The sequence below is a fragment of the Pan troglodytes genome, chromosome 18 (assembly GCF_028858775.2).
Source record: "Pan troglodytes isolate AG18354 chromosome 18, NHGRI_mPanTro3-v2.0_pri, whole genome shotgun sequence".
NCBI classification, from domain to species: Eukaryota; Metazoa; Chordata; class Mammalia; order Primates; family Hominidae; genus Pan; species Pan troglodytes.
In genome coordinates, this window is record NC_072416.2 from 82,511,334 (window position 1) to 82,638,915 (window position 127,582).

At 48.6% G+C, this 127,582-nt stretch overlaps 1 protein-coding gene and 1 long non-coding RNA gene across 6 annotated transcripts; one reads left to right on the plus strand and one right to left on the minus strand.

The window, feature by feature from the left end:
• The first annotated feature begins 20,256 nt into the window (after nt 1–20,256).
• On the plus strand, nt 20,257–114,181 carry ATP2C2 (ATPase secretory pathway Ca2+ transporting 2). Of its 4 annotated transcripts, XM_003315215.6 has the most exons (28): nt 20,257–20,440; nt 50,914–51,024; nt 57,717–57,833; nt 60,994–61,083; nt 63,163–63,198; nt 63,299–63,360; nt 67,947–68,055; nt 74,835–74,984; nt 75,074–75,142; nt 75,638–75,713; nt 78,480–78,546; nt 91,921–92,045; nt 92,184–92,281; nt 93,614–93,715; nt 95,261–95,350; nt 99,083–99,184; nt 101,270–101,426; nt 104,656–104,826; nt 105,933–106,030; nt 106,116–106,166; nt 107,590–107,756; nt 109,135–109,203; nt 109,285–109,401; nt 109,521–109,607; nt 110,679–110,826; nt 111,738–111,836; nt 112,012–112,153; nt 113,608–113,856. In XM_003315215.6, exons 1-28 carry the CDS (start codon nt 20,342–20,344, stop codon nt 113,724–113,726), a joined length of 2,928 nt encoding a protein of 975 aa, XP_003315263.4. In that variant the 5' UTR covers nt 20,257–20,341; the 3' UTR covers nt 113,727–113,856. The 4 variants fall into 4 exon arrangements, with proteins under 4 accessions (XP_003315263.4, XP_511142.6, XP_054524500.1 ...); XM_511142.8 differs by lacking the exon at nt 109,521–109,607 and having other exon boundaries at nt 113,608–114,181; XM_054668525.2 differs by lacking the exons at nt 109,521–109,607; nt 113,608–113,856 and having other exon boundaries at nt 112,012–112,335.
• Nucleotides 108,554–112,021, minus strand: LOC134808829 (uncharacterized). 2 transcript variants are annotated; one of them, XR_010152656.1, is made up of 3 exons: nt 111,719–112,021; nt 109,897–110,918; nt 108,554–109,764 (listed from the first exon to the last, which is right to left on the minus strand). It is a non-coding gene; the product is annotated as an uncharacterized LOC134808829 (long non-coding RNA). The 2 variants fall into 2 exon arrangements; XR_010152657.1 differs by having other exon boundaries at nt 111,731–112,007.
• Nucleotides 114,182–127,582: the final 13,401 nt, after the last annotated feature.

The following is a 127,582-nucleotide window of genomic DNA, read 5'->3' on the forward strand; positions in this document are numbered from 1 at the left end:
GCCTCAGTAGCCTAACACACAAATTATGGTCTTGAAATGCCGTTTCTCATTTGAAACACTAAAATTAAAAAGCACGGTGTCTTGGAGAAATAGCTGACTCCAGGACTGGAAAGGTGCCAGCCAGTGTACAAGACAAGGCTGGATTATCTTATTACACCGGATAGCAAAGAATTATGCCAAAGAACTCAGGGCCAATCCGAAGACATTCCCACCAGCCAAAGCTGTGTGACCATGTGAGCTTCAATATGAATAATATTTGCAATGGATAGAAATGCACCTATGTTTAAACTCATGAGTTCACAAATGTATTTTTAAAACTTGCATATGTATATGTGATTTAAAAAAAGAAAAATAAAATATATAAAGACTATCTGATCACTTTCAGAGGATGATGAGAAACCAACATGTTATCTTGAAAAGTGGCTAATAAAGGGAAGGAATCCAGCAATTCTTCTGCCTTTCCTGTACCAATCGGTAACAAAATTGCAGATGAAGAAATGCCTCTTTTTATAGAAGTATTCCAATCAATAAATTTACAAGCAATGGTGGAGTAGTACAGTTTTGCAATCCCCAATGAGTTAGTCAATCTAGGCTTTGAGCAACAACAAGTACATTACAAAAAGAGACGCTCCCCAGGCATCCTGAGCCTCCTGATGCAGGAGCACAGAACCAAAGCCATCCATCCAGAGGCTGGGCAACCCTCTGGATCCCAATTTGCAGGGAATAGTGAGGACAGAGGGATAGGCAGAACGGCACTGGGAACATGCAACCAGCAAAATCCAGACTGTGGCCAGGCATGGTGGCTCACACCTGTAATCCCAGCACTTTGGGAGGCCAAGGCGGGCGGATCACCTGAAGTTGGAAGTTCGAAACCAGCCTGACCAACATGGAGAAACTCCATCTCTACTAAAAATACAAAATCAGCCGGGCTTGGTGGTGCACGCCTGGAATCCCAGCTACTTGGGAGGCTGAGGCAAGAGAATCACTTGAACCCAGGAGGCAGAGGTTGTGGTGAGCAGTGATCGCACCACTGCATTCCAGCTGGGCAACAGAGCGAAACTCCATCTAGAAAAAATAAAAAAAAATCCAGACTGTAGGAGTGCACAGGTCAAACGGCCAGGATTCTTCAACAGATAAACTGTAAGCAAGAAAGATGGATGGTGTGTTAGACAGAATAATGGCTCCCAAAAGATGTCCATGTCCTAATCCCCTGAACCTGGGAATGTGTCCTCTGCAGGGTAGAAGGGGCTTCACAGGTGCGATTGTGTTGAGGATCCTGAGATGGAGAGAGGAGCCTGGATTAGCCAGGTGGGTCCAATGTCATCACAAGGATCCTTATAAGGGTTGTGGGTGGGGAGGGCGGGCGGTTAGAGTCAGAGAGGAGAGGAGATGACAGAAACTGAGTTCAGAAAGATTGGGGGAGGGAGAGAGGAAGGAAGAGAGATTTGAAGATGGAGGAAGGGGCCATGAGCCAAGTATCACAGGCAGCTTCTAGAAGCAGAAAAAGACAAGAAAACAGATCCCACCCCCTTCAAGTTTCCAGAAGGAACACAGCCCTGCTGACACACCTTGCACGTCGACTTTGGCCCAGTAAGACTGTTTTGGATATCTGACCTCTGAAACTGTAAGACAACCAACTTGTGTTGTTTTAAGCCAGTAAATTTGTAATAATCTGTTACAGCAGCAACGGAAACTAAGACAGATGGGAAACCTATAGGCTAAAGACAAGTAACAGACATGGCAAATTCACAAAACGGGCACAACCAAACTAGAGTGTGTAGGCAGGCGAGGAAGGGATGAGCATGTGAATGTCACAGTCAGGAGAATGGCCACATTCGGAGGAGGGTGCAGGCTGCGGGGCAGGGAGAGGGCCTGCGGGGAGCTCGCAGGGATGGGGGCAAAGTTCCTCTTTGTCCTGGCTGCTGGCTTCCGGGGTTCATTAAGCTGCACCTTTGTTTGGGGTGTTCCCAATGACTGTTTGATTTTACATTTAACAAGGTAAAGATAGTAACCGTGGCAAGGACAGTTTTAGGGTGTAGAATAGGACCTGTCTCTCTCTCTCTGCAGCTGTACAAGCAGCAGCACCATTTTCTTCTGATCTGAGATTTCTTTCAGCAGCAGCAGCAGCAGTAGCACACGAATCAGTGCAGAGAGAAAAGAAAGGCCGGTCTTCAGAGCTCATGACTTACATTCTGCAAAGAAGGGGGCAGAGCAGGCTCACCCCCAAATGGAATATGGGGTGTGCAATGTTTTGTAAAAGCCCAGCATAAAAATGTAAAGCCCAGTGCGGCAGATGAGCCAGGCACCCCCTCCATCCCGCACCCATTCATCTCTCCTTGCAGAAGGCTGCCTCCGGGCCGGTGATGCAGGGGCTCATGCCTGTAATCCCTGCACTTTGCGAGGCTGAGGAGGGTGGATCACTTGAGATCGGGAGTTTGAGACCAGCCTGGCCAGCATGGTAAAACCCCATCTTTACTAAAAATACAGAAAATTAGCCAAGAATGGTGGCAGGCGCCTGTAATCCCAGCTACTCGGGAGGCTGAGGCAGGAGAACCACTTGAACCCAGGAGGTGGAGGTTGCAGGGAGCCAAGATCACGCCACTGCGCTCCAGCCTGGGTGACAGAGTGAGACTCCATCTCAAAAAAAAAAAAAAAGAAGGCTGCCTCCTGAGGTCATATGAGACCGGGACACCCTGCCTGAGGGCTGCCTTTCTGGCTGCAGAAGCAGGCCCAGCCCATGTACCTCATGGCAGACCAGAGGCGGTGCCTGAGGAGCAGCCCTCAACCTGGGAGGGATGGAAGTTGGGGATCAATACCCCAGGCTCCCCACCCCTTGGTAGGGATAACTGTGTTCTATACCGTCTCACAGACATCCCCTGCAAGACTGAGCTCCTGTTGCCCGTAGTGGTGATGGGCTCAGTGATGCTCCCTCTGTGGGGAGCATAATTCATGCCAGGGTTACCTCCCAAATATACCCGCTTGCATTCAAATCTTCCTCTCAGGATTTGCCTCTGGGGAACCCAAAACAAGGCACTAAAAGTATAATAAGATGGGAGGAGATGGTTAATATATATATGTATATAAATGTATGTGTGTGTATACACATATACATACATATATACACACATACATACATATATACACATATACGTACATATATATACATACACATACATATGCATATATATATGTAGAGACAGGTCTCACTAATCCTCTAAGGTAATCCTCTCACCTTGACCTTTCAAAGTGCTCGGATGACAGGCATGAGCCACCGCACTCAGCCAGATGATTAATATAGAACACCTAGTCACAGAGAACCTCTGTGACCTTTACCTGGCTGCTTCTACCGCCACCACCGCCCCACCCCTAGCTCCTCCCACAATATCTGGCACCTGATGGGCACTTAGCAACTATGTTGCTGGATGGGCAGGTGGATGGATGAAAGACAGTGACTCCCCTCCCATTAGAGAAGTTGAGAAAGGCCGGGTGCGGTGGCTCATGTCTGCAATCCCACCACTTTGGGAGGCCAAGTCGGGCGGACCACTGTAGGTTAGGAGTTCAAGACCAGCCTGACCAATATGGTGAAATCCCATTTCTACTAAAAATGCAAAAATTAGCCGGGTATGGTGGCATGCACCTGTAGTCCCAGATACTCAGGAGGCTGAGACAGGAGAATCACTTGAACCTGGGAGGCAGAGGTTGCAGTGGGCTGAGATTGAGCCACGGCACTCCAGCCTGGGTGACAGTGTGAGACTCCGTCTCAAAAAAAAAAAAAAAAAAGAGAAGTTGAGAAAGATCTTTCCTCTCCCTGCCCCTATGTCCTGACAAGGCTGCTGGCCAGGTGAGGGTGGTGGAGCTTCTGGCTTTCTGGCCATCCTCACCTCAAGTTCCCTTGTTTCCTTCCCAATTTCCAATCCTGAACCTCTGCCCTTCTCCTCCTCATTATGTGAGGTGCTGATCCTTCCACTAAATTCCCTTTTTTGCTTTGCTTAATAGAGCCAGAGTCAGTTCGGTTGCTTGTAACCAGGCGATTTCCAACTGATACTGCCAGGTGAAGCTCAGCAGGTACGGAATGTTAAATAGAGCATTGAGTGTCCTGACAGCTAAGACACAAGTCCAATGTGGAGAAACTCTATCTATCCAGGGCTTCTTCAGGGCCAGGTAATACTCACATAGCCTTCATCACCATCTGTAAGGTGTGTGTAACCCTTTTAGAAATAAGAGAGCCCAAGGCTCCAGTACATGGCCCAAAGTCCCAAAGCCTGGAGGAAGATCAGCTGGGGTACAGTTCATCATGAGAGAAGAGAGAAACACTTTTTATGTTTTTTCGTTGTTTTTTTTTGTTGTTGTTGTTGTTGTTCTATTCAGCCAGATGCGGTGGCTCACGCCTGTAATCCCAGCACTTTGGGAGGCCAAGGCAGGCAGATCACCTGAGGTCAGGAATTCGAGACCAGTCTGACCATCATGGTGAAACTCTGTCTCTAGTAAAAATACAAAAATTAGCTGGGCGTGGTGGTACACGCCTGTAGTCCCAGCTACTCAGGAGGCTGAGGCAGGAAAATTGCTTGAACCCAGGAGGTGTAGGTTGCAGTGAGTCAAGATCATGCCACTGCACTCCAGCCTGGGCGACACAGCAAGACTACATCTCAAAAAAAAAAAAAAAAAAAAAAAAAAGTTATACCGTATGATGCTGGCCAGGTCCTGAGAAATAAATGGAATTGTATTTTTAAATGAAAACACATTTATGAAACACTTAAAACATTAACAAAATAAAGAAACTAATGCAATAACTTCAGGAGGGTAGAATTTTCGCAGGGGAAGTGGTTGTTTTTGGGCATCCCAGTTCAGCATTCGGGTTCAAGGTTGTAAGCAGCCTTAGGCTGGGAGTTTTCGCCTGACCTCATGTATTCTGGGCCCATTCAGTCCTTAGCAGCCCTGAGTGGGGGGCAGTATTCTCCTTCCATTCCAACTTGTGAGAAATGAGGCCGGGCGCGGTGGCTCATGCCTGTATTCTCAGCACTTTGGGAGGCCGAGGCGGGTAGATCACCTGAGGTCAGGAGTTCGAGACCTGCCTGGCCAACATAGTGAAACCCCGTTTCTACTAAAAATACAAAAAGTAGCTGGGCATGGTGGTGGGCACCTGTAATCCCAGCTACTCAGGAAGCTGAGGCAGGAGAATTGCTTGAGCCCAGGAGGCGGAGGTTGCAATGAGCCAAGATTGCGCCACTGCACTCCAGCCTCGGCGACAAGAGCGAAACTGTCTCAAAAGAAAGAAAAGAAATGAGGCTCAGGGAGTGGGGCAATTTGTCAAGAACTCCCAGAAGTCACAGGTAAAGTAAGCATTGACCCAGAGTGAATTTAGTTTTCTAAATGTCCGTGTCTACCCTCTGTTGAAAGGGTTCCCACCCTGTGTTCTCCCTGGCCCGACTTGGCCCCAAGGACCCATGGAGGGGCCTGAAGCTCCTGGGCTCTGGTGAGCAGCTCTCAGTGGCGGGACTCCCACGTGGGCACCAAGGACCCCTTCCCCAGGCAGGACCCAGCAGTGCACCCATGGGCACTCACAACCCCCTTCAGTGTCTTTGTAGGGGTTGGAGAAGGGGGCCCCATCTTCTGCCATCAGCATATGCAAATCACAGCCGTGTCAGTGGCGCTCCCTGGAGATCCACCAATCTGCCCAAGCACACCTGGGCCCTGCTGGATCTATCCAGCACTTCCTTGGAGCCAGGCAATACTTGTGTAGCCTTCATGACCGCCTGTAAGGTACATGTAACTGACCCGTTTTAGAGATGAAAGAGGCCGAGGCTCTGAGGGTAAGATATATTGCTCAAGGTCCCAAAGCATAGAAGGTACCAAACTAGGGCCCTGGAGCTCAGCCCCACACTAAAGCTTTCCCATGGGAGGGTGTGACTCAAGGCCCTTGTCTGAGGACAGGCAGAGGGCCACCTCCAAAGGCGTTGCCTGCAGAGCTGGGCCAGGAGCACGCTTGCTGCAATTCCCAGCCCTCATTTCAGCATCAATCAGGAACCCCGTATGTTGTGCAACCGCTGCTGCTCTCCTAGGCAGCACGTCGCCACTCCCTTCTCCTGCCAGGACTCTGCTCAATCTTTAGCGCTGGCTCTGAATCACCTCTTTGGAAGCCTTCCTTGAGCCTCACCTACAGGTTCCCTTCGTGTCCCCACTGTGCCTGCACATGGTGTCATCATAACATGTGCCATGTGGTTTTGCTCCTCCTCTGGATTGAGAGCTCTTAGATGGTAGAGACCCTAAGTCATCTCTCTGCTTGACACCTAGCGTGGTGCAGGCAAACAGTAGGTACTCAGTCCATGACTTTTGAGTCAGTGAGTGATCAGAGGGATGAGGCTGAGTCTCCTTCCTAAGTAGGCTGAGAGTTTCCAGGGAGGGACCTGAGAGTCATAATCGCCCTCATCTGTCCTGATCCCCAGCCTTCCTCCATGCCTAGCAGTAGGGGCTAGTCAAAATAAGTTTGTGGTTGGGTGGGTGGATGGATGGGTGGGTGGAGGAGTGGAGGGGAGGGTGGATGGGTGAGTGGGTGGGTGGATGAATGGATGGATGGATGGATGGGTGGATGGGTGGGTAGGTGGATGGATGAATGGATGGGTGGGTGGGTGGATGGATGGGTGGATGGGTGGGTAGGTGAATGGATGAATGGATGGGTGGGTGGGTGAATGGATGGGTGGATGGGTGGGTAGGTGGATGGATGAATGGATGGGTGGGTGGGTGGATGGATGGGTGGATGGGTGGGTGGGTGGATGGATGGGTGGATGGGTGGGTAGGTGGATGGATGAATGGATGGGTGAGTGGGTGGATGGATGGATGGGTGGATGGATGGGTGGAAGGGTGGGTGTACGGGTGTGTGGATGGGTGGGTGGGCAGGTAGATAAATGAATGGATGGGTGGGTGGATGGGTGTTTGGATGGGTGGGTGGGTAGGTGGATGGATGAATGTATGGGTGGGTGAGTGGATGGATGAATGGGTGGATGGATGGGTGGTTGGAAGGGTGGATGGATGGGTAGATGAATGGGTGGATGGATGGGTGGATGAATGGGTGGATGGATGGGTGGATGGATGAGTGGATGGGTGAGTGGGTGGATGCATAGATGGGTAGATGGATGGGTGGATGGGTGGGTGGATGGGTGGGTGGATGCGTGGGTGGATGGATGGGTGGATGGGTGGGTAGGTAGTTGGATGAATGGATGGGTGGGTGGGTGGATAGATGGATGGGTAGATGGATGGGGTGGGTAGGTGGATGGATGAATGGATGGATGGGTGGGTGCACAGGTGGGTGGGTGGGTGGTCTAGCTGGAGGCAGTGCAGCTTGATAGGAGTGCAGGTTCTGGCATCTGACTCCTGGGCGTCTGACTCTAGGAACACAGAACCTGGCTTTTCCTCTTCTCTTAGCTGTGTGGCTGTGATCCACAGACTCAACCACCATGTGTCTCGGATCGTGTCTCAGGTCAGGTTCCGCAGAAGCAGGTCCTGAGACAAAGACTCACATGCTGGTGATTTCCCCCCAACCCACCAAGAGAGTTTTACTCTGTCACCCAGGCTGGAGTACAGTGGCACAGTCACAGCTCACTGTAGCCTGGAATTCCCAGGTTCAGGCAATCCTCCTGCCTTAGCCCCCTGAGTAGCTGGGACTGCAGGAGCACACCACCACACCTGGCTTATTTTAAAATTATTTGTAGAGATGGGCTTTCCCTAGGCTGGTCTCGAACTCCTGGGCTCAAGCGATTCTCCCACCTCGGCTTCCCAAAGTGCTGGGATTACAGGTGTGAGCCACCATCCCAGGCCACATGCCAGTGATTTATGAAGGAAGTGCCGCAACAGAAACTGGCAAGGGAGTGTAGGAACACAGTGCGGATGGGTGCAGTTTTAGGCCAAGTCCCAGGCCTGGCCTCACCCCACTGGGAGCTGTGAAGGGCGAGTTATGCCTCTGCCTTGTCCCACCAAAGGCTAGAACCTCCTGCCTCGCACTTGCCGGTTGCCTGGGGGTGAGAACATTTCCAGGCACTTCTGGTCTTGCGTGTCCAGGCAAAGCAGCCCAGGAGCCCAGACCTGGCCTTCAAAAACCTGTAGGTGCTGGGGGTTATTGAGGAATCCCCAACACTGAGGGAAGGGGGCACCACACGGGGAAAACGGGTCTGAGGGGATCTGGGTGGTCACCACATTGTTGGCTACAATTTCCCCTTCTGCAAAATGGTGAGCGCAAAATGCTGAACGCAAGCAAATTGTTACAAGGATGAAGTGAGGGCAAAATCTGAGCACAGGGCCCCGGGGCAGGTCAGCGGTATCGCTGGCTCACACTGGGCTATTCTTATCCTCCCACGAGGTCCTCTGGCTCTCATTAAATATTTGTTGAATGAATTAACCAGCTTTCCTACTGGTTTAACTGGGTTCATGGGACCCGCCCCTGTACCGCCCAAACTGTTGATCAAAAGTCCCTTTGTGTCCAGGCTGGCTGGTAAAAATGACAGCCAGACCCAATGCAAAGAACCAGCTGCGGCATCCAGTCCCATCACCATGGGGGCTCCCCAGGCTTCCTGGGGTGGGCGCCTGAATGTAGTCATTGTCCCTGGGTTTTGGCTCCCTTCAGGTTCACTGGGGCCAAGGCACTCTGCCGCCTCGGGCCAGGGCTCTCTTGTTCATTCAACGCGGTAAACATTCCATTCAAGCCCCTACTATGTACCAGACGCACTTCCAGGTGCTGGGAATAAAGCAGGAAAGATAACAGACCTCAGGGAGCTGGCAGTCCAGGGGGCACGGGCAAAAAGCAAACAGACCAAGTCAGTGGTAGAAGGGCTTTGGGGGAAAATAAAGCTGAGTAAGGAATGGAGAGAGACAGAGGTGTGTTTACCTTTGTATTTTCAAATAATTACAGATTTCCAGGATGTGGTCCAGGGTACTCTTCACTTGGCTTCTTCCCATGGTTACATCTTACATAACCACAGTGCCAAATCTAAGCCAGGAAACGGGCGCAGCTTCAATGTGAGCACAGCAGTCCCTTGGTATCCACGGCGATTGGTTCCAGGACCCTGTCTCCCAGGACAGCAAAATCCCAGGGTGCTCAAGTCCCCCAGTCAGCCCTCCCAGTATCCGCAGGCTCCTCAGAAACCTCAGACGCAGGGAGGGCCACTGTGTGTGGTTTCTGAGTCATTTTTTCACTGTATAGATTCATGCGGCCACCAGTACCGCTAGGGAAGAGAACGATTCCATCACGCCTAGGTCTGCCTTGCACAACCTTTGTGGTGACAGCCACACCACCCCTAACCCCAGCATCCACTCATGTGTTCTCCTTGTCTATAATCTTGTCATTTCAAGCATGGTATGAAGGAGAATCACACGGTATGTGACCTTTTGAGATCTGAATATATTCTTCACCGGATTCCCCAGGTCTGTGTGTTCTCTCTCCCCCTCCCTTTTCCTCTCCTCTTCCCTCTCCTTTACCCTGAAAATCTTCAGGGTGCATTTAAAAAAAAAAACAGGGACATTCTCTTACATAACTAGAGTCCAGTGATCAAAATCAGGAAGTTCACACCAGACAATACAATTCTCTACAGACCTTATCCAAATTCACCAAATGTCCCACTGATGTCCTTTACAGCAAAAGAGAAAGACCTTTTTTCCCCCAATCCAGGATCTGACCCAAAACTGCAAGTTGCATTTGATTATCATCAGGGAGCTCTTTAGTCTCCTTTTTTATTTATTTATTTTTTGAAATGGAGTCTTGCTCTTGTTGCCCAGGCTGGAGAGCAATGGCACAATCTTGGCTCACCACAACCTCCACCTCCCAAGTTCAAGCGATTCTCCTGCCTCAGCCTCCCGAGTAGCTGGTATTACAGGCAGGCGCCACCACACCTGGCTAATTTTGTATTTTTAGTAGAGACAGGGTTTCTCCATGTTGGTCAGGCTGGTCTTGAACTCCCAACCTCAGGTGATCCACCCGCCTCAAAGGACTCCCAAAGTGCTGGGATTACAGGCATGAGCCACCGCGCCTGGCCTTATTTTATTTTATTTTATTTTATTTTATTTTATTTTATTTTATTTTATTTTTCGAGACAGAGTCTCACTCTGTCACCCAGGCTGGAGTGCAGTGGCATGATCTTGGCTCACTACAACCTCTGCCTCCCAGGTTTAAGCTATTCTCCTGCCTCAGCCTCCTGAGTAGCTGGGATTACAGGCACCTGCCACCACGCTTGGCTATATTTTTGTATTTTTAGTAGAGATGGGGTTTCATCATGTTGTCCAGGCTGGTCTCGAACTCCTGACCTCAAGTGATTCACCCGCCTCGGCCTCCCAAAGTGCTGGGATTACAGGTGTGAGCCACCACCCCTGGCCTTTAGTCTCCTTTAATCTGGAACATTCCACAGCCTTCCCTTGACTTTCCTAGCATGGTTATTTTTGAAGAATCCAAGCCAGTCAAACTCCAGGACGTCCTGCACCTGGGTGTGATGCACGTCTTGGTGAGATTCAGGTTCAGCCTCTGCAGGAATGCCCCAGACGCGGCACCGTGTCCTCCTTTGCGAAATCATATTGGGGGCACATGATGTGTCTCATCCCATTCCTGGTGATGATCATGTTGATCCCCTGGCAAGGTTGGTGTGTGCCAGGTTTCTCCACTGTAAAGTGACTGTTTTCCCTTTACAATGAATAAGTCTCTGGTAGGGACATACTTTGAGAGCTTCAAATATCCTGTTTCTCGTTACACTTCGACCTGCTTTGTTTTCAGAGCTTTTAATTGAAGCGAAACTTTAGACCTAGAGAAAAGTACACACACTGCAAGTTCCGCTCAATGGGTGATTACAAAGGGAACACAGTGGCACGGCAGTAGGAGGGTGCGCTTTATGTGGGGTGCTCAGGGAAGGCCTCCCTGAACGGAGGGTAGCCCGGAAGAGCTGGGGGCAGAGAGTGTGTGGCAAAGCGGCGTGGGAAGCACCAAGGCCTGGAGGCGGCATTGAGCTCAGCTCGTTTGACAACCAGGAGACCAGGGTTGGGGCAGGAGGAGGGGAGTTGACAGATGGGGCCTCTTGGGGCCAGAATAAGAAATCTAATTGTATTACAAGGGTGATGGCAAGGTCTTCACTCGGGTTCTCCACGTTCCCGGGGTTCTCCAAGGTAACCCCAGGAAACAGTTGTGGAGGAGTGGTGAAGGGAGGCATCTCACTTCACAGGGGGTGCAGAAGCTGGGGTGTCTACCCATCCCCTAGGGTCAGTCATGGGGGAATGCCCGGAAGTGAAGGGGGGAGTTAACACGGCCTTATTTCTGGCCCAGGTGCCAAAATAAAATCCCTCAAGCAGAGAGCCTCAGGTGTTTGCAGTAAGCAGACCTTGTTGAGGGTGAGTGGAGAGGGGCTATGAGCAGCAGCTTCTGCTACAGCAAGTTATGGGGGGCTCGACATGGGGAGGTATGTGCTCTGAGGTTCACTTTTACCACCTCTCTGTGTTACTGAGAATCGACTGTGGGAGGGGAGGCTACCACCACCCTGTGCCCTTGCTTGGAGGGGATCTGAAGCCCCTCTGAATTCCTCAACAGGCAACTGAGTCTGGGGAACAGGCTACACCAGACGAGGAGAAAGGAAGATCCGGCCCCAGACCCCCTGTCCACTCCGCCCCTCCTGCATTTCTAAGAGCTGCTTTCCTGAGAACTGATCTCACCCCTTCAGGCACAACCTAACTTGGGAAGCCCAGGGTTCTAGGAACTTGCAAAGAGAGAAACTGGGAACTTTGAACTCTATTGTATCCAAAAGCCAACGAAAATCATAGATTTAACTTCCGATCAGGCTTCCCAGTTAAAAATATTCATTCATTTTCCATTCAACAAGTATGTCTTCAGAGCCTATTTTAAAATAGATTTGTATGGAGACACAATCCAAACAAAATTCACCATTTAAAAGCGTGATTCCGTGGTTTTAGTATATTCACATGGTCATGCAAACCCTCCGTCTAATTCCAGAACATTGCCATCACCCAAAGAAGAAACACCAGCAGCTCCCAATGCCCCCTCCCCGCAACCGCTGACGACCACTCATCGGCTTCCTGTCTGTGTGCAGTTGCCTGTTCTGGGCAGGTCACCTGAGTGGCGTCACACAGGATGTGGTTTTTGTGACTGGTTTCTTTGACGTGGATCATGTTTTCCAAGCCCATCCAACCTGTCGTGTGGATGAGTGTCTCATTCCTTTCTATGGCTGAACAATGTCCCATCCTCTGGGCATGCCACGTGCTGTTCACCTGTTGGTGGACGTTAGCGCTGTTTGCATTCAGCGCCCTCTTTTAAACTCGGAACTGTGATAAAGTTGCCATCACTTTGGGGAAACCGTGGGTGCAGTGGGGCTCCCTGCTGCAGGAGATCTCATTTGGTCCAGGGATCAGAAGGGGCCTCTCTGGAGAAGCGACAGCTCAGTTACAACCTCAAGGATGCGCAGGAGCCGGCAGGGTGAGATTTAGGGGTGCTGGGGCCTCTGGGGCATGTTGCAGACAGAGGGAAGAGGTCAGGAAGAGGCTGGCGGGGAGAGAGCACATACCTGGGGCCTAGAGAAGGAAGGAAGTTTCGAATGGCAGAAGTGGAGAGATGGAGAGAGAGTCAGGCGTCAGGGCTACAGGGCCCTGGTGTGGCCTATGAGGGAGTCTGGATTTTAAACCAAGGGGATGGCCTCATCTCTTGTGAGTTTCAAGATGCCAGGACAGCCACAGTAAAACTGGGACCATCTTGGCCAAATCAGGGTGGTTACCTCCGTGAGTGACCATGGCAGACACAAACTGGTGAGTTTAAACATGGAAGGCCCTGGGCCTCTTTGCTTTGAATCGCAATTCTCTTGACTCTGAGTAACAGGCCTGGATGCTTTTGAATTTTTGAAAGGAGAGTAAGTTTGAAAAGGGAGTCACATTTCCAACTGTGTGACATTCTGGAAAAGGCAAAACTTACAGAGACAGTAAAAAGATCAGCGGTTGTCAGGGGTCCAGGGAAGTGGGGGATGAATTAATGGCGCTCAGAGGGTTTTTAGGCCAGTGAAACTAATCTCCATGACACTGCCATGGTGGACCCGTGTCATTATGTCATTTATACATTTGTCATAACCCACAGAATGTACGACTCCAGGAGTGAGCTCTATTGTAAACAATGGACCGGCCGCGCGCGGTAGCTCATGCCTGTAATCTCAGCACCTTGGGAGGCCGAGGTGGCTGGATCACGTGAGGCCAGGAGTTCAAGACCAGCCTGGCCAACATGGCGAAACCCTGTCTCTATTAAAAATACAAAAAAATTAGCTAGATGTGGTGATGCACATCTGTAATCCCAGCTACTCAGGAGGCTGAGGCAGGAGGATCACTTGAACCCAGGAGGCAAGGTTACAGTGAGCCGAGATCACGTCACTGCACTGCGGCCTGGGCAACAGAGCAAGACTCTGTCTCAACAAAAAAAAAGAAAAGGGACTTAGTTAATCATAAATCAATGTTTGCTCATCAGTGGCATCAATGTGCCGCACCAACGCACAGTGTTATTCATAAGAGACAAGGGGTGGGGGTGGGGCTGGGAGAAGGGACACATGGAAACTCTTTATTTTCTGTGCAATTTTTTCTGCTCTCAAAACTAAAGTTTTTTTAAAAAGGAGTCAGTTTTATACTTAACAACTGCCATGGTGTTTGGTAGACAAAATCGTACTGGACAACCATCCATTGGCCTGGGAAAGAGTTGTGAAAAGAGATCGTGGAGAAGTTAAAAGAAAAGAGCCGGGTGCAGGGGTGCTCTCAGAGGGCTGAGGCTGGGGATCCCTTGAGCCCAGGAGTCGGAATTCAGCCTGGGCAACACAGTCAGAAGTTGTCTCTTAAAAAACTTTTTCTTCTTTTTTAAAGCAGGCAGGCTTAAAAAGAGAGAGAGAAAAGATCTTGGAGTTTGGGAATTCTGAGGTCAGTCTTTCTCTGTCTGGGTCTTCTTTCTGCCTCCCCACCTGACTTTTCTCTCCACATGGACAGAGCCTCTCCTTCAGCCATCCCACTATCTTCTAGAAGGTTCCATAACTCCTCCCTGTCCCCATCATTCCTTATTCTGAAAATCCTTTGGTAAATGGGTGTATTCATTTGCCAGGTGCAAACAATTGTCAGTGGCTACTTGAAGTTTGATAAGGAGGATTCGGAGGCCTGTCCCAGCCAAGGGGGAAATGCTGCCTGGTGATCAAATACTGATGCCTGCTACAGGTGTCAGAAGAGGGAGGAGGAGCAGAGGCATCTGTGCTGTGTGTTTACCCCCTGGAATTTAGCAAGTCCCGAGCCGCGTTCATTTGGCACCTGGTGTCATGTTCCAAGGGGCAGTGCCTTGTTGCTTCTGCTGGAATTAAGCCCTTTAGAAGCCCAGAAGTGCCCACAGCTGCAGGAAGTGCTCAGCCAACGTTTGCCTGTCATTCAGCAAATAATGGCTATGAGACAGTGAGAGTAAGACGTGAATAGCGCCTGGAAACAGGCTGTGTGTGGGAAGCGTGTGAGCGTGACCCTCATGTTGGTGCAAATGCATAGACCGGTTCACATAAGGGGGTCTGACTATTGTGGTAGCAGCAGAGCTGTTTCCCCCTCCGGGCCTTAGCTCCTGCCCTTCTCTTTGCTTGGAATACTCCCTCCTCCCGCCGTACCCACAGAGGTCCCTTCTTGCCTCTCCTGACTCCTCTAGCTACAAGAGGCCCCACTCTCCAGGCCCCACCCTGCTCACTTTTCTTTCTTTTCTTTTCTTTTTTTTTTTTTTTTTTGAGGCTGAGTCTCGCCCTGTCACCCAGGCTGGAGTGCAGTGGCACAACCCCTGCTCAGTGCAACCTCCTCCCAGATTCAAGCGATTTTCCTGCCTCAGCCTCCAGAGTAGCTGGGATTACAGGCCACCACACCCGCCACCACCCCTGGCTAACTGGTTGTATTTTCAGTCGAGATGGGGTTTTACCATGTTGGCCAGGCTGGTCTCGAACTCCTGACCTCAGGTGATCCACTCGCCTCAGCCTCCCAAAGTGTTGGGATTACAGGCGTGAGCCACCACGCCCGGCCTCACTTTTCTTCTTAGTGTCACCCACTGTCCTAGTCTCCTTGGGCTGCTGCAATAAAGCTCCACAAACTGGGTGGCTACAGTGGAAATTTATTCTCTCTCCATTCTGGAGGCAGAAGTCTGAAATCAAGGTGTGAGGGGGGCTGTGCTCCCTCCATGATGGGTGTGGGGAGATTCCTCCTGCCTCTTCCAGCGTCTCATGGACCCAGGTGGTTTGCAGCCTGTGATCAAATCCCTGCCTTCATCTTCAGGTGGCCTTCTCTTCTGTCTCTTATCAGGCCACCGGTCACTGGATTTAGGGCCCACTCAGTTAATTCAGGATGATTTCATCTTGAGATCCTTAGTTATATCTATAAAGATGTTTTTCCAAATAAGGTCACATTCACAGCTTCCAGGAGTAAGGACATGGACATATCTTTTGCAGGGGACATTATTCAACCCACGACATGCACTGCCTGACTTTGCATTACACACGGCTTTGTCCGCAGCCTGTCTCCACCATTAGATGAGATATAGGAAAGCAGGGAAAGAGTCTGTTGTGTTCCCAGCTCGATCGCCAGTGCCACATGGCAGGTGCTGAAAAATATTTCTTAAGTGAACGAAATGGTTTTATCTTTCCAAGTCCCAGTGTTCCCGTCTATAAAATGATTATTGCCTGTGGGTACAGCTATTGCAAAACAAACAGAATCGAGGGTTTATGCAAGGAACCGTAACTTCCACCTAATTCTTAACATTAGAAACAAATTGTACAAAATATACTTTTGTACAGTGTACCCTTTCCAAAAAGGATGTCTTCAGTGCCACGCTTAGAGAACTTTTGAGTGAAGTTTGTTACCAAACAAAATACAGGTGTCTTGAGGTTGCATCATGGCTCCCAGCAGGGTGCATTGCTGGGGATAATTTGTGGGCAGTGAAAAGACACCACTTTGACATAGAGAGTGAATGGGAGTTGCAGAGCATGACCTCATTGTTCAAGGTGCCCAGAGCAGACATTTCGAGAAAGGCTGGATGCCTCTGGTTGGGTCCCACCCTTGGCGTTCATCGTTGGCCAATGGGGCAGAATCACTCTGAGGCGTTGAGCTGCAAACCCCAGAAAGTTCTCCAGCCAACTGCCTTGTTAGATTCTTTGCAAGTGGGCTCTAGCATTTTACAGGCTGAAGGCAGAAAAAATAAACAAAAAACTTGAAAAAACAGAATCTTGAAGTCTGTGGGGATGACCACGGAATCCAAACAAAGTGACAGACAGAGCTCAGAAAGGTCGTTTAAGGCAAACATAAATAGCAGGTGTAACTGACAGGGAAACAACAACACACAACAACAACAACAACAACCAACTCAGAAGGTAAGAGCTTGGTCTGGGCACAGTGGCTCAAACCTGTAATCCCAGCACTTTGGGAGGCTGAGGCAGGCCGATAGATCACTTGAGGTCAGAAGTTGAAGACCAGCCTGGTCAACATGGCAAAACCCTGTCTCTACTAAAAAAAAAAAAAAAAAAAAAAAAAATTAGCTAGGCATGGTGGCGCATGCCTGTAGTCCCAGCTAATCTGGAGGCTGAGGCATGAGAATCGCCTGAACTCGGGAGGTGGACGTTGCAGCAAGCTGAGATGGTGCCACAGTACTCCAGCCTGGGCAACAGAGCAAGACTCTGTCTCAAAAAAAAAAAAAAAAAGAGAGTTTGGATAATTAACTTACTTAGAATATAAAAGGATGCAGAGGTTAGAAAAACAAAAATTAAAGTTGGAAAATTTCTTTAAATCTGGAAAAGGAAACCAAAAGAGACTGTAAATACTCATCTGTATTTCTGAAGTGTTTTCAGGTAGCTCCCAATAGAACTTTCAATGAGATGTTTATTCCAAAACCAAAGTAAAAATTGATAGCAAATTGAGTGCTTGCCTCAAAAGGCACAGAAATGAAACATGAAAGAGGATGACAGAAGTCAATCTAACAATGACAACTATAACAATGTAGACACAATACATTTCCCTATTTTTTTTTTTTTTTTTTTTTTTGAGACGGAGTCTTGCTGTGTTCCCCGGGCTGGAGTGCAGTGGCGCCATCTCGGCCCACTGCAAGCTCCGCCTCCCGGGTTCACGCCATTCTCCTGCCTCAGCCTCCCGAGTAGCTGGGACTACAGGCGCCCGCCACCACGCCCGGCTAATTTTTTGTTTTTTTAATAGAGACGAGGTTTCACCGTGTTAGCCAGGATGGTGTCAATCTCCTGACCTCATGATCCGCCTGCCTCAGCCTCCCAAAGTGCTGGGATTACAGGCATGAGCCACTGCGCCCAGCCTACATTTCCCTATTATAAAGCAAATCGTTCATATGAAAGTTCTGTTAAATATAAATTTGAATGATCTGCTGTTTATGAGAGACATATTCAAAAAATTTTTGGAGTATTTGCCATGTTTCAGGCACGTCATTTACCATAACCAACACTGGTGGAGCCTAATTTACCTAATTTTACACACCACAAATCTAATTTTAGGCCCGGGCAACATAGCAAAGACCCCATCTCTACATAAAAATAAAAATTAAAAAATTAGCTGGGTGTGGTTCTGTGCACCTGTAGTCCCAGCTACTCAGGAGGGAGGATTGCTTGAACCCAGGAGTTCAAGCCTACAGTGAACTATAATTGCGCCACTGCCCTCCAGCCTGGATTACAGAGTCAGACCTTGTCTCTAAAATGTACATGCATATATCCACCACCTAGAGTTTCCTTCTGGAATGCCCTGGGCATTTGCGAACCTAGCCCAGGAATTCCAGCCTTGACATCTCTGGGCTGGAGCGGAAGCCATGGTGATAGGATCCGAAAGGCTGGGCTTTCAAATCCTCTGCTCCGGGGATGCTGATCTGCCTGGAGAGATGACATCTGGTTAACAGCTTGGAAAAACATGAAGATGCCAACAAGGCGTTCTTCTTCCCTGGATCCAACATCATTTTAAAATCACAGAATGCCACTTGGGAAGGACCTGAGAAATAACTGAGCCAAGTTCCCATATGTTCTTTTATATTAATAATACAGAAGCGCCTGAGAGCCTGCAATGTTGGGTACCACGACATCGTACTACTACATCATACCTGTGCAAGCATTCACTCAGCCTGAACCACAGGATGCTGAGGTTGGCTGCGGGATGTCTCCTCCTTGTTCCTCTACAACACTCTTTTTTTTTTTTCTTTGACATGAAGTCTTGCTCTACTGCCCAGGCTGGAGTGCAGTGGCACAATCTTGGCTCCCTGCAACCTCCACCTTCCGGGTTCAAGCGATTCTCCTGCCTCAGCCTCCGAAGTAGCTGGGATTACAGGCGCATGCCAGCACACCTGGCTAATTTTTGTATTTTTACTAGTGACAGGGTTTCCCCATGTTGGCCAGGCTGGACTCGAACTCCTGACCTCAGGTGATCCGCCCACCTTGGCCTCTCAAAGTGCTGGGATTACAGGTGTGAGCCACCTTGCCCAGCCTCCTCTACACCACTCTCCACCCTTCTTTGGATTCTCTGCCCAGGAGGCTGCATCCTTGGCTCTGTTGCTTTCTGGCTTTTGATCTAAGCAGTTGCCCTCTGCAGAAGTTATCAGCGCCGCAGAGCTTCCCCTCCAGGTAACTCCTCTCTCGTCTGGCCCTTCAGGCCTTGGGTGGCACCAAAGCCACTTCTCACTCTTTGCTAGTCTTCGTTAATGACACAAGCACTTCTGGTTTCTCTACATCATCCCCACAGCTTCGTAAAAAGTCTGTTTCTCAAACTCTCCTCAAATTACTGTTTCCTATTGGGACCCTGACTCATACGGGTAGGCAGTGACATCCCCATTTTATGGATGAGTAAACTGAGGTGGAGGGAGGTGAAGAAAGTTGCCCAAGGTCGGAAAGGAACTATTCCTGGGATTCAAATCTGGACTCACTCACATCAGAGGTTTGCTGTTACCATTATTCCTGCACCTTTGTTGAAACTGGGGAGTGGGGGCAGGCTGATACCGTAGCCTTTGTTTACTTAAAAGAGGAAGATGCAGGAGATACAAGAAGGGGCACTGGAACTGCCCTGCAGGTTTTCGTGGGCTGGAGTCAACCCTCGGGAGGAATTGAGGTAGGTGGCAAATATTTGTTCAAAAGGGGTGGCTGAATTTCGTGGACAAATGCAGAGGGCACCTCCTGTAGCCCTTAAGTAACTTCCCTGTAGAGATGAGGAAGCCAGCGGAAAGGCGGGTGGCACGGACTTCCCCAGAGCTCCCCCTCTGCTAAGTGGTGGGTCTAGTTACGGATCTAGTCCTACCTGAAGCCAAAGAAAGCCCTGGCACTTCAAAGCACCCACTTGGCGGCCGGCAACTGTCTACACTGCGTATGGACTCACATACTTTGGGAGCCATTTGAGCCCAGCACCTTCTGATGAGGAGGAGGAGGAGGAGGATGGTGTCATGGGGACACCAGCACATTCTCTACTCCAAGCCCTGCTCCAGACCTTCCTGTACAGCACTGTCCGCTGGGGCCTCTCCATGTCACTGTGAAGGAGGCGCTATCGTGGTGGCCATTCTGCAGAGCAGTAAACCAAGGCGCTAAAAATGTAAGAAAGCTGCTCAGGTCCCACGACGAACAAGAGCGGCGCTCATCCTGCAGACGAGGACAGGGGCCCTGACCATCCGAGACCATGCAGGCGCCAAAGGCAGCAGGGCTCTCAGTCGCTCCTGTTCCTGGACTCACTCCCAGGGCCCTGGAGGTGGGGGTCTTGGCCTTCTGCTGCTCCCCGCTCAATGACAGGCTAGGTCGCCGAGGCTCAGAAAGGCCACGTGACCCGTCCAGAGCGCACAGCCGCAGGTGTGAGTCTGACTGAGCTCCAGCCGCCTCGCTCCCGGCGCCTTAGAGCGGCCCACCCTGGGTTCCTCAAGAGGATCACCTGGGGCTCGTTAAAAACCCAGCTCCCGGCGGCTCCAAACCCAGTGACTGGGCAGGGAGGGGTCTGGGAATCCGGATTTTAAACCAGCATTTGCTCCTCCACCTCCCCCACTCCAGGTGATTCTTAGGATCTGCAAGTTTGGGAAACAGCCCAAGCCCTGAGGCGACGCAGCCTCTCCCTGGGTCTTCCATGGCCAGCCGGCGCTGTCCCCAGGGCCCCTGGGGTCCCAGGCGAGCTCGCGGGGCGGGGCCGGGTGAGCCGGCACCTCCCTGTGCGCAGCCCCGCCCCAGGGGCGGGGCCTCACCTGCCGCGGGCAGGTAGACAGCTACCTGGTAACCGGGTCTGGCCCAGGAGGCTTGGGCGCGCGCAGCCATCCCGGGCCTCGCCGGGGACCGAGGGACGCAGGCAGCGCCTGCGCCCGCTCACCATGGTCGAGGGACGCGTCTCCAAGTTCCTGAAGAAACTCGGCTTCTCGGGCGGGGGCCGCCAGTACCAGGCGCTGGAGAAGGACGAAGAGGAAGCCTTGGTGAGTCCCAGCGACTCCGCGCCGGGCGTGCGACCCGACCCCCCATCCCCTCCGTCGTAACTGTCCCCGACCCGAGACCCCGCGTTCGCGCTGCGATCCGCGAACTCGCCCTCCTCCCCTGGCTCTGGAAGGAAGCCGTCCTCACAGCAACCGCGCTCTCATCTGCGCTCTGGCGCGGGGAGCTCAGCATGGAACCCTCACGTGAACCCATTTTGTGGTTGAGAAACTGAGGCCGAGAGTGGTTAAGTATATTCCCTAAGGGGCAAGGAGCTAGGAAGTGACCTGGCTGGGAACTTAACCTAGGTTTCTCTGACTCCAGAGAATTAAAATTCCTGGGTCTCCAGACTTGGGCTGCTTTATGGATTTTTAAAACTTAAATTGGAAAATAAAATTAGAGGGATGCAAAAAACAAAGATTGCTGAAATGCTGTAGCAATAATAGAAAGCAAAGTTGGAGCTGAGGGACCTCCCAGCCTCACTTCCTACAGTCAGGTACTTTTAGAAAGCCACTGAGAGCTGTATGCCTGCTTTGCAACCTCCAGGGACCCTCTGGGATAAAGCAGCAGGATGCCAGGGCAGGGCGGTTCATGAGGGAACGAAGTGGCAAAGCTGTCAAATAAAGCCCCTCCTATTCCTTGGATTCTTGGAAGCCAGGGGTGAAGCCAGGCTTGAGGGTGACCCAACACCCTTCTTTTTAGCTTCGCAAACAGAACTCCTTGCATGCTTTAAGGTCAGGGGGGCACTGAATTTCTGCAGAAGCGTTTCTCTGCACGCCAGAGGGTCGTTGCCCTTTTTTTTTTTCATTTACGCTTAAGCAGTCGTTCAAAAATAACATTTCTGAACGAGTCCCCTGGGTTGCTAATGAGAAATTTGACTTGGCGATGGCCTTTTGACCAGTGAAAGGAAACTTCAAAGGTAAACTTACCTTTTAATTAAAAAAAGAAATTAGCTGAAAAAATATTTGACTTAAAATTTTATTTTTTTCTCCCAAAGAATACTAATGGTCAAAACATTTTGTTTGTGAGATTAAGTATTCGTGCTTTTTTAAAAATAGTGTTTTGTGCTTTTTAAAAATCGTGTTTCATACATCCCTGTTGATGTAAGAATTCTGGTGTTAGGGTGGTAGGCCACAGGACCACGTAACTAGCAGTTTTTGAGCAATCTCGATTTTTCTGAAGTGGCGTGTTAATATTGATAGGATATAGAGTTCAATTAATTTGCTGTGATCCATTTCTCTGCTTCTGTGATACATTCTGCTAAAGGAGTTTGAAGTTTATTTGCCATCACAGGTTGCCTTTCCTACGTTGCCATTCCTGTTTTTTCCTTTCCATCTTTTGATTTTTGCATCAGGCCAGGTATGTTTCAAACTCTCCTGATGTGTAGTTGGTTACCATCAGGTTTCATGGGATGTCCAGGAATGCAGGTGCATGGATGATGTAACCTCAAGGGAGATGCTGGGAGAGTTTGATCTCTGTGCCAGGTGGACTCATCCCTCCAAAGCTTTGCAGAAGAGTTCTCAGAGGTCTGACAGGTGTTCAGCCGGTCTGTCAGTGTGCTCTCCCACCTGGCTGTGGACCGGCGTGCTCTCAGCAGCATCCTGAGGCCCTGGGTGCGTGATGATGGGCAGTGTGCAGCGCCAGGAGGCGGGTGATACCAGCACTGACACCAAAGGCCAGCTGAGAAAGAAGGCATTGTGCCTCCAGAGGCAGCCTTGTGCAAACCCAGGAAATGTGCAAACCCAGGAAATGGCAATGAAGATCGATGGGAAGTGTGAGGAGGGAGGGAGGTGGAGAGGCCGGGAGGCTGGGCGAGGCACTCACTTCCTGCCAAGTTGGCTCAGACCTGAACACCTCCTTTGCTGTCATACTCATGTCCTCTCGTTGGAACTCCTTTCTCCCAGGGTTTGGAAAGGAGGCGATGTGTGTTGAGGTGATCACTTCTACAATAGTTGGAATTGTCTTTTTTTTTTTTTTTTCGTTATTTCATACTAGTTTATTTAGGGGTTCCATTTTCACTCCTCAATAGAACCGTCTTTTATGAGCACTAAATACATGCCACATCCAGGATGCCTGTAGGAGGCCTCTAAGCCCTCCCCTCCCCCAGCCACTTTGACCAGTTACCCCAGTTCTAATAGTGATTGTTACTGAGAACTTGCTGTGTCTTCTCTTGGGCCTCTTACCTCCAAGGTAAATTTTACTCTCGTCATGTGATCAATGAGGATGTGAGGCTCCTAGTGGGGTCACGTTTGTTTGCTCAGTGAGCACTTCCTGACAGCCAGTTTTGCCAGGCGCTGAGGATACAGATGTGTACAAAACAAAGTTCATAAAAGAGGCCAACGGTCAGCTGAGAAACCGGGAGATGCTTTATTTGAGACCCAGTGGTCTTAGGTGCACTGGAGAATCAAAGAGTAGAGGACCAGACAGAGGACTGGTGGTTGAGAGGGGAACTGGAGATGACCCCATGTTAGAAGCACTGGAGACTGGATTTCAGCATTTCCAGGAATGGAAAGAAAGGTGTTTGAGCCGGGCACAGTGTCTCATGCCTGTAATCCCCACACTTTGGAAGACTGAGGCAGGAGGGTCACTTGAACCCCAGAGTTCAAGATCAGCCTGGGCAACTTTAGCCAGATGCCATCTCTGCAAACAATTAGGCGTGGTGGTGTGCACCTGTGGTCCTAGCTACTCACCAAGCTGAAGCAGGAGGATTGCTTGCACCTGGGAGGTCAAGGCTGCAGTGAGTTGTGATCATGCCACTGTGCTCCAGCCTGGGCAACAGAGTGAGACCCTGTCTCAAAACAAAACAACAACAAAAAGGTCTTTGAGAGGCCTCCTTAATTTAGTTACTAGAAAAAGCTTCTCACTGCTGACCTGAACATTAAGGTAAGGAAGAGATTGGACCAGAAATTCCTGCTTCCCAGGTGACTCAGCGCCAACTCCAGGGGAAGCTGTCTCTGCCCCTCAGGGCTCCCATCTCTTAAGTGAGGCAGGTATAGCCCCAGCCCACTGCCTTCCTGGCTGGTGAGCAGATTCATCCTTCTGGGCTCTCCAGGGTGAGGCTTGGATCCCAACAGACGAATGTAGTGACCACCCATCCATTCAACCTAGATTCACGGAGGGGGCTCCCTCTGTGTGTCAAGTGAGTGCTACCAGCTGGAGTTGGGGCTGATAAGGATGCACAGTTCCCTGCCCTCAGGTATCCCAACCAGGAGGCAGAGACAGGCACCCAGCAACTGGTCACAGTTCACTGTTTAATGCCAATGTGTCAGAGCTGGGAGAAAGACGTGATGTTTAAGATGAATAGGAGTGGCAAAGAGTGAGCTGGATGAAGGGCAGGGGTTGACAGCGAGTTCTAGACAGAAGAGGTAGAGGCGTTGGGGTTGGTAGGATGAGGCTGCAGAGGAGGGTCGTACGGAGCCTTGTCAGAGTGTGGGCTTTATCCCTGGAGCAGTGGGGGATCGTTGAAGGGTTTTAAGTCAGGACATGACAGTCACTCATTTATTCCCAGATGGGCCAAACATTAGAACTGTGATAAAACAGGCACGGTCAGATTTGTGTTTTTAAGAGATTACTCTCAGTTACCAGAAAAGAGTATGTGTGTGGGAATACTGAGGCTCATGCACACACAACTTTAACCCAAGGCTTGCCCAAACTCACAGATCATTAGTGTTTCTCAGAATTCAGCAACATGTGGGCAGCTTCTTAAAGAAATGTACTGCAACCCCACGGTGTTTTTTCTTTCGAGACAGTGTCTCGCCCTGTCACCCAGGCTGGAGTGCAATGGCATGATCTTGGCTCACTGCAACCTCTGCCTCCCAGATTGTCCTGCCTCAGCTTCCCGAGTAGCTGGGATTACAGGCACCCGCCACCACGCCCAGCTAATTTTTGTACTTTTAGTAGAGATGGGGGTTTCACCATGTTGGCAAGGCTGGTCTCAAACTCCTGACCTCATGATCCGCCTGCCTCAGCCTCTCAAAGTGCTGGGATTACAAGCGTGAGCCACCGCACCTGGCCAGTGTTGTCTTAAATGATTTGTACAAAAGTGTGATTTCAAGTAACTATAAGCATAAAACTTGTAATAAACATAACTGTTTGCTTATAACTCAACTATAAAATCAGGTTCAATTTAGGCCTATTGCGGTGACTCACTCCTGTTTTCCCAGCACTTTGGGAGGCTGAGGCGGGCAGATCACTTGAGTTCAGGAGTTCAAGACCAACCTGGCCAATATGGTGAAACCCCTCTCTACTAAAAATACAAAAATTAGCCAGGCGTGGTGGCAGGCACCTGTAATCCCAGCTACTGGGGAGGCTGAGGCAGGAAAATCCTTTGAACCCAGGAGGCGGAGGTTGCAGAGACCTGAGATCACGACACTGCACTCCAGCCTGGAAGACAGAGCGAGACTCCCTCTCAAAAAAAAAAAAAAACAAGTCAAATTTATAATAAAATTATAAAGTACAAATAAAACAGGCTTATTTTGATATATTGGTGATGTCTATTAAAACTCAATCAGGCTGGGCATGGTGGCTTACGCCTGTAATCCCAGCACTTTGGAAAGCCGAGGCAGGCAGATCACCTGAGGTTAGGAGTTCGAGACCAGCCTGGCCAACATGGCAAAACGCCGTCTCTACTAAAAATACAAAAATTAGCTGGGTGTGGTGGTGGGTGCCTGTAACCCCAGCTACTCAGAAGGCTGAGGCAGAAGAAACGCTTGAATGCAGGAGGTGGAAGTTGCAGTGAGCCAAGATTGCGCCACTGCACTCCAGCCTGAGTGACAGAGCAAGACTCCATCTCAAAACAACAACAAAAGAGACTGGAAACCAAAGCCTTTTTTGAATCTCATTTCGAAATGAGGTCTCATAACTTCTGCCATATTCTATTCGTTTGATGCAAGTCTAGGTCCAGCCTACACTCAAAGGGAAGGGGTTACACAGGCCATGGGTACTGGGAGGGAGTGATGGCTGGGGACTGCCTTAAAGGCTGCCCATTGGAATAGTAGAAAGAAAGATTTCCTTCAATGACGTCATTCACGTTAAAAAAAATCCGAGAACCACATCTGACATGTCATCTGCTCACTACTTATCTAGTTTTGTTAGTGTTTTCATTCATCGTAAGTTCTGTTCTTTAAACTCTTTTGGACTTTTGATTTTGAAAATACTGATGCTAAGAATGTCTGCTAATGTGTGTATGTACAAAATGACATTTACATTTGTCAGGACTTTGTTTGCTAGTTTAGGATAATCAGACTCAAACTCAAGTCCAACTGCCAGCAAGCAGCCTGCGAATGCCAATTTTAAGGCTGTCATCTGATAACCGTAGAACTGGCTCGTTCACTTGAAGATAATGTTAGTGTTGGGCGTTGTTGAAAGAATATTTCTTCATTTGGTATCTATTTGTATTTACTACTACACTTAGTGCTTATTGACTGTGCCAGCTGCTATGTACAAAGACTGGATTCATGTAAGGCACCTGCTTGTGACGTGACTACACTTCTCAATATTTAGGTATCTTAGGGTTTTCTCACCGAATCCACAATTGTGCGCTGGGTGATGACTCAATTCTTCTGCTAACCTTTCTCTCTGAGCCATTGAAGCTTTCAGTGTGTGTCAGCCTTCACTGGGATGCTACAGTGTGTGCTGTGATCGTTGTCATGGATGCAAATATGCACACTGGTGTTATGTCACAGTCCTTAGTTGTAAGTTGCCCCCCACCCCGAAAGGTCTGTGTTGATCAGACAGTCATTGAAACACACATTCAAGGTTAATAAGTTCTCGGAAAACTTGAAGGCTCTTGAGAATACGTCTGAAGATGGCATCCCGGAAACCCTGCCCCCAATCCAAATGTCACAAGCTTTTTTTAAATAAGGGTAAAGAATCCTAGAGTCCCAACTAGAAGGAACTTCCAGTGTGTTAAATGGTTGCTGCTTAGTGGCCATCATATTAGGGGTGGGACTGGGAGCTGATGGGGGGTCCTGTGGTTTTCATTTGTGTGCACACAAATTTGTTTGTAGATTTGGTATTTCTCCTAAAGCAGAGGCCATCTGGATGAGAACACAGGCAGCGGCTATATCTTCAAGGGTTGACATTCAGCTTCTATTTCTCTTTCGGGGACAAAGAAATACAAGTTATGAAAGACCCAGGAGTTTGGGTTTTATTGCCACCCTACCTAATAATTTATCAAAAAGGAGAGAAAGGGAATTAGCAGAAAGCTTATTTAGGGACTTCAAAAATCATATAGAGTATTTAGATGAACCTGTCCAAGTCAGATGTTGAGAAGGATGGTATTCAGATGGTTGTTTGAGGGTTAATATAGACACCTGGTAAAAAGGACTTGTCTCATATCAGATACAATGAAAACAAATACTTTAAAACAAGAAATGAGATATTCAAAATATTAAAAAATGCCCATGAGTAGAGGTTTGTTTACACATATTCTGGGATATCTAGATAGCAGAATTCTCACAGACACTGAAACAGATGCTGTAGAAGCATATGTAATGACACAGTGGACGGCTATGATTCTAATGTTTTTAACATGAAAAACGTCAAACACGGCCCGGCGCAGTGGCTCACGCCTGTAATCCCAGCACTTTGGGAGGCCCAGGTGGGTGGATCACTTGAGGTCAGGAGTTCGAGACCAGCCTGACCAACGTGGTGAAACCTCGTCTCTACTAAAAATACAAAATTGGCCGGGTGTGGTGGCACGTGCCTGTAATCCCATCTACTTCGGAGGCTGAGGCAGAAGAATCACTTGAATCGGGGAGGCAGATGTTGCAGTGAGCCAAGATCATGCCCCTGCACTTCAGCCTGGGTGACAGAGCAAGACTCTGTCTCAAAAAAAAAAAAAAAAGAAAGAAAGAAAGAAAGAAAAATGTCAAACATACAGAAAAACAGAAGGACTAGACAGCTGTCTGCTCACCCACGTGGATTCCACGATTCTTTTGCCATCTTTGCCCCTCATGATGTACCATTCAGTGGAAACAGGTGGTCGTAATTTCTTTTGGAAAAAAACATACTTTTACAATGTGCAGAGAATACAATCTGGAAAAAGATCATTTTGAGCAGTATTTTTATCTTGGGATGACAAATTTTCTTCTTTGTAATCTTGTGCATTTTCCAAATTTCCAGCCACAAATATGGTTTAATTTTGTAGCCAGAAAAAAAGGAGATGTGAAAAATAAAGAGGAAGTCTGAACAAAAGAAGGGGAGAGAAAGGATTGTGGGTTTTTAGGTCTGTGTTGCCTTTCTGGGCTCGGTGGGCATAGCTGGGTGGGAGTGGTACTGTAAACAGCATTATTAGGCAAGAATCCAGATCCCCAGGGGTGGCGGTGTATGAGCGGTGCCAGCCCAGAGCTTTGGGCGCCAGTGGGAGAAAGAGGTGGATGGGACAGGGGTCTGTACGTGACCATATGGGGGCTCCTGCAACCTCTTGGGGCTTCCCAACACGGAGATAAGTAGTTTGGGTCAGCACATTCGAGACTTCCACAGGGGAGTTTGGAATGACCAAGGGCAGGGAGGAAAGGTCTCTGGTTCAAGGAAGGCAGGTGAGGCGATGAGGTTGCCATGAGGGCAGGACTGGCTACAGAATTCGTGGGGCAGACTGCCAATAGCAGGAAGACACTTGCTTCTGTCTTCTATGATCTCTCCCTTGAATGTCCTGGTGAGTTCCACTTGTTATAGATTATTGGTCTCCACCACACAAGGGATTACTACTGGGTGAGTGTAGACCAAGTGTGTTCAACCTGCAGCCCAAGATAGCTTTGAATGCAGCCCAACACAAATTTGTCAACTTTCTTAACACATTATGAGATTTTTTTGGCAATTTTTTTTTTTTTTTTTTTTTAGCTCATCAGCTGTCATTGGTATTAGTGTATTTTATGTGTGGCCCAAGACAATTCTTCTTCCGATGTGGCCCAGGGAAGCCAAAAGATTGGACACCCCTTGTGTAGACCCTGCCAGGTATCCCCCATCGGGGAGGGCAGTCATGGCCGCTGGGTGGAGGAGGGGAGATGCCAAGCCCCGGGCATACATCGTCCCGTGGGGCTAAATTTCCACATACACATTCAGATCCAATGATTACACATTCCAAGATGGCAGCTGTGGAGCATGAAGCCTCAAGGCCAACACCTGTCCTGCACGGGGATCTCTGTGCAATTGCACTGGCCTCATGCCCATGAGGCTGGCCCTGCTGAAGGGTTCTTGTCGGAGAGGAAACATCCAATTGATACCTCCCCTGTGGACTGTCAGCGATTCTTCTGAATTGTCGTGGGGTTAATCTGGATCTGTGGACGCTTCAGAGGCTAATAATCCCACCACCTCTGGTCTCTAAGGCATCTCACATGATGGTGATAAGAACATGGGAAATTTAGTAGTGGAAGTCATGTGCTAAGACTGAGTGAGTAGTTGAAGCCATGTGGTAAGTCTCAGCGAGTAGTGGAAGCCGTGTGCTAAGTCTCAGCGAGTAGTGGAAGCCGTGTGCTAAGTCTTAGTAGTGGAAGCTGTGTGCTAAGTCTTAGTAGTGGAAGTTGTGTGCTAAGTCCTAGTAGTAGTGGAAGTCATGTGCTAAGTCTCAGTGAGTAGTGGAAGCTGTGTGCTAAGTCTTAGTGGTGGAAGTTGTGTGCTAAGTCCTAGTAGTAGTGGAAGCCATGTGCTAAGTCTCAGCGAGTAGTGGAAGCCGTGTGCTAAGTCTTAGTGGTGGAAGTTGTGTGCTAAGTCCTAGTAGTAGTGGAAGCCATGTGCTAAGTCTCAGTGAGTAGTGGAAGCCGTGTGCTAAGTCTCAGCGAGTAGTGGAAGCCGTGTGCTAAGTCTCAGCGAGTAGTGGAAGCCATGTGCTAAGTCTCAGCGAGTAGTGGAAGCCGTGTGCTAAGTCTTAGTGGTGGAAGTTGTGTGCTAAGTCCTAGTAGTAGTGGAAGCCATGTGCTAAGTCTCAGCGAGTAGTGGAAGCCATGCGCTAAGTCTTAGTGGTGGAAGTTGTGTGCTAAGTCCTAGTAGTAGTGGAAGCCATGTGCTAAGTCTCAGCGAGTAGTGGAAGCCGTGTGCTAAGTCTTAGTGGTGGAAGTTGTGTGCTAAGTCCTCGTAGTAGTGGAAGCCATGTGCTAAGTCTCAGTGAGTAGTGGAAGCCGTGTGCTAAGTCTCAGCGAGTAGTGGAAGCCGTGTGCTAAGTCTCAGCGAGTAGTGGAAGCCGTGTGCTAAGTCTCAGTGAGTAGTGGAAGCCATGTGCTAAGTCTTAGTAGTGGAAGCCGTGTGCTAAGTCTTAGTAGTGGAAGTTGTGTGCTAAGTCCAGTAGTAGTGGAAGTCATGTGCTAAGTCTTAGCAAGTAGTGGAAATCATATGGTAAGCGGGAGCTGGTGGGAGCTTTCAATCCAATCACCTGTCTTCCCTCTCCCTGCCTGGAAGGTGGAGTGGGCCGGACAGACATCTTTGTTGTCAATGAATGTGAATCCCAAAGGTGTCCAGCCAGCTGCCCTTGCTGGAGACTCCACTTCCTCACAGCTCATTCATTGTCTCAGTTCTGGAGGCCAGAACTCCAAGAGCAAGGTGCCAGCAGAGTTGGTTCCTCCGGAGGCCTCTCTGCTTGGTTTGCACATGGCTGCCTTCCCCGTGTCTTCATACGGTTGTCCTCTGTGCATGTCTGTGTCCTAATCTCCTCCTTTTACTTGGACACCAGTCGTATTGGATTAAGGCCCCACCAATGACATCATTTAGCTGTAATGACCTCTTTAAAGGCCCCATCTCTAAATATAGTCACTTTCTGAGGATATGGGGTGTGGGGTTTAGGGCTTCAGCCTGGGAATGGTGGGGGGGTTGGACAACTCAGTCCAACACCATGTTCTGTGTAGAAATTGACTTGAAAGGTATTTTTTTCTTTGAGGAGCTGTAGGCCACCAGGAGAAAATGTGTAATTGTGTCTTGAGGCTGCAGTCCCTCTGGAAATGTTTATCACCTCTGCCGTCTGCCCCAAGTCCTCAGGAGATGCAGGCATGGTGCCCCACTAGCTGGGCCATATTCCTATGACCTTCCCTAAGACCTCCCTGTGGCCTATTGGAGAGAAGAGAGCTCAGCAGAGGATGTGTTGTTTGGCCCACCTTGAAACTCAAGTGCAAACAGAGACAGGGAAGAGAGGGGCCCAAGATCTGCAATTCCAGAGACCCAGGGGGAAGAGATGACAGGCAGGCACTGCCCCTCACTTTCCTAAGCCAAACCAAGGACGCCGACTCCCAGGCTAACTAGAACTGCTTATTTCACCCCCATGCACTTCTCAGGACGCTCCCTGTCTTTGCCTCTCCAGCTGGACCGAATCTGGGGGCTCTGGGTGTAGGGGAAGGAGTGTTGGCCTGAGTGGCCACTCTTAACCAGGAGCCATTGGTGTAGGGCAGACAGGGCCCATCCGTCGCCGGCCACATGGATTTAGGCAGGTGTAATCTCTCCACATTCATGTGTCCTGGTGTGAAAGTGGAGGTGCTGGGTGCAAGAATGGAGGGCAGCGTTGGATTCCCCTTCTGACTACTAGGTTCCTCCTCCCCCTGGCTTTTTGTGGAAGCTGTGTTGGGTAACGGATCTAAGCATTCCACAAAGTTCCCCTCACTACGCCTCCCTCATTGAATGTTAGTAATCAAAAAAGAGTCAGTGAGGGAAGGTGTTTAAACCTCTCTGCACAATGCCTTGTTCACAAGATGATCTTGTTTTTAAGAATCCAGCCCTGTCTTGCTTTGGCCTTGGGTCATGTGCTAGGCCTGTGTCCATAGAAAGCGCTCAGTGGTGGGGGCGGGACCGACTACGTGATTGTCAGGCTCACTGCAAAACGGCCCCCTCCTTGAAAAATGACTAAGAATCTCAAGAAGGCGGCAGCAGAGATTAAGCAAAGTGCAGGCTGCCGTGGACACACGAAGCCATGAACGTGGAGCCGGGCCTGGTGGGCTCACCGTCGCGAGGTCCCTGGCTGGAGACACCAGCGAGCTCTTGCTGTTCGTGGTTCTCTTTTTCAGCCTCTACTCCAGCCACTCCTCTGGCCCTCACCTACTTTTTTTTTTTCAACTTCTATTTTAAGTTTCAGGGTGCAGGGTACACATGCAGGATGTGCAGGTTTGTTACATAGGTAAACATGTGCCATGGTGATCTACTGCACAGATCATCCCATCACCCAGGAATTAAGCCCAGCATCCATTTCACTCTCTTCCCCTCCTTTACCCTCTCTTCCCCTCCTTTCCCCTCCCCTCCCCTCCCCTGCCCTCCCCTGCCCTCTCGTTTCCTTTCCTTTCCTGATAGGGTCTTACTCTGCCATCCAGGCTGGAGTGCAATGGCGCAATCATGGCTCACTGCAGTCTCAATCTTCCTGGGCTGAAGTGCCCCTCCCACCTCCCGAATAGCTGGGAATACAAGCACACAACCATGCTTGGCTAATTTTTGAACAGATGGGGTTTTGCTAAGTTGCCTAGGCTGGTCTTGAACTCCTGGGCTCAAGAGATCTGTCCACCGCGGTCTCCCAAAGTGTTGGGATTACAGGCGTGAGCCACTGTGCCTGGCTGATCCTTTCTTTTGATGACATGTCCTCCAAGTGTGGGCTGGGGACCAACAGTGTGAGCATCACCTGGGAGCTTGCCAGAAATGCAGAATCTCAGGTTCCACCCTGGAACTACAGAATCAGAAACTCTGGGCGGGGTCCCAGCAATCTGAGACTCAGCAAGCCCCGCCGGGGGGTTCTGAGGCTCCCTGGAGTTTGAGTACTGCTGCTCTGGATGATTAGCTTCTCTGCGTGTCTCAGATCCATCCTCCTGTTTGCCAGGCCCTCTTGCAGATACTAGAGACAAAAGAGTGAGCAAAGCGCTGATCCTACTGGGTGGGGCTCATGTTCTGGTGGGGAAGGAAGATGTCTATCAAATAATTCCTCCAGTGAGTACATAATCACACACTGAGATAAACCCCAGGAAGGAAAGCAGAGCCTGTAAGAAAGAAGGTAGGTATGGCCTGGGTGTGGGGGATGGGTGGGAATGCTACTGTTAAAGTCCAGTGCCATCTGGGAAGACTTCCTGGAGGAGGTGGCAGGAACTCAGCGAACTAAGCCTTGCATTTGGGCTACACGTGCTCCTGCATTTATTATTTTTATTTTTTATATCAGCCACATTTGGTACACCCTGGAGCCTACAGCCTGACCTGCAGTAGATTTCAGGAAAGATAAGCTGGCCTCCCTCCCCTGTGATCTGGGAGGTGCCTGTTCCCCAGGGAATGTCTATAAATAGCCAGTCTCCTTCAGCAACACCTATCTCACCAGGCCTTCTCCTCCTTCTACCCCCTCCCCCAGATATCAGCATATTGAAATTTGAGTGACAGTTTTGCCTTCACTTATTATTGAATTCTCCTAATAGTAGTTGCTGTTTATCTACTATCTTGTGTGAACCGGGAATTGTATGTTTTTCTTCTTCTTTCCCTTTTTCCTTCCTTCTTTTCCTGTCTAAACTTGTCTTAAGTTTTTCTCATAAACCATAAATAAAAATTGGCACAATTTAAAATTCCTCCTTCACTCCCCCACTTTATGGATCCTATTTTCCCCCGTGACTTGGGGTTGGGAGAGGCGGAGGGAGGAAGGTCCTGTTTGTTTCCGATCAGTTTGTGGTAATCAGGTCACTGTTTGCTTGGGTGTTCTTGGCCCCTTTTCTGTGCAAGTCTAGAGAGGCTGCAGGATTGTGGTTAAGAGCACGGAAGTCTACAGTCCAGGCTGCCTGGATGCAAATTCTAGTTCTGCCACTCGCCAGCTGTGAGACCTCGGGCAAACTTAACTTTTCCCTGCCTCTGTTTGTTCTTCTGTACAATGGGGTAGTAACTAAGTGTACATACATCGGGGGGTCTGTTGTGGAATGGAGTCATTTAATACACATCAAGCATGTAAGGTAGCACCTGATCATGGTGATTTTTATTAGCAATAATTATTTAATTATAAGTAATTATTATTATACAACTACAGGCTGGGCGTGGTGGCTCACGCCTGTAATCCCAGCACTTTGAGAGGCCGAGGCGGGCGGATCATGAGGTCAGGAGTTTGAGATCAGCCCGGCCAACGTAGTGAATTTCATGCGCGTCCGTGTGAAGAGACCACCAAACAGGCTTTGTGTGAGCAACATGGCTGTTTATTTCACCTGGGTGCAGGCGGGCTGAGTCCGAAAAGAGAGTCGGCAAAGGGTGGTGGATTATCATTAGTTCTTATAGGTTTGGGGATAGGCGGTGAAGTTACGTTTTGCGTGCAGGGGTGGATCTTACAGAGTACCTTCTTAAGGGTGGGGGAGATTACAAAGTACATTGATCAGTTAGGGTGGGGCAGAAACAAATCACAATGGTGGAATGTCATCAGTTAAGGCTATTTTTACTTCTTTGTGGATCTTCAGTTACTTCAGGCCATCTGGATGTATACGTGCAAGTCACAGGGGATGCGATGGCTTGGCTTAGGCTCAGAGGCCTGACAGTGAAACCTCATCTCTACTAAAAGTACAAAAATTAGCCGCGTGTGGTGACATGCGCCTGTAGTCCCAGCTACTCAGGAGGCTGACGCAGGAGAATTGCTTGAACCTGGGAAGCGGAGGTTGCAGTGAGCCAAGATCATGCCACTGCACTCCAGCCTGGACGACAGAGCAAGACTCCGTCCTGAAAAAAAGAAAAAATATTTTAAAAAAAATTATACGACTACATAAGTGTCTTTTCCCTCATAGATTCATGCTGGGCACACTATTCTGCCCACTCCACGCTCCCATATTCCTGCAGTGTATGTGGGTCAACACATCTTCAATGGCGGTGTAGGCATTCGTATTTAACCCGTTTCTTGCCAACAGTTAGTTGGTTTCCTTTTTTGATTTTTAGAACAATGTTATAATGAACATCTATGGATATACCACATTGTTTTGAATCCTTACAAAAATCCCTGTAGAAATCTGAGGCTTAGAAAATGAAGTAACTTACCCAGGGTCACACAGCTTTTCATGGAATTGGGCCCAGGGCGGCCTGAATTCTAAGCTCGAGTCCCCTGGACTCCTTGTCAGTGTTAGGAATACCTCTGCTTCAAATGCATTCTTTTTTTCTTAAAGTTCTGGGATACATGTGCAGAACGTACAGGTTTGTTACATAGGTATACACGTGCCATGGTGGTTTGCTGCACCCATCAACCCATCATCTACATTAGTTATTTCTCCTAATGCTATCCCTCCCCTCGCCCCACACCCCCTGACAGGCCCTGGTGTGTGATGTTCCCCTCCCTGTGTCCATGTGTTCTCATTGTTCAACTCCCACTTACGAGTGAGAACATGCGGTGTTTGGTTTTCTGTTCCTGTGTTAGTTTCCTGAGAATGATGGTTTCCAGCTTCATCCATGTCCCTGCAAAGGACATGAACTCATCCTTTTTTATGGCTGCATAGTATTCCATGGTGTACATGTGCTACATTTTCTTTATCCAGTCTATCATTGATGGGCTTCAAATACATTCTTCACAGAAACCTCCCCACCCCCTTTTAAGAACAGTTGGATTGACTTGACTCATGCCTCCCAATCCCCTGCCTTTTGCTATCTCTCAGGGTCAGTCCTGGGGCAGGATGGGCAGCCAGGTTCCTCCTGGCATGGGGGCTGATCTGTTCAGCTCAACACCATTGCAGCCAGGGCTCAAAAGCTGACCATAGAAATGGCCAAGCCATGGCCACATGTGGTGGCTCACACCTGTAATCCCAGCACTTTGGGAGGCTAAGGCGAGAGGATCACTTGAGGTCAAAAGTTTGAGACCAGCCTGGCCAACGTGGCAAAACCCCGTCTCTACTAAAAATGCAAAACATTTAGCCAGGCATGGTGGCGGGCGCCTGTAGTCCCAGCTACTTGGGAGGCTGAGGCACCAGAATCACTTGAACCCAGGAGGCGGAGGTTGCAGTGAGCTGAGATCTTTTCACTGCATTCCAGCGTGGGCGACAGAGCAAGACTCCATCTAAAAAAAAAAAAAAAAAAGTAAAGAAAGAAATGGCCAAGCCAGGCGGAAGAGCTGCCCCTCTTCCTGGACCATCCAGGCAAAAGCAGCCTCAGGAGAGACAGGCAAGAGTCTACAGCTGGAGACAGATGTGTGCCTCCTCTCCCAGGGACATGCTGGGATCCAGCGCTGGGCCTGCTGTGGAGCAAAGCTAGTGGGTTCCTGGGAGGCACTGTCCTTGTCATCTTGGGCACAGCTCAGTGGCCTACTGCTTTCTGCTACTCAGGCCGCAAGCAGGTCCACTAGGAACCAGCCTCACTGTCCCAAAACTGAGTGTGAATCAGTGCCAGGGAGGCCCAGCTGTGTGTCTAGAGGCAGAGAGGTGGGCTGGCAGGAAAGCCTGCATCAAACCCTCACTCCACACTCACCTGCCGTGACCTTGGGCAAAGCTCTCAAATCCAGGGCCTTGGTTTGCCCATCCAACAAAATGGGCACAGCACCTGCCAACTTGAACTTTTGGTCAGAGAGAGGAGTGAAGGTGCGTGTGATGATAAGCAGCCGTGTCTGGTCCGTAGTATGTGCTTAGCCAATGCGGGTTGAACCTGAATATAGGAATGAACCTGTTTCTTCCCAGCCATACCATTATTCTGGAATCATTTCTTCACTTATTGTCTGGAAATAATTTCAAATGGAAAGGAAAGTTGTAAGAAGATGATAGCACAAACACTATAGCACATCCTTCCTCCAGGGTCTCTCAGCATCGTTAGTACATTTCGACACTGGCTGCATTGTCCTCAGCCTCACCGCCCCCATTTAGGCATAAATTGAAGACATGATGCTCTGTTATTTCTGAATACATCTGTGTGTGTGTGTGTGTGTGTGTGTGTGTGTGTGTTGGGGATGGGGGTGTTGGTTTTGTTGGTTTTTTTTTTCTTTTTTTTTGAGACAGCGTCTTACTCTTGTCACCCGGCTGAGAGCAGTAGTGCAATCTCGGCTCACTGCAGCCTCCAACTCTTAGGCTCAAGAGATCCTCCAACCTCAGCCTCCCCAGTAGCTGGGACTACAGGCATGTGCTACCACGCCCAGCTAATTTTTGTATTTTTGTAGAGACTGGGTTTCACCCTGTTGTCCAGGCTGGTCTCAAACTCCTGAGCTCAAGCAATCCTCCCACCTCAGCCTCCCAAAGTGCTGGGATTATAGGTGTCAGCCACTGTGCCCAGCCTATTTTCTTTAAGTGACAGTCTTCATTAATCACGACAGAGTCCAATAATCAGGAAATGAACATCTACACAACATGACCATCCAGTCCACAAGTTCCCATCAGCATTGTCCTGGTAACAGGGAAAGGATGTGGCTCTTAGTTGCCACGTCCCCCTTTTTCTCCTTCTGTGTGGAATACTCCTGTGGATTTTCCTTGTCTTCTGTATTCTCGACCTTTTTAGAGATTCCGGGCTCAGATTCCAGGCTCGGGGACATCATAGGATGTCCCTTGATTTGAGTTTGTCTAATGTTTCCTCTGGATTTGGCTCAGGTCACGCACTTCTGGAGAAAGCCTTGTGGCACGATACTGTGTCCTCCTTAGTACATGGTATTGGGAGGCCCACCCAGCTGTTTGTCTCATTACTGGTGGGGGTAACTTTTGCCCCTTGGTTAAGACAGCGTGTGCCAGGTTTCCTTTAATTAAAGCTATTATTTTCTCCCTTGTAATGATTAAGTATTTTACGGAGAGACATGTTGAGACTGTGTCAGTATCTGATTCTCGTTTTATTTTCACTCATTAAGTTCGGCATGCATAGACAATGCTTGGCTGAATGGATTACTATCACAGTGTTTGCTGAATGGTGATTTTCTAATTCCATCTGCATTAGTCCCTTCTCACACTGCTATAAAGAAATACCTGAAGCCTGGCATGGTGGCTCATGCCTGTAATCCCAGCACTTTGGAAGGCCAAGGTGGGTGGATCACTTGAGGTCAGAAGTTCAAGAGCAGCCTGGCCAACATGGTGGAACCTGGTCTCTACTAAAAACACAAAATTAGCCGGGCTTGGTGATGCATGCCTGTAATCCCAGCTACCTGGGAAGCTGAGGCAGGAGTATAGTTTGAACGCAGGAGGCGGAGGTTGCAGTGAGCTAAGATTGTAGCACTGCACTCCAGCCTAGGTGACAGAGTGAGACTCTGTCTCAAAAAACACACACATAAAAAGAAGAAATACCTGAGACTGTGTGATTTATAGGGAAAAGAGGTTTGATGGGCTCACGGTTCTGCAGGCTGTACAGGAAGCACAGTGGCTTCTTCTGGGAAGACCTCAGGAGGTTTCCAATCATGGTGGAAGGCAAAGGAGGAGCGAAGTGTCTTACATGGTGGGAACAGGAGCAAGAGAGAGAGCAGGGGACGGTGTCCCATGCTTTTAAATGACGAGATCTCACGAGAACTCACATTTGCGAGGACAGTACTAAGGGGATAGTGCTCAACTATTCATGAGATATCCTCCCCCATGATGCAGTCACCTCCCACCAGGCCCACCTCCAACATTAGAGAATACAATTGGACATGAGATTTGGGGGTGAACACAGATCCAAACCATATCACCATCATCATCATTCTCCCTCATTTACGGTCTTCTATAAGGAAGAGCTTTCTCTTCTCCCTGTTAACTTGGTCATTTATTCATTGATATCGGTAGGAATGCAAGGACTCTGTATTAGTCCACTCTCATGCTGCTATGAAGAAATATCTGAGACTGAGTAATTTACAAAGAAAAGAGGTTTCATTGACTCACAGTTCCACATGTCTGGGGAGGCCTCAGGAAACTTACAGTCATGGCGGAGGGCACCTCTTCACAGAGCGGCAGGAGAGAGAATGAATGCTGAGCAAAGGGGGAAGCCCCATATGAAACCATCAGATCTTGTGAGAACTCACTTACTATCATGAGCATGGGGGAACCACTCCCACCATCTAATCACCTCCCATGAGGTCCCTTCCCCAACATGTGGGGATTACACTTCAGATTACAATTCAAAATGAGAGTTGGGTGGGGACACAGAGCCAGGCCATATCAGAGTCCTAGTTGATTAAATATGTTATGATTTGTTACTATCAATATTTATTTTGATGCTTGATTGCCTTAATTTGGCCAATGGGAACCTTTTCAAGGTGGCTGCCATGTCCTCTTGACATTTTTTACGTTATCCTTTGAGCACTTCCCTTTCTGGCATGAGAAACTTCAGCTTCATTTTGTACTTTCTGTACCTTGGCCCTGGAAAAAGCCATTTCTCCCAGTATCCTTGGCTCTTTTTACCGGAAGAATTATATTTAGAAAGCAAGATCTGGTAGTATGTGTTCATTGTTACTGGGTGCCATGGCTCCTAGGCCCTCTCAGTGGAGGGGGTGTAAGTGTGCATATGCTGCGAGATCTATATTTAGTTTTATATCTGTCTCTCTCTGTATCTCCATATATTCCAGTCCAATAAATACCACAGGGTTTGTGCCAGTTCTTTGTATATTTTTAACTCTTTTCACCAACAGTAAGAACACTGGCTACCATTACCATTAGCATATTTCTTTACTGCACAATTTCCCTGTATGTAACCCATCTCCTCACCTTGCCAACAATTGCATTGGCCACCACTCTGCCTAGCCGTCTCCTCTTGGCCCGAATGCACTGGCCACCCTTGAGCAAGGTTCATGCTCCAAGTATCTCACTTTGTCCTGTTGCTAGCTCCTTGCTCACTGATGTCACACTCCCACTGCATATGCACACACAGACGCACACAGGTACTACCTAGAAAGGACTTCAGGGGCTGGAAAACATCTCTGAAGCCCCTCTTGACCTGAGGCTGAAATTTCAGAAGCCCTTCCTCACATCAATGCTAGGTGTGAGGTATCATCATTCCCATTTTAAAGAGGAGGAAACTGTGACTCAGAAAAGTCAAGTGGCTTGCTGAGGGTCACACAGCGTAGGTCGGTGGGGCCAGACCAGGCCGAGTCTGGGCCTGGTGATGCCTCCTCTACCCTGTTGGCTGCATTTAGGGTTTTTTGTTTGTTTGTTTAGTCGCTAACATTAAAAAATATTCAGGCAGGCCCTTCTGAGTTGTCTTGCAGTGTTCTTCCCCATTTTCCCACATGGTCTTCAGCTTGTCGCCACTCACCTGTGGGCAGTGGGGTTGGGGGTGCAGATCTGAGGGAAAAACTGTTTGGCAGTGACAACTATCACTGAACAAGCATGCCACGCTCTGAGAACCTGAGACTGCGATAACCCCAGACTGAGTTCCACTTCTGAGCACATTTGGGCACTCGTATCTCCTGGAGGGCTTGCATGTGAATGGTCACAGCAGTGCCCTATATAAAAGCCCAAACTGGGCCGGGCGCGGTGGCTCGTGCCTGTAATCCCAGCATGTTGGGAGGCCGAGGCGAGTGGATCACCTAAACTCAGGAATTCAAGACCAGCCTGACCAACATGGTGAAACCCGTCTCTACAAAAATTAGCCAGGCATGATGGCAGGTGCCTGTAATCCCAGCCACTCAGGAGGCTGAGGCAGGAGAATCACTTGAACCAGGGAGGCGGAGGTTGCAGTGAGCCGAGAGTGCGCCATTGCACTCCAGCCTGGGTGACAGAGCCAGACTCTGTCTTAAAAAAAAAAAAAAAGATCAAACTGGACACAAAATGCCAGCCATGTGCACGTACTTAAATAAACTGTGGCATAGCCATAAAGCAGCATACTTAGAATACTATAAAGCAACAAAAGAGAATGAGTGGCAGTTATTCATGGAAAGGCACCAGTGAAGCTCACGGCCTTTTCCCTTCTCAAAGGTTGCGGCCCCTCAAGAATAGGACCTTGCTGGGTTGGCCCTTGAGTGCATCTCCCAAGACAGCCCTTCTCTGACAGCTCTGGGTACATTTTAGAATATTAGAATCGCCTGGGGGACTGGGTGTGGTGGCTGATGCCTGTAATCCCAGCACTTTGGGAAGCTGAGGTGGTAGTATTGTTTGAGCCCAGGAGTCCAAGGCCAGCCAGCCTGGGTGACATAGTGAGATCCCATCCCTATTTTTTTTTTTAATAGAAGCACCTGGGGGCTTGTGGAGTGCTGGTCTCGGGCGAGCCCACAGCAGGTGTGTTTTTATAAGAACCAGCAGCAACTTTTGGCCAGGCAGGTGTGGTGGCTCACGCCTGTCATCCCAGCACGTTGGGAGGCCGAGGTGGGTAGATCACCTGAGGTCAGGAGACCAGCCTGGCCAAATGGTGAAATCCTGTCTCTACTAAAAATACAAAAATTAGCTGGGCATGGTGGCAGGTACCTGTAACTCCAGCTACTCGGGAGACTGAGGCAGGAGAATGGCTTGAAGCCGGGAGGCAGAGGTTGCATTGAGCCAAGATCACGCCACTGCACTGCAGCCTGGGTGAAAGAGCGAGACTCTGTCTCAAAAAAAAAAAAAGAAAGAAAAACTAGTATCAACTTTTGAATACATCAGTCAGAGTCCTCTATAGAACTTGCCAGAACACAGACTGTCTGCCCACCCCTAGGGCTTCTGAGGTAGTAGGCCCAGGGTAGGGCCTGAGTTTCTGCATTTCTAACAATTTCCAGGTGATGCTGGCCTGAGGCCCATACTCTGAGAATGCTGGACTAAGATAAAACTAGAGAATACCCAGATCTGTGCCTTGGGAGAGAAGGATAGAGAAGCCTTGGAAAGAAGGAAGCATCTGCCTGAGTGTGGCTTATTTGGGTGTGTGTCTCCAATGTCACCTTTGTCAGGAAGCCCACTCGATTGTTTTGTTCTTGTGTCATTCTGACTCTTGCATTGATTGTCTCCAAAGGCATCGATCCCAATAATTACGTGCCCTATATTGTGAAATTCTTTTTTTGTTTTGTTTTGTTTCTGTTTCTGTTTTTGTTTTTTGAGATGGAGTCTCGCTCTGTTGCCAGGCTATAGTGCAGTGGTGCAATCTTGGCTCACTGCTACCTCCGCCTCCCTGGTTCAAGCGATTCTCCTGCCTCAGCCTCCTGAGTAGCTGGGGCTACAGGTGGGCGCCACCACGCTCGGCTAATTTTTGTATTTTTAGTAGAGATGGGGTTTCACCATGTTAGCCAGGATGGTCTCGATCTCTTGACCTCGTGATCCACCCAAAGTGCTGGGATTACAGGCATGAGCCACCGCGCCCGGCCTATATTGTGAAATTCTGGAAGGATTGGGGCTGGAGGATTCACTAGGCCCGGGGCTCTCTCTGCCTCTTCTCTTTCTCTGAAACCCCCAGGGGCCAAGTGCTTTCCACAACCTAAGGCATTTGGGATTCCCACATGAGCTGTTTTCTTGTTCTCAGCACCTTCATGCCTGTTCTTCCCTCAGCCCAGAAGGCCCCTCATCCCAGTACCTCTCTCAACTGCTTTCTCACAATTCCTGGGTGCCTTTCTAGATTCCCCGCGATCTGCACTGGGGCCCGCCCATCTCCTTCGTGGTTAGCTGCACCCCAGCAGGGCGTGACCACCACGCGAGTTTTGAGCATCTCTCGGCTTGTTCATGCCTCTGGTGTCATCAGATTTACACATGACACACAGTCGTGGTTGAATTTCAAACAATAATTTAAGTGCACGCTTGCCCCATGCGGTACTCGTGTGTGTGTGTGTGTATACTGGAAAATCATCTGGTGTTTATCTGGAGTGCAAAGGTAACTGGCATCTGTATTTTCGTTTCTTAAACGCGGCAGCCCTCTTCGGGCCCCTTGGTGTCCTCTAAGGACGAGGACTCCTGCTGTCCCCACCTCTGGTCACCGCTGTCACCCTAAGGCCCTCAGTGCTCCGTGGTGCTGGGCACCGTGCTGGGAACTTCACTCTCACTGTTTCCTTTTTTTTTTTTTTTTTTTTTTGAGATGGAGTTTAGCTCTGTCACCCAGGCTGGAGTGCAGTGGCGCTATCTCAGCTCACTTCAACCTCTGCCTCCTGGCTTCAAGCAGTTCTCCTGCCTCAGCCTCCCGAGTAGCTGGGACTACAGGCATGTGCTATCACGTTTGGCTAACTTTTTTGTATTTTTAGTAGAGACAGGGTTTCACCATGTTGGCCAGGCCGCTTTCGAACTCCTGACCTCTAATGATCCACCCACCTCAGTCTCCCAAAGTGCTGGGATTACAGGCCTGAGCCACCATGCCCAGTCTCACTTTCCTTTATCCCACGGCAGCCCTGTGGACCCCGGCTGTTATACCCTTAGCCCCCCACATTCCAGGGGAGGAAACTGAGGCACGGGCTAGGCTTTGGTCAAATATGTTGAAGCAATGCATGTCTGCATAAGCCCTCTAACAGGGAAGATCATTAGGGTCTAACGCAGTCCAAGTTCGCAATGAACCGAATCCCGGGGCTGGACGGGAGGGCGCCACAGCGGGGCTGGACTGAGGGAGGCTGTTCGCCCGGAGGTGCCTCTGGCTCCCTTGCTCTGGAGTGAGCTCACAGCTCCAACTCACCTTTCAGCAAGGCCCATACGTGCACTTCGTGGTCCCCTCGGGAGCCTCTGGTAGGTTAAACGTCAGTCCTGAGCTGCGCTTGTTGGGTGCAGCTTCTCTTGGAAACGTTTCTCTTCTAGGCCGTTTCCTTGGGGCTAGGGAGGCTGCGCTCACCGTCGCCCGCGTGGGTCTATCTGCAGCAGGCAAATAACATCTTGGGGGTTCCAAAGGAGGCACAGACACAGAAGATGGATGTGAAGTAGGCGGGACCGTGACGTCCATAGAGACAGGAAGCAGATGAGTCGTTCAGGAGGCTAGAAAGGGCGTGGGGAGTGCCTGCTTCCTGGGCACAGGATTTCCTCTGGCGGGCGGTGAAAGTGTTTGGGGATGAGTTCCACGTGGTGCCTGCACAACATTGCGAAGGTACTAGATGCACTGAACTGCATGCTCTGAAACAGTTAATTTTTTGTTATGTGCATTTCATCTTATAAAAAGCTTTAAAAAAGGGAAACACAAAAGAAAAGGGGGCCGGGCGCGGTGGCTCACGCCTGTAATCCCAGTACTTTGGGAGGCCGAGGTGGGCGGATCACCTGAGGTCAGGAGTTTGAGACCAGCCCGGCCAACATGTTCAAACCCCGTCTCTACTAAAAATACAAAAATTGGCCGGGCGTGGTGGTGGGCACCTGTAATCCCAGCTACTCGAGTGGCTGACGTAGGAGAATGGCTTGAGCCCTGGGGGCAGAGGTTGCAGTGAGCCGAGATCACACTGCTGCACTCCAGCCTGGGTGACAGAGTGAGACTCAGTCTCAAAAAAAAAAAAAAAAAAAGAAGAAGAAGAAGAAGAAGGGAAGGTTTGGTTCTGCCTAAATCACCTGTGATGGAGAGGGAGAATTAGGGACACTCTCTGACCTTAACCAGGATGCGCCACTCTCATTACAAAAGGATCACTTGCGATTCACAGTGGACTGATGTCTACAAAGTAACAAGAAGCTACAGCCTCGGACCCTTCAGCCCCACAGCCCCGGGGCAGCTACTGCCATCTCTCGCATCTTCTGTGGACGCACATACATGCTGTTATGGTCAAGGCGTGTCCTCCCAAAAACATGTTGAAGCCCTAACCCCTGGTACCTGTGAATGCAACCTTATTTGCAAATAGGGTCTTTATCTACGCAGTCAAATTAAAATGAGGTCACACTGGAGTTGTGTGGGCCCTAACCCAGTGACTGGGGTCTTTATAAGAAAAGCAGACAGAGACGCTTGGGAATATAGCCATGTGCTGGCAGAGGCAGAGACTGCTGTGATACGTGTACATGCCAAGAACGTGGAAGATTGTCAGCCACCGCCAGAAACTGGGAGAGGAAGGAAAGATCTTGCCTGCAGGGTTCAATGGGAATGTGGCCCTGCCAGCATCTTGGTTTCAGAGTTTTAGCTTCCAGAACTGAGAGAATAAATTTCGGTTGTTTTAAGCCACCCAGTTTGTGTTGGTTGGTTGTTACAGCCCTGGAGACCAAGCAGCCATGGGAAACTCACGCACAAAGTTGAATTGAAACTGTTTCCAGTTTCTTTTATGTGACTCCCGTTCCCTCCCCTCCCTTCATCTTTCCTTCCTTCCTCTTTTTTTTTTTTTTAAACAAAATTAGGATTATATTATGACAATTGTTCTGCAAAAGGTTTTTTTTTTTTAATTTGATGACATATCAGTGACGTCTCCTTAGGTCAAATCATATAACACCTCTTTTCTCTTTAATTTTATACTATTTAATTTTGTATTTTGTATTGGAGAATTCCAATCATATGCAGAAATAGAATAATGGAATGAGCCCACATGACTCTGTTACCCAGTGCCAATGAGGGGAGCCAATCTTGACTCCTCTCTACCCCAGATTGTTTTGACACAAATCTCAGGCTTCCTAGTATTTCATCTATAAATATTTCTGCATATATATGGCTAAAGAGAAGAACTCTTTAAAATATCACAATTACCATTATCATATCATAAAATATTAACAATTAGAGAAAATCAAATATTGGCCAATATTGAGGTTCCCTTGGGCTCCTAAACACTGCTTCATGCTGGTTTATTCAAATCAGGACTCAAGTGAGGTCCCAGCCTGCACTTGGCTGGGGTCTCTGATGGTTCTCTGCGTCTGCACGTTTCATGCTTGTGTTTTTCGTTTTGAGATGGAATTCTGCTCTTGTTGCCCAGGCTGGAGTGCAGTGGCGTGATCTCAGCTCACTGCAACCTCTGCCTCCTGAGTTCAAGTGATTCTCCTACCTTAGCCTCCTGAGTAGCTGGGATTACAGGTGCCCGCCACCACGCCCGGCTAATTCTTATATTTTTAGTAGAGATGGGCTTTCTCCATGTTGACAAGGCTGGTCTCGAACTGCTGACTTCAGGTGATCTGCCTGCCTTGGCATCCCAAAGTGCTGGGATTACGGGCGTGAGCCACTGCGCCCGGCCCATTCTTGTGTTTTTGTTGTAGTTTACATGCTGGGGAGGCCGGGCTGTGTGTCCTATAGTTCCCACAGTCTAGTGATCATGTCCCTATGGTGTCATTCAACGTGTCTATTATCTCCAGTATTTCCTGTCAGCTGGTGGGTGGGCCTAGAGTGGAGGCTTGGTGCAACTCAGGGGATGTGTTTGGCTGCCTGACAGCGTAGGTGCATCACGGCTGATCAACCTTCCCCACAACTTACCCTGAGTTTGTTTCCAGTTTTTGAGTGCCTCAGCTTCAAGGTGGGCCATTCTGGGTCATGGCAATGTCCTGATCAGCAGCGGGCACGGGCCCACTTGGAGAGAAGAAGTGAGTGTGTGTTTGGGGTTGGGTACAGGGATGGGGGCTGTACCAGAGTCTGTAGTATCTGGAAACAGAGTGGACAATCCTGTTTTCAACAAAGGATACATTAAGTGCCATTTAGATTATGGAGCTGTGTGATTGGAATCAACCCGGGGCAGATTAGGCCCCCGGGCCCTTATGCATTCTTAAGGAGATGAGGGGGGTGCCCAGGTGAGCATCCCAGGTAGGAGTCCCCCAAATGCAGGGCGAGGAGTGGCAGTATCTACGAGCTCAGTCACCAACCCAGGGTCTCTGTTTCCTGAGAGTCACGAGACTGAAGTGAGGCAGAGCAAGCCCTCACTTACAATGTATTGGGTCCAGGGCTATGTCCCGGTGGCCTTGAAACACCGAAATGACCTGGAGATCTGGCTGAAGTCGGTTGAGAAGTGGATAGGAAATGAAAAGATAGAGACAGCAAGTGTAGACACTCCTTCTAAAAGCTCGATGTTGGCAAATGAGGAAGGAGCAGGTGTATTTCCAATGCAAGGCCCAGAAAAGAGGTTATGTTTAAAGTGGAAACCCATGCTGAGATGTTTATGGGAGGAGCCAGCAAAGAGGGGACGAGGATGGGAGGCTATGGGTGTGGGGGGGAGTGGGGGTGGATGGGGCTGTGACCGACACAGGTGGGACCCAGGAGAGAGTCAGGAGGACAGTTTCTAAGTGGTGGAGGGAGTTCCTGCCTGTAGTTTGTAAATGGCTTTAAAAAAACAAAAAGGCTAGGCATGGTGGCTCACACCTGTAATCCTAGCATCGTAGGGGGCCAAGGCAGGTGGATGACTTGAGTCCAGGGGTTCAAGACCAGCCTGGGCAACATGGCAAAACCTTGTCTCAATTAAAAATACCAAAAAAAAAAAAAAAAAAAAAAGGCCTGGTGTGATGACATACACCTGTAGTCCTAGCTTCTCAGGAGGCTGAGGTGGGAGAATCAAATTGCTTGAGCCTGGGAGGCGGAGGTTGCAGTGCACCAAGATCACGCCACTGCACTCCAGCCTGAGCAACAGAGCAAGACTCTGCCTCAAAAACGAAAAACAAAATTCTTATTTTATTGAGGTGAAATTCACATAACAAAATCAACCATCTCACAGTAAACATTGTAATGGGATCTAGTTCACTCACAATGTCATGTGACCACCACTTCTATTCAGTTCTGAAACATTTGAAAGAAACCCTGTACCCATTAGCAGTTTCTCCCCATTCCCCCTTGCCCATTCCCAATCTGCTTTCTGCTCCTACGAATTTGCCTGTCCCGGGCATTTCCTATGAGTGGACTCACATACCGTGTGGCCTTTTGTGTCTGGCTTCTTTCTCTTAGTGTGATGTCTTCCAGGTTCATCTGTGTTGTAGCAAGTGTGTTTCCCAGGGCTGTGGTCACCGAGTACCAAAAATGTGGTGGCTTAAATTTAAATGTATTGTCTCACAGTTCTAGAAGCCAGAAGTCAAAACTCAAGGAGTCAGGAGGGCTTTGCTCTCTCTGGAGGCTCCAGGGGAGGATCTGTTCCACACTTCTCTTCAAGCTTCCAGCATGGCCAGCAATCCCCAGCGTTCATTGGCCGATGGACACGTCACTCCAGCCTCTGCCTCCATCATCACAGGGTTTTCTCCTGTGTCTCCACATGGACTTCCCTGTGTGCATGTTTATCTCTGCAAAATTCTCCTTTTTGCAAGAACATCGCTCATATTTGACCTCATCTGACCTTGATCATTTCTGTAAAGACCCCCACTAGATAAAGTCACATTCTGGTGTACCAGGTGTTAGGCTTTCAAAGAACGGTTTTGCAGAGGCCACAGTTTAACAATACCCACATGCGTCAGTATTGCATTCCTGTTTGAGGCTGAGTTGATGCTCCACTGTCTGGATGGACCACATTTTGCTTCTCCATAATCCGTGGATGGGCATCGGGCAGTGTCTGACTTTTGGGTCTCGTGAACTGTGCTGCTGTGAGCAGAGTCCCTGTTTCCAGTACCCTCGGTTACAGAGCTGGGAGTGTGTAGGTGGCTTTTACTCACAGAGGGAAGTCGGAGGCTGGGTCCTCTCTCCTTTGGGCTCTGGACTCTGCCCCCGCAGTCACAAAACACAGGGGAGTGAGGGAGGTCTCTGCATCCAACCCCCTCTCCCCTCCAGTGTCACTGCAGCATGGCACCCTGTCACCCCATGACCTCCTCAATCCACCTAGCTCATTCTCCAGGGACATGTGGGTGGACAGCCCTGGGCCTTCAGATGTCCAGAGCACCTGAGAAAGGTTGGGGGCACGTGCTAGTCCTGCCCTCAAAGGCAGGGGAATTGGTGCCTTTGATCTTTTTTTTTTTTTTTTTTTTTTTTTTTGAGACAGAGTCTCACTCTGTTGCCCAGGCTGGAGTGCAGTGGCATGATCTTGGCTCATTGCAACCTCCGCCTTCCAGGTTCAAGCAATTTTCCCTGACTCAGCCTCCCGAGTAGCTGAGATTACAGATGCCTGCCACCATGCCTGGCTAATTTTTGTATTTTTACAAAATACCATGTTGGCCAGGCTGGTCTCGAACTCCTGACTTTAGATGATCTGCCTGCCTCGGCTTCCCAAAGTGCTGGGATTATAGGTATGAGCCACAGTGTCTGGCCCTTTTCTTCTGGATTTTTATTGTGGTAAAATATACATAACATAAAATTCACCATTTTAACCATTTTTAAGGGTATGGCTCGCTGGCATTAAGTATATTCCCATTGTTATGCAACCATCACCAATATTTGCCTCCAAAACTCTCATCTTTCCCAAAGAGACTCTGTAGTCATTAAACACTAACTCCCCAGCCCGGTTACCTCTGCTCTCCTTTCTGTCTCTGTGAGTTTGACTATTTTAGGGACCTCCTGTAACTGGAGTCCTATAGGATTTGTCCTTTCGGGTCTGGCTTATTTCACCAGGCATAACGTCTTCAAGGTTCATCCATGTTGTAGCATGTGTGGGTTCTGGGCAGTCACATTGAAGGTAATTGGGCTCTTATCCTGAGAGCACTGGAATCTCTGCAAGTGTTTTCAAGCATCGGGCGTGTGTGTGTGTGTGTGTGTGTGTGTGTGATGGGATTTATGTGTTTCGAGCCAGGTGCAGTGGCTCACGCCTGTAATCTCAGCACTTTCGGAGGCTGAGGCAGGCAGATACCTGAGGTCAGAAATTTGAGACCAGCCTGGCCAACATGGTGAAACCCCGTCTCTACTAAAAATACAAAAACAAATTAGCGAGGCGTGGTGGTGCGTGCCTGTAGTCCCAGCTACCGGGGAGGCTGAGGCAGGAGACCCACTTGAACCCGGGAGGAGGAGGTTGCAGTGAGCCGAGGTCGCACCACTGCACTCCAGCCTGGGTGACAGAGTGAGACTCTATCTCAGAAAAAAAAAAAAAAAAAAAGGAATTCGGTGTAGTGAGTCAGAAATGGCAAGGCTGAGGGCAGCTGAGTGAGTGTGGGGGATGGGGGGAGTCCCCAGCCTGCCTCCACCTGTGGTGTGAGCAAGAATCAAGCACTTTATTTGGTACAACGGAAGGAGATCTTGAGAATGGGGGGAAAGTCTTGTGCAATCCACATTTTTCTTTGAAGTAACTCTACAAATAATGCAATGTTGACTTAAGGAGGGCTCCCAATGGATGGCTAAGCCTGCTTAAAGATATGCGTAATCGCTGCTGTCCTCCTGGGCACTGGGCATGAGTGAGAAGCAGCCGCAGGAAACCGAGGTGGCTAGCACAGCTTTTCTAAGCAAATAGGCATTTGGGAGGAGATGGTTTGGGGTTGGGGAGAGCGGCTGGCAAGAAGGAAGAGTGGAATTTGCAATCTCTATTACAGCTAAAGGAGGAAGTTACTCAATACCTCTCCTGCTTCCTCTTTCCCAGTTTCCAATAACCTGGTGGAAAAGGAAAAGATGATTATCACATCCTGGGTATCAGGATGCTAGGAATGGTTTTGCAAAAATACCTCACACTTTCCTGTTTCTGAGGTCTCCTTTGTATTAGCAAAGCCTCCCGAAGCCTCCAGGTGTTTCACGTGGCTTCTTTCCAGGCCCGCGGGTCTCAACACAGAGTGCTGGGACTTCCAGAACTTGGTTGTGTTTCCCCTCCCCTTTTCTTTGGTTATTTAAAATGTCCCATAGAACCAGGCTGTGATACCACCTATCATCAGCGGGAGGCACTCTCTGCAATATGGTGCATACTTGATGGAGAATCCTGGAAGTTCGAGGTTCAGGATTCTAAATATGTATATTGTTGCCCTACTCTGTCCGCTTACAAGTTTCAATTCTGTAAAATAAGTTTGCTCAGCCTGGGCAACGTAGGGAGACCCTGTCCCTAGAAAATATTAAAAAATTAGCCAGGCACAGTAGCATGCACCTGTGGTCCTGCTATTCAGGAGGCTGAAGCAGGAGGATCACCTGAGCCTGGGAGGTTGAGGCTGCAGTGAGCTATGATTGCACCACTGCACTCCAGCCTGGGTGACAAAAAAAAAAAAAAAACTTGCTTAAAAATAGATGCATCAGTATTAGCCAACAACTAACAACTGGAACCCAGATATTCATCAACAGGAGAACAAATATATTGTGATCTACTCATACAGTGGAATACTAAGCTGCTGTGAAAATTAGCGTACTGTTGCTACATGCAATATCTTGTATAAATCTCACTAACAATGTTGAGTGAAAGAAATCAGACAAGAAAGCATGTATGAGCGTATACTGCATGGCACCATTTCCATAAAGTTCAAACCCTGGCCAACCTAATCTATGAGGATTGAAACCATGACAGCAGTTACCCCTCAGGTAGGTAGGTTGGCCAAGGGAGCATCAGGGGACCAGTCATATCTGTTTCTTAATTTGGGGGCTGGTTATAAGGGTTAGTTTGTGAGCTGTACACATATGCACACTTTGTGTGTGTGTTTTATGCTTTAAAAAAAACACATGTGGCTGGGCGCAGTGGCTCCACCTATAATCCCAGCACTTTGGGAGGCCGAGGCAAGCGGATCACCTGAGGTCAGGAGTTTGAGACCAACCTGGCCAACATGGTGAAACCTCGTCTCTACTAAAAATAGCAAAAAAAATTAGTGGGGTGTGGTGATGGATACCTGTAATCCCAGCTACTCGGGAGGCTGAGACAGGAAAATCTCTTGAACCCCGTAAGTGGAGGTTGTGGTGAGCTGAGATCATGCCACTGCACTCCAGCCTGGGTGACAGAGTGAGACTCCATCTCAAAAAAATAAAATGATAAAAATAAAAAATAAATTTAAAAATTAATGAGTACAAAAGTTCAATCTGCTAAACAGCAACCCTGCTCTTTTCACAGATTGATGAACAGAGTGAGCTGAAAGCCATCGAGAAAGAGAAGAAGGTGACAGCCCTGCCCCCCAAGGAAGCATGCAAATGCCAGAAAGAGGATTTGGCCAAAGCGTTTTGTGTAAGAATTGAATTTGCATCTGGAGCTAATTGTGATAAGGTTTTATGTTTAAAAGAAAGCAACACAAAGCCCTGAACAGTGCTTTGAAATTCTGTGTTATTATCAATTTTATCATCAAGGTTGGAAAATATTGTTGATGTTGAATGGTTCAGATTCCACAGGTAGAATATCAGTGCTTGTCAGTAGAGCTCGTCTTCACCATGCCCTTACCGGAAGATGGCATCCTTTGAGACACTCTGTGTACGCTGCTTCTCTTCAGCCTCACATTTCTTGGCAAAAACATAAAGGGATGGAAGATGAAGTTGAGACACAGAAAGTAGCACAGTCCAGTGTTAGAGGTAGCACAGCCCAGCGTGGAGTCCAGCTGTTTCACATCAAAGCCCAAACTCTTTGTCATCCGGTATTCCCACCGTCGTCTTTTATAATCCGTGGAGTTGCCAGGTACTAAAACCAAATTCTCCCAAGTTTCTCAAGTGAGTTTGAATTAATTCCTGGCCAGTGCAAGACAAACATTTGCATTGCACACAAGTGTGTGTGTGTGCACACGTGCGTGCACGTGCATACTCAGAACCACTACATTTTTGGAAAGCAAATAAAAAGCTCCCAGGAAAAGGGCACATGCTACAATTTCAGGAAGTTGGAAGCTAGTGTCTTTTCTTGAGAATAACTCAAGTCTGTTTCAATTCAAGTCCTGTGTATTAGTATTTGGAGAGGGGGAGGAAGTATTTCTTCTCTGCCTGAATATTATCGCTACCTAGAAAATGAGCTAGATTTTCTTTCACTACTCAAAAGAATCTAGAAATCAATTCTGTTCTCCCTGTTTCCTCTACCAGCAAGTACAGTTTTCTTGTTACTGGCTTTTTAAAAACAAGGACACTTTTGTTGTGACCAGAACAACAAAGTTTCCTTCCATTATGACTGACTCATAAATTAGCTGTATTTAACGAATTTGTTTACAGAAAGAGCTTGAATGGAGTTGGGCACAATATAATTGTTTTAGCTACTGTTCTTTTTTATTTTTAATTTTTATGGGCACATAGTAGGTGTATACTTATGGGTTCCAGAGATACTTTGATACAGGCATACACTGTATAATAATCACATCAGGGCAAACGGGGTCTCCATTACCTCAAGCATTTATCCTTTGTGTTACAAGTCATCCACTTACACTCTTTTAGTTATTTTAAAATGTACAATTAAATTATTTTTGACAACAGTCACCCTGTCGTGCCAGCAAATACTAGGTCTTATTTATTCTTTCTGACTATATTTTTTGTAGCCATAGCCCTCTCCACTTTCTCCCAACTACCCTTACCAGGCCCTGGTAACCATCCTACTATCTCCATGAGTTCAGTTATTTTAATTTTCAGCTTCCACTAATCAGTGAGAACCTGCAAAGTTTGCCTTTCTGTGTCTGGAGGTCACTATGTTATTTGACTTAATATAATGACCTCCAGTTCCATCCATGTTGTTGCAAATGACAGGATCTCATTCTTTTTTATGGGTGCATAGTACTCCATTGTGTATATGTACCGCATTTTCTTTATTCATTTGTCTGTTGATGGATACTTAGGCTCCTTCCAAACCTTGGCTATCGTGAATGCTCCTGCGATAAACATGGGAGTGCAGATATGTCTTCAATATTCTGATTTCCTTTCTTTTGGTTATGTATCTAGGAGTGGGACTGGGGATCATATAATAGTTGTATTTTTAGTTTTTTGTTTTTTTTTTTGAGATGGAGTCTCACTCTGTCACCCAAGCTGGAGTGCAGTGGCGCGATCTCTGCTCACTGCAAGCTCCGCCTCCTGGGTTCACGCCATTCTTCTGTCTCAGCCTCCTGAGTAGCTGGGACTACAGGCGCCTGCCACCATGCCCGGCTAATTTTTTTGTGTTTTTTTTTTGAGACGGACTCTCGCTCTGTCGCCCAGGCTGGAGTGCAGTGGCGCGATCTCTGCTCACTGCAAGCTCCGCCTCCCGGGTTCACGCCATTCTCCTGCCTCAGCCTCCCGAGTAGCTGGGACTACAGGCGCCCGCCACCACACCCGGCTAATTTTTTGTATTTTTAGTAGAGACGGGGTTTCACCGTGTTAGCCAGGATGGTCTCCATCTCCTGACCTCGTGATCCGCCCGCCTCGGCCTCCCAAAGTGCTGGGATTACAGGCATGAGCCACCGCGCCCAGCGTATTTTTAGTTTTTTGAGGAACCCTCCAAACTGTTCACCAGTCATACTAATTTACATTCCTACCAACAGTGTACAAGGGCTCCCTTTTCTTCATATCCAGGATTTGTTATTGCCTGACTTTTGGATAAAAGCCATTTTAACTGTGATGAGATGATACCTCATTGTAGTTTTGATTTGCATTTCTCTGATCAGTGATGGTGAGCACCTTTTCATGTACCTGTTTGCCATTCATATGTCTTCTTTTGAGAAATGTCTATCCAGATCTTTGGCCCATTTTAAAAACAGATTATTAGGTTTTCTCCTGTAGAGTTGTTTGAGCTCCTTATACATTCTGGTTATTAATCACGTGTCGGATGGGTAGTTTGCAAATATTTTCTTCCATTCTGTGGGTTGTCTCTTCACTTTGTTGATGATTTCCTTTGCTGTGCAGAAGCCTTTTAACTTGATGTGATTCCATTTATCCATTTTTGCTTTGGTTGCCTGTGCTTGTAGTATATTACTCAAGAAATCTTTGCCCATTTCAATGTCCTGGAGAGTTTCCCCGATGTTCTCTTGATAGTTTCATAGTCTGTGATCTTAGATTGAAGTATTTAATCTTTTTTTTTTTTTTTTGAGACAGGGTCTCACTCTGTCGCCCAGGCTGGAGTGCAGTGGCGCTATCTCACCTCACTGCAACCTCTGCCTCCTGGGTTCAAGCAATTCTCCTGCCTCAGCCTCCTGTAGTAGCTGGGATTACAGGCATGCACAACCACATCCAGCTAATTTTTGTATTTTTGGTAGAGCTGGGGTTTTGCCATGTTGACCAGGCTGATCTCGAACTCCTGACCTCAGGTAATCTGCCCACCTCATCTTTAATCCATTTTTATTTGATTTTTATTGATAATGAGAGATGGGGTGAAATTTCATTCTCCTGCATATGGAGATTTTGTTTTCCTGGTACCACTTATTAAAGAGATTGCCCTTTCCCCAGTGGATGTTCTTGACATCTTTGTCAAAAACGAGTTCACTGTAGATGTATGGATTTATATCTGGGTTCTCTATTCTGTTTCACTGATCTCTGTATCTGTTTTTATGACAGTACCATGCTGTTTTGGTTACTAAAGCTCTGTAGTATAATTTAAAGTCAGGTAATATGATTCTTCCAGTGTTGTTCTTTTTCCTTAAGATAGCTTTGGCTATTCTGGGTCTTTTGTGGTTCCATATAAATTTTTAAATTGTTTTTTCTATTTCTGTTAAGAATGTCATTGTTATTTTAATAGGGATTCCATTAAATCTATAGATTGCTTTGGGTAGTATGGACATTTTAACAATATTGATTTTTCCAACACATGAACATGGAATATCTTTCCATTTTTCTGTGTCTTCTTCAGTTTCTTGCATCAATGTTTTATAGTTTTCATTGTAGAGATCTTTTACTTCTTTAAGTTAATTCCTAGATACTTAATTTGTGGCTGTGGTAAATGGGATTACTTAATTGATTTCTTTTTCAGATTGCTTTCTCTTAGCATATAGCAATGCTACTGATCTTTATGATTTGAGTTTGTATCCTCTAACTTTACTGATTTTGTTTATGAGTTCTAATAGCTTTAGGTGGAGTCTTTAGGTTTTTTCAGATGTAAGATCATATCATCTACAAACAAGAATAATTTGACTTCTTCCTTTCCAATTTGGATGCCCTTTATTTTTTACTCTTGTCTGATTGCTCTAGCTAGAACTTACAGTATTCTGTTGAATAATAGTGGTAAAAGTGGGTATCCTACTGGAAAAGCTTTCAGTTTTTCCTCATTCAGTATGACACTAGCCCTGGGTCTGTTATATATGGCTTTTATTACATTGAGATATGTTCCTTCTATACCTAGCTTTTTTAGGGTTTTTATCATGAAGGGATGTTGAATTTTGTCACATGTTTTTTCAGGATTAATTGAAATGATCATATGGTTTTTGTCTTTCATTCTGTTGATGTGTCACATTAATTTGTGTATGGTGAACCATCCTTGCACCCTTGGGATAAATCCCATTTGGTCATGATGAATTTTCATTTTAATGCGTTATTGCATTTAATTTGCTTGTATTTTGCTGAGGATTTTTGCATCAATAGTCATCGGTGATATTGGCCAGTAGTTTTCTTTTTTAAATGTGTCTTTGTCTGGTTTTGGTATCAGGGTAATACTGGCCTCGTAGAATGAAAGTATTCCCTACTCATCTGTTTTTTGGAATAATTTAGTAGGATTGGTATCGCTTCTTCGAGTGTTTGGTAGAATTCAGCAGTGAAGCCACTGGGTCCTGGGCTTTTCTTAACTGGAAGACTTTTTATTATGGCTTCGATCTTATTACTTGTTATTGGTCTATTCAGCTTTTGGATTTCTTCATGGTTCAATCTTGGTAGGTTCTGTGTGTCTAGGAATTTATCCATTTCTTCTATATTTTGCAATTTATTGGCATATAGTTGCTCCTGGTAGCCACTAATGGTCCTCTGACTTTCTGTGATATAATTTGTGAAGTTTCCTTTTTCATTTCTGTTTGTATTTATTTGGTTCTTCTCTCTTTTTTTCTTAGCCTGGCTAAAGGTTTGTCAGTTTTGTTTATCTTTTAAAAAAAATACTCTTGTTTCTTAAGACAAGCCTATTTAAAAAAGTGTCTGATATGTGGTAAATACACAACATAAAATTTACCATCTTAACCATGTTATTTTTTCCAAGACATGGTCTCACTCTGTTGCCCAGGCTTGAGTCCGGTGCTGCAATCAAGGCCCAGTGCAGCCTCCACCTCCTGGGCTTAAGCAATCCTCCTGCCTCAGTCTCCTGAGTAGCTGAGACTACAGGAGTCTGTCACCACAATGGGCTAATTTTTTAAATTTTTTTGTAGAGCCAAGATCGTGCTATATTGCCCAGACTAGCCTTGAACTCCTGGGTTCAAGCGATCTCCCCACCTCAACCTCCTAAAGTTTTGGGATTACAGTTGTGAGTCACTGTGCCTGGCCTTAACCATTTTGAAGTGTACATTGTAGTTGCATTAAGTACAGTCATACAGTCATACTGTTGTGCAACCATCGCCATTCTCTACCTCCAGAATTCTTTTTTTTTTTTTTTTTTTGAGATGGAGTTTCATTCTTGTTGCCCAGGCTGGAGTGCAATGGCGCCATCTCAGCTCACTGCAACCTCCGCCTCCCAGCTTCAAGCTATTCTCCTGCCTCAGCCTCCTGAGTGGCTGGGATTACAGGCACATGCCACCACGCCTGACTAGTTCTTGTATTTTTAGTAGAGACGGGCTTTTGCCATGTTGACAAGGCTGGTCTCGAACTCCCGACCTCAGGTGATCTGCCTGCCTTGGCCTCCCAAAGTGCTGGGATTACAGGCCTGAGCCACCAAGCCCTACCAGTTTATTATAAAGGCAAAGGATACCGATGAAGAGATGCATAGGGCAGGTAATGGGGGGAGGGGCGCAGAGCTTCCATGCCCAATGGTGCTATGAACATGGTTGTTCAAACATCTCCCTGGATGCCACTCTCCAGGAATATCCCCATGTTCAGGTACGTGAAAACTCACTGAATCCTATCTTTGGGTTTTTAGGGAAGCTTCATGACATCATTCCTTCCCCCAGATTATAGGGTGGGACCCTCTCATGGGAGGGTCTTAAGACCCACAGTCAGCAAAGCGGGTTACATAAGCATCTCCAGTATTCTTTTCATCTTGTAAAACTGAATCTGTCTCCATTAAACACTCACTCCCCATTCCCTCTCCCTCCAGCCTCTGACACCCACCATTCTACTTTCTGTCTCTATGAATTTGACTAGTCTATGTAATTCATATGTGGAATCAACAGAATTTGTCTTTTTGTGACTGGTTTATTTCACTTAACTTCGTCCTCAAGGTTCAACTTAAACGTGTATCCATGTTGTAGCACATGTCAGCATTTTCTTTCGTTCTGAGGCTAAAGAGTATTTCATTGTGTGTGTACAGCACGTTTCATGCATTCATTCATCCCTTGACAGATTGGTGGGTTGTTTCCTCCTTTTTGCTTTTGTGAACAGTGCTACGAACGTGCTTGTACAAACATCTCTTGGAGCCCCACTAGCAGTTCCTTTGGGTATATACCCCAAAGTGGAATTGCTGGATCTGGTAGCTCCCTTTTTAATTTTTTGAGGAATCGCCACACAGTTTCCATAACAGCCGCACCATTTTACATTCCCAAGACCTTTTTTTTATTTTTTTTAAGAAGAAAAGATGTGTTTCTGCATTTCTGGAAGTCTACGCTGCATTTCCATTTGTTGAAATTTAAGACCAGAGTCATCTTTTCTGCTGTAATTATAATGGTCACTGGCTTGTGCCTTTTCCTCCTCTCTCTGCCCCATCTGCACGGGGTCTTTGAAGAAGTCCCAGCACCTTGGTGGACAAGCCCGTGTCCCTGGCCCATCATGGAAGCTGCTGCCTTTCAGAGTGGGACTCTGTACCCTGTTGCCTCATTCCTTGCTGCGCCCATGAGTGAGCTTGTGCCTGACGTCTCCTTCCAGGTGGACTTACACACTGGGCTGTCGGAGTTCTCGGTGACGCAGCGCCGGCTGGCCCATGGCTGGAATGAGTTTGTTGCTGACAACAGCGAACCTGTGTGGAAGAAATACCTGGATCAGGTAGGACCAGAGGTGTCATTCTTTGCATTAACAAGCATAAGCCAGCGAGGGTGGGGCAGCCATTCCATCTTTCAATGTTGATGGACGGCATCCTTGGACAGCTCCCGCCCCTTTCGCGCTGCCCCAGCCAGCCTGAGCATCAATCATGAGCAAATCACCAACTCCCAGGCAACCGCGATCAGGAAAAACAGTGATCACTTTCGTAGACAGTTGAGCAGGCCCGGGGCCCCACGCTATATGAGTAAGTGAATAAGTAAGCATGCACTTACTAATCCTCCTCCTAATCCCGCCTTTGCACATGAGGAAGGAGAAGGGCAGAGGTTGAAAGATTTCCCCAGAGTTGCCAGGTTTAGCAAATAACAATATAGGATGCCCTGTTAAATTTCAATTTCAGGCTGGGCGTGGTGGCTCACGCCTGTAATCCAAGCACTTTGGGCGGCTGAAGCGGGTGGATCACTTGAGCCCAGGAGTTCAAGACCAGTCCGGCCAACATGGCAAAACCCCGTCTCTTCTAAAAATATAAAAATTAGCCGGATGTGGTAGTGGATGCCTGTAATCCCAGCTACTGAGGAGGCTGAGGTGGGAGGACTGTTGGAACCCAGGAGGTGGAGGCTGCAGTGAACCGAGATTGTGTCACTGTGCTCCAGCCTGGACAACAGAGTGAGACCTTGTCTCAACAACAACGACAAAAACAAAGTGAATTTGAGATAGATAAACAAGAAGCAATTTCTAGTATAAGTGTGTCCCAATACAGTAGACGTGCTTATACTAAAAACAAAAAGTTCCTTGTCTATCTGAAATTCAGATTTTACTGGGTGTCCTACTGTAACCTGAGCCCAAAGTCACATAGCTGTGAGGAGCAGTGCAGAGCAGTGCAGCCAGGGAGCTGCACCCAGAGCCCCTTCCCTTGCCAGCTGCTGCCATCGGTGCTGGCGCGGTGCTGAATGAATGACACATAATCAAATGCCTGGAAGCCACTAAGAAGAGGAAAGAAAAAACTGCAATTGACATGGCTCCAAGTTCCATTCTAGAAGTCGGCAGTCCCCGCTACCTTCGCAGGACCAGTTCAGAAAGGCCCAGTGAACAGGCAGAATTTTCCAGGTGCCTGAGGGCATTTAGATGGCCTTAGATCCCCTTTTCCAGCCTTTTGCATGCTCTTGGCCCCATCCCTGACATCCCCTTCATCATTCTCTGGCCCCTGGGCTGTCCCAGGCTTCAGCTGCCTTCCTATTGGGTCTGTGTTTACAGCTTCCTCCATTGGTCGATTCCGGAACCATTCACAGTCCTCTGTGCAGCATCCTCTGTCTCCACTCTCCTTGAGGTCCCGTCCCTGATCAAGGCTCAGTTCTCAGTGTTCTGGGAATGTTATTCATCGATGCGTTTTGGCAGCAAAATAGGCTTCTGGGTATGTAGGTGGTTCTGGCTAGCCCAGAAGCTTCCTAAAACTGCAGGGCTGAGAAGAGGCAGTGGAGGCTCCCGGAAGTTGGGGTTCAGGGAAGGAGGCCGAGACATGGGCTGTGAGGGAGGAGCTCCCCTCTGCGGCTGGAGATCTCTTTGCTCTGCCCTGGCACCCCTTCCACTAGGACCCACTCCCCCACTTCCCCTAGTTATCCTCCTTCCTCATTCCCCTCTGCCCTGTCGAAACCCACCGTGAACCTCTTCCTTCTCACCAAGGATCCTCCTGCAGCCTCCAGCCAGGGTGTTCCCCAAAATGAAATCTCTTAAATTTCTTGAGAGCAGAGGACCTGCTCATTCATCTTATAGCTTGTCGGTTCAGCAATGCATCTGTGGGAATCCTTGTAGGACTGGACGGGAGCTCCTGACGGCTGGGTTTTCCTGCCCTTGCGTATATGGGTTCTGTCTGCTCTCCCTTATTAATTCCTTACATGTGTTGAGTTCCTGCTGCATGCCAAGTGTTGTGATTCTCCTGTCTTTCCCCCAGTGACAGGGAACTCATCACCTCACAAGGCAGCCCTGTTCCTCTGTCTCAGGAGTCTCACCATTAGGAATTCTACCTTAGCACGACCTAAGGCTCTGGACGGGATGGCAGGGAGGCACTAGGCTGGTGCTCTGAGGAGGTGGCATCTGGGCAGAGATCTGAGTGAAATGAGACGGAAAGCCATGTGAGGATGTGGATGGAGGGCCTCGCTGGAGGGCAGGGTGCAGAGTCCCTGGGGGGACAGGAGCCTGGCAGCCTGGGAATCAAGGTGCCCAGACCTGGTGCATTATTATTATTATTATATTCTGGGATAGAGTTTCTCTGGTGTCCAAGCAGGAGTGCAGTGGCATAAACACGGCTGACTGCAGCCTCAACTTCCCTGGCCCAAGTGATCCTCCTGCCTTAGCCTTCTGAGTAGCTGGGACCACAGGTGCACCTCACCATGCCCAGCTAATTTTTTCATTTTTTTGTAAAGATGGGATTTTGCTGTGTTTCCCAGGCTGGACTGAAACTCCTGGGCTCAAGCAGTCCTCCCATTTGTGCCTCCCAAAGGGCTGGGATTACAGTGTGAGCCTCTGCGCCCAGCCCTTGTTGATATTTTAACTCTCTTCCTTATCCTGATCTTTGGTCTGCCTTCTGAATCCGGTTTTATGTGTTTGCGTTCCTTTTCAATCCTCTGTAACATGAGCTACCATGAGATGTCTCTGAAATGAAAGGGCAGATATATAAAATAAAGTAAAAATCTTCTCAGGAAGTTTTGGGAACGGCTGTTTTAGAGAGGGACATCATTGGAGTCCCTAGAGGCTGTTACAGGAGCAGGTTGGTACTGAGTTTGGTGACTGGGATGTGCAGGATTTGGGGAGCTAGTGTGGTGAGAGAGGATCCTTGGCCGTCTTGAGCCAGGACTGGCATCTTGCCGAAAGTCCTGGCCTGGAGCGTCATGGAGATGTGGAGAGGCGAGACCAAGAACTCAAAGGCAGGGCCGAGGCCGGTGTCTTCAGGGGGTCAGTACTGGGACCTGGGAGGGTCAATGGGGTGAAGTTCCAGGCAGAGGAGGACCACTGCGTGGGGGTGGTCTCCCCAGCCCTCGGTCACCATGGTGTTGACCTGGAAGCCTGGCCCTGAACTGAGACCCCTGTCACACAAGCTTCTGCACAGTAAGAAACCCATTCTGGTCCCTGAGACTAACGAATGTGCCCCACCCTGTTATTTCCTCTTCAGTTTAAGAACCCCCTGATCCTGCTGCTGCTGGGCTCTGCCCTGGTGAGTGTCCTCACCAAGGAGTATGAGGACGCCGTCAGCATCGCCACGGTGAGTTCCCTGACAGCGCTCGGCTCCCGGGCGGGCAGCCACAGGTCTGCTGAATCTCTGCTTGTTATTGTATATAAAGAAAAAAAAGAGTTTGCTGTAGGGGGGAGAAAGGAACATACAGAAGAAAGAAAGGAAAGCAAATCCACATCCTTCTTTACCCTAATATCAAGGTGCCCTGGTTTATTCGGCCACTGCTTGCTTGCTGGACACACAGGTGCTTCTGGGTCTTTGCTAGAGCAGTGTTGCAGGGAATTCCTTTCCCGTGACCCTGGGATGAGGGGAATAGAGCCTGGGCTGTGCACATTTGCCTTCCGAAGAACAACATCTTTGATCCATTACCGAGAGGTAACCACTGAGCACTCAGTTTTTTTTTTATTTAGATGAAATTCACATAATAAAATATTGACTGTTTCACAGTGAACAATTCAGTGAAATTGAGTACATTCATGATATGGTGCCACCACCACCTCTGCCTAGTTCCAAAACATTTTCATCACCCCAGAAGGAAACCCTGTGCTCACCAGACAGTCACTTCCTGTCCCCCCTCCTACCAGCCCTTGGCAACCACCAATCTGTTTCCATCTCTGTGGGTTGAATGACCTATTGTGGATATGTCACTGAAATGGATTCAGACGGATGAGTTCATGTCCTTTGCAGGGACGTGGATGAAGCTGGAAGCCATCATTCTAAGCAAACTATCACAAGGACAGAAAACTAAACACCGCATGATCTCACTCATAGGTGGGAGTTGAACAATGAGAACACATGGACACAGGGCGGGGAACATCACACACCGGGGCCTTTCATAGGGTCGGGGGGGTGGGGGAGGGATAGCATTAGGAGAAATACCTAATGTAAATGACGAGTTGATGGGTGCAGCAAACCAGCGTGGCATATGTATACCTATGTAACAAACCTGCACGTTGTGCACATGTACCCTAGAACTTAAAGTATAACAAGAAAAAAAAATGGATTCAGACAATACATGACCTTTTGTATCTGGCTTCTCCTGAGCACATTTTTTTTTCTTTTTTTGAGACAGAGTCTCGCTGTGTTGCCCAGGCTGGACAGCAGTGCCATGATCTCAGCTCAGTACAACCTCTGCTTCTCCTGCCTCAGCCTCCTGAGCAGCTGGGATTACAGGTGCCCGCCACCACTCCTGGTTAATTTTTGCTAATTTTTATATTTTTAGTAGAGATGAGGTTTCCCTGTGTTGGCCAGGCCGATGTTGACCTCTTGACCTCAGGTGATCCGCCTCCCTTGGTCTCCCAAATAGCTGGGATTGTAGGCGTGAGCCACTGTGCCTGGCCTGAGCACCTTTTGATGGCTGTCATTCCCCACTTCTTTCCGTTTGTTCCAGCTGGTATTTTAAAATACAAACACAGACTCATTCCACATGATGGAATTTCCTACTTCCAATTAAAAGACTGGGGTAGGCCGGGTGCCGTGGCTCATGCCTGTAATCCCAGCACTTTGGGAGGCCTGCGGGGCGGATCACGAGGTCAGGAGATCGAGACCATCCTGGCCAACATGGTGAAACCCCGTCTCTACAAAAAATACAAAAAAAATGAGCAGGGCATGGTGGCATGTGCCTGTGGTCCCAGCTACTTGAGAGGCCGAGGCAGGAGAATCGCTTGATACCGGGAGGCAGAGGTTGCATTGAGCCAGGATCACACCACTGCACTCCAGCCTGGTGACAGAGCAAGATTCCATTTCAAAAAAAAAAAAAAGCCTGGGGTAAGTTCCACATCTGCTATGGAGAAGGGTGTTTGCAGCATGTTCAGTGAAAATGGCAGTTTATAAAAGAATATGTCCATATTATAAGATGCAGTGCCTTAAGTGTGTCTACGCAGAAAAATCTAGATGGGTACTCTGAAATGTGCACGTCTGGGTAGTAAAAGATAGTGTCAATTTTTTCCTGCTCTTTTGGCTAGTATATTTTCTAAATTTCTGTACTGTGCACATATTTTGCAAGAAGAAAGGAAATCAATCATTAAAGACAAGCCCCTAGCCTGCCACGCCCTGTCCCCCCTCCCACTGAGCCTCTGGAACTGACACCCTCCTCCGTTTGCTGTCTAGGCAGTGCTCATCGTGGTCACTGTGGCCTTCATCCAGGTGAGTATTTCCTGAGGTCCCAGTCAGGGTAAGCTGGGCGGGACAGGAGGTTCATGGAGTCCCCACCTTTAAACAGCACGTCTGATGTGCTTCCTGCCAGGAGTACAGGTCGGAGAAATCTCTGGAAGAGCTGACCAAGCTGGTTCCTCCAGAATGTAACTGGTAAGTCAGGGCCTCCCTGGGACTTTTTGGTTCACTGGAGGAGCCAGGGAGCTGGAGAGTTTGGCAAATGTTTGCTAAAAGTTGTATCCTTGGTAGTGTCAGACAGGAGAACCACATCTCACTGGGAGTTCTAAGGCCTGGTCTCCACCTGCCAACAGGTCGCTGTGTGTCCTCGGGCATGTCATTCAACCCCTCTGGGCCTCAGCTCCATCATCAGTGTCTAAATCAGGGTGCCTAGCCTGAGGACCACAGGTAGCAGGAGTGACTCTGGGAAGAGAGTAGCCCACAAAGCCTGTGAAATAGTGTGCAGAACTGTGTGTGTTTTTTCTAGGGAGAGGGTTTGGAGGTTTATTTGAATTCTCAATGAATGGACTCGGAGAGTGAGATCCAGGTCTTTAACAAGCGGAGCCATCAGAACATTGGCTGCAGCATAGGATATAGAGAGAGTGAACTTGAGTAACTACTCAGCAGCTGCAACAGCCTCTTTCCTGCCCAGAGTTTTCCATTGGTTACTGCACGGCTCTTACCAAAGACGTTTAACAAGGAAAGAGAAAAGATTAAAATGTCTGCCAGTACCACATGGCCGTTTCTGCTTAGCGTAGCCCTGTGTGATAGAACTTGCAGGAAGTGTTCTATTAATATCATCTGCCCTGTCCAATATGGCATCTGACAATTCTTTTTTTGTTGTTTTTTAAGATAGAGTCTTGCTCTGTTGCCCAGGCTGGAGTGCAGTGGCACAATCTCAGTTCACTGCAACCTCCGCCTCCTGGGTTCAAGCAATTCTCCTGCCTCAGCCTCCCAAATAGCTGGGATTACAGGCATGCACCACTACACCTGGCTAATTTTTATATTTTTAGTAGAGGTGGGGTTTCACCATCTTGGCTAGGCTAGTCTCGACCTCCTGACCTCAGATGATCTGCCTGCCTCAGCCTCCTAAAGTGCTGGGATTACAGGTGTGAGCCACCGTGCTCGGCCGACAAACTAAATTCTTAATGTTATTGAATTTTAATTTTCATTTAAATATGCATATGGACCTAGTGGCTACCATATTGGGCAGCTCAGCTTAGAACATCTGCGGGGGCCCTTCTAGGAACAGCGGCCATTGGTGGAGGAAGCTGACAGGCCCAGGAGGGAAAACAGCTTTTTCCTTTTTCTTTTCTTTTCTTTTCTTTCTTTCTTTGTCTTTTTCTTCTTTTCTTTCTTTCCTTTCTTTTCTTTCTTTTCCTTTCTTTCTTTCTTTCTTTTTGTTGTTGTTGTTGTTGAGACAGGGTCTGGCTCTGTTGCCTAGGCTAGAGTGCAGTGGCAGGATCTTGGCTCACTGCAACCTGTGCCTGCCTCCAGGGCTCAAGTGATCCTGCTGCCTTAGTTTCCCAAGTAGCTGGGAATACAGGTGCATGCCATGCCACCACACCTGACTACTTTTTTGTATCAGCTGCTACAAAAGTTACTGCATTTTTTGCATTTTTATTTTTTAAACCTGATTGTGTGTGTGTATGTGTGTGTACGCATGTGCACATATGTGTGTGCGAGCGTGTCTGCGCGTGTGTGTGTGTGTGTCTGTGTGTGTCTGTATGTGTGTGTCTGCGTGCATGTGTATGTGCATGTGTATGCGTGCGAGTGTGTATATGTGTCTGTGTGTGTCTGTGTGTGCATGTATCTGTGTGTGTGTATGTGCGTGTGTGTGTGTATGTGTGTGTGTGGAGATGGGGTTTCACTATGTTGCTCAGTCTGGGAAAACAGCTCATTCTAAGCTTAACTTTTAGCATAGCAGTGGTCCATAAGCTCGTTCTGCTAGTAGAAAATGAAATGATTTCACAAAAGGCCAAAGTCTTCTCCCCACCCCTGCTAACATTGGTTGAGGTCCTGTCAGGCTGATCTTTCCCGAACATACCTGGCTGCTCAAAGTGATAGAAGGTATCCTTTGATCAGCCGGGCGTGGTGGCTCACACCTGTAATCCCAGCACTTTGGGAGGCCGAGGTAGACAGCTCACCTGAGGTCAGGAGTTCAAGACCAGCCTGGCCAACATGGTGAAACTCTGTCTCTACTAAAAATTAAAAAAAAATTAGTTGGGCATGGTGGTGGGTGCCTGTAATCCCAGCTACTTAGGAGGCTAAGGCAGGAGAATTGCCTGAACCCAGAGGTGGAGGTTGCAATGAGCCGAGATTGCTCCATTGTACTCCAGCCTGTGCGATAAGAGCGAAACTCTGTCCCAAAAAAAAAAAAAGTATCTCATGGTCTGGGGTGTCTGGGAACAACTCAGCCCACCCTCTGAGTCTCCAAGACCCACTTCCAACATTTGGCAAACATATGGCAACTCCGTGTTTTCTGAAGGATAATTTTCAGGGAGAGCTTTAGTATATATCCCAGGCACATGTTGTGCACCTGAGCCATGGGGCTGGGGTAGAAAGCCCTAGTGAGATACGGTCCCGCGTCTCAAAGAGTCAGCATTCAAGGGGTGTGTGTGTATAATACAAGGCGGAGAATGACGAAGGACCAAATAGGGACAAGAAGAGGATGATACAGAACTGACCCACATCACAGAGGGTGAGTCAATTGTAGAAGGGCCGCAGTAGAAATGTCTGGGCTCTCTGGTCGGATGAACAGTGCTGTCAGAAATCCAGACACGTGACATCATTAACTGAGCAAACGGAAGCATAAATGATTTATGTGATTTGACGATCCCATCTTAAGCTTAAATATCAAGTCTTGGCCTTTCAGGTGAATAGCGTGCATTATTGATGTCTCCCAGGAGGTCACTTCTAAAAGACGGTTTTGTGTACAAAAGCAGCGGTGTCAGGCAGCCCCGTAGAGTTAAAAGAGCGCTGAAGAGGTGAAGCCCACCCTCTGAGTCTCTGAGACCCATTTCCAAGTCAGGGGAAACCCTGCCGTGCGGGACCCCCTCCCTGTGTTACTCCATCCCTGGTGCAGGCATCAAATATTTATTGAGCACCTACTGTATGCCTGGAGAAAGGGCACTGAGGTTATACAAGTGGAAGAAATGGGGAGGCCTCGGCCTTTGGGGACCTCACATTCCTACCAAGGGAGTACATAATAAGCCAGTGAAGAACAAGATGACCTTGGAATTGTCCAGGTACACAAAAGCCAAAAAATACCAGAGGCCACCAAAACAAATAAAAAACCCCACTGAGATGTAATAGTGACTGGTGGAATTGTGAGGACAACCCTAAATAGCTGTCGATCAGGCTGACATTTAGAGAGGAGGTGACATTTAAGTTGAGGCCTGAGGAAGAGGAGCCTGCCATGGGAGGAGCTGAGGGAGCAACAGGTATATCTCTGGCAGGTGCTCTTGGCTACAAGGAACAGAAAGTCCAATTGCACAAATGCCAAGAAAAGTATATTGTCTCATAGCCAGGGATCTGAGGTGGGAGCCGTGGGGTTAGTTAATTCAGGAGAGCACCCAGGGCCTGGCCCTTTCACCTCCTTACCCTGCCACCTTGAGCCCATTGGGGTTGCATTGGTTCTTGGCTGGCTCTCCTCATGGTCCCAGATGGCTGCCACAGCTCCAGGCATCACAGCCAAACACGCAAAGGCCCTATAGAATAAGGGTGTGTGTGTGTGCGTGCACACGTGTGTACAGTAAGGAAATCTTTTCCCACAAGCCCCCAGCAAACATCCACTCATGTCATTCGGGCCAGTGTTGCATGATGTGCTGATACCTAAGCCAATCAAGGGCAGGGGTCTTAGCCAGGCATGACCCACTCCCCAGAGCACGTGGCTGTGGGGAGAGGGTGGATACCTCAACAAGATCAAATTCCATTAACAAGGAAGAGGGGAATTTCTGCTCCTGCATTTGAGGTCTGCAAAGCCCCTGAGACCAGAAGGAGCCTGTGTGTTTAAGGGGGCTGGATGGAATGAGATGGGAGCTGCAGGAGGCTGGCCGGTCGCGGAGGAGATCTTTGAGTTTGGTACCAGGGTCATGGGAAAGACATCGGAGGGTTTGGAGCAGGAGGGGGTTGGGATCTGGTTTGGGGTTCTAAGAGCGCTCCAGCTGCCATATGCAGGATGGGTTGAAGGGGCCAGGTCGGAGGTCGGAGTCAGCTGGGAAGGGCAAGGGGCGGTGGTGTGGGGGATTCCATTTGGAGCCTGCACGGAAGCACATCCGTAGTCTGAGGGCAGCTGGTCATGGCCCTGCGGGAATGGAGGTCCTGGGCTTCCTCCCAGCTGTGATAAGGCTCTGCCATCCCTGACTTCCTGAGACAGACCCTGCACCCTGAGTGCTGTGTGCTCTGAGGACAAAACTCTGCCGGCTGCATTTGGAGGCTTTAGAACTGCTGACCTTGACCCCAGGAGCCTCCCTGGGGCATGTGGCCCACCTGGTTTCCAGGCAGGGTAAACAGCAATGGCCTCATCTTTCAGATGTGGCCCAGGGATGCCCAGAAACCACATACTTTCTCTAAAGTCTTATAGGATATGTTAATTTCAAAATAATAACACCCTAAAGGCACAGGGTTGGTGTATATTAAAAGAGAAAAGTGTGTTTCTATTCTCCTTGTTCAAATGTATCAAAGTGCATAAAAACAAATGTCAGCATGGATGCTTTTGCTTTTTACCATGTCAAATGCAGCCTAAGAGAAGGAAAACTCCAGCACCTGCTTGCTCGAGAACTGGTTCCTGGTGATGTCGTATCTCTCTCGATCGGAGACCGGATCCCTGCAGACATCCGACTCACTGAGGTGAGTGGTTCCAAACCCTTGTCAATGGGGTATTTGATGGAGCTGGTCAAGGAGCAGACACTTAGCTAATTGTAGGCATGTATAGTCTCTCTCATACACACGTGCTCAAACATACATGCACATGCATGCACACAAGACAGGAAATTAGCAGACAAGCGTGTTCTACGCATAGAGCCCCTCAAACCATATTTCATAAATTGTCATCCTCACTTTAAGCCTAACAACTTTTGGCTATATGATTTTCCAGTTTAAAGCAGGCTGCAATAACAAATTAAACCAAGGTGGGCTTGGGGAATGATGTGAGAGTTGCCTCTCAAAACAGACACACAAGTGTTAGAAGTGATATTAGAGGCGGGTGGATCACTTAAGGTCAGGAGTTCAAGACCAGCCTGGCCAACATGGTGAAACTCTCTACTAAAAATACAATAATTAGCTAGGCATGGTGGCATGCGCCTGTAGTCCCAGCTACTCAGGAGGCTGAGGCAGGAGAATCACTTGAACCCGGGAGGCGGAGGTTGCAGTGAGCCGAGACCACGCCACTGCACTCTAGCCTGGGCGACAGAGCGAGAAGCACACGCTTTTAGAGTAGTGAGGTTTGGGGACATTGGCTGTGGGGCAAGCTTCGTGGGTCTCTGGGTGTCACAGCTTCACAGAGCCATGCCTGAGGCACTCTGCTGAGATTATCCTGGGTTCCCAAGAGGTTACATCAAGTTCACCATGATTTGTTGATGGGAGTAATCTATTTCAAGAATCCTTCAGGAATGTGTAAGGACCGTTCAAAGCTTTGCATGATGAAGAATTAGACACAGATTATCTGCCTGATTTATTTACTGATGGGATGCATTCTCAGGAACTGTAGGATCAAGGATCCGCTATTAAGAGGGCAGCATCAGGGAAGCGGATGGAGAAGAGCACAAAGGGTTGGAAGCTACCCCCTGGGACCTGGGTTTACAACATTCCTAGCCTGTCTGTGAAATAGGAGGCAGGGGCCAGGGCTTATGTGTGGCCACTCGGACACTGAGCCTCTCTGCCGTGACCTTCAGATTTCCAGGCAGGGCAGGGATAAGGGTGGGAGATGTTCAGTTACCAAAGTGAGGGAGGGTTCGCCCTCGGGCTCAGGCTGGTGCCCTCTGTAGCACCAGAAATAGATCCTCTGTGGCCCCCGCCCCTCCCCGTGTTCAGCTCCAGCAGTCACCATCTGACCCCAAGTCTGGGATGCATGGATCCGGTCAGAGGAACTGCTGTCTGTGGCCAATCCCCGCCTGCAAGGAGGACTGGGGAAGCTGGTCTCAGGTTTTCCACGTTTTCCTTCTCCTGAGAAGGGGGGTCCTAACGGGATGCTCCAGATGCCAGGCAGCTCGTGAGAAGGACACAGGTCCACCACAGGGGCTGGTGCAGAGGCAGAGAGAGGCCGTATGAGAGGTGGCCAGTGACCTGGGGCTGGGCATTAGCCTGGGCTTGAGCCCTGGGGCCATCATTCAAAGCCTTGTGACCTTGAGCAATTTAGTTAACCTCTCTGTGCCTCAGTTTTCTCATCTGCAAAATGGGGGGTGATGCCCATAGGGTACTTGTGAGGATTACAGATCTTCAGAGATGCCAAAAGTGTTCAGAACGGTGCCTGGCACAGGTGAGTGAGAGGCAAGTGTGGGGCCTGCCGTACCGCAGTGTGTGTTGGGAGTCAGAGAACCCCAGGCCCCGTAGCTCCTAGGGTGTGACTCGGGGAAGGAATTCACCTCTCTGAGCTTCGATCTCCTCATCTCTAAAAGGGGCTGATGTTGGTTTCCATTTCACAGGGTTATTGTGAAGATGAAACAAGCTGTGACCCATGCTGTGCTTAGCACATGCCTCTTGTGGGGTGAACAGTCACCAGATACTTGTGATTGCTTTTATTTTTTATCATTATCGTTCTATACAACGGTTCTTTGAAACAACTTTTTAGACCCCAGATAACTTCCTTACTGCTTCAGCTGGCTTTCTCTCTGCCCTGCTTGTGTTAAATTAAACTGTGGCTGGGCACAGTGGCTCCTACCTGTAATCCCAACACTTTGGGCAGCCAAGGCGAGTGGATTGCTTGAGCCCAGGAGTTCAAGACCAGCCTGGGCAACACGGTGACACCCCATCTGTACAAAAACTATTGTACCTGTGTATTGACACCACGAAGGTTATTTTAAGGCTACTGGCTGTGAACACTCTATGGATTTTCCTGGTGGTATTCTGCAATTCCATTAAACAGTCAATAGCTTTGCCTATTCAGTGGAAAATGCTTATCAGCTATTAAGCTCTGAGACCCAGGAGTACTTCAAATGTACATTTTAAAACCATTTCGGTCTAGCAGGTTCAGCAGGAAGCAGCAAGTTCAAGAAAGCTCTTAAAGTAGTAGACCTTTTTGCACAGTATATGGGGGTCCCAGAACATTATTTTCCCTTTGCCGGAGTTAAAACAGAGGAAGCCCTCAGTCAGAGGCTGAGCTGGTACAGCCAGCAAGCCTGGGTCTCACTTTCTCCCCAACCATGTCTAAAAGAAAAAGGGAATTGGGTCGGAGGTGATGGGACTCCAAGTGACGCTTGGTCTTGGAGGTGGGGGCACCGGGTGGGCATGAGCCCTGTGTGTGGGAGATAGGAGGTGAGCCCGCGATTGTGCCTCTGTCTTCAGGCTCGGCCTGCCGCCTCCTTGGTGGCTATGGGTTCTGTGCCCCTGAGTCTGTTTTTGCCCCTCACCCCTCCTTGCCCCTTACCTGAGATTGTGCCCTGGTAGCCTGGGAGGTCACCAGAAGCCCCTCCTGCCCACCTGCTGAACCCACACACAACCAGCTTCACTCCTTCTTGGTCCGGAGGTGCCACCTGATCTTCTACCTGCCTTTATTTTTGTCATATGTAGACAACGAATATTTTTCAGTATATCAGGTCTATGCTAACCACCGTATGAAAATTGCTTCATTTCTTCTCCCAACACCCTTAAGAGACCAGCACTGTTATTTTTCCTCTGCGTTATTTTACTACACGGACACAGCAGCCCGGAGAGGTTGCGTGGCCCTGCGCAGTCACACGGCAGTGGGCAGTGGAGGGGGATACGACCCCGGGCCTCTGGCTCCGCAGCCCATGTCCTTACCCCCAGGACGTTCTCTCTCTCCCTGTGAGCAGCTGTTCAGACTCTTCCTGGCACTGCCTCTCCCCCTGAGTTACCTCCATGTATCCGTTGCCCATGGCTGCTGTGGCAGATGACCACTTACTTAGGGGCTTAAAACAAGGTGAAGGTATGGTCTGACCTTCCGGAGGTCAAAATTGAAATCGTTTTCACTGGGTGGAAATCAAGAGTGCTATCAGGGTCCAGGCGCAGTGGCTCACTCCTGTAATCCCAGCACTTTGGGAGGCTGAGGTGGGTGGATCACCTGAGGTCAGGAGTTGGAGACCAGCCTGGCCAACATGGCAAAATCCTGTCTCTACTAAAAATAAAAAAATTAGCCAGGGGTGGTGGCGTGCACCTGGAGTCCCAGCTACTCAGGAGACTGAGGCAGGAGAATGGCTTGAACCTGGGAGGTGGGGGTTTTAGTGAGCCGAGATTGCACCACTGCACTGTAGCCTGGGTGACAGAGTGAGACTCCATCTTTAAAAAAAAAAAAAAAAAGGTGCTATCGGGGCCATGCTCCTCCAGAGGCTCTAGGGGAGAAGCCACTTCCTGGCCTTTCCCAGCTTCTAGAAGCCGCCTGCATTCCTTGGCTCATGGCTCCGTGTTCCCGCACCACTGCTTCTGTTACATCTCCCTGATGTCAGACACGTCTCCAACCCTCCTTCCTCCCCCTCCCTTATAAGGACGCTTGTGATCTCACTGGGCCCACCCCGGTCACCCAGACCATATTCTCCCCATGTCAAGGTCCTTCAGTTAGTCACGTCTGCAAAGTCTCTGTCACCACATCAGAGAACACATTCCCAAGTTGAGGATTAGGATGCGGACATCATGGGAAAGCTGGGGGCAGGGGGACGTTATTCAGCAGGCCACCCTGTGGCCCTTTTCCAGGTCTCCTCCCTCCTCCCTTCCTGCCTTGGGGCCCCCCACCCCACTCCCCATCCACATCGCTCATTCATTCAACAAGTGTTTCCTGAGCACCTACTACGTATGAGGCCCTGGGCTGGGTACCGAGGACACCGTGCAGGAAGCAGACCTGGTCCCCGTGCTCATGAGTTTATAGCCCAGAGTGACAGACTGACCTAAATCTACTCGTGACAAGTACTGTTCCAGGACTGCTAAGGGACCCATGAGTGGAAGTACTGGGAATCCTGGATTTCCCAAATGGGAGAGACTTGCCTGGCCTGGTGCAGTCAGGGAGGGCTTCCTGGAGATAGCAGCTTTCGGCACAAAACAGCCGTTTTAGGCAAAGGAGGCCCAAGCTACTTGTCTCATGCTGACCAAAAAGCCTGATAAGTTTTCGCTTTCAACTGCCATGGGGGCACCTAAAACCCTCCCCCAGCACATGTGACTTAACCTGTCTCATCCCGGAGGTCTCTGCTCCCTGTCCCTCCTCCCAGGCCTTCCCCCAGCCGCCTCTTCTCAGGGGCCTCCCTCCCTGCTGTGTACACCCTGGTGTTGGATCCAGTGCTTGTTTATCGTCAGTCCCCCCACTCCTCCATGGAGTATCATCTTCCTGAGGCAGAGATTGTACCCCATTCACTGCGGTATTCCCAGTGCCCAGAGGGGTCCCTGGCCTATCGGAGGATATGGATGGGCAGGTTTCCCATCTGTCCAAACCCACACTCACTCCCCACCCCATGTGCCTCCTCTCTTCCAAACGCCTCCTCCTCCTTCCTCCTTCTCTTCGTAGTTGCCTTCCCGGGGTGGGGGTCATCTTTGATCTCTCCCTTTCTTTCTTTTTTTTTTTTTTAAAGGACTTCATTGTTTAGAAATGTTTTAGATTTGTGGGAAAATTCAGCTCAGGGTTCCCATCTACCCCTCACCCGGGATCCTCTCCTGTTTTTAATGCCTTAGCTTACTTGGGTACATCGGTCACAACTAAGGAACCCATATTGATGCCTTCTTGTTACCTTGAGTCTGTGCCACTGTCAGATCCCCATAGATTTCCCTAATGTCCTTTTTCTGCTCCAGGATCCCATGTGACATTTAGTGGTCATGTCTGCTGAGGTTCTTGTTGGCTGTGACAGTTTCTGATGTTCCTTGTTTTTGACCTTGACCTTGACAGTTTCGGTTTTGTTTTTGTTTTGAGCAGAGTCTCTCTCTGTCACCCAGGCTGGAGTGCAGTGGGGCAATCTTGGCTCACTGCAACCTCCGCTTCCTGGGTTCAAGAGATTCTCCTGCCTCAGCCTCCTGAGTGGCTGGGATTAGAGGCGCTTGCCCCCATGCCCGGCTAATTTTTGTATTTTTAATAGAGACAGGGTTTCACTGTGTTGGCCAGGCTGGTCTCGAACTCCTGACTTCAAGTGATCTGCCTGCCTCGGCCTCCCAAAGTGCTGGGATTACAGGTGTTAGCCACCATGCCCGGCCATCCTTGACAGTTTTGAGGAGCCCCAGCCAGGTATTTTCCAGAACGTTCTTCGAGCCTCCTTCAAAGACTTTCCTCAGCATTGCTCAGTGACTTCTTATGCTTCATTGTCCAGAGCTGGAGCCGCGGGAGCCACAGGGAGGCGGGAATGTGGCTGTGCAGCAGGAGGCCTCGCCTCCCTGACACCGTGGGGTCCACTGGAAGGAAGGGGGGAGACGGGCATTACCTGGGTGACAGGCGGCCACTGTCGTTCTTGGGGACTGAGATCCTATGGCAGTGCACATATTTTTAAAAGATGACTACTAAATTTAAATAGTTTTAAATTATAGAGAAGTCGCAGGTCCCTGTTTGAGAATCATTGATCTAGCTGTGGTTCTCTGGTGGTTTGTGGAAGATGGCTTTTCTCTAGCTTGGTGTTACATGCTTACATGACCAGGTCCCTAGGGATAGGCCCACCCAGCCCCGCTCTATGAACTCAGAGGTGTCTGGCACGGTTCTGGCCCTGGGAGCCTCACCTCGGGAGTGAGATGTGTTAAGTCTGAGGTCAAGTTGCGGTTTTGCAAGATGGTTAAGAGTATCATTTCTGGAACCAGAGCTTCGGTTCAAATCTCTGTTTTGCCACTAACTAGCTATGGAAACTTGAACAAATTACTTAATTCTTCCATGCTACAGTTTCCCCATATGCAAAATGGGGAAGATAGTAGAGTCTTCCATTGGGGGTGGTGAGGTCTGAGGGCTAAGCCTTGTGGGGAGCTGCGCACAGGGCCTGGTGCGTAGTCAGTGTTCTACAAATGTCAGTATCTCCCTTCCCTTTGCCAGGGTGTGCGAGTGTCTCTGTGTCCCTGTCTGTGTTTCTGGTGTTACTATTGCCTTAGATTCTGACTGAATAACCTGGCTCGGTTATTGTGTGGGATTGTGTGGGAACCATACAGATTGTACAGGCATCTCCAAGGTGAAGAGTGGGCTGCGTATGTGGGGACTCACACAGGTGTTTTGAAAGGTATATCCTAAAATAGCCATCACCTTCATTTTTTTTTTTTTAGATTGTATCAAAATTTCGAACAACATTAAGCGAAGATATGAGACTTTTACGTTTTTAAGAGAGGCCGCTCATTCAAAGCTTTTCTGATCCTGGGGGCCTCAGAGGCCGTCGTTGTGACACTCATTCTGTAGGTTCACTGTGTTCTTGAGTTCATGTCCATGAAGGTGCTGGTACCATTTTGTGCTTTTAACACCAATTGTCGGGGTGACAGGGAGATTCCACAGCCTTTTCCCCTTGCTCTCCTAGGTCACGGACCTCTTGGTGGATGAATCCAGCTTCACCGGGGAAGCCGAGCCATGTAGTAAAACAGACAGCCCCTTGACAGGCGGTGGGGACCTCACCACCCTCAGCAACATCGTCTTCATGGGGACCCTGGTGCAGTATGGGAGGGGCCAGGTAAGCCCTGGGACACCGAGGCCTTGGGCTCCCGTAACTCACAGGCTCCCAGCCCTTAGATTTCATACTTCTCTCTCTCCTGGACACAGGGGGTCGTGATTGGAACAGGGGAAAGCTCTCAGTTCGGAGAAGTGTTTAAGATGATGCAGGCTGAAGAGGTAAGGGGCAGGAGGGGGCTTCCGGACTTTTGTAAGCTGGAGTTTGAGATTATTATAGGCAAATAATACCAGCCCTGCCTACTCCTTAGGAATGAGTGGCATGTGGTTAATATGAGTATACTTTTTAAACATTTAATTTTTTTTTTTTTTTAAATAGAGACAGGGTTTCGCCATGTTGCCCAGGCTGGTCTCAAACTCCTGAGCTCAAGCAATCTGTCTGCCTCAGCCTCCCAAAGTGCCAGGATTACAGGCATAAGCCACCACACCTGGCCTCTTTTTAAACACGTAAGACATTTGTTAGCATTTTGATAAAGATACAGCTTTCAGACAGTAATACGCACAGATCTTCAGTGCAAAAGTCAACGAATGTTGACATATGTGTACCCCTGTGTAATCATCACTGAAGCTGTAGGATGGCAAGGTGAAGACATTTTGAACAAAGGCAGGCAGAAGCTAGGATCTTGTCCAGCTAACCCATTGTGCTCACCCTTTCAGACACCTAAAACTCCTTTGCAGAAAAGCATGGACAGGCTAGGAAAGCAACTGACACTCTTCTCCTTTGGCATAATCGGTGAGTGAAGCAGTTTCCATACTGGGTTTGTTCTGCAGGTGGAGGGGAGCCATCATAGGGGGGTCACCATGGCGGTTTCTCAAATATCTTGCTACTCAGCTGCATAAGGCTTGGGGATTGGGATCAGAGGCTCTCCAAAAGCAACAAGAGCTTTCTGTATAGTTGGACCAGGCTGGCTGCTGTAACAAGCAGCCACTACATTTTCTTGGCTTAACATAGTAAACGCTTGTTCTTTGCTCACACCGCAGTCCAAAGTCCGTGGGTGTATTCCTGGTCCAGTGGCTGTCCTGGATAGCTCGCCTACACACAGTGACTTGGGCCCAGGCCCCTGTTATATTGCTGCTCTATCTTCCTCTGGGTCCTTGGAGGCCATGTTTCTGTTCAGCCAACAGATGGTGAAAGAGGAAACATGGAGGCTTGTGGAGGACATTTTTAAGGCATAGACGAGGAAGTGGAATCATCAATTTGACCATCTTTTATTGGCCAGAATGGAGTCACATGGCCCACATAACTGCAAAGGAGACTGGGAAATGTAGTTTAACTGTGCACTCAACCATATTTCTATGCTTCTAAGCAGCGTGTGCCTGGACTGGGACTTCCTGACCTTTGGTAACACAACAAACAGCATTGACATGATGCTGCGGTCCTGAATCTAGATCTTAAGGCTTGACATCCTCATAGTGGTGCCCCGGTCCCTTCACTGGCTTCTTCCTGCTCTTTCCATATCTGGCCTTACTTCTGTGTCCTTTATTCCAGCCGTGCCTGGCCCCTAATAGATTCTCAGGCCCGTGCCTGGCTCCTAATAGATTCTCAGTAAATATTTGTTGAGTAAAACATTTAATCAAGGAATAAACCAACAAGCCACTGCCTACAGCACATCCAGTGATGAGGGAGGTGCTGGTGAGTGTAGCCAAAACTGCGGAGCCAGAGAACAGTCTTGAGAGAAACAGCTTATGTAAGCCCATGTTTCTTAAGTTAAATTAGAACTTAAATTGACATGTCCACAGCAAGACCCATGATATCATTCAGACATTTTTTTTTTTTTGGGTGGGGAATGGAGTCTCACTCTGTTGCCCAGACTGGAGTGCAGTGGCGTGATCTCAGCTCACTGCACCCTCTGCCTCCTGGGTTAACCAATTCTCCTGCCTCAGCCTCCTGAATCTCTGGGATTACAGGCATGCACCGTCACGCCCAGCTAATTTTTGTATTTTTGGTAGAGACAGGGTTTTGTCATGTTGGCCAGGCTGGTCTCAAACTCCTGGCCTCAAGTGATCTGCCCGCCTTGGCCTCCCAAAGTGCTAGGATTATAGGCATGAGCCACCGCACTGGGCTTTTTTTTTTTTTTTTTTTTTTTTTTTTTTTAACATTTTGGGAACTGCTCTAGCAGATGGAGAGTTTTGACATTCAGTCCCATGGACCCCCTAGAAAGCCCAAGGGGCAGGTGCAGGGAAGCAACACCATGCTGGTCAGTGCTTCTAGAGGAAAGTAGCATTTGCCAATTCCCATGGTGCAAATACTCTCAGTATGGCCGTTTTCAAGCTACTAATGTACAGACACTGAACATGGATTTCGGAAGAGATGTACCTAGTTGATTCGTGTGAGCTCCTGTGAGGAGTCTCCAGCCTTCTACTATGGGAATGCCACAAGGGTGGAGTAAGTTCCTAGTGGGGGTGGCTCTAGGCTCACTGCCTCACCCCTATTTCCAATAGAGCTCGCCTTGCTAATCTATTTCATTTGAGTTCATTTGGGTTCTAGCTAAGATTTCAGCTGATGACTGAGTTTAGTAGCCAATAGTAGAATGCCCAAAACAAAACTAACAGATACTGTGGCAGCTGCCCCTCTCAATACACATACACACACACCCCGCTACCACCCATCAGAAAACATCCTTGGCCCCCTGGCCCCTGCAAAGCAAAGCTAACGTTCTTTAGCAAGCTCTCCAAGGGTGTCACCTGGCAACACCACCCACCTTCCCAGTCCCTACTCACTCCTTCCGTTAATGATGGCAACAAGAGTTAACGATTAGGCTTGTGTTTGCTGTCGTCCAGGAGCTGTGCTGAGCACAGACTGTCACACCTTAAACCAGGGAACTACTCTTTGAGGGGTGCACGGCCATGAGCCCCATTTTACAGATGAGGAGATGCAGGCTGCACCACGCAACCCGAGCACCTTTCCCTGTGGCCAGAGCATCTCATGAACTTCCACAGGCCCCAGGGCAGCTCTTGCCATTTGTGCCTTGAGGGTCTATCCGTAACCACCTCCGTGTCTCGTACACCTAGTGCAGTAACTGGTGTGCAGTACATATTTGGTAAATTATTAATGAAGGAAAATGGAAATGGAGTATATTTAATCCTGAGTACCACAGAGTAAAATAATTTGAAAAAACAGTGACCCATCTGCCCATCACAGGAGCAGTTGCATTTGCCACAACAAACACCACACGGGGGGATGTTCTGGATACACACAGCCGATGGTAAAGTTTGGGAATAAGATGTAAATGCTTGCAAACAGTCCAAAATAAACTGATTGAGCCTTTAACTTAAATTTGGCTTGGACCTTTCCTAAGAAAGTAAAATCGGGTTTTTGTAGGTATAAACGTATCTCCCTTAGAAAAGAGAAGAGACGGGTTGAAAGTGGTTGAGGTTATCAGGTGTTCCTCTGTGCATGCATTCCTGTAAACTCTTTTAAGGAAGTGAGTTTGAATCCCTCCAGGCATCAGCGTGTGTAGCGCATATGGAGATAAGGATGTTTTTGTCTCTTCCCCAGGTCTCATCATGCTCATTGGCTGGTTGCAAGGGAAACAACTCCTGAGTATGTTCACGATTGGGGTCAGGTAAGAGGGCTATGGCCGCCCCTTGCCTTGCCAGGGTGGTCAATGGGCTCTGAGCCCTTCCCTGCCGCAAGAGAAGGTGGGGAGGCTGCAGAATAGGAAGGGTTGGGAAGGTGCAGCCCCGTCACCCAAACTCCAGCCTCCCAATAGCACATTCTCTGACAGGTACAGAGTGCCCAGTGAATGCTTGCAAAATGAATGACAGCAAATGATCCAGGGGGTCCCTTTTGTATTAGGCTGTTCTTGCATTGCTAAAAAAAAAAAAAATACCTGAGGCTTGGTAATTTATTAAGAAAATAGTTTAATTGGCCTATGGTTCTATAGGCTGTACAGGAAGCATGGTGTCTGCTCAGCTTCTGGGGAGGCTCCAGGAAGTTTCCAATCAAGGCGGAAGGGGAAGGGGGAGCAGGCATGTCACATGGCAAGAGCAGGTGCAGGAGAGGGAGGAAGGGGAGATGCCACATGCTTTGAAACAATTAGATCTCTCAGGAACTCAGTCCAGCAAGAACGGCTCGAAGGAGATGGCGCTAATCCATTCATGAGGGATCCACCTCATCGTCCAATCTCCTCCCACCTCCAACATTGGGGCTTATGTTTCAACTTGAGGTTTGGGTGGGGACACACATTCAAACTGTATCAGCTTTCTTGTCACTCTTTGCCTGTGGGTTTGGGTCTTTCTGGCTAAGAGCAAGGACCCCAGAGCCAGCCTGCCTCTGTTTAAATTCTACGCTTGCCACAAAACTGGAGGTTCTGTGACCTCCAGCAAGTTTCTTAGCTCTCTGTGCCCCAGTTTCCTCCTCTGAAAAATGGGAATGCTCATATACCCTGTCCTAGGGCGACTGTCTGGATTAAAGGAGTTAGTCTGTGCAAGCACCCACATGATACACAGTGCAGAGTGAGTGTTGGCTCTTAATACTGGTTTAGAACTCGATCTAAGCCCTTGTCTTACGGAGGAGGCTATCAGAGCGGCAATGGATGTAGAGCCCAAGGCCACACGGGGACAGCAGGCCTGGGAGTCATCATCACTTGATGATGCTAAGCCGAGGGGACCCGCCCTTCTTCTACGTAGTGATTCATAAGTCATCCCAAGCCCCTGGGTCCTGGTGGCCGAGACAGGGAGAGGCACGGGCGGCCCAGCATCGTGCAGCGGTTTGACTTTGTCAGTAGTTCTTCCGTGGCTATTTGCCAAGGGCAAGGGAAGCAGAGGCCGGGGATTGTCACTAACTGGGTATGTCCCATTGGAAGGGAGGCTAGGGGCTGTTCCGGGACACGGAGGAACCAACCCATGTCTAGGCTCACGTCAGGCCCATTGGTTCCCAGACAGTAACGCACACGCAGCTGCTGTCTGCAATGTGTTTTTAGGTGATGTGTGGAAAATCATTCTAGTGTCTGTTCATATGTATATATATGTAATTAATACATTAAACCCATGATGTAAACAAACTTAGATGTCCATCAGCTCATGAAAGAATAAACAACTTAGGTACAGTGGAATATTTTTCAGCCACAGAAAGGAATGAAGTACTGATTCATACTGCAACATGGATTAATGTTGAACCCGTTTTCCTAGGTGAAAGAAGCCATTTGCACATGTTATATGATTTTATTTATATAAAATATTCAAAAATAGGTCACTCGGCCAGGCGCGGTGGCTCATACCTGTAATCCTAGCGCTTTGGGAGGCCAAGGCAGACGATCACCTGAGATCAGGAGTTGTAGACCAGTCTGGCCAACATGGTGAAACCCTGTCTCTACTAAAAATACAAAAATTAACTGTGTGCGGTGGCAGGCGCCTATAATCCCAGCTACTGGGGAGGCTGAGGCAGAAGAATCGCTTGAGCCCGGGAGGCGGAGTTTGCAGTGAGCCGAGATTGCGCCACTGCACTTCAGCCTGGGTGACAGAGCAAGACACTGTCTGAAAAAAGAAACAAACCTAAACATAGGTCACTTCATAGAAACAGAAAGTAGGTTAGTGTTTGCCAGGGCCTGGGGTTGGGGAGTGTGTAGTGACTACTAACAGTTATGGGGTTTCCTTTGGGGGTGAAGAAAATGTTCCAAAATTGATTGTGGGAATAGGTGCACGACTCTGCATACACTAACCACCATTCAATTATATATGTTAAAGGAGTGAATTTTATTATATACAAATTATATGTCAATAAAGAAACCAGAAAGGTATAGAACAGGCAACTAAGAATACTGTTACTGAAAGGGTCCTCGGAGCCTTTCTAATTTATATATGAAGAGTAAACCGTTATTGCAAATGTGTGCTGTAATGATCATTACAGTGAATTACAGCAGACAAACTCCTGGTGGATTGAGGCATCCCAGTGTGTGCCGGGACACAGAGGTTTGTCCTGCTGGCCAGTGTGGGCAAGAGAATCTTGCTTTAAGGGTTGAGTGTACTGGGTCTAGTACATGGTATCAGGTACATAGTATCAGGTGTACATGGCTCTGGTGCATAGTCAGGCTTGCCTGTGTATACATGAATGTACACGATTGTCTGGTAATTAGTAGTAGAGGAGATTCCAAATGCCTTATTTTTTCAATGACACTGCATGGTGTGCATTAATTGAGGGGCAGGTGGTAAAATCAACACGTGGGCAGGTGTGTGTCCTATGACAAAAGCATTCAATAACTATTTTTTGAGTGAATGGGAATTGGAAATACTGTGTCTGGCTTTGGATACTTTGTCACTCAGTGTATTTAACAAACAAAATCTTAGTAACACCAAATGCTGAGAGCACACAAAAAAAACATGGAAAAGAGGAGTTGGAATATTATGTGATGATGTGGGCACACAGATGTGATAAAAATCATAAAAGCAAAATACAAATGACAGACACTTGGAAAACCCCATCCCAGATAAATTCTAAGCCATAATAAGTTCATCTCTTCCCTTAAAAAAAAAAAAAATCCTGTAATGAGACACACAAAGACATTCAAACCACATCAGAATACCCTTAAATGATAGTTTTCAATAGCAAAAGAAGAACAAGAAAAAAAGCTGTACTCATAGATAATAGTCTTTAGGTTTTAGCTTTAAACAACCTATAAATGAGCGGAGACGAATGCCAGGGCTTGGACTTCCCCCCAGACCTGTTTGGAACCATGAAAATGATGCAGTGGTGCTGTACAGGTGTCTTTGCTGGGTTGCAGCCCTTTTTCCCTGAAAATATGCCCAGGTCCTCGGTTTGTTTTGCTAATGGCCCTGCGAAAGGGCATCTTAGGCTCTGGATAATGAAACCTAAGGGGGTCTATTGAATGTAGGATGGTCTTGATCTCTAGTGGATTGGGGCTTTCTGGCTTAATATCCTGAACAGAACGATCTTCATGGCGTTGTTTTTTGTTTGTTTGTTTGTTTGTTTGTTTGTTTTCAGACAGAGTTTCACTCTTGTCGCCTAGGCTGGAGTGCAATGGCACGATCTTGGCTCACTGCAATCTCCACCTCCCAGGTTCATGCAATTCTCCTGCCTCAGCCTCCCAAGTAGCTGGGATTACAGGGGCGCACCACCACACCCAGCTAATTTTTTGAATTTTAAGTAGAGATGGGATTTCACCATGTTGGCCAGGCTAGTCTTGAACTCCTGACCTCAGGTGATCCACCTGCCTCAGCCTCCCAAAGTGCTGGGATTACAGGTGTGAGCCAGTGCTTCCAGCCTTCGTGGAGCTTTTGAGGAGCATTTATCCTTCGGTGTTACTGTGTATAGCACATGACTGCGTGATCTGTTTGTATCACTTTCATTGAATCCCTTTCATGTTCATGTAGTGTTGGGATTGGGGGAGGTTGTGAACAAGACAGTCATGGTTCCCACCTTCAAAGATTGTAGGTCTCAGTGGGGATGGAGAATCGATGGGAATCAAGGGCTAGAGGGAGAGAGCTGGGAAGAGAGGCAGAGGCAGGTGGGAGAGGGAGCGTGAAGCTGAGATCTGGAGCTGTGGCTGATGTGATGAGGCCTTGGAGGAGACTGGGGGTGCAGATTCCTGGGGCTGCCAAAACAAAGCACCACAGGCTGCAGGGCTGGAAACAGAAGCTTATTCTCACCATTCTAGAGGCCAGGAGTCCGAGGTCCAGGTGTGGCAGGAGCATGCCGTTCTTGAAGACCCTAGGGGGAGAATCAGCCGAATGCTTCTCAGCTTCTGGTGTCACAGACAGTCCTTAGCACATAGATATCTTGCCTCTAGTCTCTGTCTGTCACATGGTCTCCTCCTCTGTCTCTGCGTCTCTTCTCTTCTTTTTATAAGGACGCCAGTTGTATTGGACTAGGGTGGATACTCTAATGACCCCATTTTTATTTGATGATGTCTGCAAAGGCCCTATTTGCAAATAAGGTCACATTCACGTGTACCAGGAGTTAGGATGTGAACATATTTTATTGGAGGGACACAATTCAACCCCCTAGCAGCAGGCAGTGGGCTGCCGGGAGAAGGGGGTGGATGGACAACAAGCTCATTGAAGGAGATGAGGACAAGGAGGCCTGAGCCAGGGCTGGGAAGACCCGTCTACGCGAACGGCAAAGTTGCCAAGAGCAGCCTGCAGGTGGACACAGTAAAGTCCGTTCTGGGCCGGGTGCGGTGGCTCATGTCTGTAATCACAGCACTTTTGGACACTGAGGCAGACGGATCACTTGAGGTTAGGAGTTTAAGACCAGCTTGGCCAACATGGTGAAACCCCATCTCTACTAAAAATACAAAAATCAGCCGGGCGTGGTGGCGCGTGCCTATAATCCCAGCTACTGGGGGGCAGAGGCAGGAGAATTGCTTGAACCCGGGAGGCAGAGGTTGTAGTGAGCTGAGATCACACTACTGCCCTGCAGCCTGGACAGCAGAGTGAGACACCATCTCAAAAAAAAAAAAAAAAAAAAGTCAGTTCTAGAATCTTCAAGGAATTGAAGAGGGAGGGACCAGGGTCTGTTGGTGCTGGAGAAGGAGCAGGAGTAGAACATGTGATCCCAGTTCATCCTTACACAGCCCATGGGGTAAGTCTGGCCTCCTTTTTACAGATTGGGAAACAGGCTTACACTAGCACAACTTATGGGATCAGGGCATGGAAGAGACAGACTTCAAACCACTGAAGCCTGATCCAAAGCCAGGCTCCTTGTCAGCAACCCAACCCCCTCCAACCACAGCAGGATGGGGACTCTGCTGCCAGCCACTGCCCCTCACTCCCTATCCTTGGCAGCCATTGGCAATGGGCTCGAGTTTATTTGCCCCATGAATATGTATTGGGCATCTGTTGACTCTCTGTTTACATCAAAAGTGCTGATCCAGCTGGATCAGGTAGATCTCTGCCCTCCTGGAGTTTTCTGCCTGGGGAAAAAAGTGAATGTTAACAATTTAAGCACACATTAATAAAAATAATTATAACTTATGAGTGCTACAAAGGAATAACTGCCGAGAAAGAGATAAAAGGGAGGTAGAAGCCAGCTGGGCATGGTGGCTCACGCCTGTAATCACAGCACTTTGGGACTCTGAGGTGGGCAGATCACTTGAGATCAGGAGTTCAAGAACAGCCTGGCCAACGTGGTGTTGTATCTCTACCAAAAATACAAAATTAGCCGGGCATGGTGGTGTGTACCTGTAATCCCAGCTACTCAGGGAGGCTGAGGCAGGAGAATGGCTTGAACTTGGGAGGCAGAGGTTGCAGTGAGCCGACATCTCACCACTGCACCCCAACCTGGGCGACAGAGCACAACTCTGTCTCAAGAAGAAAAAAAGGGAGGTAGAAGGGGATGGACTGGAAGAGGTGGCCGGGGAGGGTTTTGGGTGGAGAGTTGAGGAGTCAGGAGATGAGCAGGAAGGGTGTTCAGGCAGGGGGAACAGCACAGGCCAAGGTTTGGGGGTGGGAACATATCCGAGGGTCACTTGGGGGGGACCACAGCTGAGCTCTGTGAGCAGAATGAGATGATGGAGTCGCTTAGATCATGGGGAAACTCATGGCCCCTTCTCCTATTCCTAACCTCATCATCAGAGCCTTTCCCAATACGCCACGCCAGGCCGTCTCTGTGACACTTTGGAAGCAGAGAGATGAAAAGTGTTGGCCACCCTTGATTTAGAGGCCGAAGGAAGTGGGAGGTGGGAGCCCCAGCTTATTACAGAAGCGGGAGCTGGGAGGAAGGGGTCGCTGGAGCAGGACGCCAAGCTGTGCTGGGGACAGTGGGGTTTGGGGCATTGGAAGAGCACCTGCAGAGGCAGGCACTGGAGAGCCGAGGTCTCCCACCAAGCTGAAGAACGGGAGGGTCCCTGAGAGAGATGGCAAACCTGGATGGCCGCTCCCCCAACTCGGGGCTGGATGGGGCCTGAGACTGACGTTTCTTTCTTTCTTTTTATTATTTCAGTAGGCTTTTGGGGAACAGGTGGTGTTTCGTTACATGAATAAGTTATTTAGTGGTGACTTCTGAGATTTTCATGCACCCATCACCTGGGCAGTGTACACTGTACCCAATGTGTTGAGACTCACATTTCTTTTGTTTGCTTTTTTATTTTTAAATTTTTCTTTAAGTTCTAGGATACATGTGCAGAATGTGCAGGTTTGTTAAATAGGTATACACGTGCCATGGTGGTTTACTGCACTTATCAACCCGTCATCTAGGTTTTAAGCCCCACATGCATTAGGCATTTGGCCTAATGCTCTCCCCCGAACCCCCCGACAGGCCTGGGCGTGGATGTCCCCCTCCCTGTGTCCATGTATTCTCATTGTTCAACTCCCACTTAGGAGTGAAAACATGCCGTGTTTGCTTGCTTGTTTTTGAGATGGAGTCTTGCTCTGTCCAGGCTGGAGTGCAGTGGCGTGATCTTGGCTCACTGCAACCTCCATCTCCTGGGTTCAAACTATTCTCCTGCCTCAGCCTCCCAAGTAGCTGAGATTACAGTTGCCTGCCACCACACCCAGTTAATTTTTGTATTTTTAATAGAGATGGGGTTTCACTATGTTGGCCAGGCTCATCTCGAACTCCTGACCTCAGGTGATCTGCCTGCCTCTGCCTTCCAAAGTGCTGGGATTACAGGTGTGAGCCACTGCGCCTGGCTGAGACTCATATTTCTAACAAGCTCTCAAGGGTGCTAACACAGGTGATCCAGGGAGCACCCTCTGAGCGTGAGGCTGTGATTCGACACTGTCCCCCGAGAGCGGGCTCCAGCAAGAACAGGACCAGGAAAGAGGCCAAGACACCTGAACAGCATTCTCAGGTGACTGAGCCTTTGGAGGCAGGGGTGGCGGCAGGGAGGGAGACATTTGAGCCTCAAGGAGGCTGCCAGAGAACACAGGACTCTCAGAAGACAGAATGCTTAAAAACTTCCCCAAGTAGGCCGGGCACAGTGGCTCACACCTGTAATCCTAGCACTTTGGGAGGCTGAGGCAAGAGGATCCCTTGAGCCCAGGAGTTTGAGACCAGCTTAGACAACATAGTGAGACTGTCTGTACAAAAACAAATGTTTTGTTATTAGCCAGGTATGGTGGTGCACGCTTGTAGCCCCAGCTACTTGGGAGGCTGAGGCGGGAGGATTGCTTGAGCCTGGGAAGTCAAGGTTTCAGTGAGCCATGATCTTGCCACTGCACTCCAACCTGGGCAACACAGCGAGACCCTATCTTAAAAAACAAAAACAAAACAAAACAAACAAACGAAAAAACCTCCTGCAGATCATGAGGTCAGGAGTTTGAGACCAGCCTGGCCAAAACAGTGAAACCTCGTCTCTACTAAAAATACAAAAATTAGCCGGGCATGGTGGCGTACGCCTGTAGTCCCAGCTACTCAGGGGCTGAGGCAGGAGAATCTCTTGAACCCAGGAGGTGGAGGTTGTGGCGAGCTGAGATCGCACCACTGCACTAGGGAACAAAGCAAGACTCCATCTCAAAAACAAAACAAACAACAACAACAAAACACACACACACACACACACACACACCCTTCTGCAAATAATGGTGCATCCAATCCCTGTCTTATAAGCCATGAGAAGCTTCATGAGGCAAGAAAGACGATTAAATATTTCCAGAAGAAAAAGTAAAAAAGGCTTCTGCGCTCAATCCCCAAATACCCCAATTCTCTCCCCACCCATGGTCACTTCCGGTTTCTTGTCCTAACTTCCCTTGCAGCACGGGCATCCCGCTTAATCCATGCAAGTGGACTTGCACGTGGGAGACACTTTCCCCCTCTCATCTGTGATTTTGAAAGGGTGAGGTTTTTCAGTTTTAATGCCAGATTAAAGCTGCTGAAAGCCACTGAATCAGAAGGTGGAGATGGCAGCTTAGCCAGCGGAGATTTTCCAAAATAAGTAAAATGAGAGAATCATTTTTTTAAAACTTTAAGAACTTTTTAAAAACGAATTCCTGGGCCGGGCACGGTGGCTCATGCCTGTAACCCCAGCACTTTGGGAGGCCGAGGCGGGTGGATCATGAGGTCAAAAGATAGAGATCATCCTGGCCAACATTGTGAAACCCCGTCTCTACTAAAAATACAAAAATTAGCCAGGTGTGGTGGTGGGCGCCTGTAGTCCTAGCTACTCGGGAGGCTGAGGGAGGAGAATCACTTGAACCCTGGAGGCGGAGGTTGTAGTGAGCCGAGAATGCACCGCTGCACTCCAGCCTGGCGACAGAGCAAGACTCCATCTCAAAAAACAAAAAACAAACAAACAAAAAAATTCCCTATATGTTAAGTGACATTCAAGATGATACAAGTCACTTGCTTTTCCTGGTCCATTCTAATCAATTTTTGTTTTGCTTTTGTTTTTTTGAGATGGAGTCTCTCTCTGTCACCCAGGCTGGAGTGCAGTGATGCGATCTCGGCTCACTGCAAGCTCCGCCTCCTGGGTTCAAGTGATTCTCCTGCCTCAGCCTCCCCAAGTAGCTGGGACTACAGGTGCTCGCTACCACACCCGGCTAATTTTTGTATTTTGGTAGAGACGGGGTTTCAACATGTTGGCCAGGCTAGTCTCAAACCCCTGACCTCAAGTGATCCATCCGCTTCTGCGTTTCAAAGTGCTGGGAATGCAGGTGTGAGCCACCACAGCCGGCCCATTCTAATCTTTATTAGTTTGTGGATTAATTCTTTATTATTATGAATTCATCCAAGTAATACAAAGATGCCCTTCCCCTGCCATATGGGATGAAAGTCCCCGTCGTAACCCTCCACAAATGTTTGCTTAGCTGGTCTTCACAGCCTGTGCCATAAAACCAACGAAGCCTTCTGGCTGTCACTGTAGAAACCGGGCACAGCCCCTTGATCAAATTCTGTAATCTTGGTTTATATAACTTGTCTGTGCCTGTTCTGTTGTCCCTGGGTGAAAGGTCACCATTCACAACCATTCTATTCAAACTGCCTGTTTTGTAATTGGAATTTTTTGCCAACATTTAATGTACCATATTTCTTTGATTGTGAGATGTACATTCTTTTTCACATTTCAACTCCTCTGAAATCAGATCACTTCTAATAAGTGATGTAATTAGAAAGCATGGTGTTACTGATTAATTGGCAGTGTTTATTCTTTTCTGAGCTCTGCCCAAAATAATGGTGCCCTTCACAATCAACTGTCTTAGCTCTGATGAAATGTGGTCTCTGTGTGATCCTGGTTGAATGGATTCTCACCAGGTGTTCAGCCAACCCAGGTGGAGTGCTCACTGTGTGCTAGGCCAGCGCAGGCCTAAGCATTGTTACACTCACTTCTTCATGCAGCAAATATTTACTGTATACCTCCTTGCTTTGCTGGATTTTCTAATGCAGAGGATAAAAAGAGCCACCTGGCCAAGCTTGGAGGCTCATGCCTGTAATCCCAGCACTTGGGAATGCTGAGGGGGGAGGATCACTTGAGCCCAGAAGTTCAAGACCAGCCTGGGTAACATAGTGAGACCTTGTCTCTACAAATACTTTTTTAAATTAGGGAGTAAATAGTGGTGCATGCCTGTGTCCCGGCTACCAGGGAGGCAGAGGCTGGAGGATTGCTTGAGTCCAGGAGGTCAAGGCTGCGGTGAGCCTTGATGGTGACACTGCACTCCAGCCTGGGCGACAGAGCAAGAACCTGCCTCAAAAAAAAAATAAAAAACAGGCAAGGCACAGAGGATCACGCCTGTGATCCCACCACTTTGGGAGGCCGAGGCAGGTGGATCACTTGAGGCCAGGAGTTCAAGACCAGCCTGGCTAACATGGTGAAACCTCATCTCTACTAAAAATTCAAAAATTAGCCAGGTGTGGTGGCACATGCCTGTACTTCCAGCTACGCGGGAGGCTGAGGCAGGAGAATTGCATGAAGCTGGGGGGTGGATGTTGCAGTGAGCTGAGACTGCACCACGGCACTCCAGCCTGGGTGACAGAGTGAGACTCCGTCTCAAACAAACCCAGCCACCCTTGTGTGATATAGCCAGAAAATGTGTTTTGTTTGAACTGTATCTTTTTCATTGGAATTTGTTGCCAACGTTTAAAAATTGGGAGTTTGCCTGAAAAAGATACTGGATTTCCAGCTTCTCTTGGGAGCATGGGAGGCCCGGCAGCACTGTGCGTTGCTGTGGTCCCTGGTGACTTGGTGGTGGCTCTTTGTTTAGAGGAGGGCCTGGGCTCTGGCATCGCCACGTGGGCTTGCTCACCCTGGCCCATTTCACGTATTTCCTGGGCAGCCTGGCCCCAGGGCCTGGACCGAGCGTGTCTCGAGGGGCTTCTGCAGGGTCCCTGGCAGTGGCTGTGGGTGGGTTGCAGGTGTGGTGAGAGACAGTGGCCCCCTTCTCCCAGGATGTTTCTGGTATCTCAGATAACAGAAATTCCTCATCACTTCTAGTCCCCTAAATAGTCTCTTTCTAGAAATTGTACAGAGTGGATCCATGCGGTGACAGCACTTGGAGCTCCACTGAAGTCACATCTTCCCCCCTCCTCAGCCTGGCCTCGGGTGGAGGCTTGGTGGGGAGGATCCGGCCAACCTCCTTCACCTGTTCAAAATCCCTCCTCCCCCTCCCCATCGCCAGCCAAGGCTGCTTTTTTTTTTTGAGACAGACTTTCACTCTTGTTGCCCAGGCTGGAGTGCAGTGGCGCCATCTCAGCTCACCACAACCTCCACCTCCCAGGTTCAAGCGATTCGCTTGCCTCAGCCTCCCGAGTAGCTGGGATTACAGGCATGCGCCACCACGCCTGGCTAATTTTGTATTTTTAGTAGAGACGGGGTTTCTTCATGTTGGCCAGGCTGGTGTCGAACTCCCGACCTCAGGTGATCGAGGCGCCTCGGCCTCCCAAAGTGCTGGGATTACAGGCATGAGCCGCCACACCCGGCCTTTTTCTTTCTTAAACAGCTTTATTGAGATATAATTCACATATATAATTCATCCATTTAAAGCATACAATTTAATGGTTTTTAGTGTATTCAGAGTTATACACAGCCATCACCACAGTCCATTTTATTTTATTTTATTTCATTTTATTTTATTTTATTTGAGACAGGGTCTCACTCTGCTACATAGGCTGTAGCACAGTGACATGATCATGGCCCACTGCAGCCTCAGCCTTGACCTCCCAGGCTCAAGTGATCCTCCTACCTCAGCCTCCTCAGTAGCTGGGATTATAGGTGCACACTGCCACACCCAGCTAATTTATATATACATATATATATATATATATATATATATTTTTTTGTAGAAATAAAAAAATGTTGCCCAGGCTGGTCTTGAACTCTTGAGCTCAAATGATCTGCCAGTGTGATCCTCCCAAAGTGCTGGTATTATAGGTGTGAGCTACTGTGCCTGGCCTTAGAACATTTTCTTTTTTCTTTTGAGATGGAGTCTCACTCTGTCACCAGGCTGGAGCGCAATGGCGCAGTCTCGGCTCACTGCAACCTCCGCCTCTCAGGTTCAAGCAATTCTCCTGCCTCAGCCTCCTGAGTACCTGGGATTACAGGTGCATGCCACCACACCCAGCTAATTTTTGTATTTTTAGTAGAGATGGGGTTTCACCACGTTGTCCAGGTTGGTCTCAAACTCCTGACCTCAGGTGATCTGCCCACCTGGGCCTCCCAAAGTGCTGGGATTACAGGCGTGAGCCACCACCCCCTGCCTAGAACATTTTCTTATCGCCTCAAAAAGAAGCCCTGTGCCCTTTAGCTATCACTCTACATTCCCACCTATGCCCACATCCCAGCCCTAAGCAATTGCTCATCTTTCTTTCTTGTGTAGATTTCCCCATTCTGAACATCCCTTATGAATGGACTCATGATCTGAGTGGCCTTCTATGTCTGGCTTCTTCCACTCAGCAGCATGTTTTCCAGGCTCATCCACATGGTGGCATGTGCCAGTGCCTTGTTCCTTTCTTTGGCTAAAGTGTATTCTGCTGTATAGATAGACCACATTTGGCTCATCCATTTGTTCACTGATGGACATTTGGGTTGTCATAGTTTCTCCATGTTTGTTTTTACATTTTTTAAAGGAAAATTTCAAGCATGTACAAAAGCAGAGAGGATGATAAAGTGAACACCTGTGTAGCCACTACCCAGCTTCAACAGTGGCCCACTTGCAAACACTCTTGCCCTTTCTACAGCCCACCCCTGGCTGTGTCAAACTGGACACCAGGCACCAGGCATCATACCTTTCCACCACTTCAGGAGTGTGGAATGTGGGGCCAGTCAGCCCCGATGTTGTGGAGTCTCAGCCAAAAGGGATAGAAAGAGCCCCCTCTACACATGCTCTCACCTGTTGACACACCCAGAGAAGGGGCATCCATGTGCCGCAGCCCCAGTCTCATTTCCAAGAGAGCATCTCACCGGCTCAGCTTGGGTCACACGCTCTCCTCGAATCCAGCCAACCCTGGTTATGAGAGAGTGGGGTCGCACCGTACAGGGAGAGTTGGAGGGGTAAGAAAGAAGTGAGCAGACACCCCGAAACAGATCCACGCAGCAGGCAAGTGTGTCGCTGTGGCCCTTCACCTCCCCTGACCTGGACTTCCTTGTCTGGCTTCCTCATAGGAAGTGTCTACACCACTACACTCATGAAAAGTGAAATTCAAGGGACTCACGAGGACCCTTGGAACCAAAAACTCTTAATCCCACTTACTGTCTGATTTTGGGAATTCCTTTTATGGAACCCAAAGCCTTTTCTCTCTAATAAATGAGAATAATGTAAATGCAAAATACTTTTAAAGAGGCAAAACAGCTGACAGACTAATTCACATTAAGGTGTGGATGACTGACAGGAGAGGTCCCTTCCCAAGAGCGGGGTCTGCAGGGGAGGGCTCAGGACAGTGGGTGCTGCAGAAGGAGGCAGGTGCACCTTAGGATTGGGAATGGAGAATAGAACCAGGACATTGGGGACACCTAAGACAAGCTTCACCAGCCAAAAGCATTGCCAGCCCCAGCTGAGAGTCACACACTCCTTAAATGTGTGTTAGAGGGGACTCATTTGACCTTTCGATCCAGCCTGGCTGTGGCGGCCATTCCAGAGGGTCTGCCCATCGTCGTCATGGTGACGCTGGTCCTGGGAGTGCTGCGGATGGCCAAGAAGCGGGTCATCGTGAAGAAGTTACCCATCGTGGAGACTTTAGGTGAGGAACTCCAACTGGTGGAATCCTTACATGTGGAATTGAATGGGGGCTTGGCTGTCAGGGCAATCCAGCCTGGGGGTTTCACAAGCCTGAGGATGGCAACTTCTCTTTTCTATAAACTGATGTTTGTTGTACCAGGTTGCTGCAGCGTTCTCTGTTCTGATAAGACGGGGACTCTGACTGCCAATGAAATGACAGTGACCCAGCTTGTAACGTCAGATGGGCTTCGTGCCGAGGTGAGTCCCAAAGGAATTTACAAGCCTTAAAGATGCACCCAGCCAGGCTGTCTCCTTTCTAGACAAAGCACACAATGTCTTCTAGAACACGATAAGGAAGAAATAAATTGGGGTCATCTTATAATCTCCTTGCTAACATGACTGATTTTGTTTTTAATCATCCCATGCTTCCTTTTAATAGATATGACCAATTTAAGGGAGCCTCCTTTTTTAGTTACTTATTAATTATAAGCACATTGCAAAATTTAAAAGCTAGAAAAAATCTTCCATACCTCCCACGATAAACTAACCGTGATTAGTCCATTTGTGGTTTGTTTGTTTGTTTTTGAGAGACAGAGTCTCCCTCTGTCACCCAGGTTGGAATGCAGTGGCTGATCTCTGCTCACTGCAACCTTCACTTCTCGGGTTCAAGCGACTCTCCTGCCTCAGCTTCCCAAGTAGCTGGGACTACAGGCATGCCCTAATATGCCGAGCTTATTTTTGTATTTTCTAGTAGAGACGGGGTATCACTATATGTTGGCCAGGCTGGTCTCAAACTCCTGACCTCAGGTGATCCGCCCGCCTTGGCCTCCCAGAGTGCTGGGATTACAGGCGTGAGCCACCACGCCCAGCCTGTTTTATTTTTTTACACAGGGTCTTGCTGTGTCGCCCAAGTTGCAGTGCAGTGGTGCTGTCATGGCTCACTGCAGCCTCTAACTTCTGGGCTCAAGGGATCCTCCCACCTCAGCCTCCCAAGTCCTCCCGTGTTTTTCAGTGTCCTCTGTGTGCTTGGTGCGATTGGAAGCTCTCTGAATGTGCAATTTTTCTATCCTGATATTTTTTCTACAAAACTGGCCAAACCAAGGGGTGAACAGATGATGGTCCATGGGCCAGTGCTTGTTTGAAAATAAAGTTTCCTTGGTGTACCACCACACCCATTTGTGTACATATTGCCAATGGCTGCTTTCATGCCTCAGTGTGCCGCAACGGCAGAGCTGAGTAGCCACGACAAAGGTGGTGTGGGCTGCAAAGGCTAACACGTTTACCCAGCGCTGTTCTTAGAATAGAAGCACTCTTCTATGCTAGTTCTTAGTTTTCTTAACCGTCACTTGTACTGGCTGCAGAGTATCCCACTGAGTCAACTTGCGGCAATTTACTCATGCCTGGTGCTGTGTCCATCCATGACGTATCCAATTAATCAATAATCTTTCAGAGAACATCTTCATACTGAAAGCCCTGTCCACGTTTAGGATTATGTCCCTGGAATGGATCCCCAGGACAGAGATTGTGGGCCAACTGGGGGAGCATGTTTTTGACTCTTGGCGACACCCTTTCTTCTGCCTCGCCCTGCAGGTCAGCGGAGTTGGGTATGACGGTCAAGGGACTGTGTGTCTTCTACCATCCAAGGAAGTCATTAAGGAATTTTCCAATGTCTCAGTGGGAAAGTTAGTGGAGGTAGGTGTCAAAAGCGCCATGGGGGAAATAGGCATTTACATTGAGGCTTCTGGGGCTCCTCTCTGAAAATGGCTATTTAGCCATTGAACCTACTGGTTCTTGACAATGACTGGACCACCCAGGGGTGAGGCTGTCACAGCACTGAAAAAATGGCCCCAAAACTGACGGAGACATCAGAGGTAAGAGGACAGCTAGGCTGGGCACAGTGGTTAATGCCCGTCATCCCAGCACTTTGGGAGGCCAAGGCAGGAGAATCACTTGAGGCCAGGAGTTCGAGACCAGCCTGAGCAACGTAGTGAGACCCTGTTTCTATTATTTTTTTTAAAAATTATTTAAAAAGGAGAGCTAGAAGCCTCTGTACTCATCACTGCCCACTGGGAAGGCTCTAAGGAGACTCCTGCCCAGAGACGTGCCCGATGAATGGTAAAAAGTGAGCCTGTGATGAATTTCCCCTATTGTTATTAGTGAGCCTGTGATGATGTTCCCCTGTTGCTGAGTCCTGCGGTCCGAGCTGTACTCACCCTTTCACAGGGGCTCACTCCTCCCCATGTAGCAGGCACCCTTCTTCCTCTGTACAGTTCAGTGAGTGCCACTTGCAAAGGACCTGCCTCCAGGGGCCACTTCACTATCACAGCAAACGCTGTCTTGGTTTTGCGGATTAAAAATCAAAAATATGACCAGGCGTGGTGGCTCATGTCTATAATCCCAGCACTTTGGGAGGCCAAGGCAGGTGGATCACCTGAGGTCAGGAGTTCAAGACCAGCCTGGCCCACGTGGTGAAACCCCATCTCTACTAAAAAATATAAAAATTAGCTGGGCATGGTGGCACACACCTGTAGTCCCAGCTACTCAGGAGCCTGAGACAGGAGAATTGCCTTGAACCAGGGAGGCAGAGGTTGCAGTGAGCTGAGGTCATGCCACTGCACTCCAGCCTGGGTAATAGAGTGAGACTCCATCTCGAGTGAATGAATGAATGAAACAAAAATATGCAAAACTAGTAAGTAATAATAGAAAAGAAAAGAAATGGGCAGAGAAGTAATGCGAGTGTCTAGGCTCACCAGGCCGGGAAGGAAGAGCGCTGGGAATCCCACTCTCTTTGCTTGTCTCTTTTTCATTTTTTAAATATTTATTTATAAATTGAGGTAGAAGTCATCTACCATGAATTCACCCCGTTAAAGTGCACAATTCAGTGGTTTGAATATGTTCACAAGTTGTGCAACCTTCCCCACTGTCTAGAATACTTTGTCACCCCAAGTGGAAATGCCATCATCCCCATTATCGGTCGCTCCCCGTTACCCCACCCTCGTCACCATCCGTCCACCTGCCTCCCTGCTGGGTTCCGTCATGATAACTTTATGGGAACCAACATTCAGCACAGCCAAGAAATAGTCACGATGTTTCTTTTCAAAAGCCGGGACGCTGAGTTGTTTTAAAGAGCAAGTCTTGTCCCCGCAACCCCAGCTGTAAAAATGGGACAGGCCCACAATGTCTAACTTTTTCATGAGCCCAGTACTAACTACAGATGTCCGGACAATCCCCTTTTAGGCGGGCTGTGTTGCCAACAATGCGGTCATCAGAAAGAACGCCGTGATGGGGCAGCCCACCGAGGGTGCATTGATGGCCCTGGCGATGAAGGTAGGAGGTCCTGGGGTGTCTCTGCGGGGAATTCTTTCGCTCGGGGCTGGATTCATTGGTAGAAAGTCAGTTCCTGTCTGAGCTAACAGGACTGGGGATGTTAGGTAATCATGGAAGAAAATGGCCCAAGCTGGCCTTGGGCCATCTGTTGGTGGTGGAAGAGGTGAGCTCTGAGATTCCACGGGACTTCAGCAAGTTCTGCAGGTCTCTAATCCCTCCACCAGCGATTCCAAAAGAATCCTATGAGCTTCCCTGTGGTTCAGGCCCTGGTCAGGTGTCGAGGCGACAGACAGTGGAACGAGACTCCCTATGCACCCAACACGACCCTGTGCTCACCGAGGCACCATTGGGAGGGGCTGGTTCCTGGGAATGTATTCGATTGACTCTGGGGTTCAGTGTTAGACCCTGAGCTCTGTGGCTGTGCAGGGTTGCCCCAGGCCATTCTGTACCCAGCACCAGGTACCAAGTGGCTGCTTGCAGTGTGGAGGGGATGGGTGGGGGCTGATGGGGGCCTGCTGCATTCTGTGCTCAGAGGACAAGTTAGAAGAAGGAGAGGCAGAAAACATGGGCTGGGAATGCAGGTGACAGGAAAGCAAGGAGAAGAGAGGACAAAGGACATGGGAAAGGAGGGGCCGGCAGAGGTTAAGAGGAGGGAGCAAAGGAAGGAGGAAGGTGGCCCCGGTCAGCTCCCACGTCTGTTTCCATGGCCACTTGGCCTGGGTCCCTCCTCTTCAGCCAGAGCTGGGGCTCCCCTGGACACTGTGGGAGCTCCTTTCCCCGACCCGCTCCGCGCTTTCTGCTGTGTGACTTGTCTCTGACTCGGGTCTGATCAGAACCCTCTCCGTCAAGGTCAAGGGAAAAGCCCGACTCAGGGTGCTCATCCCCCAGCACTGACCCCTCGCTGCCGCCGAGCCTGGCCCCTGCACTCACCCTCCCTTCCTGCTTCCTCCTGGACTTTGACCACTCCTGCCTGTCCTCACTGGCGAGTGCCGACTTTCTCTTCAAGTTCACTCCAGTTTCCACCCCAGCAGACACCTCTCCTCATCCCGGGCTCACTTCACTGCCTTGTATTTTCAGTTTACCTGTCCCATCACTGAGCACCAGGGCTCACTTCACTGCCTTCTGTTATCAGCTTACCTGTCCCTCCCTCCAGTGCAAGACTCCAACCTCCCACACCACTGCCTTCCCAAAGCTGGTGCTGGGCGGGGGAGAGGTGGTCGCCCTCTCATAAGCCCCCGTGACGGTAGATCAGGTGCTTTTCCCCAGTGTAAGAACATTGGAAAGTCATTACAGGCTGAGTGCAGTGGCTCAAATCCCAGCACTTTAAGAGGCTAAGGCAGGAGGATCATTTGAGGCCAAGAGTTTGAGACCAGCCTGGGCAACATAGCGAAACCCCATCTCTACAAAAAATATAAAAATTAGCTGGGCATGGTGGTGCATGCCTGTGGTCCCAGCTACTCAGGAGGCTGAGGCAGGAGGATCCCTTGAGCCCAGGAGTCTGAGGCTGTAATGAGCTATGATCACACCACTGCACTCCAGTCTAGATGACAGAGATCCTGCCTCAAAAAAAAAAAAAAACAAAAAGATTGGGCACAGTGGCTCACACCTGTAATCGCAACACTTTGGGAGACCGAGGCGGGTGGATCACCTGAGGTCAGGAGTTGAAGACCAGCCAGGCCAACATGGTGAAACCTCATCTCTACTAAAAATATAAAAATTAGCTGGGCATGGTGGTGCGCACCTGTAATTCCAGCTACTCGGGAGGCTCAGGCAGGAGAATTGCTTGAACCCAGGAGGCGGAGGTTACAGTGAGCCGAGATTGTGCCATTGCACTCCAGCCTGGGTGACAGAGCAAGACTCCGTCTCAAAAACAAACAGAAATCATGACATCGTATTATTTTTCTTCCATTCACAGAAGATAATTCTCTCTGCAATGTCTGTAATAGTGAATGGGGCTCATTTCCCATTTTAAAATAGTGCTGAGTCTGCCCCATTCAACAACTCCTCGCTGCCCAGAAGGGAAGGTGCCGGCCTGACCGTCTGGCAGGAATGACACCCATGTGTCACCTTGCTTCCGCCACCAGCCGTCCCTGCAGCCTAGAGAGGAGAGAGGTTCCAGAACCCAGAAGCTGGGAGATTTCCTTGATGTGTTATAATTTTCCTCTTTCCTGGGGCCTGGCTTAAGATTTTGGAATACAGAACAAACACTGGCTGGCATGTAGGAAGTGCTGCCTGTGTGACAGGCATGGGGCAAGCACTTTGTGGTTCTTACCTGTCTCACCTGCTCTAAATGGCACTGAGGCCAGGCCAGTGGTTCCCGGCTTTTCTTCCATTATTGCTCCTGGATTAGGGTCTTGGGGTTACTGAAATAAAACACCACTGGCTGGTGATTTAGAGTAACCAAAACACACTGAAACACAGCTCTGTGGCCAGAAGTTGAAATCAAGGTGTGAGCAGGACCAGGCTCCGTCTCCCAGTTTCTGGGTGTTACTGGCAGCCCCGGGCGTTCCTTGAGTCGCAGACGCATCCCTGCCTTGGCCTCTCACACCAAGCTCTGTCTCTGTCACAAGGTGCTCCCCGCCATGCCTCTGCGCAGCCTTTTCCTCCTCTTTTTTTTTTTTTTTTTATTTGAGACGGAGTCTTGCTCTGTTGCCCAGGCTGGAGTGCATTGGCTTGATCTCCGCTCACTGCAACCTCCGCCTCCCAGGTTCAAGCGATTCCCCTGCCTCAGCCTCCCAAGTAGCTGGGACTACAGGTGCCTGCCACCACGCCTGGCTAACTTTTTGTATTTTTAGTAGAGACAGGGTTTCACCATGTTAGTCAGGATGGTCTTGATCTCCTCACCCCGTGATCCACCCGCCTCAGCCTCCCAAAGTCCTGGGATTACAGGCATGAACCATCATGCCCGGCCTTCCTCCTCTTATATCCAGTCATGTTGGCTTAGGGCCAACCCTAATAGCCTCAAATTGACGATATCTGCAAAGGCCCTATTCCAAATCAGGTCACATTCAGAGGTTCCAAGGTTAGGACTTCAACATATCTTTCGTGGGGTACAATTCAACCCCACTAAGGAGATGGTTTAGGCATTTCTTCCCTAATCACCCCACTCCCTCCCCATGAAATTTAATATGGCAGATACACTGTATTGTACGCATATCTGCACTTTCTACGTAAAAGGAGTAGTTTTTTGTGCCCCTGCTGCACCCCCATTTTCACCCCCTGTGGGACAGTGGGATGCATGGGTCATGACTGGTTTACACTTCGGGAAACTAAGATTCTGAGTTGTGACATCACTGATCCAAAAGCCATCAAAGAGCAACAAAGGGCCAGGCTGGCAAGGACCCCAGGCTGTGGACGGGGGCGCTGGCAAGGACCCCATGCTCTGGACGCAGGGTTGTCTCACTGACTCAGGGGATTCCTTTTGAGAAATTGCTACACCTTCAAGTCTGAAACGTTCCTCCCGGCAGAAACACTGCAGGTTTGTTTCTAAGCAGATTTCAGATAGAAGCTGTTGCAAAGACCGTCTTGTCTGCCCTTCAGCCAAGAGAAGAGACTTTTTTTTTTTTCTAGGTGGGACATTCCAAGAGAAATGGCCTTTTTTCTGTGTGCTAAATGCTTGGATTTCTTATCTGCCAGAGGTGGTTTGAACAATGAATAATTTAAATGGACTGAGCTTTGTATAGAGATTGGCTTCGGATGACTCACTAAAAATGTGTCATTTTATTATGCTAGATGGACTTAAGTGATATTAAAAATTCATATATAAGAAAAAAAGAGATTCCATTCAGTTCAGAGCAGAAGTGGATGGCGGTGAAATGCAGTCTGAAGACTGAGGTGAGACCTTTCAATCTTCAACCTCTTCTCTCTTTCTGCCCGGGCCCCCACCCAGAGATAAAGCAAAATGCAGACTTCAAGGATAATTTGAAAGTTCCTGGCTGCTTCTATGACGTTCCAAATACATGGAAAAACTTAATCACCATCATACCTTTGATTCTCTTGGGTCTGCTTCTGGTTTTTTGTTTAAAACAGAAGTTCTTAAAGCAGGGTCCCTGGAGTAGTAGCGGTTGTTATCACGTGAGACTTTATTAGAAATGCAGAATCTCAGGTTCCATGCCAGACCTCCTGAGTCGAATGGTCCAGGGGTGGGACCCAGTAACCTTCGTTTTCTGCAGATTCTGATGCAGGTGCAAATGTTGAGATCGACCAGCCTGTAATCCAATGACTGAGGCCCTGCTGCTAACACCAGTCGCCAACTTGCCAGTCCTCTCTTTGCAGCCCTGTGCTAAGTTTTTTATACTTCTTAGCTCATCTCCCCGTCATACTGGGGAGCAAATCCTTCAGTACGGAAGGCGTGTCTGTGTGGTGCATCAGTGTGTGCACACGTGTTGTCCCTGGCTAGAGGAACACATACCAAGCTATGGCCACCCCGGGTGGACATTACAGCTGATTTTTAAAATTTTCTTTTCAGATTTGTTGTGGCTTTTCAGATTTTCCTTAAAAGCTATTTTTTAAAGTTTTTGTTGCCTGCTACCGTTTTCTCCACCCCTCCTCTTCCCTCCCACTCTTTCTAGAATCTATCATGTCTGCCCATGCAGACTGCTCAGCTCCCACTCAGGGCTGTGGGCAGCTCAGCCAGCTCATGCCAGGCCCTTCCTGTGCATGGATGGACACATGTACATTTCAGGGGCTTAGAAGGGATTATAGATTTTCAAAAAACTTTTAGACCTTTCAATCTTTTCCCTTGCAAGGCAATGGTAATATATTCTCATTGAAAAAGTATAGAAATATGACATAAAAATGAAAGCTTCTTTCATTCCACCCTTCTTCCCTCCCTCCCCACCACCCACCCAGAGGTAATTCTATTTTAAGTCTGGGGTGGAGCATTGCAGATTTTAAATATGCAAACGACAACATCTGGATGGTATTTTCAAAACAAGGTCACTATTTATAGTGTGTGTAATTTGCTTTTTCCCCCTAAGATTTTCTTTTAATATTATGTCTTAGATGCCTGTGTTGGTTAATATAAGCTTGTTATATTAACATATTAATTATATAATATGTAATATATATTACATATATTACATATATTTAATATATATTATGTAATATATAATTGTATAAGTTAATATATTAGTTATATATATAATATACATATAAATAATGTAATATAATACATATAAATAACATAATACAATACATATGTACTATAATTAATGTATTAACATCTGTCATTAATATTATATTAATAACATATTAATATGTTAATTACATATTAATAACATATAATTAATATTATATTATCTTATAACAGTGTTACATTCACACTGTGCACCCACGTGAGCCAGGTATGTCCGGTATTGAGGCTAGGGATACAGTGTGACTCTCACTGACCCAGGGCCTCCCCCCGTGGAGTTTATAGTCTACATGTTTGTCATGACAGAGCTTAAGAAAAACACAGGAAAAATGATCAGCTACTCATGTGGCTTCACTATTACAAGCCAAGTGCTGGGGGTGGGTACAAAATAGACTTGGTGCTGCCCTAGGGGGGCAACAGTCTAATGGAAATATTCCCAGTTAATCACACCCCCAAAGGCACAGTCCCAGCTGGGATGATACCTCCCGTGCATGAAACATACAAGACTCTCTGAGTGACCATAACAAGGGAACTGAAAAAAGAACAAGGGTAGTACAGGTTGAAGATTGGCCTTGTTCTTTCTCTGGACTGCAAAACGTTCCATGGATGGATTCTAGAACTTCGCGAACCTGTCCAGCACCCGTGAACAGCACCAGCCCATGATCAGTAACTCCGCTGCAAAGATCCCCGTGTGTGTCTTTGTAACCTTGTGCAGAGTGGGGTGATGGTCAGTATGAACCAAGGCTTCCAGTGATAGTGGATTTCTTCCCTTTGTCTTTTCTAAGGATCAGGAAGACATTTACTTCATGAAAGGGGCCTTGGAAGAGGTGATCCGCTACTGCACCATGTACAACAATGGGGGCATCCCCCTGCCGCTGACGCCCCAGCAGAGGTCATTCTGCCTGCAGGAAGAGAAGAGGATGGGGTCGCTCGGTCTGCGGGGTCAGTGCCTGTGGTCCCGGCCCAGAGCTTTAAGCTTGCATGTAACATTGACTTTTAAGTGCATTCAAGCAGGGTCCCTAGTCAAGGAGGTCACCCGTCCCAAGGAGTCAGGCAGCATGCTGACTGCAATAATGTGTGCTTGGAACCTGATGGTCACATGAAAGGCAGAGAGGTCCCCACCTCATCCCAGTTCCTTAGTGACTCCCGTTAATCCAGAGAAGAGGGTACCCTCCCTTGCTGAGTTTCCTAAGGCAGGTGAATGGGCTGCACCCCAAACATTGATTTTCCCAATAGGTCTTTTTGCTCATTGCCTCTTGTCAGGAAAACCCGAAGTTCTTTTCAGTCAAGGAACATATTTTTTCCCTTAGCCATTTTCAATTTTCTGCAGCAGAGCCAGTGCCATCCCTGATGGGCTGAACATTAAATCTCACATTTCCCTTGGTGTCATTTGTCACCCTGGCCAGTTACAGAGGAAGCGTTTAGAAGTGCTCCTGAGCACTGGTATTCCCTTGGGGGAAAGTGAGAGGCTTTGGGTTGGCCTTACTGGCTCAGGAGCCTTGGTTTTCCCCTTCGGGGAACAGAGTTTGTAGGTTGCTGGCAAGCTTGCTCAGAGGTGTACGGGGCGAGACCCTTGCGGCTTTCTGGGGCACAGTGAAGCCAGCGCCGAGCACGTGTCCCCTCTTCCCGAGTGAGGGGAGCGTTCCCCAAAGCATTGGCACTTTGCCCCCCAAATGGTTCGTGTAGCGCTGGGTCTACAATAGGCTTACAGGTAAATACTGTGCCTCAGTTTCCCCATATGCATAAGGAAGGCACGAGAGCAGTGACTTCATTGATTGTTGTGAGGATTGGAAGAGACGGTGAATCCCATCTTAGCTTGCCCTGGGCCTTGACTCTGTTTCGGTGGCAGAGAAGCCAGGCCCAGCTTCTGCGAGCCAGGTGATCTGAGAGGGGGTGGTATAAGAAGGTCCTTTTCACCTCGCTGACACCAGCGACCGGGCTGTGGCGTCCCTCCTGCACAGTGGAGAGATTGGGAGACAGTCTGGCCCGTGGGTGGCAGCTGCTTTCGTCATGGTTGATACGACCAAGCCATTCAGTAGCTCCCTGTTCTTGTCACATCACGCCTCTGCTGACGAAACGGCTCACTTAAGAGTGGACACGTTAGTAAGTAAACATCCCACGTGGCACTGGCCTCTACATCTGCTCCTGGCACTTGGGCCCCACCTGTGTGCTGGGCACCAGGTTAAGTGCCTGTGTGAGGCCACGCCCTGAATCCCCACTGGGCAGAGGAGCCGGCCCAGGTGACACAGCCCTGCCTAGTGCAGCCAGCGCCTTCGCCCGGATGTCTGCTGCGGAGCGTGATGACGCGTTCCAGGGACTTGCTCCAGGCCTTGCGAGAGAGCGTAATGAGAACGGGTCAGTGGCGGAGGAGCAGTGAGACCTTTTCCTGTCTTCCCCCAGTCCACACGCAGGTCCTTTTTTGTTTACAAATGGACTTGTCTTCCACCTGTGGCTGGGAAAACTACAACCTGGGAACTGGCCTTAGAGAAGGCCCGTGCGTTTTTCCAACTTGTGTTTAGTCTGGGATGTTATTCCTCAGCAGGTGACCGTGAACTGATGCCTGCTGCCTGGCAGGCCTGGGACAGTGCCCGAGTGACTTAGAGAGGCCCCCAACCTGCTAGATCCCCTGGAGTGGCTTGGGCTTTGTGACCCCCCACCCCACATGCATCCAGGGGAAGATGACAAACCCCACGGAGAGGGAAGGAGAGTTGGGGTGAGGGGAGCACGGAGGCAGGAGTATCCTCTTGGGATAGAGCGCTACTAGGTGGCCACTAGAAGCAGGGGATGCTCCTGGTTTGGCAAAGCCCAGGTTCAGGGAGGGGAGGGGACCATTGGAAAAGGGGAGGAAGGGCGCCAGCGTCATTGGCGCAGTGTCATGACTGTGTAGGAGGCATGCCAGCCCCATCTTTGGTGTCAGTGAGGGGGCAAGGATGTTCTTACCCCACCCCCTCTCAGATCACCCAGGGGCAGGAGCTGGCCCTGGCTTCTGTGCCACCGAAACAGAGTCAAGGCCCAGGGCAAGTTCACAGCAAGAGTCCGCTCAGCTGGGTTGCTCCCCTGTCAATTTTTGTTAACCTCTGTACTGCGGCCCCAAGACTGCTGGAGATGACAAGATGAGTTAGCACAGAGCAAATGAGGGCAAGAACTGTTAGAAATGTCCCATCCTGCTCCACCTCACATGTCCCATTCTGGGCCAGCTCACAGGTTTCTGCGGCCACTTTTGTTGGGAAGTGGGGGTGGGTCTTATACCATGAGTGGTGTATTAGTCTATTTTCATGCTACTGATAAAGACAGACCTGAGACTAGGTAATTTACAAAGAAAAAGAGGTTGAATGGACTCAGTTCCACGTGGCTGGGGAGGCCTTGCAATCATGGCAGAAGGTGAAAGGCACGTCTTACATGGCAGCCGGCAAGAGAGAATGAGAGCCAAGCCAAAGGGGAAACCCCTCATAAAACCATCAGCTCTCGTAAGACGTATTCACTACCACAGAGCATTGTGGGGAAAACCACCCCATGATTCAATTATCTCCCACTGGGTCCCTCCCACAACACGTGGGAATTATGGGAGCTACAGTTCAAGATGAGATTTGGGTGGAGACACAGCCAAAGCATATCAAGCAGACAGCAGTGGTATTTTCTGCTATGCAGCTGTTTCTGGCTTCCTTCTCCATCTGTTGTGCACCTGCGCAGGCCTGAGAGCCGCTGGAGGCATCTCTGCCCTCCCTTTCAGGCTAGGGACTTGTTGCCTGAGCCCTCTGCAGACCGAGGAGGATCTGGGCCATGGTGGGGGCTGGCTAACAAAGGGCTGCGCACGTTGCCTCACACCTGTAATCCCAGCACTTTGGGAGGCTGAGGTGGGCAGATCACCTGAGGTCAGGAGTTTGAGACCAGCCTGGCCAACATGGTGAAATCCTGTCTCTACTAAAAATACAAAAATTAGCTGGGCCTGGAGGCGCATGCCTGTAATCCCAGCTACTCAAGAGGCTGAGGCAGGAGAACGGTTTGAACCCAGGAGGCAGAGGCTGCAGTGAGCCAACATTACACCACTGCACTCCAACCTGGGCAATAAGAACAAAACTCTCTTAAAAAACAACAACAACAACAACAAACAACAAAAAACGATGGCCCCTAAGCCCCCGGTGACCCCTCCTTACTCCCCCTCTCTCCTCAGTGCTGGCCCTGGCTTCTGGGCCCGAGCTGGGGCGGCTGACGTTTCTAGGTCTTGTGGGCATCATCGACCCCCCGAGAGCTGGCGTGAAGGAAGCAGTCCAGGTTCTCTCCGAGTCTGGTGTGTCTGTGAAGATGATAACGGGAGATGCCCTGGAGACGGCCTTGGCCATAGGTAACTGGGACAGGGTCGGGGGTGAGGACGAAAGGACCCATCCATCCTTTACGATTGCCCTCCTATTGCCCTTACCTTGAGCCCTACAAACAGCCAACCTACCACTAATAGTCACATCATCCAAAGGGAAGCCTCAGCAAACTCGGTCAGGAGTGCTCACGCCTAGCCCTACGGGCTTAGAAAAGACACTGAGTATTCGTGTGCCAGCATTCCAGTTTCTGAGGTGTTCTCGTTTCTGAAATGTTGGCAGGTTCTGCAAAAGGGAAGTCCTCATGGATACTGAGGACCTACTGTGTGTCAGGGGCTTTTCATCCGCCGTCTTCACAGGCAGCATCATGGCCATGTACAGTTTCAGTCTGCCTTCTGCCTCTAGCTGTGTACCCTTGGCAAACCATTGAACCACTCTGACCCTCAGTCTCTTCATCAGTAGAGGGCTAGCAGCCCTTCTCCTCTAGTTACTTTTTTTTTTTTTTTTTTTTTTTTTTGAGATGGAGTCTTGTTCTGTTGCCTGGGCTGGAGTGCAGTGGTGCAATCTTGGCTCACTGCAACCTCCACCTCCTGGGTTCAAGCAATTCTCCTGCCTCAGCCTCCTGAGTAGCTGGAACTACAGGCACCCACCACCACGCCCAGCTAATTTTTTGTATTTTAGTAGAGATGGGGTTTCACTGTGTTGCCCAGGCTGGTCTTGAACTCCTGAACTCAGGGAATCTGCCCACCTCGGCCTCACAAAGTGCTGGGATTACAGGCATGAGCCACTGCGCCCAGCCCCTCTAGTTACTATTATATGGGTGGTCTCAGCCTGGTGCTGGGAAAAGGTTCACGGGCTTTGGAATCAGAGCCGTGTCAGGTTCCAGTGTTACTCCTTACCAGCTGTGTGTCCTCGGCAAAGTCACTTCTGTTTCCCCATCTTTAAAGTGGGGATAATGAGGCGTTTGGTGTAAGTTAATCCTGTGGATAGAACCGAGGCCGTGCAGCATGGTAGGTCCTCAGTAAACCGTCTCCAGCATGGTTTTATTCTTGGTGTTCCCCATGGCCGAGGTAGGGCCGGGAGTGAGGGGTGGGGACGGGGGCCTCAGAGCAGGCCCTCAGAACAGGTTCTTCTGAAGGAAGAAACATCGGCCTGTGCAACGGGAAGCTGCAAGCCATGTCCGGGGAGGAGGTGGACGGCGTGGAGAAGGACGAGCTGGCCGACCGCGTGGGGAAGGTGGGTCCCCGGAGGCTTGGCTGGCGGTGGGGCTGGGTCACAGCTTTGAAATCTGATTCTTCGTCTTCCCCGTCTCCGTGTCCAGGTGTCCGTGTTCTTCAGGACCAGCCCAAAGCACAAGCTCAAAATCATCAAGGTTCGCTGGGCAAGGCGGGCACAGGCTGCGCTGCTGGGGCCAGGCCAGAGACACTGTGGCTCAAGGAGCTCATGCGTCCGTCGGGTGACAGTGCAGGGCCCGACCGTGGCTTCCTTCTCTAGGTCCAGGGCAGCTGCCCCGGGAGTTACCTTTTCATAGCCAGGGGGAGGGGAGGAGGATGAGCAGGGGCGCGTGGGCTCTGAAGTTGCCAGCAACACTTGCGCTCACAGCCCGTTGGCCAGAACACAGTCACGGGCCCAGGTTTAGCTGCAGGGGATGCTGGGAAGTGTCATCTGTAGCTGGGCGGACACGAGCCCCACCAAACCTGGGGATAATTTTAAAGAAGATGGGAGAACTGGGGGACCTTTGCTACATACACTGAAAACTGAGAGCTGTAATTGGATAGCGTAGAGGGAAAAACTAAAACAGAAGCTATCTTTTTTTTTTGTGGGGGTGGGGTTGTAGGTACGGAGTCTCGCTCTGTCACCTAGGCTGCAGTGCAGTGGCACAATCTCGGCTTACTTCAACCTCTGCCTCCCAGGGTCAAGCGATTCTCCTGCCTCAGTCTCCCCAAGTAGCTGGGATTGCGGTGTGCACCAGCACACCCGGCTAATGTTTGTATTTTTAGTAGAGACAGGGTTTCGCCATGTTGGCCAGGCTGGTCTCAAACTCCTGACCTCAGGTGATCCGCCTATCTTCGCCTCCCAAACTGCTGGGTGCTTTTTGGCTTTATTCCTGTTATTCAACTCCATGCCTCCGTTTCCTCATCTGTAAAATGGGGGAACTATTAATGCCGTCAGCTGATTCACAGGGTTGGTAGAGAATTAAACAAAGCCAGGCCCGTGAATCTCTTGGCACACAGCAGGAGCCCAATAAAGAGCTGATGTGATTTTTCTGACTCTGAATACCAAAAAAAGGTAGAAAATGTGCTTGGTTTTCTCGCCTGTGCTCTGAAAGTTTGCTCTTGAGCTCTTTTAGTAGACGGGCTTTCTTCTTTCATGTTATTTTTAGCTCTACAGAGTAAATCCCTATGTGAGTTACTCCTCAAAGAAGGTAGTAATACTTACCGGGTACCCCATGGTTTCCAGGGCCGCACTGTTGATTACTGTTTATTACTGGGACTGGATAACCTTTATGAGCCTTTACTGACCGTGCTGGGCACCGTCACATCCGTCATCTCAGTTTGGGCCTCACAACAGCCCTGGGAAGAAGAAACTGTTGCTCATACCTTGCAGATGGGGAAACTGAGGTCGAGAGGGTCAAGGGCTCGCCCAATTCCCACAGCTAATGTGGGTGAAGCTGGGATTCGAATTCCGGGTGCCCTCCAGACAGAGGTGTCTGTGGCTGGCCACAGGGTGTGCATGGCCGGGCACTGGGAGGTGGTCCTCAGGCTGCAGTCCTTCATTGCCTGCTCTTTCCAAAGGCTCTGCAGGAGTCAGGGGCGATCGTGGCCATGACTGGGGATGGGGTGAACGACGCAGTGGCCCTGAAGTCTGCAGACATTGGGATCGCCATGGGGCAGACAGGGACGGACGTCAGCAAAGAGGCCGCCAGCATGATCCTGGTGGATGATGACTTCTCAGCCATCATGTAAGCTGCCCTTCTGGTTGTTTTTCAGTTGCAAAAATGCCTGGGGTCACCAGCTTCTCCCTGGAACCTGCTACTGTGGAGATAGAGGGGGGGGTCTCACGGAGTCCCCAGGGAGAGCTGAATCTCGGGGCTCGTCAGTGTGGCAGGTGCCCCCAACCCCAAGTACCAACAGCCTCTCATAGCAGGGTCATGGGGTCCATGATGCCTGGGGCTAGTCACATGCTGCCCCCAGGGGAATGTTACGGACATGAAGCAGAGATGGGATTTGCTGCCTGTGGGTGCATTTCATATGGTACTGGGAATGCCCGCCTGGCTCAGGCTGGTGGGCAGCAGCTGAATCTGTAAGGAAAACCTGTGGCCAAATACGTGCTCACACTTGAGTGTGGGGTGAGAAAGGATTAAAATGAACATCTTCAGTTTGAGGCCCGCATGTTGATACATACATCTCAGGCACTGCAAAGAGACCTGGGCAGAAACACCCCCATCGCTGACCACGGAGGTGCTCTCTAGGTTCTGGGGGTTGCACAAAACTATTTGTTCTGTTTCACTTTTCTGTATTTTTTTCTTAATACATTTACCTTCCTAATTTTAATTAGTTCTGAGACTCTCCTCATAAGCTAATCGCAGTAGTTAGTTGGGGGTGAGGGAAAACTTTTTAAGCCTGATACAAAAGATCCAAATAAACAAATATTGAGGCTAGGTGGATCGTGCACTTTACAAAGGTGTCTCCACAATTGATTCGCCATAGGAAGCCTTAACACACTTAGGAAAAAAAAAAAAAGTCATAATATCAGCTCTATAGTTCTTTTGCAAAATATTTTAGTAAAATCTGGCGGTGGGGGCACCCGCGGTGCATAGATTGTTTTTCTACATTAGTGACCCCAGGTCAAGGTTTAAAAGGGCTTCCGCGAAGAGCCTTCTAAAGACAGAAGCAGGCGATGTCCTTCAGCCTCCCCATCCCTCCCTCCTTACCGTCCTCCGGACCTCATTTTTAGGCCGAACTGGTTTTGCTGTGTCTCTCTCTCCTCTTTGGTAAATCGCGGAGATGCACGGCGCGCTTCGGGAGTCTGGGCAGGGATGGGGCCCCCTGGGCTCGGCCAGAGAGTAATTCATGGTCTAATTGGAGGCATCAGGTGTACCCTTGGCACAGAAGGGCGAACATGGCTCGAGGATCACTTCCCAGTGGCCAAGGGGCACCTGTTAGAACACCACCGTCTCCTACAAATGTGTCCCCAAGAATGCCAGCAAGGGGAACCAGCAGGGGCCCAAGTATAACATCAATCTGGGCGAGTCAACACTGCCCCTTGCAGCAACCGATGCACTGGTCGAGCCCTCCCGCAGGCCCGCTCCGTGAGTAAATGGCTCTCTTCTCTTGTAGGAATGCAGTGGAGGAAGGCAAGGGGATTTTTTACAACATCAAAAACTTTGTCCGATTCCAGCTGAGCACGTAAGTAGAGGCCGGCATTCCGAGTGTCATTAAGCACCACGACTGGCAGGCGGCCACTGACTGGCTGCGTGTGCCCCGCAGGAGCATCTCTGCCCTGAGTCTCATCACTCTGTCCACCGTGTTCAACCTGCCCAGCCCCCTCAACGCCATGCAGATCCTATGGATCAACATCATCATGGATGGGCCACCAGCGCAGAGGTGAGGCCGGGCCGGCTGGGAGCCCTGTGGCTCTTTACCCACCTGCGGGGCTTCCTCCAGGGGCTGCTGGCTGTGCCCCAAGGCTATAGGGATGAACAAATACAGCCACTTTCCATCAGGAGTTCCCAGAAAACTGAAATGTGTTGCACTGGAGTGAGACTGGGAGTAGAAGGCAGAGGAGAAAGTACCTGGGCCGGCAGAGCTGGGCGAGGATGGAACTTTCTGCTCCCTCTGCCTGGATGCTCTCTCTGGGCAACCTGCATGGCTCATTCTCATGCTTCATTCCAGTCACCAGTCACTGCCTTCAGGAAGTCTTCCCTGATTGCACTCCCACTCAATCCCCTCACCCTGCTGTATTTTTCCCTAGAGAGGAAGATACACACAGACACACTTTTCCTTATGGATCTGATTGTGATCTTTCTCCCCTTTAGAACATCAGTTTCATGGAGGCGGAGATTGTGTTTCATCCCTGATGTCTAGAGATAAAGGGCTTACCACTCAGTAGGTGCTCAGGAGTCCACCCGCTCTGCGACTTAATATCCCCTTCACCACAACAAGCTGGCCAAGTGGTATGGGGGAAGGAATGCGCTTTGGAGTCAGGGGACCCATCTGGCCATGTGTGCATAACCGTATGAGCACAGAGCCAATGCTTCTGCTGGAGCTCAGTGCTGCTGTTATCACCAGTGACAGCTGCCAAGGGAAAGAAAGAGAGTCCTCATTTGTGTCCCCAAAGCCAAGTGTGAGGGTTACCTCTCCTGCCAGCTCTCCCTGGGAGCAGAAGTGGGACCAGGAAGCTGGCCTCAGCTCTGTCTGAGCGGCAGGGCCTCACCCGGCCACTCCCACAGTACCGCCCGCTGCTGGTCTAGCCTCAACCCTGCTGTGTGGAGTTGGCTGGAGGCTGGTCTCTCTCAGCCGATGAGGGGCTCTGCGGAGGGCGGAGCCTGGAGCCTGTTTCTCCAGGTGCAACGTTGGGGGGGGGTCCCCTCGGGGTGATGGAGATCATCTGGGTGTATGGAACTGTGTGTGGTTGGCCTTACTGGGTGGTCTTCCTTCACTGTCTGCGGGACAGATGCAGGGGCACAGCTGCCCATGGACCCAGGCTCTGGGGCTTCTGGAAGGTGCCGAGGAGGGCAGGTGCGATGCCTGGGGGCGTTCAGCAAATGCCTGGCCTTGCCCCCTGTGCCAACTTGGCCTGGGAGGCTCAGGCACAGCTGTTTCAAGGGTCCTTTATTTCATTCCTGGTTCATTTCAAAGTGTCTGTGTCTTGTTTGGAGCAGCTTGGGGGTAGAGCCCGTTGACAAAGACGCCTTCAGGCAGCCACCACGGAGTGTGCGGGACACCATCCTCAGCAGAGCCCTCATCCTGAAGATCCTCATGTCCGCGGCCATCATCATCAGTGGGACCCTGTTTATCTTCTGGAAGGAGGTGAGTGAGGGCCACCCCAGCCTGTTCTCCAAGGCCTGGTGCAGTGCAGACGCTGGGGACTGCAGTCCCTGCCCTCCTGCCACAGCTCACATCTGGGAGAGGCAAACATGTACACACACCGGACAATGTGATGCCATCAGAGGGGTGGGGTGCATGAGGCAAAGGGACTGGGTGACCCCTGAAAGAAGGGAGGTCGCCAGGTGTGTGCCTGGGAACTGCAGAGGCCAGCGGGGTGGAGATGACTTTGCCGAGATAGGAGTTGAAATGTACATGAGGACAGGCTGCCCCCGTTCCCTTGTCACCAGGAAACAATGTGAAATCTGCTACAGATCCTCCTGTGTTACACTCTAGAGGTGACTGTTTGCTTTGGATCTACGCCTGGGTCACCTTTTCATGGCCTGCAGGTTCAGGGAGCTCTGAGCCAGGACGGGCAACGATCTAGGTGGGAAATGAGGCAGGTGACCCATGTGACCACAGCGCAGACTGCCCATGTGCAGGAAGCGGTAGGGGACCCTGGCCGGGTACCCTGCCTCCATTTTCCCTCCAGCTCTCCCTCTACTACTGAAGGCCATCCTTCAGCCTTCTTTGTAGGAAATGACATTCACTCTGGGTTTAACTGGAGTGGCATCACCTCCGTGGGAGACAGTTACTTCCTGGAGGAGGTGGTGTTTCCTCCACCCATAGGTGCCCTGCCCCCATCCTCATGGTGGCAGCAAACCAGCATGTGCTGGGGAGACCCTGGGGTAGCAGCCACTGACCTCACACCTGGAGGAAGCTGTGTGACCGATTCATGAGCTTGTAAGTGGCCCCCAGCCATGCCCCAGGAGCAGTGAGGCAGACCTGTGCCCTTTGGTTCAGGATGGAGGATGGCTCTTCCCGCCTAACCTCTCACCTTTGTGCTCACCTTCCAGATGCCTGAAGACAGAGCAAGCACTCCCCGCACCACGACGATGACGTTCACTTGTTTTGTGTTTTTCGATCTCTTCAACGCTTTGACCTGCCGCTCTCAGGTGAGACCCGGGCTGACCCTCCTCGCTGCAGAGCTGCTGTGTGTTCTCGACAGCAGCGCCCCGGCCCTGCCCACAGCATTGAGCGGCTCTGGCTCAGCGTGGGCAGACAGAGCTCCCCTGCCTGTACCTGGGGTGTGGACAGCACACAATCCCCCGTGTGACCCTCTCCCCACAGACCAAGCTGATATTTGAGATCGGCTTTCTCAGGAACCACATGTTCCTCTACTCCGTCCTGGGGTCCATCCTGGGGCAGCTGGCGGTCATTTACATCCCCCCGCTGCAGAGGGTCTTCCAGACGGAGAACCTGGGAGCGCTTGGTGAGTGGCGGGGATGGGAACGACAGGTGACCTCGACCAGGGCCATGGGGGGCTGCAGCTGCCGGGTGGGGAGCTGCAGCCCAGGAGGGGTCAGTGCGGGAAAGCGGAGCTCACCAGGGGCCAGCTCTGTCTTCAGGGCCCTTCTGTCCTCACAGGAAGGGACTCTAACGTGGGTGATGTGAGGGATGCACAGAAACCCCTAGGAAGAGGCCTGTCACTCAAGAGTAGTAGGGTCTGGGGCCCAAGGGGCACCGGCATCCCAGGCGTCGGGCTGGAGGCTCAGAGCATGTGCAGGGAGGAAGGAGGGAGCAAGGCCTGGACTCAGCCTGGGATGTACCCCAGCTGGGGAGCCTGGACTTGACCCTGGGGCCAGTAGTGTGACTTAGAGATCTGGTCACCTGAAGACAGGGAGCTGGGCTGTCTTCCAGTTTTGGCTGAAAGGGACATGATTCAGTCACCGTGGTTTTCCAAAGGCACACGCCCTGCTGTGGAGCCCAGGGGACTCCCCGACACTGTCAGCCAAGCAAGTGTGGCACCTTTCTCTGAAGCTGCAGTTATGGCAGGCACGGGGCGAGGGGAGGGAGCCAGGGTAAGTCATCGACCCCACCCTTTTCCCCAGGGTGCTGAGAGCCACCCCCACCCTGGAATAGAGGACGAGGGAGGCCAGTGAGGCAGCCCCCACGGGCCCACCGCCTCCCCGCCGGCAGGGCCCGGAGTGGGTCATGGCTCAGATCTGGAGGGTCATGGGATTATGCAGCAGACCTGAGGCTGCAGTGACAACCGTCCTATGACCTCCAGGCAAGACTGGGATGGTCACCTCTGCCTTGTCCTCCAAAAAGCAGTGTCAGTGTGGGTCACCAGTGAATGCCCTGTAGGAACAGAAAACAGGACCCCCCCAAAACACTGCTCACTGGCTGTTTCCACCCGCCGGGAAGGAAGTCGGCTTCCCACGGCTGAAGGGGTTGTGCTTGGGCAGCCCGTACATCAGGAATCATCAACAGGGAGCCAGGGATGGTTCCTCAAAACAGCATGTGACAGGAGCAGAGGGAGACGCTGGGAATTCATCCCAGGGAACATGTTGGGGTGCACAGGACAGGGAGCCCAGACTGGTCACTCAAGACATTTGCAAGCAGCAGGGCACTGGGACAGCTGCTGTCGGGAAAGGAAACTCATTCTCCTTCCAGCCCGAGTCCATAACATGCTCCCAGCTGCCTGCCAGACCCACCCTGTGCTCTGGAGCTGCCTGGTGTTTGCCTGGAACGACAGGCAGGCCCTCCTGGAACTGCAGCATTTTGGATCCTGGGTTAGGAAGATCTCCCTGCCTTCAGGGGAATGAAAAGGGCTGGTCCTCCGCACCTCTCACTTTATCAGGAGGACTGGCAGGGAAGGCGCTTCCTGCCGGCGCAACAGAGCTGCAGCCCGTCCTGAATCTTTTCTGTTTTCTCCTTTGGCAGATTTGCTGTTTTTAACTGGATTGGCCTCATCCGTCTTCATTTTGTCAGAGCTCCTCAAACTATGTGAAAAATACTGTTGCAGCCCCAAGAGAGTCCAGATGCACCCTGAAGATGTGTAGTGGACCTCACTCCGCGGCACCTTCCCTAATCATCTTGATCTGGTTGTGACTGTGGCCCCTGCCATGTCTCCTCTTCAGGGGAGACTTTTAGGAGGCCGCAGCCTTCCGTCACCGGATCAGTTTTTCCTCTTCGGAAAGCTGCAGGAACCTCGTGGGCTCCAGGGACCCAGGCCCACATCCATCCAGCGTTCCCGCTGGCTGTGGGACAGACAGGGAGGGGCCTGTACAGAAACATCACATTATTTATTAAATCACAATGATTTTTATTAACCATGTCTAACTACGTATCTGTGCCACAGCTTGCAGTGAGGCAGGCCACTCGTGGCAGATACAAGGGGCTCCTGAGAGGCAGTGGGTAGGATGGTCACACTCTGCCCATTGCCCTCCTGGAGGCCCCATTTCCTCATCATAAAATGAGGGATTTTTAAATAAAGTGCTATGCCGGGGGATAATTATTTTGATGTGTTTACCTAGGGTTTTTCATACAAGGGACCAGGTTGGAAACCCACAGCCATGTGTTAATGGCCACGTGGGGTGAGCAGCAATCCATCATGAATGGCCTACAGGAAGGCCTAGGCTTTTGGAGATAAAGAGTAGGGCTGGGCATGGTGGCTCACGCCTGTAATCCCAGCACTTTGCAAGGCCAAGGCAGGCACATCACTTGAGGCCAGCCTGGCCAACACAGCAAAACCCTGTCTGTCTCTACTAAAAGTTTAAAAAAAAAAAAACCAGTTGCCAGGCGTGATGATGCACACCTGTTAATCCCAGCTACTCGGGAGGCTGAGGCAGGAGAATGGCTCGAGTCCAGGAGGCGGAGATTGTACCACTGCACTGCAGCATGGGCAACAAAGGAAGATTCTCTCTCAAAAAGTGGCCCTTCTCTCCGGAACCAGGAACTGTAGTATCTCCTGCTGCCTGCAGACAAGCTTGATTTCCCACTGCCCCAAAGACTTCCAAAAACCGATCTGCTCTTCCACATGACAGATGGCAGAGGAGAGAGGTCTCCATGCTGTTCTTCTGCCTGAAGCCACGCCAGAACCACCAAAGAGAACCAGAAGGGGAACTCCGTCCCCATCTCTCAGGAAATAAGGCCAGAGCTAGAACCCCCCAGTTACTAGTCAGGCCTCACTAGAGAAACAGAACCAACAGGATGGAGGGAGATGCAGAGATTTGTTTTAAGGAACTGGCTCATAGGATTTTGGGGGCTGGCAAGTCTAACATCTTGAGGGCAGGCCAGCATCCTGGAGACCCAGGGAAGAGCTGGGGATGCAGGCTGGAGGCAGAATTTCCTCCTCCTCAAGGGAGTTCAGCCTTTTCCTCTTATAGTCCTCACCTGATTGGATGAGGCCCACTCACGTTATGAAGGATAATCTGTTTTACTTCAAGTCTACGGACTTACATGTTAGTTACACAGCGCCATCTAGACCAGTGTTTGACAAAAATCAACTTGGCCTGGCCAAGTTGTCAGATAAAAGTAAGTAACCATTGCACCCAGCCACGGTAGCTATGAAAAGGGCTACCAGGGGTGGTAACAGCTGGGTCAGACGAAGATAAGGAAGGTCAGAGTGGACCCCTGCCAGGGTTCTAGGCAGAGTCCAAAGTCCTCCATAGTAGGATTCACAGCCTGGGAAGAAGCCCCTCTCCGGCCCAACCTGTGACACCAGGGCCACAGGAGGAGATGCAGAGATGGGCCATTCCTAGTGAGACACAGACACAGGGCTGGCTGGAGAGGAAACCTTTTGAGCTGTGGGGCTGTCTTCCCAGAAGCTGCCAACCCCTGGAACCACTAAGACGTCAAGGCTGAATTGTGCCACTTCCACAGTCTGCTAAGGAGTGCCTCCCCCTGAGTCAGGGACAATTCCTGCTCTACTTTTCAGGATCCTTGGGCACACTGCTGGCCAGAGACATTTACTTCCCATTTAAAATTAAGTAATCAAAATACCAGGGTCGATTGATATTTGCAATAACAACAAAAATTACTCTGAACTCTTGCTTATGTAAACTTTAGGGATAAAACTGTAGTAAGACACAAAATGCTAACAATAAAATATAAATTAGACTACATTAAAACTAAGACCTTCTTTTCGTTAAGGACACAGTAGACTTGAACACCACCATTAAGCAACTTAGCTTGATTTACACTTGTAGAACACCCCATTCACGAGTAGCATAGAAACAGTCACCAAAATAAGAGCAGAAATCAAACGAAAAAGCAAAAATAGAGGAAAATCAATCAAAACCTAGTTCTTCGAAAAGATCAATAAAACTATCAGTCTTGCAATAAGCTTATCAAAGAAAAAAGGGAAGAGAAATGACCAATGTCAGGAATGAAAAAGTATATCACCACAAACCCTTCAAGATATTCCAACAATAATAATAAATAATACTATGTACATCTTTATGTACCTAAATTCAATCAATTGGATGAAATAAACCAATTCCTTGAAAACCAAAAACTACCAAAACTCACTGAAGATGAAATAGATAAGCTGAAGTTGAAACCCTTCCAAAAAAGGCAGTTTCTGAAGCCAGATGATTTCACTGGTGAATTTTACTAAACTTGTAAAGAAATGGCAATTCGATACACTGAATTCCAAAAATAAAAGGGGACCGAGCCCTTCTCATTTTATAAGGTCAACAATCACTCTGATACCAAAACTAGAGAAAAATACTAGAGACCAACATCCCTTATGAATATATGCACGAAAATCCTCAACAAAATATGAGTAAATCAGATCTAGCCAGGTACGAAGAATATAAGACACCAGGACGAAGTGGGGTTAATTGAGGAATGGAATTCAAGCATTCCAAAGTTCAACATTCAAAAACCAATATAACTCACTATATTAATAGTGTGAAGAAGGAAAAACACATGGTTATATCAATTAATGCAGAAAAGGCATTTGATAAAATTCAATCTCCATTTGTAATAAAAACTCTCAAACTAGGAATTGAAGGAAACTTCTTCAACCTGATAAAGAACATCTACAAAAAACCTATAGCTAACATCATACTTAATGATGAAAAACTGAATTCTTTCCCCACAGGATAATTCTTTCCCCACATCTACAAAAAACCTATAGCTAACATCATACTTAATGATGAAAAACTGAATTCTTTCCCCACAGGATAAGGTCCAAGGGTGACCAACTTCACCACTCCTATTCAGCATAGTATTAGAAGTCCTAGCCAGTGTAATATGGCAAGAAAAGTTAAAAGGCATTAGAAAAGAGCCTGGAAAGGAGAAAATCACAGATAACATAATTGTCCACACAGAAAATCCCAACAAATCTTTTTAAAAAAGAAAAACCCTCCCAGAATTAACGAGTTTAGTAAAGCCACAAGATACAAGGTTAACACACAAAAAGCAGTCGTATTTCTATACATTAGCAATGAACAACTGGAAACTGAAATTTAAAATTGAATACTATTTGTCTGTCTCAAAAAAAAAGTATCAATTCTCCCCAGATTGTTGTATTAGGTTTAACACAATTACCATAAAAATCCCAGGTTTTTTTTTTTTTTTTTTTAAGACACAGATAAACTTGTTCTAACAAGCTTGGTATGATATTGTTATCAGCAGACCTGTTTCAATTTCACTGGTTTTTACATAGTATCTGATGTTAGGCAAACCTGAGTTTAAGGGCACAGTGCTCCAGGTGGCTGGCCAAGTCTGCCCAGGCCTTCTGATACTGACTGCAGGTCCAAGAGTTTCCCACAACCACCTTCAGGTTGGATGATTCGTTGATGAGGCACACAGAGCTCACTGACACCTGTCATGCTCACAGCCATGTCTATTACCAGGAAAAGATACAGATTAGAACAGCACCAGGGCTGCAACTGCAGAGACTGGTCACCCTCTCCCTCTGAGCTCAACAGTTTCTGAGTCCTGAGTCTTTCTAGCAAATCACTGGGTCTGAGAGTGGTTTCCTGCCCCCCACAACACAAGTTCTATGAAATTGTATGACACACATCAATTCAGGTAACCACTGCTACAATGAGGAGGCAAAACTTCCATCGCCCCTGAAAAACTCCTCCTTACTTTTTATAGTAACACCCTCCTAATCCCAGCAACCTCTAATCCCTTCTTCATCACCATAATGTTGTTCCTTCAATACTGTTACATAAATGGAATCATGGTATAGAACCTTTTAAGACTGGCTTTTGTCACTAAGCATAATACCTGTAAGGTCCCTTCAAGTTGTTTTATGTGTGTTCTTTTTCATGGCTGACTAGTATTCCACTGCATGGATGTACCACAATTTCTTTATCCACTCACTCATGGAGTGACAGAAACTCCTGTACAATTTTTGGAAGTCTATATGAATCTAAAATTATTTCAAAGTGTATAAGAAGATAAGATATACTCATAGGGCAAAAATACACCAGGTAAAGACAAACAACACACAAGACCAAGGTGACACAGTCTAATCAGACAAGATTAAAAGAAAGGCCAAAAGCATTAAAGGAGACCAAGAAGGAAATTTAACAAGATATAATCACCACTGAAAAATCCATAGGCCAGACTACGTACAAACACAACATTCAAATTTAAAGAGGAAACAGTATGGGAAATTCAGGCAAAGGATACAGAAAATTCATTATATTAACTTACCACATGAAAGGACACAAAACCTCAGTGATTCCAAAGAGTAGATCTAATATAGATGACTTCTTGGTCGGGCATGGTGGCTCAGACCTGTAATCCCAGAACTTTGGGAGGCCGAGGCGGTTGGATCACTTGAGGTAAGGAGTTTGAGACCAGCCTGGGCAACATAGCGAAACCCCATCTCTACTAAAAATACAAAAATTAGCTGGGCATGGTGGTGGCCGCCTGTAATCCCAGGCTACTCGGGAGGCTGAGGCAGGAGAATCACTTGAACCTGGAAGGCAGAGGTAGCAGTGAGCTGAGATCACACCACGGCACTCCAGCCTGGGCAATGAAGTGAGGCTCTGTCTTAAAAAAATAATAATACAGATGACATCTCTAATCACTATGCAATCTAATTTAAAGACGAGTGACAGGACTAGGGGAAATTCTCTAGCATACCAAAATTTAAAAACTCTTGGGTACAAGAGAAAATCAAAATGAAGGCCACAGAAAATCTAGAAGCTTATGATCAACACACACCTATCTATACAATACTGCAAAATAACTCAGGGCCCAAGAAAAAAGTAATAGCTTTATGTATTCATCTACTTCCATTATTTTTTATTTAGTAAAATAACTCAAAAAACTGAAAAAAAAATACTGAAGAAAAGCAGGAATAATATAAAAGCAAAATTAGTAACTGAATCCAATCTAGGAAAATGAAAACACAAGAAAAGGAAAAAAAACATAACTACAAAAGAGTTTCAATACTTTGGGGTCAATATTACATAAAGTAATTTGAAGACTTCCAGCAGACATTTAAAACAATCCAATGGTAAAAGAAATGAATAAGGTTGTCAAGAGTTAATCCCATCCTCACCTACATCATCAGAAGCAGGAATGCAGACCTGCAATTTGCATTTTAAGAAGCTCTCTAGGCAAATCTGATGCATGCTCAAGCGGGGAGAACTACTGGATAAAAGAGTTCAGTAAGAGGCCTGGAACGGTGGTTCATGCCTGGAATCCCAGCACTTTGGGAGGCTGTGGTGGGTGGATTGCTTGAGCTCAGGAGTTTGAGACCAACCTGGGCAACATGGCGAAACCACCTCTACAAAAAACACGAAATTTAGCTGGGAGTGGTCGTGTGCATCTGTAGTCCCAGTTACTCAGGAGGCTGAGGTGGGAGGATTGCTTGACTCTGGAGGCATAGGTTGAAATGAGTTGAGGTCATGTCACTGCATTCCAGCCTGGATAATAGAGCAAGACCCTGTCTCAAAAAAAAAAAAAAAAAAAAAAAAAAACCGGCACGGTGTCTCAGGCCTGTAATCCTGGCACTTTGGGAGGTTGAGGTGGGTAGATCACAAGGTCAGGAGATTGAGACCATCCTGGCCAACATGGTGAAACCTCATGTCTACTAAAATACAAAACATCAGCCAGGCATGGTGGTTGCACACCTGTAGTCCCAGCCACTCGGAAGGCTGAGGCAGGAGAATTGCTTGAACCCAGGACGCAGAGATTGCAGTGAGCCAAGATCACGCCACTGCACTCCAGCCTGGATGACAGAGCAAGATTCCATATCAAAAAAAAACAAACAAAAAAAGAATTCAGTAAGGTAACTGGGAATAAAAACTACAAAAATCAAGAGCTTCCTATGTTAAAACAACCATCACTTAGGAAAAAATGTCCACTGACAGTCCCAGAAATGACAATAAAAATTTACCTAAGAAGCTCGATGTCCCTGTTCTTGGATAGAAGCATCAACGTTAGCCAAATGTCAGCATTAAATATACATTAACATAGGCAGAACCATTTGGAAAGTACTATCCTATTTTTTAGAAGTGGTCACAGTGCAAAGGTCGGAGAAAATAAGCAGCCAAGCATTTGCCGAAAAATTCCAAAAAACAGTAGTAAGAGAAAAACGGCTCTTACATATTTTTATCACCAAATTCCAGCAATTAAAACATGAGAGAGACCTCAATTCATACAGAAACTCAGCTGATGAGAAAGTATCATTAGAAGTCAATGGGAAAAAGACAAACCACTTAACATACAAGGTAATGGGACTTTATTTTGGGCTAAGATAGGACTATATGTTTAAATGCCTTTTGAAGGCCAGGCACGGTGGCTCATGCCTGTAATCCCAGCACTTTGGGAGGCTAAAATGGGAGGATCACCTGAGGTCAGGAGTTCGAGACCAGCCTGGCCAACATGGTGAAACCCCATCTCTACTAAAAATACAAAAATTAGCCAGGTGTGATGGCAAGCACCTGTAATCCCAGCTACTCGGGAGGCTGAAGCAGGCTAATGTCTTGAACCTAGGAGGCGGAGGTTGCAGTGAGCTGAGATCGCACCACTGCACTCCAGCCTGGGTGACAGAGTGAGACTCCATCTCAAAAAGTAAATAAATTATATATATATATATATATATATATACACACACACACACGCATACACACACACATATATAATTTATACACACACATAAAAATATATATATATACACACACATATATATAAAAGCCTTTTGAATAGATAAAAGATTTAAGAGGTAAAAACAGAAACCACAGTAGAAGAAAATGATATTTTTAATACTCAGAGTAGAGACAGACTGCCTAAACAAACGGCAAATCCAAAGACCCTTAAGCAGAAATGCTGGGAAATATGACAGAAACTGTAAAATTTATGGGCAGAAAAACGCCACAAACGAAGTCAAATAAACTGTAAAAAACATTGACCATACATGGGAAATGCTACTTCATTCATAAAAAGCACTGTTGGCCGGGTGTGGTGGCTTGCACCTGTAATCCCAGCACTTTCGGAGGCTGAGGCAGGAGGATCCCTTGAGTTCAGGAGTTCAAGACCAGCTTGGGCAACATATTGAGACCTCATTTCTATTTTATTTTTTAAAAGCACTGTTACAAATCAATAAGAAAAAGACCCACACCCTAGAAAACCAAGAAAAAGATATGATACAGAAAGCTTTTGAAAAATGAGGCTGTTCACTGTCACTTGTTAGAAAAATTTAAACAGTACAGTTTTGAGCAAGACACCACATGGGAGCCCAGCCCACAAGAAACTGCACACCAGCCTGGGGCTCAGCAGCACCAGGGCAGAGGCACAGCAAAGTGCGGGCTGCCACTGCCAAGGTGCAAGTGGGGTGCGTGTTCCCACTCACTGGCATGGGCTGCTGCCACTGAAAGCAGCCTCACCCTCCCCAGTGGCAAGGTCACAGCACAACTGCTGTTACCTCCCACCCAAGCATTCCACCGGAGGCCTGGGGACTGCCCCCTCCCCACCTACCACAGAAAATGCCTGCGTATGCCATGGAGGGACCTCAGACAAGCCTGCCCAGCCTGGCTTTGCCGCACATGCTGATATGGCTTGGCTGTGACCCCACCCAAATCTCATCTTGTACTTCCCATAATCTCCACGTGTCATGGGAGGGAGCCGGGTGGGGGAGGTAATTGAATCATGGGGGTGGTTACCTCCTTGCTGTTTTCATGATAGTAAGTTCTCACACGATCTGATGGTTTTATAAGGGGCTTTGCTCCTGCTTTGCTCTGCACTTCTCCTTCCTGCCATCATGTGAAGAAGGACATGTTTGCTTCCCCTTCCGCCATGACTGTAAGTTTCCTGAGGCCTCCCCAGCCATGCTGAACTGTGAGTCAATTAAACTTCTTTGCTTTAGAAATTATCCAGGCTAAGATATGTCTTTATTAGCAGCATATGAGAACGGACTAATACACACACCCTATGCTGGAACACACAGTCTAGATGACTGGGGACGGCCCAGCCGAGGCCACCACTATTGGTACCTGAGCACTCCTCTCAGACTGCTGAGGTTGGGTTCACCCACCCTGCCACTGCCTGCACTAGCTGGCATCTACCTGCACGTGCCACCTGTGGGCCTGGAGACTGGCCCACCCAGCTCATCACAGCCACCACCACTACCAGGTACACTACTAGGGACCCAGAGGGTTACCCTGCCATTGCCACTGCCACTACCATCTCCTATGCCACATTGGCTGCCCAGGGGCCCAAGAGCCCAGCCACCTGGCCCACTGCTGCCATTTAGCATCCAAGCAAGCTATCCTCAACAAAACACTAGCAAACTGAATCCAACAGCACATCAAAAAAAAAAAAAGGAAAGAAAAAAAGAAAAAAGGCCGGGTGTGGTAGCTCATGCCTGTAATCCCAGCACTTTGGGAGGTCAAGGCGGGTGGATCACTTGAAGCCTGGAGTTCGAGACCAGCCTGGCCAACATGGTGAAACCCTGTCTCTAGTGAAAATACAAATATTAGCCAGGTGTGGTGGTGGGTACCTGTAATCCCCACTACTTGGGAGGCTGAGGCAGGAGAATTGCTTGAACATAGGGGGCAGAGGTTGCAGTGAGTCGAGATTGTGCCACTGCACTCCACCCTGAGCGACAAAGCAATATTCCATCTCAAAAAGCAAAACAAAACAAAAATAATACACCACAATAAAGTGAGATTTATCCCAGTTATGCAAGGATGGTTCAACATACAGAAATCAATAAATGTGATACATCACATTAACAGAATGAAGGACAAAAACCATATGATCAGATATAAGCAATTAGTAAACTGATGCAGAAAAAGCATTTGATAAAATACGACATTCCTTCCTGAAAAAAAACTGTCAACAAACCAGACAGAAGGGACATACCTCAACATAATCAAGACCATATATGACAAACCCACAGCTGACATCATCCTGAATGGGGAAAAGCTGAAAGCCTTTCCTCTGAGAACTGGAACAAGACCAGGATGCCCACTTTTACCACTCCTATGCAACATAATATTGGAAGTCCTGGCCAGAGCAATCAGGCAAGAGAAAGAAAGAAAAAGCATCCCAACTGGCAAAGAGGAACTCAAATTGTCCCTTTTTGCTGATGATATGATCCTGTATCTAGAAAGACTCCATCAAAAAACTATTAGATCTCATAAATTCAGTAAAGTTACAGGATACAAAATCAACATACAGAAATCAGTAGTGTTTCTACATACAGATAATGGAATATCTGAGAAAGAATTCAAGACAATAACCCCATTGACAATTACTACAAAAAAAAAAAACCTAGGAATAAATTTAACCAAGAAGTAAAAGATCTATACAAGGAAAACTACAAAGCACTAATGAAAGACATTGAAGAGGACACAAACAAATGGAAAACATCCCATGCTCATGGATCAGAACTAATACCATTAAAATGACCATACTGCCCAAAGCCATCTAGAGATTCAATGCCATCCCTATCAAAATATGTCATTTTTCACAAAATTAAAAACAAATCCTAAAGTTCTTATGGAACCAAAAGAGAGCCCAAGTAGCCTAAGCAATCCTGGGCAAAAAGAACAAGGTTGCAGGCATCACACCACCTCACTTCAAAATCTATTACAGGGCTATAGTAACCAAAATAGCATGGTATTGCTTTTAAAAAAATTAAAAAAAAGACACATGGACCAATGGAACAGAATAGAGAAACCAGAAATAAGTCTACATATCTATAGCCAACTTATGTTCAACAAAGTTGCCAAAAACATACACTGGGGTAAGGACAGTGTCTTCAATAAATGGTGCTGGGAAAATTGGATATCCATATGCAGAAGAATGAAACCCTACCTCTCACCATCTACAAAAACCAGATGAAGATGAATTAAAGATTTAAATGTAAGACCCAAAACTATAAAACTACTAGAAGAAAACAGGGAAAACAATTCAGGAACCCAACAATTTAAAAATAAACAATCCCATTAAAAAGTAGACAAAGGACATGAATAGACATTTCTCAAAAGAAGACATATAATGGCCAACAGCTATATGAAAAAAAAAAAAGAGCTCAACATCACTAAGTATCATCCAATCCAGCAATCCCATTACTGAGTATTTATTCAAAGGAAAAGAATCAGTGTGTCCAAGAGATATCTGCATGCCCACATTTACTGCAGCACTATTCCCAATAGCAAAGATGTAGACACAACCTAAACATCCACCAATGGATGAACGGATAAAGAAAACGCGGTATATACGCTCTCATGCCAGTCAGCATGGCAATTATTAAAATGTCAAGAAACAATAGATGCTGATGAGATTGTAGAAAAACAGGAACGCAGCCGGGCGCAGTGGCTCACGCCTGTAATCCCAGCATTTTGGGAGGCTGAGGTGGACGGATCACAAGGTCAGGAGATCGAGACCATCCTGGCTAACACACAGTGAAACCCCGTCTCTACTAAAAATACAAAAAAATTAGCCAGGCGTGGTGGCGGGCGCCTGTAGTCCCAGCTACTCGGGAGGCTGAGGCAGGAGAATGGCGTGAACCGGGGAGGTGGAGCTTGTAGTGAGCCGAGGTTGCGCCACTGCACTCTAGCCTGGGCAACAGAGTGAGACTCCGTCTCAAGAAAAAAAAGAAAAAAAAAGAAAAAACAGGAACGCTCTTCCACTGTTGGTGATAATGTAAATTAGTTCAACCATTGTGGAAGACAGTGTGGCGATTCCTCAAAGATCTAGAATCAGAAATACCACTGGACGCAACAATCCCATTACTAGGTACATACCCAAAGGAATATAAATCATATGTTACAAAGATACATGCACACATATGTTCACGGCAGCGCTATTCACAATAACAAAGACATAGTATCAACCCAAATGCCCATTAGTGATAGACTGGATTTAAAAAATGTGGCACATATATACCATGGAATACTATGTAGCCATCAAAAAGAATGAGATCATGTCCTTTGCAGGAACATGGATGGAGCTGGGAGCCATTACCCTCAGCAAACTGGCACAGGAAGAGAAAACCAAACACTGCATGTTCTCACTTATAAGTGGAAGCTGAACAGTGAGAACACATGGACGCATGGAGGGGAAAAACACAGACTGGGGCCTGTTGGTGGTAGGGCTGGGGGAGGGAGAGGATTAGGAAAAATAGCTAATGCATGCTGGGCTTAATACCTAGGTGATGGGTTGATAGGTGCAGCAAACCACCATGGCACACATTTACCTATGTAACAAACCTGCACATCCTGCACATGTACCCTGGAACTTAAAATAATTTTTTAAAAAAGAGAGTATATATACACAATGGAATATTATTTGGCCATAAAAAGTGAAATCATGTCATTTGCAGCAACATGGATGGAACTGGAGGTCATTATGTTCAGTGAAAAAGGCAGACACAGAAAGACAAATTCTGCATGTTCTCACTGATGTATGTCAGCTAAAAAAAAAAAAGTGCATCTCATGGAGGTAGAGAAAAGAACGATAGATACTAGAGGATGGGAAGGATGTTTGGGTGGGAGGGAGGGAGCAAGAGATGTTGGCTAGTGGGTGCAGGGAGCCGAAGGCCCGTGGGACGTGACCAACTCAGCATTCCACTGGAGGCTGTATGATCAAACAGCAAACTGTTTATCATGAATGCAGGATGTGGGCAAACTCATGACTGCTCCTGCCAACAGGTTTGCTGGAGGCCATCACTCCCTGTCACTGAGGTTATCTACTGCGCCATCTAGAGCCTGTTGTTTGAGGAATGCAGTCTTGCAAGCCTACTCCGGACTGAGCAGCTGACCCCTTCTTCCACCCCCCTTCTCACTATGTCTTTTGCATAACAAATACGGAGGGCTGTGTAAAGTTCAGGGCCCTTGTCCGCTAGAGGCAAGGTGCCCCCTGACCCCTTCTTCCAAACATACTCTTTTGTCTCTTGTCTTTTATTCCCATGTTCGCCCCCTTTGTTCGGTCCCCCTAGGTCCATGAGGGTTACTTAGTTGCACCCCAAACAGCAACAGAACCGGGTGCCCCACAAGTGGGTACAAACATACAGTTAGAAGAGAGAAGTTCTCATGTTCTATAGCAGCACTGGGTAACCAGAGTCGGCAACAATGCACTGTGTATTTCACAGTAGACATAAGGGAAGACTTGAAATGCTTGGAATGTGGAAAGGATACTCAAGTTGACAGACACCCCCAAATACTCTCACTTGATCATTATACAGTCTACACATGTAGCGAATACATGTACCCCATAAGTATGTAAATATTGTATCAACAAAATATAGTTTTTGTCTATCAGGTTAAAAAAACATATTTTAATACAGTGTTGCTGAAAACATGGCAAACAGGCACCCAGGTATATTGAGTATAAATTGAGCTCAAGAGGTTTTTTAATTCATCTATATCTAAATAAAAGGCACATACCTCTCAATCCAACAATTCCAATTCTAAGAGTTTATCCCACAGACACCATCATAGCAAGGCACACATAAACGATATTCATGACAATGATTAGCTGCAAACAAAATGTTCCCCAGCTGCAGAGGGTGGAACGCTAGGCCCGAGAGCATCCATATGGTGGGACATCACGCAGTCCATAAAGACAAGAGGGAGGCAGGTGAGTGGTTACGGACCTCCCTTTAAAAAAGAAAGCGAGGGACACATCAGTGTAAAAGACAATGATGCCCAGGTGTGCACCAAGTCACAGGGAGGAGACCTGAGTGATTTTTGCATCAGTGCCTTTGCCTGTCAGGAGGGAAAATAGCTGGAGAAGAGGCAGGAAGATGACTGACTTTAAGTTGTATCCTTTTATCTTTTTTTTCTAAACCAGGTACACAATTTTTTTTAAACATAGGGTCTTGCTGTGTTGCCCAGGCTGGAGTGCAGTGGCACAATCACAGCTTACAGCAGCCTCAACCTCCCAGGCTTAAATGATCCTCACACCTCAGCCTCCCAAGTAGCTGGGACCACAGGCATGTGTTACGATGCCTGGTTAATTTTCCTATTTTTTTTGTAGAGATGGGTTTTCGCCATGTTGCCCAGGCTGGTCTTGAACTCCTGGGCTCAAGCAATCGGCCTGCCTCAGCCTCCCAAAGTGCTGGGATTACAGGCGTGAGCCATCACACCCAGCCTTTTTTTTTTTTTTTTTTTGAAATGGAGTTTCACTCGTTGCCCAGGCTAGAGTGCAATGGCACGATCTCGGCTCACCGCAACCTCTGCCTCCCTGGTTCAAGCAATTCTGCTACCTCAGCCTCCTAAGTAGCTAAGATTACAGGCATGCGCCACCATGCCCAGCTAATTCTGTATTTTTAGTAGAGACGGGGTTTCTCCATGTTGGTCAGGCTGGTCTCGAACTTCTGACCTCAGGTGATCCGCCTGCCTTGGCCTCCCAAAGTACTGGGATTACAGGCGTGAGCCACCACACCCGGCCGCAGCCTTTTTTTTAATTAAAAAATATGGTGGGAAAAAATAAT

Coding starts and splice junctions, on each gene's coding strand:
- ATP2C2 (XM_003315215.6), top strand. CDS start 20,342: ATGGTCGAGGGACGCGTCTCCAAGTTCCTGAAGAAACTCGGCTTCTCG. Junction 20,441..50,913: donor AGGACGAAGAGGAAGCCTTG/GTGAGTCCCAGC, acceptor CTCTTTTCACAG/ATTGATGAACAGAGTGAGCT. Junction 57,834..60,993: donor GGAAGAAATACCTGGATCAG/GTAGGACCAGAG, acceptor TTTCCTCTTCAG/TTTAAGAACCCCCTGATCCT.